The sequence below is a fragment of the Telmatherina bonti genome (genome assembly GCF_933228915.1).
Source record: "Telmatherina bonti genome assembly, chromosome: 4".
Lineage (NCBI taxonomy): Eukaryota > Metazoa > Chordata > Actinopteri > Atheriniformes > Telmatherinidae > Telmatherina > Telmatherina bonti.
This window is the reverse complement of record NC_136622.1, coordinates 22,534,846-22,663,129: the sequence shown is the minus strand read 5'-3', so window position 1 is coordinate 22,663,129 and position 128,284 is coordinate 22,534,846. Positions and strand designations below refer to the sequence as shown.

At 39.5% G+C, this 128,284-nt stretch overlaps 6 protein-coding genes across 10 annotated transcripts in view; 2 read left to right on the top strand and 4 right to left on the bottom strand.

Moving 5' to 3' along the window:
- Positions 1-11,199, top strand: part of kmt2d (lysine (K)-specific methyltransferase 2D) — a 33,732-nt gene extending 22,533 nt beyond the window's left edge. The window contains exons 37-55 of the mRNA XM_079239646.1: positions 521-602; positions 683-749; positions 829-1,061; positions 1,180-4,101; positions 4,198-4,347; positions 4,448-4,612; positions 4,716-4,863; positions 4,947-5,028; positions 5,125-5,297; positions 5,793-5,917; positions 6,016-6,151; positions 6,323-6,444; positions 6,521-7,946; positions 8,038-8,174; positions 8,307-8,437; positions 9,421-9,706; positions 9,907-9,980; positions 10,083-10,191; positions 10,308-11,199. Of these exons, the coding sequence (XP_079095772.1) occupies positions 521-602; positions 683-749; positions 829-1,061; positions 1,180-4,101; positions 4,198-4,347; positions 4,448-4,612; positions 4,716-4,863; positions 4,947-5,028; positions 5,125-5,297; positions 5,793-5,917; positions 6,016-6,151; positions 6,323-6,444; positions 6,521-7,946; positions 8,038-8,174; positions 8,307-8,437; positions 9,421-9,706; positions 9,907-9,980; positions 10,083-10,191; positions 10,308-10,400 (6,661 nt within the window). The 3' untranslated portion in view covers positions 10,401-11,199. The remainder of the gene's footprint in view (positions 1-520; positions 603-682; positions 750-828; positions 1,062-1,179; positions 4,102-4,197; positions 4,348-4,447; positions 4,613-4,715; positions 4,864-4,946; positions 5,029-5,124; positions 5,298-5,792; positions 5,918-6,015; positions 6,152-6,322; positions 6,445-6,520; positions 7,947-8,037; positions 8,175-8,306; positions 8,438-9,420; positions 9,707-9,906; positions 9,981-10,082; positions 10,192-10,307) is intronic.
- Positions 11,200-15,110: 3,911 nt separating this feature from the next.
- acvr1ba (activin A receptor type 1Ba) lies at positions 15,111-29,736 on the bottom strand. The gene is made up of 9 exons (XM_079239187.1): positions 29,578-29,736; positions 21,751-21,987; positions 21,387-21,647; positions 21,027-21,257; positions 19,149-19,316; positions 18,897-19,053; positions 17,922-18,046; positions 17,711-17,841; positions 15,111-17,398 (listed from the first exon to the last, which is right to left on the bottom strand). Exons 1-9 carry the CDS (start codon positions 29,639-29,641, stop codon positions 17,273-17,275), a joined length of 1,500 nt encoding a protein of 499 aa, XP_079095313.1. The 5' UTR covers positions 29,642-29,736; the 3' UTR covers positions 15,111-17,272.
- An 8,359-nt stretch (positions 29,737-38,095) lies between these two features.
- Positions 38,096-48,907, bottom strand: acvrl1 (activin A receptor like type 1). Its single transcript, XM_079239076.1, has 10 exons — positions 48,035-48,907; positions 43,578-43,649; positions 42,307-42,552; positions 41,755-41,960; positions 41,551-41,650; positions 41,323-41,469; positions 40,958-41,233; positions 40,623-40,820; positions 39,770-39,900; positions 38,096-39,619 (listed from the first exon to the last, which is right to left on the bottom strand). Exons 2-10 carry the CDS (start codon positions 43,645-43,647, stop codon positions 39,473-39,475), a joined length of 1,521 nt encoding a protein of 506 aa, XP_079095202.1. The 5' UTR covers positions 43,648-43,649; positions 48,035-48,907; the 3' UTR covers positions 38,096-39,472.
- Positions 48,908-52,984: 4,077 nt separating this feature from the next.
- On the bottom strand, positions 52,985-62,817 carry ankrd33aa (ankyrin repeat domain 33Aa). 2 transcript variants are annotated; one of them, XM_079239685.1, is made up of 8 exons: positions 62,648-62,817; positions 61,666-61,773; positions 58,519-61,481; positions 58,276-58,409; positions 56,685-57,002; positions 56,463-56,592; positions 56,235-56,375; positions 52,985-55,483 (listed from the first exon to the last, which is right to left on the bottom strand). In XM_079239685.1, exons 5-8 carry the CDS (start codon positions 56,940-56,942, stop codon positions 54,660-54,662), a joined length of 1,353 nt encoding a protein of 450 aa, XP_079095811.1. In that variant the 5' UTR covers positions 56,943-57,002; positions 58,276-58,409; positions 58,519-61,481; positions 61,666-61,773; positions 62,648-62,817; the 3' UTR covers positions 52,985-54,659. The 2 variants fall into 2 exon arrangements, with proteins under 2 accessions (XP_079095811.1, XP_079095812.1); XM_079239686.1 differs by lacking the exons at positions 58,276-58,409; positions 58,519-61,481.
- Positions 62,818-63,007: 190 nt separating this feature from the next.
- On the top strand, positions 63,008-109,608 carry arhgef25a (Rho guanine nucleotide exchange factor (GEF) 25a). 4 transcript variants are annotated; one of them, XM_079239061.1, is made up of 17 exons: positions 63,008-63,538; positions 64,654-64,792; positions 92,229-92,530; positions 93,028-93,138; positions 97,916-98,040; positions 99,736-99,802; positions 100,187-100,290; positions 100,554-100,623; positions 102,655-102,744; positions 103,075-103,167; positions 103,606-103,656; positions 103,754-103,831; positions 103,933-104,124; positions 104,366-104,546; positions 106,228-106,457; positions 106,674-106,800; positions 107,638-109,608. In XM_079239061.1, exons 1-17 carry the CDS (start codon positions 63,443-63,445, stop codon positions 107,658-107,660), a joined length of 2,079 nt encoding a protein of 692 aa, XP_079095187.1. In that variant the 5' UTR covers positions 63,008-63,442; the 3' UTR covers positions 107,661-109,608. The 4 variants fall into 4 exon arrangements, with proteins under 4 accessions (XP_079095187.1, XP_079095186.1, XP_079095185.1 ...); XM_079239060.1 differs by having other exon boundaries at positions 106,674-106,808; XM_079239059.1 differs by having other exon boundaries at positions 106,674-106,808; positions 107,635-109,608.
- Positions 109,609-111,373: 1,765 nt separating this feature from the next.
- sp5l (Sp5 transcription factor-like) lies at positions 111,374-112,973 on the bottom strand (the record flags this gene model as incomplete). Its single annotated transcript, XM_079238820.1, has 2 exons — positions 112,878-112,973; positions 111,374-112,420 (listed from the first exon to the last, which is right to left on the bottom strand). The coding sequence occupies exons 1-2, from the start codon at positions 112,929-112,931 to the stop codon at positions 111,374-111,376; spliced, it is 1,101 nt and encodes a 366-aa protein (XP_079094946.1). The 5' UTR covers positions 112,932-112,973.
- Between the last annotated feature and the right edge of the window lie 15,311 nt (positions 112,974-128,284).

The window sequence follows — 128,284 nt, the reverse complement described above, 5'->3', positions numbered from 1 at the left end:
ATGCCTGTTGCAGCGTTTGTGTCTGGAGTTTAATGTGAGCGCTTTCGCCACCACTTGACACTGCTTTTGCAGCGTTTGCTCGTTGACTCTATTCTTTGTTCAGTATTCTTTATCATGATTCTTGCACAGGTGATAAAATTAGTTTGTTGTGTCGGAGTCCATTATTGAGACTGTGAGCTAGTCTGTTGTCGGTTCCACGTTGGTCTTTTTATTGCCAAACCGCATCCATGCGACTGAAATTTCCCCTCTTTTATGAACAAGTTCATCAGTTTTGGTTGGCTGGTCATCTAAATGCATCTTGATGTAAAATACTGCAGTAAAGCACCTTATTGGGGCGTAAACGATAGAGCCTCATATGAAACAATAGACATTTTCTACATTTTAACTATATATATTGTGATATTGCCCAGCCCTATCCACACTACTGAAATTAGTCAGTATGGCTGATATGAATATCACTGGGGAAACTCTAGACCACTGTTTCTACATCAGTTCAATGTTTTTTAATGCTTTTCTTCAGGCAACAAGTTTCTCTGCTTGCTCAACGACTGGCCTCTGCACCAGGCACAGATCCAGCTCAGGCTTCATCTGGTCCACTAAAGGTATCCTGTCTTCATTTGTAATTAATTAGGAGTATTTTTTATTAGTTAGATTAGTTACAATTTTTATCTCTTTTCTTTAGGAAGGGGAAACAAGTGATCCTACCCAATCAAGACCTAATCCTCCTCAGTTTGTGCAAGGAATCATCAGTATGTTTTAACAATTCTTTTGAAAATGTGTTCTGTTGCTGTCCTCATTTTCTTATTAAAGTTTCCTTTTCCATCACAGATGATGCAGAACAGCACCAGTATGAAGAATGGCTGCTTCATACTCAGCAGTTACTCCAAATGCAGTTGAAATTTTTGGAGGAACAGATTGGAGTTCACAGAAAATCACGCAAAGCACTGTGCGCTAAGCAGCGAACTGCTAAGAAAGCTGGCAGGGAGTTTGCTGAGGCAGATGCAGAAAAACTGAAGTTGGTTACGGAGGAACAAAGCAAGATTCAGAAACAACTTGACCAGGTGTGTAGATGTTTTGGTTTTTTTTTCCTAAGTTGAATAAAAAACATTTACAATGCACCGCAATGGCATATGGCAGATAAATATGTCCCTTATTAACCATTTATGACTTTTGCTTTAGGTGCGCAAGCAGCAGAAGGAGCACACTAATCTTATTGCTGAGTACAGAAGCAAGCAGCAACAGCATCAACAAGGCTCAGGTCTTCTTACTCCAGGTCATTCTGCACAAGGTGCACCCTCTCACATGTTTCCAAAGATGCCTGGCCAGATGATGATGGGGCAACAGGGAACACCAGTAATGGGCCAGCACCCTGGCATGATAGCTCAAGGTGGAATGCCTTTAAGGATGCCCCAAGGGCAGCCCTTTATAGGAGGGGCACAACCTCAGATTCCTGTGGGTCTTGGAGGCAGTGGTGCCAGAGTTCCAGGTCCTCCAACAGGTTTCTTCCCACAGGGCCCTGGAATGCAAGGTGCAGACCCCAGAATTATTCAGGAAAGACAGCTTCAACACAGGATGCAGATGGTAAAGCTTCAGCAACAGCAGCAGGTGATGATGAATCAGCAGCCAATGCAACACCAAAGTCAACAGCCTGGTTTAATAACCCAGCCACAATCTGGTATTATGGGAAACCAACTTATGGCCCAGCAGCAAGCAAACCCTCAACAGGGAATGCTACCCAATCAGTCTAATCAGCAGAACATGGCGCAGGTCCAGCAAGGAATGGTTGGAGTCCAGTCTGTAGGCCCACCACAGCAGAACCTTGTAGTGGGCCAACCTATTAGTCACACTCAAGCCATGGCTGCACAACCAGGGGTAATGGGAAGTCAGTCATCACAACAACAGAGGCCTCAGCTGATGATTGGTCAGCAAGGTGTGGTAGGATCTCCTGGTCACCCAGGACTTAGAGGACCCCAGACTCAATTGATACCACAACAGCAACAACAGAACATTCTGGCCCAACACATGCTTGCTTCTCAGCAGCAGCAGCAGCAGCAGCACAGTGTTGCTAAGAATTTAGCACACATTCAGCAGCAGCAGATGACACAGCAAAGGCACTCAACACAAATGATTAGTCAGTCCAACCAAGATCAAGGAGGACTTTCCCAACCATCTACACCACAAATGGGTTCACCACCTTCGGCAGGAAGTAACACACCTCAACCACAGGGATCTACAGACAGTCAAAACTCAGGACCCAAAGAAGGTGGAATCCTCAGCCCTGCCTCAAAAACTCCACCACAACAAAGTGGACCGTCTACTCCCAGTCAAATGTCCCAACAAGGTTCTAGTAATGATCATCAATCTGATCTAGGACGACAGCAGTTGCAGCAGCATCAAAACCAGATGTATGTTACTCAGCATCATCAATCAAATCCTCCATCTGTACATGAACCACAAACAAGTTTGACTGGAAACCAGCAAGCTGGTGTGCCTTTGCAACAGCAGCATCAACTTCCACCTGGTCCCCAGAGGCAAGGTTCCCTCACTGCTGAGAAACCAGGTTTGATAACAATAAAAGAGGAAGGGAAACCAGTTGATTTCCTAGCTCCACAACAGCAAACTGTTCAAAATACCTCACAGCAGTCGCAGGATCCCAACATGCAGCCACAAATTATTGGTCAAAATCATCCTTGTCAGCCACAACCTGTTCCAATGGGCCTTAATCCACAGCAGCAAGTTCTCATGGCCCAGCAGCAGAAACAACAGGCAATGATGGGCATGATGAGAGCTCAACAAGGGATGATGGCACAGAGGCCAGGGCTTCCACCTGGTCAGATCCATGCTCCCATTAACATCCAGGCTATTATTGCTCAGAATCCTCAGCTCCGCAATTTACCCCCAAACCAACAGATACAACACATTCAGGCTATGATTGCACAGAGGCAGTTCCATCAGGGACAGATGCTGCGCATGTCAGCAGCCCAAGGCCAGCCAAGACCACAACCTCCACAGGTTGGGCAGCAGATGATGGGGATGGAAGGCCATCCCATGCAATATGGAAATATGGGGAAACAAGGAGGAGTGACTAGTCAGCAACAGTCAGGTATGTTTGGCCAGCAGCCTGGCGTTGCTCCTCAAATACAGCAAGGCATGATGCTCCCTGGTCAGCAGCAGCAGCCACAACCAGGGGAAATGATGCAACAGATGCAGCAGCATATAATGAGAGGCCAGGTACCAATGCCACGTTCCCCCATGGACCAGAGTCGTATGGTGAGGCCAGCATCTCCACGTCAACCATTAGCCAACTCTCCTGGGGATCAACGGCATACATTTAATCAAGGTATGCGTCCACCCACTCCCAACCAGAACCAGCAACAAGCTCTAATGGCAGCTGCAGCAGGCCGTGTGCAGGGATCTCCTTCTCATGCATATTCTCCCAGAGGTCCTTTTGGCATGAGCCCAGCCCACCCAGCTTCACCTCATTCATCCCATGTCTCCTCACCTTCTGTAGGTGACAATAGAGCTGGAAGGGGGAGTCCATACAGCCAAGTCAAGGCATCACCACTCAGATCACCTGGCGCCAAGAGCCCACTTGATTGTCCAGGACTGAAAGTAGAAATTCAGATGTCAGGTAATGAACCATCTCAGACAGCTTTGGTTGTTCCTAATGGGCCACAAAAATGTGTAAATGTTCAGCAACAGCTGCAGCAGCAAACGGAAAGCCACGTTCTTCATACACAACACGGAGAGTCATGCAAGATGACGATACAGAACATCAAGCAGGAACCAAAGGAGGTGCAGTGTGATGGTACCACAGAAACTACTCCTGGAGTCATAAAAAGAGAATCAACGGGTGAGATGGTTACTTCTGGGAGAAACACTGGCTTTATTAATACTGGAAATTTGTCCAGAGATCCTGAGACCCAAGGATCTAGATCTGAGACTGGACAGCAACTGCTACAGAAACTCCTGAAAACCAAGAATCTTCAACTCGGTGCTCAAAGACCCTCTGAAGGCATCCACAATGAGATCAATGGTCACATCAACAGCAAACTGGCAATGCTTGAGCAAAAACTTCAAGGGACTCCACGAAATATGGAGGTATGGTGTTTTGTTTTTTCAAAGTTGTATTATAGTAGTTTTAATGTTCATGTTCTATGTAGCATATATGTTTCTTTTTCTTCTTAACCTTTACAGGATTTACAGTCGCTAACAAAAAGGGCTCCTGTACAAAAGCCAAAGCGCACAAATAAGACAAGTGGAGACAAGGGGCCAAATTCACGGAAAAAGAATAAAAAGGAGGAGGCTGGGAAAAGTGCTGAAACCCTAATAAAACAACTCAAACAGGTTGATAAATTTAAATACATATAGATATAATCTGTTTTCTGTCACTGATGTTCTGAGAAGGGATTTTTGGGTATTAGTCTAATGGAGATTTATCTTCCAGGGTCTCTCCCTGCTACCCTTGATGGAGCCATCAATGACTGCCAGTCTGGATCTCTTTGCTCCTTTTGGAAGTAGTCCAGCCAATGGCAAAGCTCAGCTGAAAGGGTCCTTTGGAAATGCAATGCTGGACAACATACCAGACTACTATTCTCAGCTACTTACCAAGGTAGAACCAAGCTACATGTGTACTCTTTTTAAATTGTGATATGATGCTGCTTTTGGAATATGGGCTTAAAGAAAACAAATTTTTTGGCATTTTTTTTATACAGAGTAACCTCAGCAACCCCCCAACACCCCCGTCATCTTTGCCACCTACACCACCCCCATCAGTACAGCACAAGCTGCTGAATGGAGTGACTGCAGGGGAGGATCTCTCTGAGGGTCAGAAAGAGGCAGAGACAGCTGAGGAGCCAATGGGTATAATTCTTGTGATTTTTGGGATGTTTACGCAAAGTAATTCTGTGCCCTAATTGTACTTCAATACTCCTGTATATCTACAGATTCTGCCACAGAGGAGGTGAAGAGTGTAGACATCTTAGCAGCACTCCCCACACCACCACATAACCACAATGAGGACATCAGGTACAAAAAGATGATCATCCTGAGTTTGTTCTTGTGCAGAATGGATTAATTAGCATTTAGGCTGTTGTTCATGTTTAACCTCCCTCCCCCAAACAGGATGGAGAGTGATGATGAGGATACGACAGAAAGCATTATCCCTGCCTCATCCCCTGAGAGTAATGTAGGAGTCGAAACGTCACGATTTCCTCACTTGCGGGAGCCTAAGGAGGAGGAGACTGAGAGGGCAATATCCCCAATCATACCACTTATACCTCGTACAACCATTCCAGGTACTGTAAAATACATTATACATACATACGGTACATTTTCAGTGCAATATTCATAAACGTCAGCATTTATATCCCAAAAAGAAAAATGAATAATTTTATTATTGTTAATGGAAACGTTGAAATGATTTGCACCATGGGAGTCTTCATACGGGAAGCTGCTTTTGGTTAATCTGTGTCTGTAAAGAAAAGTGAGTTTTACACATTGCTGGAACTCAGGTTGCGACATCTTCAGTGAAAATTAGCATGTGCACCTGGCTTTTGTTTATATTAATGATATCAAGGTAAAACCAGTATAACCTTGAACAACTGTATTCATTTTGTCTTGGACTAAATGGGGATGAAATACTTTCACATTGAGGTGTAAGGCTAGATGTTAGCAGCTTGTCTTTAGATGTCAGCAGTATGTACCCGCTAGCTCTGTTCATATTACAGATGTAATTGCATTACAGTCTATTTTGAGGTGTCTTTTAAATCCTTTGTAAATCACACTTACAGCCTTTCCAGAAAATGAACCGTGTGAAGGACCTGATGGCAAGATGGTTTCCACATCCAACCACTGGGACAAGACTAAAAGCAATGAAGTGTCTGTTACACTCACAATGTCCTCTGCTGCAGCAAAGGTGCATTTTGAACTGTTGTTGCTTTCTTTTTTGGTTTTATTATTGTGTATATTATTAAAGCCTTAATCTTTTTTCTTTTTTTTTTTTTTTTTTTTTAGAAACTTAATCATGTCATGATGGCCATGGCCCAGCTGCTGAGCATTAGGATGCCAGGTTCTTATGAAGTCACGTTCCCTCCCCAACATGCTGACATGTCTGGAGTTGGTGGGCCTGGAAAAGGATCTGGTCAGTCAGGTGGGCATCGACCATTTAGTTCAAATGCATTGTTAAGATTTCTTTCTTTGTATTATAACAATTTCTTAAGTTGACTAGTTGTAGGACCTTTATTTTTCACTGACTTAGGAAATATTGATGATGTGATTGCCCTTAAAGTTCATGAATCAATACTGTGGTCGTGTTTTCCAGGGACACTGTGCACAAAGGACAGTCCTTCACCAAGTCAGGATGATTGGCTTAGACAGTTTGATGTGTCTCTGCCTGGTTGTACACTGAAGAAACAAGTGGATATTTTGGCGCTAGTGAAGCAGGTTAGTTTTCTTTAGTTCGATGAACATCTTTTTTTTTTTTTACGTTGAAAGCTCATACAAACTCATTTTCTTTCAGGAGTTTGCTGAAGAAGAGGAGAAACCAGTGCAACACTGTTACACGACCAATGTAAACGATTTGGATGTACGCCACCTTCCAGTTATACCAGTGGAGGAGTCTCCACCCCCGTCACCATCACCTCCTCAGCCTTCTCCATCTTTACCAGTCACAGCGAATGAGGCTGAATCTTCCAAAAGATCAGCATCTCCAACTCCCCCTCCTTCGAGTCCCATCAGCATTCAGACTAAGACCGAGCCTGAACAGGACGTTGATGCTCCAACTGATGATGCTATACTTGCTAATGTCTCAGGGTCTGAAGTTTCTGCTCCAGAGAAGGTTAGTGAACCAGAGAAGGTTGGCGAAACAGAGAAGGTTACTGAACCAGAGAAGGTTACTGAACCTTTAACCACCCCTGCACATAGTGATCCTATTACACCATCTGAAGATCATCTGAGTCATACTGTCAAGGTAGAGGACTCTGTCACTGAGCCAGCTCAAACTCCTAAAGATTCTCCCATTGCTATGGAGTCTTCACCTATGGCTGTGAAGCAACGCAGACTTCTCTCACCTGATGAAGAGCTAGTACACCCCAAATTGAAAAAATGGAAAGGGATTCGCTGGAAGCGTCTTCAGATTGTCATCACAATACGCAAGGGTGGGTCAAAGAAAGAGAACAGCCGAGAAGTTTCTGAGCTGATGGAACGCCTGCGGATCACGCTTCGACCAGAGAAGCTGCCACGGGATAAACGCAAATGCTGCTTCTGTCACGAGGAAGGTGATGGGGCTACAGATGGGCCTGCACGCTTGCTAAACATCGATGTGGATTTATGGGTGCACCTAAATTGTGCTTTGTGGTCCACAGAAGTGTATGAGACACAGGGAGGCGCCCTAATCAATGTAGAGGTGGCCCTGCGACGTGGATTGCGGACTCTTTGTGCATACTGCCAGAAAACTGGTGCCACCAACAGCTGTAACAGGTTACGCTGCCCAAATGTCTACCACTTTGCCTGTGCCATCCGGGCACGCTGCATGTTCTTCAAGGATAAAACCATGTTGTGCACACAGCATAAGCTAAAGGGTCCTAGTGATGATGAACTCAGTACATTTGCCGTTTTACGTCGTGTTTATATTGAACGCGATGAGGTGAAGCAGATTGCCAGCATTTTACAGCGAGGGGACCGTATCCACCTATTTCGTGTAGGTGGTCTTATCTTTCATGCTGTTGGCCAATTGTTGCCTTCCCAGATGGCCAACTTCCATTCACCCACTGCCATCTTCCCTGTTGGCTATGAGGCCACTCGCATCTATTGGAGCACCCGTGTCCCCAACAAGCGATGTCGCTACCGCTGCCGCATCAGTGAAGATGAAGGCTACCCTCTGTTTGAGGTGCGTGTTCTGGAGCATGGCATGGAGGATTTGCACTATCGCGACACTACTCCAGATGGTAAGAAGTCTATACTGTGGCATCTTTAAACTTGTGCATCAACAAGCGTGTTGCCAGGGACTAAATGCAATCCACTGCCTTTTCTTTCAAGGAATCTGGAACCAGATTGTTCAGCAGGTGGCTAAAATCCGTGATGAATCATCCATGTTGAAGCTGTTCACTGATCATCTGAAGGGAGAAGAGATGTATGGCCTCACAATTCATGCAGTCATGCGAATTACTGAGTCGGTAAGATTATGTTTTGTTGTTGGTTTGTTGTTTTCATCTGAAGACAATCGACAGAACCAGACTAAACCAAACGCACTAATCATGATTCAGAAAACTAATTTCCCTGACTAAAACCCAATTTTTACCTTTTAGTTGCCTGGAGTGGAAAACTGCCAGAACTACCAGTTCCGATATGGCCGACACCCTCTGATGGAGCTCCCCCTCATGATAAATCCTACCGGTTGTGCTCGGTCTGAACCCAAGGTCCCCACGCAGTGCAAGAGGTAAACATTAAGTCGCACTGATTTATATTGTCAGATACATTGTCAAATGAATAGACCAGGGGTAGGCAACTCCGGTCCTCGAGTGCCACAGTCCTGCATATGTAAGGAGTTTCTCTGCTGCAACACGCTTAGCACACATCAGACCTAATTAACAGACTGGTCCAGAGCTTGACCTCCAACTCTGCCCAAGTCTGCTAATTAGCCAGTGATTTGAATCGGGTGTGTTGCACCAGGGGAAACTTCTAACATTTGCAGGACTGTGGCACTCGAGGACCAGAGTTGCCTACCTCTGGAATAGACAATAGTTTTTCTCATTTTTTAACTGTTTGGTGACATTATTTTAAAAGTATCCAATTCGATTACAGGATTGCCATATTTAAAAAGTAACCAATTAGTATGGAATAATCTATATATTATATCCTGCATAATGCTATAGTATTGACTGTCAACAGATATACATGAACGCAACTGTGGGCTCAATGCAAACACTTTAACAAATTGAAAAAGATGCTAGCTGTGTTTGACCCTCCATCACTTAAATAGCAACATGTTGAGTATTTCCAGGTAAAACAGCAGCTTAGCTAGTTGGAAACTAGCTGTCATTGTGGAGTTTACATCTCTGATGGATCACTGGTGTTGCAGAGCTATGCTAAAAATCTAAAGACTTTTTTTTAAATTTTTTTATTTCAGATTTTAGTATCACCCTGGCACAATTATTACTCTTAATTTTCACTCAAATTGTAAAATATTTGAGAACTTCCTCAATGCTGTAGTCATTAGAAGAGTAAACTCTACATGCACTTTGACTTAGGCTTGCTCAGGAGGCAGCGAGTCAAACACAGGGAGTTAGGGATTTTTTACTCCTTCTCTTTCTCATTTTAGTTTGTTTTGTGACTTCAGTCTTTTGATCCACAGCTGCAGCTTTCCTTAATTATTCTGTCATTGCCTGGTTTGTTACTCATGTCAACTTTGTTTGTCTCAAGGCCTCACACTTTGAATAGCACCAGCGTGTCAAAAGCCTACCAGAGTACTTTCACTGGAGAGCTCAACACACCATACAGCAAGCAGTTTGTCCACTCAAAGTCATCTCAGTATCGACGTCTGAAGACCGAGTGGAAGAACAATGTGTATCTGGCACGGTCTCGTATTCAGGGCTTGGGGCTGTATGCTGCAAAGGATCTGGAGAAGCATACCATGGTCATTGAGTACATCGGTACTGTCATACGCAACGAGGTGGCCAATCGTCGCGAGAAGATCTATGAGGCACAGGTAATGTAAAATACACCCAAACAAAAGAATACAAAAAGATCATTCTGACAGGGGAAGCTTTTTGTGGTTGTTGTTTTTAGGGTTTTCTAAAAAATCTGCATCTGAAAAAAAAATTGAAAACCAAAAAGAAATTTGTGTACAAAACGCATCCAACAGTTTTGAATTAAAAATGTGTAATTGAAGTTGTTTCTTTTTGTTAGAACCGTGGGATCTACATGTTCCGCATCAACAATGAACAGGTGATTGATGCTACTCTAACAGGTGGTCCAGCTCGGTAAGTATTGATCTGTAAATGATTCCTAAATTGTAACGTTTTATTTTTTGGTCATTTTATTTTTTTTTATGCTTTTGTACATGAACTTTCTCTCTTTCACAGTTATGTGAACCATTCCTGTGCCCCCAACTGTGTTGCTGAGGTTGTAACATTTGACAAAGAAGACAAGATTATCATCATTTCCAGCCGCAGGATCCCCAAGGGAGAAGAGGTGCAGTACATGTGAAAACTAAAAACATTTTCGTCCTACCTTGTCCTGGTTTGACTACTTATTGTATGTTTTTTTTTTATGTCAGCCACCTTTAGCTGTTGTTTTTCCTTTTCCAGCTGACATATGACTACCAGTTTGATTTTGAAGATGATCAGCACAAGATCCCTTGCCATTGTGGAGCCTGGAATTGCCGGAAGTGGATGAACTAACAAGAAGAAATGAAAACAGAGAATTGCTGTGGTACCAGAACAACTGTGCGCCAAAGCCTTTGAATCCTACATAGCCAGTGCATAAGCTCAGCTGTTCTGAAAGACGTGGAGGGAGGCTATCCTCTGCTATTTAAAGACAGAAGTGTTGACACCTGTAGCCAAAGGTCTGAAGAGCATTAATCAACAAAAATAACCATCCACCTTAGATTAACAGCCACTTGATGGTGGAACTTATCTTGCTTGGACTTGTGAATCACCCTTTCCTCAGTCAACCCTCCCTCACCCCCCCACCCCCACCTCTCCCATTTATTCAATTCTCAATAAGCTTGCAGTGGTTTGACAAGAATCCTCAACATCTACCAAATGATTCTGACCCTCCGATATCAGTACTAGTAGTGCAGAGCTCTCTCAGAGCTCCAACAAAAAGCCATGTTAAAATACTAAGAATAAACTAAGGATGCATTTTTTATGTTTTGAGTTGGACCTATTTCCTGTCCCACCTGACAACACCTCCCCCTCACCTCCCAGAAAAGGCACTTTCCCCATCAAGTCATCGATAACTCATGACGACAACTTGGATTATTGGCTCGCTAGACAATCTTGATGTGGCTCTGTGTAAGAACTACGCATGATCGATGGATAAAGACAAACAATTGAGACACTTTTCATCTGTGGCTCCAAAGGCATCAGATGTTCTGACTGTGTGGAGTCCCAACGTGGGTTAATCCGACCCAGTCTACCTCATTGATTTAGCGGGAAGTGACTGCTTTGTATAAGAACTGTTAACTGCTACTGTGGAATTACTCTGTGTGTGGGGGGGTAAGGGGGTGCTGGGGGTGGGGTTTTTATGGGCTTAGCCCTCTCGGACAAGCAGGGAATCTAAAGCAGCAGGTTTGCTCTATCTACTCTATGCTGATGATGATTTACAATAATGAGCCAACATAATTATTATACATGAATTATTTATACAGAAGAAATATATGACAGTTTTGATAAGATATTGCATTAAAATCACAATCAAAAGCTTACTGGGCGCCTTTTTATGCTACCAAATCATCCTGGATATTGATGTAATCTTTGCTTTGCTTTTCTTTTTTTTGGTTTTTATTTATGAATCTCAAAAATCATGGTATTAGCTGTGTGAAAGCACAATAACATCCACTTTTTGAGTTGCCTGAGACAGTAATGATCTAAATGTATGGCTTACGGATCATGTTGTCTTTGAAGAGGATTTAAAAGTCCAAACTTAACCAAGTATCCTTTAGATGTCGGCTTGATTCATTGAAGTTCCACTTGCTGAAAGCAGCTGGTGAATGCATGACTACTGTCTCATGGAATGCTTTTTTTCCCCCCCTAAAAACTCAACCATACAACTTTGAATCATGTCTCTTCCTCTCTGTATATTTAATGGACTGTTTAACTTTACTGTAGTAAGTCTTCCTCTGCCTGAGTACAGCCTGCAGTGTTTTTACTTCCCCCCTGTAGTGTGCTTTTTCTAGTGCTGGTACTAATAGAGGCTGAACTGGTGGCAGGGAAAGACTTATCGGTTGAAAGGGCATTTGTTTTCATTTCTGTGTAAGATAATGAAAAAAGTCTTTAAAGGGAGCTTTACTATAACTCCATCTTCCCATACTACTTTGTTTCATCCCCCCCCCTTAACCTGAGACCTCACAATTTAAAAATGCAAAGTTGTACAAACTGTAAATATAGTATATTCATCAGGGGACAGCAACTCTTTATCCAGCCCCTTTGTAATCAATAAAATTAAAAGTGCAGAAAAAAAATCTGTAGAGAAAAAAAAAAAAAAAAGAACCACTGGATATCCTTTTAACTAAGATAAAGCTGTACATAAATATAAATATATGTAAAATGGCAAACTAATATCTTTATGTATATGAACCAGAGTGTTTTGCATTTACCTGTTTTTCTATTAGTGTTTTTTGCTATAAGCTCTGAAACAAGTTTGTTGAATTAGGTATGAGGAAAACGTTAAAGTCTTCTGCTATTACGACGAGAAGCCTGGTTTATTATTGAACCGCTTGGGTTAACGTGGAGAGTCATTTATCGGACATAAAAATCTCTTCTTGCATAAAGCAGTACAATGGTGCATAGCATTTGTATTTATGTAACATTGTGTTTTTATTTTTTGTTTTATTTATGCTTCTGCTTGTTGATTACCAAAACTTGTCCCTTAATCAGTCACAATTGGATTAATTATAGTCTTGAATGGAAAATCTGGGATTCCCTAGGATACTGTTAGTGTTTTGTTTTGTTTTTTTTTCCCTCCCAAAACATCTGCCCTATAGAAGTGAATGTGTTGGTAAACCTTGTGAAATGGTTACTTGGCCTAATGTTTGTTATGATGTATTACTCAAAGTTAATCCCACACTTAACCTGGTAATGAATTGCACTCATAGTATAACAGAGAACCTCTCTGAAGTGGTAGATATTGATCAAGTATCCGAAACAGTGATAAATATATATATATATATATATATATATATATATTTTTTGGTATGTTTCTACTTCAAGGGAAGACCATGATCAGACATTATGATGCTCACTGGATTTTAGCCTGAATAATTTTTAACTTCTCTGAATCTTAATTTAAGATCTCTGCATATCTTATAATTTAATAAAAGTTTGCTCAAATTGAAGGTTTTTTTTAACCTCACCTTTTTAAAAAGATGTTTCATCTGTACAGCAGAGATACTTTTAGGGAATATGAATAAATATGATCATTTTTATTGTATGTGGCATGTTTTGTATGGATATTCTTTTGAATTGTACATATTTTTTTCAGGACGCCAGAGGTTGCATCTCTTTATATACTGGTTTCCCCAGTCCCTTTCCCCTTCATCTTATTTCTTTGTCTGCTTTTGTTTCTTGGAAAGGAAAATAAAATGCGTTTTAAATATGTGTTCATTTTCTCTTTTTGGCACATGACCAGTGGTTTATACTTGGATGATTATCAACAGTAGGTGGTGATAAAGTACAGTACAGCAGCAAATCTTAAACGTTTACACACTTAAATTCCAGTGTGAGTTAAGGTTGAGAAAAATTTTTAATCAGTATGAGAGTTTAGCATATGGATTCAATCACACTAGTGTGTTTTTAGTGCATACGTACATGTTTATTTGGTTCACAGCAGCCTGTATGGGAGAAAATATTGGAAAGGCACTGGGGTTTTTTTGGAACCAAAAATGCACTTAAATGGCAGAGAGAGGCTGCAGTGGAAAGCCCCATGGTCTGGAGTACAATGGGGGTGAAAACCATGTAAAGAAAACTCAAAAGTTTTCAGAGCTAAATACTTTTTTTTTTTTTAGCTGTTTCAGTTGGAAGTTTTTGCAAAATGTTTTTAAAAACTTATTTTTCCACATCCTCAAAATTGAGCTAACCTTAAATTAAGTAAATCTTTTCTCATTTTAAATCTTTAAATAAAATACTTTTAGAAAAAAAAACATCAACCTGATATTTTAAAACAAATGTGTCCTTTTAGCATTTTTTAAAAGGACATTTGAACGTACACGTCATGTATTGGAATAAACACCATGGGTTTATGTGAAAAACTCATTTTCAGCAATTTGGAGTCATAACTTATTGTATGCCCAGTGTTAATGTTTAGGAGCTGCCATCTTGCATGTTTAATAGGTTTCTCTGTTCCAACAAATAGATGTTCTCAACAGCACATTAATGAACCATTAATCTGAGTCAGGTGTGTTGAAGCAAGAAAAATCTAAAACTGACAAGACAGCGGTCCTTAAGGATTAACCCAGGACATCCCAGACTTAGCCAATCCATAACATTTAGTAAGAAATTATTAGAACTGGTGTGACATATATATTTTGACATTTCAATTTTCAGACTTAAGTTTGACTCATCTTCTCTTTTTGCATCTGCTCTATTTTCACTTTTGACGCACGTCAGTGGAGTCGTCATCCAGATGCATCACTATGTTTCACAATGTCTGTGAAACATCTCGCTATCTGAGGTATGTAGCTGGGGGGAGGAATTTATTTCAGCATTTAAAAACAGGAAGCGCACCACCTTAACTAAATATGCAATATGTCTTAGTAAACATTCAGTGTATAAACTGAAAGAAAAAAAAAAAAATATATATATATATATATATATACACACATGCTCGTACAAATAAAGTCTGAAAGTACAAAACTTTTTGCACTCTTGTGAGCTATGGTATGGTGGAGTCAAGTTCCCTGTTACTTTAGGAGAAGTTCTGTATTAAGATAAATATTCCATCTCTGGTATCACTTTTGATACCACATCTACAATTTACAGCCATGGGCACAGAAGTGAAGGTTTAATATTAACCAGTTTGCACTGAACCATTATAGCATGAATTATAAAACCAGCAGTTTCCAGATAAGATGCAGATTTTTATTTTTTTATTTTATTTTTTTTTAAAAATCCACATTACCACTGCTGCTGACACTGCAAAGCATTTTAATAAGCACCACATGAAGCCATGAGTAATAAAAAGAGGAATTTATTGTATATCTATATACACACACACCTTTGAACTAATTTGGAAAAAAGACCTGCACAACATTATCCTTGAAATTTTGATTTTCTTGTATTATCTATGAACATGATGGTTGAATACCCATGGCAACAAACCAAACATAGAAGAGTTTGACAATTTTGGTTCAACTGACAGCAGCCTCCCCCCCTGCCCCCCCTCACTGTCCTTATCCGCTACACTCTGCCTGCTGAACATTTACCCATGTTAACAATAGCAGCAACATTTCTGGGGTACACAATCAATGACCTGAACAAAAACTAACAAGAAAATCAACTTGCAGGAGGTGGGGGAAAAAAAAAAAAAAAAGACATGTCCTAAAGTTCATCTACCTCAGTGCAGAGGACCCAGTGTTTGAGACAGCATGCAAAATGGATATGAAACATGACACATGGAGTCTGGATCAAGTGATGGCTTAACTAACATTAACTAACGCCCTTGTGGACATAACAGTGCAGAGCCCAATGGTGACAAATGTCAGTGTAATACTTTCATAGTCTTGTCTGCAGAAAGACTCAGAGCTGCAGAAGTAGAAGGAAAACATGCAATTTTGCTTTGCAGCACGACAGTCTTTGAAGGTAAAACTTTTCAAATACATTTTACATCCAACTCTTATGTTCTCAGCAGTTGTCTGGATTTCTGGTTGAACAGCCAGTGGCAGTATTAGAATTTATGATGCTCTGTGTATTCCAGTGTCAATGAGAAGGAGATGTCACCCCAGAGGACATACGTAGAATCAAACCTGCATAAGTGAGCTCAAAAAGAGCCCAACAAGCAATTAAAACAATTATACATGATTATATATATGTATAAAAAAAACAAAACAATCAAACATGGGTTGCAGCAAAAATGTCTGGGATCAGTAGTACCACCAAACTGCCATGAGAGGAGCAAGTGAAAAACAAATTCCAGTAGAGTACTGTACATTTCCAAGGACAGTTGGAAACCATGCAGACAGATTAAAACGGACCTCTGAAAGTACCATCCAGTCAAAATCACTGTTCAAACGTCACACACTGGAGCTTGTGGCATTAGAAGGGCGGATAAAAATGCATGTTTTATATACAAGTCGTATGTACCCATCATCAGTAGTGTCTAATGTCCAAGTCAGAAGAAAACCCATCATGACGTTTTTACACAAAACACAAAGAATATATTAAAAGAAAGAGAAAAAAAAAAAAAGTTATTCATTGCCATTTCATACGCCTCTTATTTGCTCAGTATGCACAATGTTGTCAACTGACACCAAAAGGGTTATGGCTACATTCAGATTTCATTTAACTTTTGTTGGTTTTTTTTTTACTTTTTCTTTTTTTTTTTTTTACCTCCATGAATGCAATAACCCTCTAACATCTGACAGATGAAGACTCAGACTCAACTACAACAGTAATTTTTTTATATCAAGACTCTGGTCTGTCACATCTCATCTCACAGTGTTCATCAATATGAAATATAAACTATCAACAAATAAATAAAAAATAAAAACCATCCCAAACATTATCCCTGCCACATTTCAAACTAACACCAGGACTGGACCACATCCATTATGTGTGACCTGTGGGTCTCACACATGAGGAAGCTACAGTTGAGTGCAACTAATTTCTGTTTTGGGGAGGGGGATGTTAAAGTTGGGGAAAGGGAATTGGGGGGGATTAGAAAGCACAATCTTGCGGTTCATGCTTAATAAAAAGATTTTTTTTTCTTTTATAAAATCTAATGAACTACGGCCTACACCTTCATGTCTTAGGAACATGCTTGTAGTTCAGACACTTTAAACACACACACACGCAAACAAAGTGTTTCAGGCTCTTTCCCCCATCACACACCGACAGCGACCGTGAGATGTAGCATGGCCAACAGAATGTGAAGCATTTCTCTTGAACCAAAAAGCCACAACACACTTGACTTTTCCAAACAAGCTTATCTGTCACAGGAAAGGAAAAACAAAAGGTTTCTTTAAAAAAAACAAAATAAAGGTCACTGTACAATAGGTTTTCCTGCCCTGGGAAATGAAAGAATGTAGAGTGAGATGATATTAACAGTGGTAGTGCTGTAGTGTGTTGTGGCCCATGGAGAAAGGGGGCTGAGGGGATCAAGGAGGTGACACAGGAGCCTTTGCAGGGAAGAGAAGTCAGGAACAAGGTAGGAAAGCGGGGGGGGGGGGGGGGGTTGTTTCAGTAGTTTTGGCTAAAAAGGTGAGGTAGGCCTTGTCACAACTTGGAGTGTGGCTTTAAAACTGGCAGGATTTTCATTTGCAGTCTGTCTTTAGTGTTTGTTTCCTATGAGAGTGTGGTCGGGTCGTGCGTCTCAAGCCTTCTTGTCGCCTGGGTGATCACATCTTGACGTCCTCCTCCACACTGAGCTGAGACAGAGTCTTCTTGATGCGCAGAGCCGTCAATCTGGCTGCTCCGTTGGCGTACCAGCACTCCCGCATGATCTTCCCCATCACGCGCAGTGACTGCACAAGGGACACATGGGTTAGACCAACGAAGCATGACTTTAAGTCTCACATCAGAGGTTTTCATTTCCACTATTGTCAGATTCAGTTCAGCTGTTGAAGCTTTTCCAGCCTTCTGAATGATGAAGTAGACAAAACAGTTTTCATATTCTCCCTGAACACAGATGTAGAAACAAGCTTACCATACTGGTATTCAAGACAGGACATCTTGTACTGCCAAACTAATCGGGTCTAACTGCTTCCCTTTATAACCTTTAAACATATTTTTAGAGAAGCATCAGTGCAGCTGTCGATGCACATAGTGTGAAATACCTCGTAGCTCTGCCACCAGTTAGGGACATTGGGCCTCAGTTTCTGGTCACACACCACCTTCCTCATCTCCTCTATAGAGGGGTCAGACGGCACAAGGTCATAGTAGGGCAGCTGGTACTCTTCATGGATACCTGCAATACATAAAGGAGCCTCTTCAGTCTCTGATTTCACGATTCTGTTAATGAAACTGATTTATTTCTGCTGCGTTTACCTCCGGCGTTGCAGCGACGGGCAATCTCCCAGTACACCAGGCCCAGGGCGTAAATATCAGCACACTTGAAGGAGTCAAAATGTTTCATATTGATGGTTTCATCCAGGACTTCTGGAGCCATATACCTTGATGGACACAAAGACCAATGACATTTTTTTTAAAAATATCTGAGTGACACCCAAAAGAGTTTTCAGTGATTTTAATGAAACCTTAAAAAGACTTTAATGTTTTAAGACAACAGCTACAACTCCAAGAAAATTCTTCAAAAGGGCCAAGAAAGCAAAAATTTATCTTCATTACTGGATATAAAGAAGACCTCCAGACTGATGGTGATGCTTCATACAGATCATTAAACAATCATTCTTTTACTTTTTGAAAATTTCTTTCACTTTAATGTATGCAGCACAGCTCAGTTGTAAATCTGCTATGCTCGCTCTCAGACAGCAACTTTCACTGCTTTTTTGACCTTTCCTTGAGATTTGTTGACAGAAAACTGCAGGATATTGTGAAGTTAGCCTTTAACCACCTGCCAGCTCCACATTGTGCTTATGACTAGCTGTGCAACCAGAGGAGCCTGTTCAGTGGTAGACTGCTGCTTCCAAAGTGTAGGACCAACAGACTTAAAAAAGTCCTTTGTCCATCATGCTATCACACTATACAACTCCTCACTACAAGGGAAGAGGACATGGAGGACATAGATGCAGTAAAAACTGGGGGTGGTGAGGGAGCTGAGGACACCCCCAGCCAGTTGTTTTGTGCATTTTCTTTTTTTTTTTTTTTTTTTTTTTTTTTTTTTGTTTATTTAATTTATTATTAATATTGTTTTTTTGTTTTTTTTTACTCTATTATTTATATTTTTTATGTGCATGCTACTTTTCCTTTTTTGCTGCTGGAAATGTTCATTTCTGAGGGAGTCATCCCAAAGGGATCAATAAAGTCTAGACTAAGTCTAAGTCTGACGATGAAAACCTTTACCTCTTAGTGCCCACGCGCTGGTTCGGTGCTATATCGATTGTGTCCGTGATGGACTCATGGCGGACTGCCAGTCCAAGGTCAGCTATAGCACATGTGCCATTCTTCTTAACAAGGATATTTTTAGACTTGAGGTCACGGTGAGCAATACCTGGCTTACCTGCAGTCGGAACAAGAAGACATACATTTAAATATTTAACAAGCACATCAATGCATTTACTGATTCAGTAAGTTTAACAAGACAGTTCATCTCACCCTGAGTACCGAGGATCTCCATGTGTAAATGTGCCAGGCCACTTGCAGCAGAAAGTGCAAGTTTGATCATGCCTTCAATGGTGACAGAGTAGCGGTTCAGGTAGTCAAAAAGAGAGCCGTGCTCGTGATAGTCTGACACAAGCCACAGCTGTGTCCATGTGCCATTGTCTATAAGAAAACAATGAGAATATTGATCATTTACTTAACCCTTCTGCCCTGTTAAAGAGGTTACATTGACTGTTAACTACAAGATATATATTTTTTTTAACCACAGACTTCCATTATAATGACAGTTTGTATTATAATCCTTACTAAACCCAGAAAGATGTCAGTATTTTTCATTTCCTGGCTATTGCGGGATATCATTAAGTACATTCATTTTTAATTTAAGGCATCAAATGTTACGTTTTCACTCAAACCTAGTTGATTTATGTTTTTCTGAATATCGACTTAGGAACATGACAAATTAGGAAAAAAAAGGACTTTTCAGGATATCTGTTGAACTTAAGGATTGGAGGCCACATGCTTACATGGGTGGGGGGTCCTGAGCCACGAAATAACTTAATGGGAAAAAAAATAGAAGAAAAGGAAGGGCACTGAGGTTTGCTCTGCCTGTCTCCTTCAGGCCTTAATAAAGCTAAATTGAGTGATCAGAGGGCTGTCTGTTTACATTGTTCAGTGAAATAATATTGTATAATCTTATGACGTTTTGCCACAATTGCTTCCTGGCTGTTGCCATGGTAACAGTGGTGCTTTTGGCTTGGATGATGGGTTTGAATTCCTCATATTTTTCAAGAATAATCGTCTGCTCCTCCATGGTAAAGCAGGTTGCTCTGCAGGGTTTGTCAATGTTTACAACAGGTCAGCTGCTGCAAACACATCCCTTTTCATGAGCGTGTGCCCTAATAAAGACGGGAAACCCTGGGTTTCATTTCAGAGTTCATAGCTAGTTTTGTAGTACCGCTAATAAGGATTGGAAACATCTGGGTAAGTCACCAAGTATTATATTCCCCACTGATATACCAAGATCTTGTGACTTTCTCCAAGTTTTCAAAATTGCATTAATTCACAGAAGTATTTCTGGTCCTGAGTGTTCTCAGCTTTTTTTTCTCTTTTTTACATTTTCACACCACAGTATTTGCTGCATTAAAACTGTAATGAGTCACTTGGATCATGTCAATATTTTCTGCAAAGACTGGGGGATCGAACATGATCTGTTGACTTCAGAGAAATGAATCAGGAAGACAGTCACTTGTTCCAAAATGTCCTGTGTGTGTGCGCTTGTGTGTGTTTGTGTGGGTGGGTGTGTGCTTGCGTGTAAAAGTTGGAGTGTGAATGTGAAAATATGCGTGCAACTGTGTGTGTGTGTGTGTGTGTGTGACAGGAAAAAAAGAGGGCAATGGTTTTGCAGCCTAATTATCTGATAATGTAAACATGCAAATACACACATACACATTCTTTTTTACATATGGATTTCAATGTCACACGCACACTCCTGAAAGATATTTTTCCCACTTCAACAAATCAGACTACACATCAAAATAGTTTTTTTTTTCTAAACTGGCTTGCAGCTATGGATGAATTAGTTGTGTTGGACTTGATTTTTTTACTCAATTTTAAAGGGTTTCCTGTAGTAAAATAACAAATACAGACATTTTTTTCCCCATTTGAATACAAGTAGGCGGCTAATTTTTCTTTTTATTAGTGTCAAAACAGAGCGTGTATGGATGAAACTAAAAATCTCAAAATAAACTGAAATACATAAACGATCATTTTAGGCAATAAAAATATGGTTAAAGCACATTTTCATGTGACAGGGTAAAAAAATTTTTTTTTTTTTTTTTTTTTTTTTTAAAAAGTAGCAAAAGTCTTCCTCACCTTTATTGTCAGCTGCAATGAAGCCAAGAATATTTTCGTGCCGAAGCATGATTGTCTGATAGATTTCAGCCTCTCTGAACCAGGAGCGTTCCTCTCTGGATGAGAAGATCTTCACTGCCACATCTCCTCCTCTCCACTTCCCTCGCCATACCTCACCAAAGCGACCCTTTCCTATAATCTCCTGCAGTACAATGGTCCTTGCCACCGTTCGCTGCACAAACAGGGGCAATCCTGCAGGGAGAGGAAAAACAAAGCGCTTTGAGTTTTAGGAGCATTTGACTACTAAAACAAGAGTAGTCACACAGTTGAGATCTAATATTTATATGTAAAAGTAACATCTGGAAGACAGAATGTACTGACCGGAGCCGGATCCTGAGGTGGACATGTCATAAATAAGGTCTTGCAAAGTCTTGTCCTTTGCTAAATAGAGATGGTCACAAGACGGGTCTTCTACCTCCAGCCTCTGTCTGTGGCTGTAGGCTCTCTGGTGATACTGGAATAGAAACACTCCGACCATCAGCAACACACACAGTAGGAATACAGGACCCGCAATGACCGCCACCAGCTCAACTGGCCCCAATGTGGGTCCTGGGTCTGGCCCATCTCCGACTTTTGTAGGTACTACAAGGGTAAACAAATAAACAAAAGCAAAAGGTGATTAATTCATATTTAACAGCATAAACACAGTCAATACTGAGACAGATAAGATGTGATGGTGGCTGACCTGGTCCTTTCAGTTCAATACTGTTGCAGTAATCTGTCTCGCAGCAGTGACTGTTGACGTAGCCTTCAGCACTCATGCAGGAGACGGGCTTTCCAGGGGGGACCAAGCGGTCCTTGTTGATGCAGAGGCGCAAATGTTGCTCCTTCTCCTGAATATAGTAAGTTGAGGTCAAGCAGACACCATCTGTTTCACACACGTAGCCCGTCTTCTCACAGCTTGTGCAGTTACAACGCAACCCTAAAGGTAAAGAGAGGTATTCAAATTATTCATCTGATATACAAATACAGTAAAAACAAAAAATGTGTGTATCACTTTGTTATTCTGTCCAGCAGGGGGTGAGCTTACACTGCATGATCAACTTGAATGTTAAGCGTGACCGGTTCAATTGCAGGCATTTTATAATGTGTAGACACAGATCTCAGGAGTTCAGCAGGAGCTGCCAGACAGACCCAGCGGCCCTGAAATCAGATCCCTCACTGCAGATGAACCCAAACACGCATGGTGGAGACAGACCTGCCCAGTGGGACACACGAAGTGAAACCCAACGAGAGGAGAGAACTCCAGCCAAATCCACAATGCGGCATTCTGCCCCATTACTCTCTTCTGTCTTTCTCAGAGACACACAGGGCTGCTACTGTTCAAGCTAATAAGACAGCAGCTTTATTAAATGCTGCACTCTCCTGGACATAGGAGCCATTAAACAGTGACACAGCGGAACTTCTGTCACTGTCTCATAAAACTAAGGTGGTCCATCTAAACCCACAAATGAGGTCAGTGCCAGAAAGTCTGCCAAATTTGCCACATTGAAAACAGATCCAGTACTGGTTGGACAACTTAGAGAGCAAGAAACTGAAAACTGATTAGATTTGGAGTGAAATGTGATTTTGAGTCACAGCACACATGCTTCTCATTTAGGATTAGGTCAGGACAATGGGTTTCTTCTGGGGCTTGCTACCAAAGAACACAGAAGGTCCTGGTTAGGTGGGCTGTGGGAATGTGTGAGTAGATTTTCCCTTTAAATTTCTTTAAAAAAAAAAAAAAAAAGAATGCAACCAACAAAAATATTGCATAGCAAAGAGAAAGGCCTAAGTTTGATCTTTTGTGAAAACATAAGTGGACTAATCTACAACTAGCAGCATGTATTTTAGGCAAGACACTGTCCCCAAAAGGCAGTAAAGAAGGGAACAAAGAAGAAAGGAATAAAGAAGAGAGGAATCTCAATCCTTCCTATCTAACAATAAACAACAACAAATAGGGACTGACATCAACTGGACAGCCAACCATCTCTGGCCCAAAAAAAGAAAAGGATAAAGACTGGCTACATACCACCAGTTTATTCACGTAATTTTTAAAAACGGGCTTCTTTGACCCGATGAGTTCGTTGATTTCATTTCATTTGGACTAACTGGGGTAAAAAGGTGCTTTCTGATTTTAAGACATTCTTTAATAGCCGAGTCAAAATGACCTAAAACATCTGACTCCCTAATTGCACCATCACCATGCAACATCTAAGTATCCAAAACCGCAAACCTCCCGAGTCATAGGAGTGTGTTCCCTTTACCTCTTCAATGCCGTTTTCTGAGTGGGAGTCTTTTTTTTTTTAAGTGTATCATGAATACTGATGTATTTTTGCCGTTCACTGACAGTGACTGGAAATGTGGGAAAAAACAGAAGACAGCTGTCGGAAATATTTCTCAACCATTGGTGTGTGTGTGTGTGTGTGTGTGTGTGTGTGTGTGTGTGTGTGTGTGTGTGTGTGTGTGTGTGCGTGCGCGTGCCTGGGGGGGTCTGTGTGTGCATGCGTCTTGTTCTTCAGGAGGTGAGTGGGAAAGTGGCAGGAACTCGAAGCCAAGTGTGTCCAAATTCACTGAAGTTCGCATGCAAATGGAATTTCCTGCAGATTGCACAGAAGTGAAGCAGGCTCACACGGATAAAGACAGAAAAACAAGTTCGGACTGTGCCACATCACAGTCATAAGCAACATTAATGGAGCAAATAGTTGAGCTACCGCTACATAAACCTGACGCTGCAGATGTAGGTTTCAAGCTGGATGATGCTCTATTCAATCTAATTTAAAGCACTTGCCAGTATTCTTCTGTGTGGTTCGTTGTTTACTTTTTGTCTGTTAAACAGACAAAACAAGTGATGCAGCCATGATATATTGTGATCAATCCATCTGCAAGACAGGAACAGTGCTGAACTACTGGAAGCTTGACTGTGGCTGAGCTCCTCCAGCAAACATAATACCTCCACGTACAGCCATAAATGATCTGCAGAGATCTGAGAACACGATGATCTGAAATCAACAGCCCTGCACATCCATCATGGAGATGCAGTGTGTGGAATGACAGTTGCTTCACAGACATAAAACAGAAGCTCAGGAAGGAAACTAAACATGGCTGACAACATGCACATTTGCTTCCCAGTTCTGCCATGAATAGTTTGTGGTCTACAAAGAGGTTGGTTTGTGGCAAATCTTTCTTTTCATCAACAGTAACCTTGTGACCAGACCATGTGCTTCCACACCAGTGAGCGAAAAAACATAATGGGTGGCCAGCGGGGAGAGAAAAAAAAAAAAAAGGAAAAAAAGGCCCCCAAAAAACATTAAACTGACTAACTCGCAACATCAGAAAACGGAAACAGGATAAGTCAATGGAAAAGTCTGCAGTATGACAAATCACACTACAAAATAATAACTAAAAAAAAAAAAGATTTGGTGAGCACAGAGCTCCACTGACCAGCTCATTTTCACCCATATGGGGATTTCCATCCTATGCAGTAGACCTTCCACTCATGTTATATGTCCACACCATTAGATTCCTAGATTAACTGATTATGAATGGTCATATTGTGGTGTTTGTTGCATGTTCATATCCTACTTAATTCTCTTGCAGTGAAACTTCCAAAAATAATTCCTGTTCTGGATCATACCATCCACAATTTTGCTGGGATCCAGATTTATCACTGATATCTAACAAAACCTTGTGTAAACGTCTCGTGTATTTTTTGGCCAAGCGTCCTGACCATTTTATTGTGGAGTTATATGCTGATATAGTAAAAATGGCCGTATCTCTCAATGTTAATGGATCATTGCATTATTGAACTTTAGTACACAATCGACTATGAGCCTGTGGGCCACCAGCATTTACCCAAATGCCATGTTTGCACAGTGCTTTGCATATCTCACTGGATTCAGAGCAGAAGTGGTACAAACTTACACTTGAAGGAATGATATAAAGCCTAAACACACATAGATCTAAGCCAATGCAGACTGTGTGGTTTGAGCGAACTCTGCTCTTGTATCCACATAACTGGTGGTCTTTACACTGGTCCTTTGTGTAGAGATTAAGGCGACATGAGGAGGGATTGGACTGGACTAACGGGAACAAAGAGCAGAGTAGGAGACTGTACTTCTGCATTGAGCAGGATGGGGGGATGGGTGGAGCACAGGGGATAGACTGGGGTTACCAGTAACCACCCCAATGTTTGGGGGCTGCTCTGAACCAGACAAGATGGGGGTGGGGTCTCGATTTAGGCATGACAATACAAAGGAGGAGGAGGGGGAGAAATACCCAACAAACACGACTATGGTCTGCCTAAAATGACCAGCTGCGACTGTCATTAAACCCAGTCTAGACTTTGACTTACAGGAGGGAGCAGGAAAAGGGAATGGTGGAGGAAAACAAGGGGAACAGAGCCATTCCTTTGAGCTGCCAGTGTGTCAAGTTCCTATCATTCCGTTCAAGTTGAAACAGGAAATGGTAGACGTAGTGAGGAAGGGATTAATAAAACATTGTTGCTATAAACAGCTTCTCCTTAATTTCAACGCAACAGAAACCACAGAACAGTCCTACTCCAAACAACTTTATCCTTCAACCTTGATTACAAAGTCCACTTGTTGTTCACACCTACTCATCCAGAAAAACCCTGTCAAAACAGAGCAACTTTGACTAAGGGACCATAATACACTCTGATGAAAACAGAACCTCTATGATGTACTGCAACATGTTATACAAAGGCAATAGGGGTTCTGTTGGCTGGGCAACGCAGTCAGAGTCACTACACATATGTGTACGGGGAAGAGAGCACATTACCAAAATGCACTGGCTGAAATTAGATCCATACAGATACCAGACTGAGAGCTGATCAAGACAAACAGACGCCACCAGACAGTGTGAGAGCAACACACACAAGAAAACATGCACGCGTGCACACCACAACCGAGTCCTAATCAATGCTAGGGGAAGGAGGAAAGTCATTACCTTTGTCTGCATCTCAGGGTCAGATTACTGATCTGATTCTAAAGTGAAGTCTCTGGGGCTGAGACCGTTTCTACTATCCATACCAACCACCCCCCTGTAGGCTACGTCCCATCCTGTCTGCATGTCTCTCTGTAAGTGTGTTGTCTGGGATGTGATCAAAGGCAAACAAGTGAGAGCGGGGCTTATTTTAGGCTGGCTGCAGGTGCTCACATTGATCAAACTTGCTTTCATAGTGCTCCAGTATACCAACATTGTACAATTCAATGCATTTGCTATTAGGTTAAAGGTAAAAAAAAAAAAAAAAAAAAGAACAAAACAACAAAAGAAAAACAAAAAACAACAAACTAGTTGTTAATTCCTGCTACAGATTCTATTTATTTGATTTCACCTTTAAAAGAAAAAAGAGCATTACCGTACAGAATTGTATAATAAAAACACTGATGTATCTCTACAAGCATTTATTCTTTTGTAGGTGAGAACTGATTTTGAAGAAGAGAGATATCAGTTCAAAATAAAGTACAAAGAGGGCATAGTGCAATTTATACATCATGCTTCTTAAAGACTAAACTAATGCCACACTGAATAAAGCAACACCATTTTACAGAACACCTTCCCTCATATTATGCCAGCATTACACAAAAAAAACATGACACTTATTTTGTAATGAAATGTTTGTTTCTAGTTTGAATTAAATAAGGTTACTTATTTATTTGAAAGGAGTTTGTGCAAAAATGAGAAGCACTCAAGTATATAACTGGCAATTAGTAACAGGTCAAGGAAATAAAACTTTTCTAATGCAAAAATTTAACAACAACCAAGATCTGAAACAAAAGGGTGTATAATACATTTGAGGCTTTATGATGAACCAGAAAGGATGAAAATATGACTACCAAGACCTCCTGGGTGTACTGGAGTGGGGTAAACTTTTTAATCCTTAAAAATAAAAAAAAGGAAGAAAAAAAAAAGCTGAACTGTATATTACAATAACCCTTTGTCATAAATTCACAGTACGCAGGTGGACAGGCTCTAAGTTGGAAGTAATTCCCTTGTGGTCCAGCATCAGTAATGCTGGAGCTGGGTCAGTCGGAGGCTACGCCGTCTGCTGTAGCAATTAGGGCTCTGTGCCTCCAAGCCAACGGAGGTCATCAACAATACTGGTCATTATTAGGGGGGGGGATCTAGACCACCATAGACCTGACCCTGAATGGTTCACTGCCACATCTTAGACAGTGTTGGTAAAACAGATTTCTAAGGCTGCACCAGAAAATAAACTGTTTTCTTTTTTTTTTTGGTTTAAAAATACAGAAGACGTGCAGCAAATTCATTCGATCATAATTTAGCTACATCAGTAACTATTCTCATAAAAAAGGCCCTGACGAGACCTATAAATTTCACGGGGGACATTATTTATCTTTCCATCTTAAACTATGAGGCAATACATTGTTCTCTTCCTGCCAAAATCTTTACAGACATACACCTTTGAACCCAATAAGTTTTTCTCTTCGTACATTCTCTTGGCTCTGACTTAATGGGCAGGTGTGCACATGTTCCAATCTGACTAGTTCATGCTTTCACCACCTAAAACCTTTCCACATCAACTCTAATGGAAAAACAGCACCTGTACGAGGGTCCAGCTCCACACAGCCCAGTCGCTGCGCAGGAAAAGGATAAGGACTTTTCTCAGCTTTCAATCAGCCTGTGATTGATATACACAGAGGCACACTGGGGAATGACAAGACTGTAGCGTGGAGGAGTTATGTGTGAGTGTAGAGTTCAAGTGATAACAGGAGCTCATCTATCTAAACACCTCCTTTCAACCTTAGGATGAAAGAAACCAAATCTAAAGCTTTCTTCAGCACCCTGGAGGCAATTGGTAAATGAAAGCACGAGTGGGGTCACAGATAAAGTACAGATTAAAGTCTGACAAAGCAGTAGGCCTTATGGTGAGAGAGAGGAAGGGACGCACCCTACCTCACGGCAGTGTAGTTCACAGTGCCCATATCGCATTGCTACTGTGTTCAATTCTCACAAGCTGACTGTGTCACGCAGGCATTTAATGTCCATAACACTAGTGACTCCAAGTCTGTATGAAGTCAACAACACGTGACAGACTTATCAATCCTATGAGCAAAGTGTAATCTCACGGATACAAGCTTGTATAGGTCTGGAATCTGCTCTAGTGTGGTAACATTCAGGTTAGTCCGGTTTTGTCGTTTGCATGCTCCGACTCATTAAGTAGTGTGAAACTATTTATTAATACAGACATGTGGGCTCCTTGCTCGACAGACCGCTACCAGCTGGACAAACCCATCATCACTCTGTGTCTGTTTTTACCTCAAACCCACCCCCACATTCTTGCCCTCACATCTCACTGTTAAAATCAGAGTGGCTCCGTGCAACAAACAAGCCACACAGGTGTGATAAACTTCCTAACATAACTTATAAGTTCAGATAAGCCTCATTGTGCTAACCTTTTCTAAATTAAGCAATAGATAGACGAGAAGTAAATAAGTAAGATGAGAAGAAAAAAAAGTGAGTTTTCTATAATCCACGCCTAATTCGGTGACTAATCTATTAAACCTTGGTGTAAAATTTAGAATGAATGTGCAATAGTGAAGGAGTGGAGGATGTGGTGTAAAATTGCTCCTCAGCTGCTCCAGCAGATGGGGGAGCATCAAGACTGAAGCAGAACCATAACTAGGGCCTCAAAAGACCCCACTTACCACATTTCCATCACAATGAACCCAGACTTCAACTCTGACTTGTGTCTGGGATGGCTGAATGTGCGGCTGTTGTTACCCTGTGCCAGCATTCACTTTCTTCTGGAGGCCACTAAGCAGCCTGTTCACTCCCTACGAAGAGGCACCAATGGCAGTGTTGCCAGTGTTTACCCACAACAACAAATTTCATGCACAAAGTAGGTAGGTTAGTCCTTCATTCAGAGGCTCCTTTATGCAACTTTCAACGTGAAAATCAGCACCCATAACACTGTAAGTGACCACATTGCGTACATTTATCCTGCCAGCTATCATTACACTGTGTCCCAGGGAATACAATGATAAGCAGGCACAGGCCAGCAAGAGGTTGTTTTGAAAATATGCTAGTTTATCATCCAACGACAGATTACTTTCGACAACAACTGTGAGCTTTAAAATATTAGCATTTCATATGGCGTTGCGAGATAATAAACCACATTGTTATACCTGTGAAATATAGCATTATTAATGTATTTGCTGAACTTAAGGCAGCTGGCTAGCGAGCGTTAGCTGGCGTCTCGTAACATAGCTCCACCATGTTGTTGTTGTGGTTTAGCTACTCGCCCCGTTTCCATTAGCGACTCGTCCCAACTTGGCAGTCGATGTAAATCAGAATTAACAACAAACAAACAAACGTCATGGTTTTTGGTTAGAGCAAACGCTGGCCGTGATTTCGCGGTCGAAGCTTGCCAGATACGGCTAGCCAAATCCCGGATCCAGAGCGCCATGATGATTAGCGACAACAGGCGATGCCCAGTTCAGGAAAACACACCGAGACAAAGCCGGAGAGGTGCTCACATCAAACTTACCATCACCGACAGCCGCTAACCCGAGGAGGGCTAACAGCGTTAGGGCAATTTGTTTTAGAGCCATGTCTTCCAAATTTCCATCTCCACGCGATGAAATGCGTCCGAAGTGTGTCCTTATCAACACGCCCAGACCTGAAACACAACCACAGTCCGACCGCACACACCACACCGCCAGATACTAGCCAGCCAGCCAGCCGGTGACGTGTGTGAAGGGGAGGGCTGCCTTCTGCACGCCCCCTCCCCCCTCATAATGCCACCGAGGTCACGGGTCGGTGGGGCTAAATTTCATGAATAACTTTGGCCAATTATCATTTTCAAGAGAAAGTGAACTCCATTTAATAAAAACTATAAATTTGATGCCAAATATAATGTCATTATGAATGTATCTTATAGGTGTGGATCATGATGTCAGCAACAAACTAATGGGAAAAAAATGTTTTTACTGTCTTGACAAAAAAAAAAAAAAGTATAGATGTTTTTATTAATTATTATTATTAATTTCACGTTTTATGGATCAACATATAAACAAATAAACCTTATTTGAAGTCAATAGGCAACTTGTTTTTAGTGATCAGCAGCCTATAAAACGACAGTCTCTGTGCACAGTCCTGTAAAGGAATCCAATTGATCCACAAGGCCAGAAAATGGTCACTGTAATTATTTCCCACGTTGGTGGAATCGCATTTATGTTACCTCCCGATATTTTATGACAGTGTGGATCTTTTGTTTTGCTATTCTTTAATTATTTACAAAATCTTGAGGTTCCATTTTGAAACCGTAGGTCTTTGCCATTTTAATTATTTTGTTATTTAATGTCTATGTGATAAGAATTTGCATTTCTTAACTGACATTTTGTCCCTTTTTGGTCCATTTATTAATTCGTTTTTAATTTCTTTCTTTCTTGTTTTGTTTTCAATAAGAGTTATATACATTGGATAAGACCAGCACATACCTCCGTTGTTCCATGGACCTTGGGGTTTACACTTGCCGAGTAATCTGTTCATGTTTGTGGTGTTGACCATTTTTTACTGGCACAGTTACAAACTATTTTAATTGCTTAAAAATTATCAAATAAAAAAGGAAATATGGGGAAATCACATCAAAATATGTTTGAGAGTGAAATAATCTACTGCCAGTCTATATTTGATTAGAGAAACAACAAAGGAGCATTTATATTTAGAATGACTTTAATAGGCTTTACTATGATTTTTATGCTCTTGCAGTATACAAAACAAGTTTGTAAAATGACCTGGCTGCTAACATAGCAGTAGGTGTTCCTGTCCAGCGTCACTCTGAATTGTCTTGACAGTGTGGTGACCCAGCCTCCCTGTTCCCCACTAACACATTCATTTTCCTGAAAGGAGTCAGGCTGCAGTTAGATGCATTTGGGACTTTGTTTTCTTTTATCACCCATCTCTTTGCTGGCACTTCACCTGATCTGTTCCTAAATCCAATTGTGTCTCCACGGTCCCCCTCTGACTTTATCTATCCTTTATCAACAGTGTCCAGTTTATCTACACACTTCTTCAGTGTATGTCATCTGCTAAAGAAATTCTTCCTCCCCTGCTGATCTACCAGGGATGATCCCACTGTGAAAAAGAATACACATGATGAGGAAAGAGAGAGAGAGGAATGAGTTTGGCTTCTGCACTGGCTGAGAGTTTCCCCTCCCCAGTGCTTAACAACCCCCGCATACACTTAAACACAGCATTAAAAATAACCTGCTCTACATCTGACTGACCAGGCAGACTGGGTCTTTATCTTACTGGAGTTTGTTTAACAAGCAGACAGAAAACTATACACACACTCATGCAAGTGTGCACACAACCCAGACAGAGGAAGAGCGACATGACTGACAGAGAAATAAAGTTGGCATAGATATCACACAGATACCATTATTTGTAAAATACTCTGAGAAGAGTCTTGAGGGGTTGCAGAATTTTGATTCTTGTATGACATTTTTTACTTTCAGACATAACAAAATCCTGCCCTTTAGACACACTGAAATCTGAATATGGTTTATTGGCAGAGATTTTTTTTCTAAATAAAAATCATAAAAGAAAAACATGAAAAAACGATAAAGATGAAACCAGATGGTTGTGATCAGTTAGTCTGAGGGAAAATGAGCTGTTGATTTTTAGAGAACAGGATATAATTCTCCCACTTTTAGACAGGTTATATACATGACATACACCTCAAACTCTGATTTAATTCTTCATCATGAATTCATAATGAAGTAATCATATTTCATTGTAAATTTGTGGTGAAATTATATTTTGTTCTTATTCTATACATGAAAAAAGAATCTAACAATTGTCAAGATAAAAAGTGTGTTTGAGTTTTATGGTAATGGTTGCAACAAACCCCAACGGGGGATGTTCTCACAAATAATTGTTTAATATCAGCTCAACTGCAATATCCACTGCAGAAAAAGGCAACAGGTCAATATTAAGGCAGTTGTAATACAAATGTAGAAAAATACTGTAAAAAGGCATTTGAATTATTCCTATTTGTGTATGTCATTTACATACCTACTTGGGAATTTCCAAATAAATGTTTTGTAGATTATACTGATACATACATGGCAATTAAATGGAAAAAAAAAACAAAACAAAAAAACCAGCGACTACTACGAGCCAAATTTCCGAAAACCAATCCTCTAACACTAACATGGAAATGTGTTAGTCTACTATTAGTGTACTGATGACCTCTGTTGGTCAAAGACACATTTATAGCTAAATAATAACAATTATTATAAGAATTAATAATAATAAATAAAAAGGAGGACAAAACAAAAAAGGACAATTTGAAAATACAATCTTTTATTCAAGATTACACATTACAGACATTTATTTTGATTTTTATTTACATTTCTCTCTACATAAAAATTATTAATAAAATAATAAAAAAATAACATAATTCTTAAAAAAAAAGAGTCAATAATTCATATTGTAAACAAGCAATGAACACATACAGATTAAGTGATGTCAGAATTATGTACAGTCTGTGTGCAGCAGATAATAAATTACCTATATCTATCTATATATCTATATCTATCTATATATCTATATCTATCTATCTATATATATCTATATCTATCTATATATATCTATATCTATCTATCTATCTATATATATATAGATATATATATCTATATATATATGCGCAGAGAGAGAGAGAGAGAGAAAGAGAGAAAGAGAGCGCTAACCATCTTTTATGCTTCATACAAATTTCAAGTGGTTTTAATCATTGCTGGAAAATCTATACTGTAAATTAAAACGGTTCCTGATAACTGTAAGAGTAATTGTGTCATCATGGATTTATTTTCCATTAGGTCATGATGATGGGGGATGAAATGAGTAAGAGACACATCCTGTAATACTGACTGGTGACCCCTGCTGGAGATAATGGAACAATGCAACCATCAGCTCCAAAGATGCTAATAATCTGCAACAAAGAATGTCACGCTTCCAGACAGACATTCTAGGTATTAATATTACCAAAGAAATAATCTAAATCATTTTGCATTAATTGTTTTCCCAACAAATGTGTGGAACCACATAAACACTCTTTGTAGGTTTTAAATTTTATTTCTGTCTTTTGATGCCAACATAAAAAAGCGTCTGCTAAATGACTGTGGAATAGAATAGAAAAAATAAAATGACAATGCAAGTAAAGCAAGACGTCTCACTCCAAGTTAATCCTCTGCTGTATAAAGAATAAATACATCCTATATATATTAACTCTGCCTTTCTCTGAGAGAAAACAGGCAAAGGGTACAGGGCTTCTACCTGGGTCTGGGAGACGTCTTCTATTAAACTACATTATTAAAATGGTTTTGAACATCTCTTTCAGTGCAAGTAGAGGACTTAGAAACATAGGAAAAACATCGAGCTAGCTTCGACCTTCAACTGTCTTTTAGCAGAAGAGATGCTGTTTGACACAATAATTATAGTAGGAACAGTGGAAATAAAGAAACAATAGCACATATCTGGAATTAAATATGCTTTCTTACACAGACTATGACAACTGCACACTAAGGGCTGAAAGCCATGGACCTCATGCCTGGTTGGTTATGTTTGAACAGCAAAACTATCAGTTACAAAAGATGCACAGAGTTTTTTGTCTCCTCATCTGTAAAATGTAACATTCAGTAAACGTGCCATGTTGCGCTGTAAGACCAACCTGAGTCACATGGTAACAAAACAGCAAATAACATGACAGCATTTCATTTAAATGTTGGATAAATATTAGCATCATTTTGCCAAACTATTTTGCATTTACTTTCAGTCTACAAACACCGATCTGTTTCAAACACTCCAAATACAGACTGATCTGATGCAGCTCCATATTTTTGCTTCTGGTGGAGAGTGAAACACATTTTTACTGGGTTAAACCTGACCTGACCATAATGGGTTAAACTATCGCCATAAATAAGGTTTTACAAAGTCTGTTTCCTCCAGCCTCTGTGTGTATCAGTAGACTCTGGTATTACTGGAAGATGAACACAAATACAGTAGGAATACAGTAATACAGTAATTACATTGACCACCACCAGCTCCACTGACCCCAAGATGAGACCTGGGTCTGGCACATCTCTGACTTTTTTAGGCACTACAAAAACAAACAAAGAAACAAAAGCAAAAGGTGATAAATTCATAGTTGACAGCATAAAGACAGTCAATACTTAGAAGAGATGTGATGGTAGCTCACCTGGTCCTTTCACTGACTGCTGAAGTAGCCTTCAGCACTCATACAGTAGACGGGCTTTCCAGGGGGGGGTCAGGTTGACCTGGTTGATGCAGAGGCACAAATGATGCTCCCTCTCCTGATTATAGCAGTTGAAATCCAGCTTGTGGCCAATCTTCTCATAGTTTATGCAGTTATAACGTAAGATGAAAGGAATTAAAGTTATTCAAATTATTCATCTGATTCTGATTCACATGAAGTGAAAACAACAAAACAAAAAAATGTGTGTATCACTTAGTTTTTCTGTCCAGCAGGGGGTGAGTTTACACTACATGATCAACTTGAATGTGACCGGTTCAATTGCAGGCATTTTATAATGTGTAGACACAGATCTCAGGAGTTCAGCAGGAGCTGCCAGACAGACCCAGCGGCCCTGAAATCAGATCCCTCACTGCAGATGAACCCAAACATGCATGGTGGAGACAGACCTGCCCAGTGGGACATGAGGTAAATCCAAACAAGAGGAACACTAAATGCAGCACTCTTCTGGACAAGGGAGCCATTAAACGGTGACACAATGGAACTTCTGTGACTGTCTGATAAAACTAAGGTGGTCCATCTAAACCCACAGATGAAGTCAGTGCCAAAAGTCTGCACAAATCTGCCACATCGAAAACAGACCCAGTGCTGGTTGGACAACTTAGAGAGCAAGAAACTGAAAACTGATTAGATTTGGAGTGAAATGTGATTTTGAGTCACAGCACACATGCTTCTCATTTAGGATTAGGTCAGGACAATGGGTTTCTTCTGGGGCTTGCTACCAAAGAACACAGAAGGTCCTGGTTAGGTGGGCTGTGGGACCGTGGTAAAGACAGTAAAGGAGGTGGAATAAAGAGGAGAAGAATAGCAATCTTTTTTTGAATCAAACAGCAAAAAAAAAAAAGAGGGATCAGCATAAGTTGGCAGCCAACCATCTCTGGCCCAGAGAAAAAAATAAGGATTTTAAGTGAGCCACTAACCTTTAATATTTTGTTTTTATTTTTTAAACTAAGAACCTCTTTGATTGGTAATAAGACTCCAGCCAACAGAATCAGAAACACGGCAGTAGAAGAGGATGGACCCTCAGCACCACGCTCCACACCCTGTTCATCCATGACCACCACTACATCATCATCATCATCCTGAATTCTGCAGATGACAAGCAGTGAAAAGACATATAACCAGCAGAAACAAAGTTATTCAAAATGACTTACAAATGACTCCCAGAACACACCATCAGCATGTTAGATTAAAATAACCAAAACCACAAACCACGGTGTCATGAAAGTGGTATCACGTAAGTTTTTAAATGTATTTTGTGTGGCAGCAATTTTTTTTAGTGCATCACTTGTGCTGATGCAGTTTTGATGATGATCACTGGTGGTGATGTAAAATGTGGAAGTCACAAAGATGGCTGTGTGTAATATTTCTCAATTGTTGGTGTGTGCACATAGTGTGTTTTTGTGTGCACGTATGTCTTGTTTTTTAGGAGGTGAGTGGGAAAGTGGCAGGAACTCAAAGCAAAGTGTGTCCAAAAATCACTAAAGTTTGCATGAAAATGAAGTTTCCTGCAGATTGCACAGAAGTGAAGCAGACTCACCCTGATAAAGACAGAAAAAAAAAGTCTAGACTGTGCCACATAACACTAACACAATGTTAAAGGAGAAAATAGCTGAACTAAAAAAAACTTGATACTCCAGATGTAGGTTTCAAGCTGGATGACGCTCCATTCGATCCGATTTAAAGCATTTCTCACCTTTTTCCATGTTGTTCCTTTTTAGTGGGCCTGTTGTTTACTTCTTCAAGTGGATGCTGCCATGATATATTGTGATCAATCCAGATATTGTGATCAATCCATCTGCAAGACAGGAACAGTACTTACTGTAAGCTTGACTGTGGCAGTGTGAGGAAAGACAGATGGTTCCCAGACATAAAAACAGAAGCTCAGGAAGGAAAACAAACATGGCTGACAACATGAACATTTGCTTCTCATGTCTGCCATGAATGGTTTGTGGTCTGCAAAGAGGTTGGTTTGTGACAACCCATGATGGGTGGGCAAAAACATGCAGACATAAATCATATCTACCAGACAATGAATAAACTATAAAATGATTTCCTTTGTTCCTAACTAACTTAATATTAGTGATAATTTATAATCACACAGATGCTGTTAAAGTTGAAAAACAAAACAACACTATTGTCTGACAAATTACTATACAAATTGACATAATCTATAATGTAGTTCAAGTTGGTAGTAGGTCTTCTAGCCCAGCATCAGTGAGCTGGGTCAGTCAAAGGCTATGTTGTCTGCTGTAGTAATTAGGGGTCTGTGGCTGCAGGCCAACAGAGGTCTTTAACAATACTGGTCATTATCAAGAGGAAAACTAGACCACCCCAGACCTGACCTGACCCTGACTGTCTCACTGCCACATTACACACAGTTAGGTTTCTAAGGCAGGGTTATCTGGACCAGGAGAAAACCTGAAAAAAAATTATTTTACAAAATGAAAACCCATCTTTCTTGAAAGATGTAAAACAAATGTCCTACATGTGTCTGGGATAGCTGAATGTGTTGTCACCTTACACCAGTGTCTGACCACTAAGCAGCCTTTTCACTCCATACGAAGAGGAAACATTGGCAGTGTTGCCACTGTTCACACACGACAACACATTTCACTCACAAAGTAGGTTAGTCCTTCATTCAGAGACTCCTTTATGCAACTTTCAACGTGGAAATCAGCGCCCATAACAACTGTAAGTGACTACATTGCGTACATTTATCCAGCCATCATTTCACTAGGACTATTCGACAAAAAAAGCCAAACATAACAACATTACCGCTCAACTTCTGACATGACCAGTGAAAACAAGCTGGTGCCTCCTAACAAACATGATGATTAGTGACAACAAGCAATGCCAAGTTTAAGAAAACAGAAAAACAGAAGCCGGAGAGATGCTCAGATCAGACTTACCATCACAGAGAGCCGCCAACCCGAGTAGGGCTCACAGCGTTAGGGCCATTTGTTTTAGAGCCATGTCGTCAAATTTCCTACTTCTGCGCGATGAAATGCGTCCAATGTGTCCTTATCAACACACCCAAAGTTGAAACAACACCTCGGTCCGACCGCCAACACGCCGCACCGCCAAATAGCCCCGCCAGCAGCCCACCCAGCCAGGCTGCCTGTGGCGTATTTACAAAAAAATAAAATAAAAAAAAGTGTGGGGGGGGGCTGCCTTCAGCACGCCCCCCCTTTTAAACTGTACCAGGTTATACGTTTTCATCAAGGCTACTTAATTTGCATAGTTTGGTTCACTATGATTTTCTTAAAATATCTATTTTTTGGTGCCTTAATTCACAAGTTGAGCAAGGTTGCTATTTACTGCTTGTTAATACAAAACTGATGTGAATATGGTTTAAATGTCCATTTTTCAGTTTTTTTTTTCATTAAAAATATCTGTTATGTAGAACAACGAGCTTTACAATAATATTGACTTAAAAAGGGAGCATTGAAGACATAAAAATCAGCAAACAATAAATCCCTGCGTGTATTGTTGATTTAGTTCTGATGGCTGAATTGTGGAGTTTAGTGGCTCTCAATGTCAAACAAACAGCAGCAACATAAAGTTGTTTGTTACAACCATGTGGAGAATGTGAACAATCCTGATTGAATCACCACTCATGACTGACTTTATAGTCAACACAAACATATCGAGAGAGCAAAGTGCATGTAACTAAGTAACTCTAACATGAATACTCAAATTGTATCCTAATTAATCAAATCAAGTGTCCTTTTAGAGCTGAAAAAGAGAATGACTTTTTATGAGTATGATATAAAAACAACTATAAAAGTCTAAGAATGACTAGATCATTATGATTTAGTCATTAGGCATTATAAAGTCAGTTGTTAACACAATATTTCTACATTAACCTATTTCCTATCTTCAGAGTAGACAGACATGACCAAGTGGTCTAAGACAGAAAACAAAATGAGCATGACGGAGCATTAAACCCTTTCCTTTTGTTGTATGGATCAATATAAGATATTTACAGAGGTCCGTGTGCTCTGAATGCTTTTCTAGTTGATTATTATGTGACAATTCAATGAAAATACAAAAAGAAAGACAATTGCAATCTAACTGATCCACTAGAACCAACATGGATGTTTGTTTGTCTACTATCTTATTACCTCTGCCGGCCAAAAACAAATTTGCAAGCAAATGAGCAAAAAAGAAAAAAACAAACAAACAAACAAAAAAAAAAACCTGCAGCAGAGCAGAACCAACTGAAAAATACAGTCTTTTATTCAAGATATACAGTATTACATGTTTCTGTGTGCTGTGCTGCTTTACTGATCATATTGATTGTGCAGTTATATTCTAGTCATACAGAGATGTAAAAAAATAATTTGAAAATGCTGTAATAAAAAATGTATATAAAAAGTGTTTTTGGATTAATAATAGAAAATAATAACATAACAATCCCTCTTATGAATATTTACAACAATCCATACTGTGAACAAGCACTGAACCGATACAGCTTCTCTGCTGTTAGAATATGTACAGTCTGTCTGTGCAACAGATAATAAATGTTCTACTCAGTTAAATATGCTTACAGAACATGTCATATACTTTGTTGTAAGAATATTAGTTTTGCTTTATGTATCTTAAAGTGATTTGATCATTGTGGGAAAATCCACACTAAATTAAAACTGTTCCTGATAAGAGCATGAGTAATTGTGCTATCACAAATTTTCCATTTGGTTATTATCATAGGGGCCTTGGGTAGTACTGAATAAAATACAGCCTGTATTACGACTGATGCCCCCTGCTGGAGACACTGGAATAATGCTGCCATTAGCTGCAAATGAGCCAACAATATGCAACTTGTTCTGCAGGGATGTGGTGCAAAATGTCTTTTTCTTAATGAAAATGGGCTTACATAAAAAAACAACAACAAAACAAACAAAAATACCCCCAAAACCAAACAACAAAGCCTATAAAAATGAAGAAAGGCCACAAAACACAACAAACAAAACAAGACTATAATGGTTATCAAATGAAGATGCTTTCAGTAGTTTCCAAATATGCTAATGATATGGATCTTGTTATGTGGGATGTGATACAAACTCTCTGATTTTGGTCCCTGTTTTGCCCAGAGTGCTCTGGTCTAGGTGTCCCGCTTCAGCTTCTCAACACTGAAATCACTGTCAATGTCCATTTTGGAGAGAGTTTTCCTCACCCGCAAGGCTGTGAGGCGAGCTGTTGGGTTCTGATACCAACACTCCTTCATGATCTTGACAATAGTTGAAAGGATCTGGGACACAGAAAAATGAAAAATAACACAAATATGTCATTGTGAGTTAATAGTGATGTGTCAATGGTAGAAGAGAGGATGACGGGAACTTTTACATTTCTGACAATAGACTCATGTGCATCTCAAAGTGCATGTGATTGGTTGACTTACTGGGTGGGAATGAAGTCTGTTGTGCAGACTGGGCCTCTGCTGGTCCACACACACCACCTTCTTCATCTCCTCAAAGCTAGGATCGGTGGGAACCAGATCAAAGAAGGGAGGGCGATACTCTTCCACAATCCCTGAAAAAGAAAAAAAAAGGAGACTAAGTGGTACACAATTCAATCAAGTATAAAAAAGATCTGACAAATAATAATCTTGAAAGAAATGTGGATTGTGACGCATGTAAAGAGACAGAAATCTCCCATCCCCTGCAGTTCTGGTAGTGTTCTCATACGCTTTAATGGGAGTTTTATAAAGTATCTTGGACTAAACAAGAGAGCAGGGAAGATAACATTTCCCTAGTGACAAAAAAGTCTGGCTGAAGGAAACACACAGCACGCGCACGCACACACACAGACAAGAAAAAAACTAGACATCTGCTATATGTACTGTATGTATGTGTATCTTCGCTGTGCATGGCTTTGTGCTTGCATCTACGCTTTGAGTGCGCGGGTTTCTGGACTATGTAGAAGTGAGTGCTGACACAAGATAAGACTGTTTATAATTACTGCTGTGCTAATCATGAGAGAGGACCGTCAAGATAGAACCAGGCTAGAAAAACACTAGACTGATGAGAGACATGGGACTAACAGCTTCTTATGTATATTCTTCCACGGCCACACTGGCAGAGGAAACATGTTTTCAGTGTGATTTGTTGACTGAAAATGCTTCAGCTTCTACCAAAGACATATATGTGAACTGTTCGTAAATAGGATTACAGAAAGATTTTCCAATCCCTCTGCAACTGTATGCAAATAAAAGTAAATTCTACGACATTAAATGCTAGGTGGTGTCTCCTAACCATTGACAATAGTCCTGCGGGTAATTTCCCAGAAAACCAAACCGAGAGCCCAGATGTCTGTTTGCTTATATGACTCAAAGACGTCTACGCGAATAGTCTCATCCAGCACTTCGGGGGCCATGTAGCGCTTGGTCCCCACACGAGGGTTGTTGCCCACGTCCAAGTAGTCATGAGACTGAGAGTGGATCACAGCCAAACCTGAGGACAGAGTGTGCAGTAAGAAAAAAAATGCAACATTTGAATTTATTTTCTACCAGAAGTTTGCAAACAGACCTCAACTGCAGGTGTGATTTATCTATTATGACTCACTGTTCTTGCTATGATATAACTCTTACCGAGATCAGCAATGCAGCACTGCCCGTTACGCTTCACCAGGATGTTTCGGCTTTTCAGATCTCGGTGGGCAATTGCTGGCTTTTCCTGGGAGCTGACAATCTCAGTGTGGAGGTGGACCAGGCCACAGGCCACTGACAGACACATCCTCAAGCAGCTCTCTGGCTCCAGGCTGCTGTACTGTAGGAAATCATAGAGCGAACCCAGCTCATGAAAGTGTGTGACAAGCCACAGCTGAGTGCTGGAATTCTTGGATGTCATGTCAGAGGCTATAAAACCTGAAAGTTAAGAAAGAACATGATGTGTAAACATTAATTTTGCACAACTTTTAAAAATGACACCATGTCTAGCTCTTTTGATTTCATACCCAGTATGTTGTCATGGCGCAGCTGCACAGTGTTGTAGATCTCAGTCTCTCTGAACCAGGACTGCTCGTCCCTAGAAGAGAAAATCTTGACAGCTACGCTTTCCCCCATCCATGTTCCCCTCCACACTTCTCCATACCTGCCTTTACCTGTAAAGGAAAAGACAGGGTTACACATCTAATAAGTAATGTTTGTAAAGAGGAGAACCACTAGTAAGAAAGCAGACTGACCAACACACTCAACAAGCGAGATTTGTCTAGCCATTGTCCTCTGGACCAGATATGGAAGCCCTGTCCCACTCCCTGATGTGCAAAACTCATCAAAAATATCCTGAAGGAGACAGACATACACACAGACACAGACACATATATATAAATATACTAACACTCTTTTGGAATTATTTTATTTTATGGCAAATATCAGATGTTTCTTACTCCATAGGCAGGGTCATCTCCATTGGGCACCTTGATCATAGCAGCACTATGGTCTTCAGGGTCTTTAAGCCTGCAGTGTGCATGTCGGAAGCGCATGAATAGCACAAAGGCACACACACACACAGTTGTGAATAAGAGCAGCAAAGACACAGAAATCCATAGCTCTGGACGTGGGAGTTCTGGAGATGTTGTTGTCGGCTCCCCATCTGGACACACAAACACATTCAGGCACACAAAAACACACATATTAACACATTTAGAATAGATTAGAACAATTCAATACATCAAGGAGAGGCTATTTTAGCATTCCACCTCAAGGGGAACAAAAGCTGATAATCAAGTTACTAAAAGAAACCCTTTAAGCATCAGTTTGCCTCAAGTGACCACAAGGGGGAACCAGTTCATATAAATTATAACAACCTGTGAATTAAACTGTAAGGTGCTTCTGAGAAGGCTAAATAATGTTCAACTTTAAATGCTCAGTTTGCTACTAGGTACTTTTCATGTATGTGTGATAAATATATTGCAAAAAAAGGGGCTTTGGGTACTGACTAATATTTGGAGGTGGGGTGATGAAGGCGTTGCACTTGTTGCCTTTACAGCAGTGGACAAAAAGATTCTTCAAGGAGCTTGAACACTGCTCTCTTCTGTGTTTTTCGGAGAAACATCCCCTCTCCTCTCTGCCGCTCAACCAGGAATAGAAACAGTTGTCTCCTCTGCAAGTTCCATTATTGCATGTGCCTTTGTCGTTCTCGCAGATGCACAGCAGCTTCTCGTCACTTCTGTCATCAAGGTCGTCTGAGACACGAGAAAAAGCAAAGTAACAGCATAGACAATCGCTAATAAAATGAAGAGTGAGCAGGGAAAAAAAATGCTTTCTTGACAGTATGAATGGAAAAATTATGTAACAAAAGTTTAGTGTTCTGAAATGATAAGCTAGCGTTTAATGTCACTGGAGAAACACCGCTTCAAATAGAGAGAGGAAAGAGAAAGCTGACCCCACTTCTTCACAGCCACAAGACATCAAATACAAAGCCGGGCTTTGTGGTTCACCAGGGGAGGTGAGAGAGACGTGCAATATAAACTGTCTAACAAAGCATTTTTAAATTCATATTATTTTCATTTTGTTAAAGAAACCACATTGTAGAAACTTTTGAAAGATTTTCATTATTTCCTTGGATCGCAAACTAAATGATCTGAAACCTCTGGCCTGAACTTGAGAGATACAGAAAATACCATTCATTCATTTTCCTAACTGCTTAGTCTGAGTAAGGGTCGTGGAGAAGCTGGAGCCTATCCCAGCAGTCTTTGGGTGAAAGGGTACACCCTGGACAGCTTGCCAGTCCATCGCAGGGCTACAGAAAATACCATGAAACCTAAAATGCTGATAGAGTTTGCGTGTGCAGCAATGGCTACTGCTTTCTGCTGAAACCTGATAGAGTTAAAGCTGCTTGAGGCGGTTTCTGACTAAGAAGCAGAGAGCTTATGGTGTAGCTCCATGAACTTTTCAACTGGTATTAGACCATCTTTACCTGCCACTCATTTACTTTGACTCTACTTTTTTCCAGGTCAGACATGTAGTAAACACACGTCTTGTCTGAGCTTGTTGGTAGGACATTTTTGGTTTTGTTAATAAGAAGGGGGAGACCAAGCCAAACAGACTATGCTTTTGTGTCATAGAGTTAAACAGCAGTAGTTATCTATTAAGATTAAAGCATTTAGTACCTAGTCCCTAAACTGATCTCAAACGAGACTATAACAAAGTACAATAAAAGAATTCTTCATGAAAGGGAAAAATCTTTTCTATGTTACCATAAACTCACCAGCTTGAATAACAGTAATCGAAAGAAAAACTCCAGCTAGCACCGCTGCAAGCAGAGCAGAGCTTCCCATCTCTGTAAAACAGAAGCAAAATAATTAAAAACGGTGACCGTGTTCAAATAATTTTAACTGAATTAGTATTTATTTTTATTGGGAGCACTCTGACATTGTAACTGTGGCCTGAACTCAGTTTGCAGATTGTAACTTAATAGCGACAGCGTGTATGAGGAGACGGAAAGTGGTTAAAGAGGGCTCTGAGGAAGTTATGAGGTCAGAAACAACAGTCAGAGGGTCCAGTCTGTCTGCCCGTGCTGTAATTGCATTGGGTGGGAAAAGGGGGCTTGGGGGAAGTGGGCTCAGGCTCCAGTGTGTTTGTGTATGTGAGCTCAGACTGCATGTGGTGCTATGCTACTGGGCTCCAGGCCTGATGACTCCAACACTACCCTGCTTGCAGAGTAAATATTGATGGCTATGCTTCCTGCCATTGAGTGGCCCCACCCGGCTGGCCAGAGAGATTCAAGTCGGCTCATTGTTTAGGGCTGCATTGCTGAGAGTCACGCAAGTCCTACACAAGTCAGACTTCTTTGGTTTTGCTGCCAAACTATATTCTGACGGTATCGTGACAACAACTGCGCTCAGATGTCTTTTCTTATTAAAAAAAGGAATTTAAAAGTGACAAAATGCTGTTAAATTTTCACCTCAGCTTTTTGTAGCCTAATAATTACATAAACCTGATAATGAAGATTTATTCATGTTCTCTTTGCATAATCCAAACAAAAATAACCCAGTCATTCATGTTCATGTCAATGTAGTTTAAAGTTTGTATACACTATCAATTTTACGATCAGAGACAATGTTGTTTTGTTTTTTCCTTTTTTAAAATATGAAGTCAAGTTACAGCCTATGACAGACCAAAACATTCATCATGAAGAGCAGCAGCAGGTCTGTGTGATGCTTAAGTCTGAGATACAGTAAGCAGGTTAATGGCTGCAGCTTCTTTGGTAGATTTGCACGGGGCAAATTACATAAATCTGTGCAACTGGAAGGACTGAAACCGATGCCTTTAGTCAACCAAGCGTTCTGAGAGTGGAGACAGATGTCACAGAAGCTGATTTAGTACTGTGGAAGTCCCTTTTCAGTCTTCTTTAGTTAAATGGCAAAAGGGCTGAACAAAAAAAAAAAACAAAAACATTTTTCCAAAACAGTTTCTGAAACTATTGTTCTTCTAAACAAGGCAAAGATGTTATTTGAGGCTTTTAATCATGTTTCCTTAAAGAATGATTTAATGCAAACCGTATCCATAAAGAATCACAGAATGTTGAAAAAATATTTTTCATTTCCTTTGTCAGACAATCATGTGATAAGAAAATAAGATGTCTGAACTTTATTTGTTGTTTTCCTGCTACAACACACCTGATTTAAATCAGATGCACTTAACAGCTTCTTGTCAATTTTTTCACAATGATCAAATCATTGAAGTCAATTGTGTTGGAGCTGGGAAGCAACAAAAACCTAGAGGGACGGAGGTTGACACTCATCATCTAGTTCAACTACCCGACTGTCAAAAATGAACTCATTTAGCTGAAAGTTACAAACCCCAACTACCTCCTCATTTCCCACGATACTTAACTCTTAAACTTTATAAATCAGGCTGTGAAACTTGCAAGGATCAGCAAATAATGTCGGATATCCTCCTTTAGTTTTGATGTACCTAGCTACATGTAGAAGCCACAGGAAGCCCTTTAGTTGTAGCCATTTCATCACACAGTGTAAAATTCCCCGGAAGGAAAACATGTAAATTATCTTTAAATAGTGCACATTTCACACTTAAGACATGCAACAAGATGATTTTCTCACACTGTTAAGGGAGTTAAATCAAATGTGACATTTCTACTGTAAAGTCTATCACCCATGGCTAATCTGACTGAAATATGTGACCAAAAACTATTTACAGACACTCCTCCTTTTGGGGTTAAAGTTTACCAGATGAGAATTGTTTGAACTAATGTGCCAAAAAAATACCTATCAGATTTTGTGAACTAGCATAGAGGACTTCCTGTGTCACACAGACTGCATATCAGTGGAGGTTAAGTTGTGGGTTTGGAGGTGGAACAGCATAAACACAACCCCACCCACAGACTGAATTTATTCTCAGTAGAGGAGCTCATTTTGCTAGCTATCATATCATCACCTGAAGGATCCTGGCATGTTAAAGACGAGAAATCGCATACCCCATGGTAGACAGCCAGACTTAATACGTAGCAGTTTTCCTCTTTAAGCCTGCTTCTGTTTGTCTCCGTTCTGTACAAAGCTATACCCGTGTGACCCAAGGGGAAAAGATCCATTGTCATCTCTTCCTCTCATCTACACAGCTTTAAACATAAGGAGGCAGATCTCTCATTCCATCTGGATGACTGTGTGGTTACAGTGGTGGATTGTGGGGGCATGGCACAGCGCCGTCATTTTCATCCACCCCTCCACTGGGCCTCATTGCAGCAAAACTCCCTTCAAGTCTTTAGCTGGAAACTAACCTTAAGCTGTGTTACTGTAAAAGCTTCTATCATGTTATTGAAATGTCAGCGCCGCACGAAGTCCTTTTTAACGACTTCAAATAAAAACCTTAAATCTGTGATCTGGTGATTGTGACCATATGTTAGTTGCAGCGGCAGACTGTGTCATCTTTTCAGAGGATGACAAGCATGACTGGGTTCAAGCTGCTGGCTTCATGCTCTTACATGGATCATGCCTAAAATGAAGGCCTGCCTAGAAAAGAGGATGACATAGCCTATGTACTCTTTATTGTGCATGCTGTGAGTACACATTGCATGTTGATTCCATATAAAAAGAAATACAATGACAAAAGGAAAGAGATAAGAATAACAACAATAGCATGAGGCTTGGGTATAAGTATGATGTGCAACATAGGGACAAGCAGTAGCAGCAGCCTGCTGGATGGGGCAGAGGCATTATGACCTTCAGTCTAAAAGGCCAAACAGTCTGAGCGCGAAAAGAAATATAACTGTGAGCTGAGAATTATATTTCTAAGATGGTGTAGTTTATCAAGTACATACACAAATTCTGCAAATCATTAATCTATTTTTAAATGCAGTGTATTTTTTATTGACAGATCTTATTCAAAGCTAGTGAGGTAGCATTAAAATCCATCAATTGAATAAAATTGGACATCAACATAGAAGTGAAAACTTATTGGGGTGATAGTATACAGTATAAAGTAATTATATAGTTGAATAGCATTTGCCAAAGCACCGACACATTAAAGCAATGTACATAGATGCTTCTCATGACCATTTCATCTATAAGATAGAAATACATAGAATTCAGATTGACACTGAATTTCTTAAGTTAAAACTTTTATAGGCTCAGGATTACAAGCAGGCTAAAAGTCTACTAAGTGACTTACAAAATGAATGAACGTAATGCAGTAAACTTTCCCTACAAAATTTAGCAGACCACGTGTTAGGATAAAACTGAAATAAAAATATTTAAGCTGCAAAAACCTCAACATTTTGCAGCACCTGAACAAAATACTGTAAAAAAAAAAAAAATCATTAGGTGTTTTTGCATTGAACATTTTGCTCAACCTCATTGAATTAATTCCCATTGGAAACTCAGATTAAAGTGTTTACAGGTAAACAGTGATCTCATAAGGTGCTATTTATCTGTTATAAATCATTTTATGAGCATGAAATTCCTCTTGACGTGAGAAAAGTGGACCTTCCTGCAAACCATCAAAATAAATCTGTGTCAGTGATCTCCAAAGTTATAGCACCACACTCAATGTTATTTGAGGACACATGCGGGAGTGCAATAACCAGATTAACTGTGGACATAAAATGGCCCTGTTGATCAGATTATCAAAAAGGTTTAAACCACCCTCCTAGATCTGATTAAATATAATTCTGACTGAGCCAAACCTAATCCGACTGGCGTTTACATGAGGTACTTCCATTCTGACTGTTCTACTAATGTGATCCAATGCAGTCCATGTAAGCACATTTAACACTAAAAAAAGTAAAACATTAATTTATTACTGAACTGAATGAATGAAGATAATGGTTTCCTAACGAATGAGAAGGCTTATTTCTTTAACAAAACTGGAGAAAATATCTTAGTACTGTATTAGATATAAGTAATATTAGAAACAATATTAAAGTCCAAAACTACAAATCACTGGTTTTATATTTGGGAAAATAAATAAATAAATGAATGAATAAATAAATAAACAAAAAAGTTGTGTCATTGAGTCAGGTAAGCTCTACTTTTCTCCACCTGTCCGCATCTGGGAACACGTGGTGATGTGCTGCCAAAGTCAACTTTAAGTTCAATGTAAGGAGCTGCAAAGCAACTATTCTCATTTAAAGAAAACAAATCTATGGTGCCTAGATCTATGTACATAAAAAAGCAACAATGCAAATAGAAAAGGGTCGTTTTACTGTACCTGTTTGCTGCGCACCGTTTAACTTGACAGATTTGGGTGCCACTCGTCTCCCATATCAGAAATAGCTTAAAGTATTTCTCCGTGGCGAGGAAAACAGAAATAATAAAAATAAAAAGTTTATTGTACAGCTAGAGTCATTATAACGGTGGTACAGGTGGGTTTATGCGAAAGGCTCCGCGACAGATGTTTCACCCGGAGAAAACTCGCATCCTCTCCGGCTTCGACACTGAACCGCCGCCGCTTCCGAGAAAACTCCCGCAGCTCCTTTCCTTTCGACGTTTAAAAAAACATTTAAAAAAAAATATAATCCCACACTAACGACAAACAAACAAGCAAGAGCTCAAATAACACGTGAGAAAAATGAAAATGCTGTAACAGTCTGTCAGACAGACAGCGAGCCTCTGTCTATCTCATCTCGGTCCAAATCTGCGTTGATAAAGCGACAACGTGAACGTCCTCGTGAGTTTGGAACAAGGCTCCTTCCGCTTTGACAACTTCACAACAGACGGCTCCTCTTCCATGAAGTGAGAACACTTTTAGTTGAAGTCAACGCCGCTGATTAAAAGGCAAGATTAGAGATTTTTAAATAGTATACACGTTTGTCCCACCCCTCATTGTCCCAAACAGTCTGCTCCGGCTGGAATGCGTTCTCTTTGCGGTTTTCCTGTTGCTTGCTAAACCTCTCATTTTCCTTTTCCCCTGTGGACTTGTGTCTGCGCTGCACTGACAGGAATGTGCGTCAAAGACCTCACTATGATACAAAAATATTTCTCCCAGTTACCCAATGAACATGGAAGTATCAGACTGCATATTCATCTCATCAGAAGCCAGTGAAATCTGGCAAAAGTTTTTCCTTTAAACTGAGATTGTTTAAATGCATTTCCTGTTGCATTTCTTCCTCTCTCTTAGTTTTAAAATCACGCCCATGCAGTTTGTTAGTTGCTCTAATAGTTAAATAGTTGAGTATGGGGCTGTTAAACATGCATGTACAGCATGGGCAGGACATCAGGAGGGTGCCCGGGGGTGCAAAGGACACCCATAAACTCTGACATAAAGGGAACCTGAGCTTGGTTTAGACCTGCATGAGACAGTTTAGTTTAACCCTACTGGTGATGTGCATTAGTATTTCAGCCACCCCACTTAACGTAAACTGACCTTTACTTGACTAAACGTCAGATGCCCAAATGCAAGTGAGGCATGCAGCATAATGTAGTCCACTTAATATGCTGTTCTACATTATGCAATACACTGACACTGCCATGTTTTTTTTTATCATAAAGCAGCATTTACACATCTTCTTCTTATGAGCAACAAACATAGTTTACATTATGTTTAGCTTCTAATAATATTTGATGGGAAGGATGCTAAAGTCATAAAAACTACTACATCTGATGATGGTGTTTATGAAATACAGTACCTATTGTATATTAAAAGATAAAATACAGAGGAAGCACTGATGAAACAATGGATGTGTTGATGGGAAAATGAGAATATTTTATATTATTATCATTTTAATATATTTAATTGGATGCTTGCTTTTACATCTTGTGATGGACTGACACATGTCAAAGGTGAATGGATACTTATGATTACTAAATCTTTTTAACTTTTGACATTAGAGGACATTTGAGGACCATTTTGAATAAGCAGTTAATTATTTGTTAAAATGTTCTAATATTTAGATCCTTTATATGAAGCTTTCATGTGCAAACATGTTCCCAGTGGCCCTGCCTGCCCTCCTATGAAAAGTTTTCAAGTTTTGCACCTGCAACTCTAAAGTTTTGCTAACATGGGGCAGCAAAGCAAAGTATGGACAATTACTAATATCAGCTTTTTTTAATTGAATTTTTTCAAACGGATACTTGCAAATTTTATATGGAGAAACACAAATGAATGTTTTTAATATCCCATGTTTCCCTCAGATTCAATGCCAATCTGATGTTCTAGTATAAACCAAACTTAAGATTAATTTACAGCCGTCTACATGAGTGTGTGATTACCACTTGGGGAACTGTTTCAGAAGTATATCACACACTCTTAGAAAGTATTGGCAAGTCTTGGTTGGCTTGGTGCTGGTGTTGGTACTTTAGATTTGCTTTGACAAGAAAATACAGAAGTCAACTAAGTGAAATAAAGAAGATTATTTTGTGCAGTTATTTTAAAAATAATCTTAATAGTTTCTGACATCTTTTCCGATTAAGGATTAAATCGGTTATAGTCAATCCCTTCCCAAGTCAAGTTGACTTTCAATCCATCAGTATTAATTCTGTTTGCAGTGTCATGTTGGAGTATGTGCTTTGCTGTGAGCTTGATGGAAAACTGCATGGAAGCATGTTGTCATTGGGTGAAAACCTCAAATCCTTCACAATGCACATGTATGTGCTGAGGTTGCAGATCAGCAGCATTGTTCATGAAATTCATAAAAGTGCATGTTTTTTTTTTTTGTTTTTTTTTTAGTGCATCCATGCTTTCATTGAATAGTATCAGTTTGTTTTCAACTAAATAATGTGATCTCTGTTGTCTCTTGTAAGACTGAGTGGAACACGTGCTGCTCTGTGCTCCACCGGTAAGAACAACAAATCAGCTTTTCAGCACAGACACTGCCAGTGACAGTTCAGGTAACACAATTATCCATGATACTGTTGAATCCGGTCCAAGTAAATGTTAGAAGCAGCTTTGTGAATGAATGGATCAATGTGGATTATAAGTTAAATATGCAAGCTAGGTCTGAAATAAGTCTTAACATGAACCACACTGTCAAACAAGTTGACACTGACTGATGAAAAGAACTCAATAGTAGAATCTCACTGAAAGAGACCACTTCAGAAAAGCTCTGCTGAACAAGCAGGAAATGTACTCAAAGCTTTTAAACATAAATTTTTTTATGGTACATTTTAATGCAGCGGTTTTGTGTTGTATTTGTAGCCGACATAAGTTCATCTGTTTGGATATTCTCATATGTGTCTGTGTAAACTGCATGTTGCGCTTCTGTTCACTTCCAAAATGTTTCTAGTTTCAGAACCAAAGTCTTTAGTTTAGTTATGTGTATGCCACTGTATGTTTAGTGCACAGTAGTGATTTATGTCCCCCTACATTGAATATGAAACAATATTGGGAATTTGCTTCCTTCAGCTTGAGGTTTTCAGTTGCAATCAGAAAAAAAGGTATATTATAACTCTTTAGTTTAGTTTTGTTCTATTATTGTTTCTTAACCCAACTTTCTTTCATTTCCAGGGCAAAAAGACTTATCAGGGATTCTTGTTCATGCCAGCCATTGCTTAAGATGAGAAAGCTTTGAGGAACCAAGGCTAACAATGCGCTACTTGACAAACCACTTGGTCGGATGTGAAGGTCAAACCCAGCCGGTCAGGTCTGTCGGCCATCATGCTCTCCATTGGTTGCCAAAAGCATCATTGAATTTACGTTTCATTTTGCATGACTGTTCTTTTCTTGAGCATTAATAATGTGAATGGATCATGTACTGTACTGCTTGCATCTGGGAAGTACTGCTGCACAGTTTTTGGAAAACAGTATGTGATGTCATTGTTAAATACTTGACCGATATATGATTATATTAACAGATGTATACATGAGGTCTACATTTGACTTCTGTGCCTGTGCATGCAGTTTAGTTTTACAACAAGCACAGAAGAAGAACCTTGACTGGAATATAAACTTCATTTATACACATCTATAAATGTCTGGAATATAATGATATAATAATATAATTATACTGTACAGGACTACTGCTTCCTCTCATGTTGAACATGCAGACAGTTGTAAAGCCACATTACCTTAATTTTCAATCTTGAGCTGTAGGCTGATGCTGGCTGATGAGTTCAGTATATCTCTGCATCACACTAATAAAGCAAAATTAATATTATGATTGAACTTTTTTTTTTTTTTTTCGCATTTACTGATGTTTTAAATGAACAGAAATAGTTATGTGTATTCCACTGTATGTTCAGTGCACAGTGGTGATTTATGGTGATAACCCCCCCCTCTCTGGCTTCCTATTGAGTATGAAGCAATATTGTGGATTCACTCAGCTCTGTTATTCTGGCAGCTAGTGAGCAAATACAGTGGTCTGTCTAAGATGTCAGCAGGACTTCACTGGGGGGCGGGGGGGGGGGGGGGGGGGGGGGCAGCAGCACTTCATTTGGCAAAGTCTTAGAGAGATGTCTTCATGCCTGTAAAATAAATTCTCCTCCTTGTTCTCAGGGTCTGCAAACTTTCTGCTTTGGCTTATGGCTACAGACAGCTGGAAACTCTCACATCAGCTGTCATGTAGAAAAAAGAGGCCAAATTGTTCCTTTTTCTGAAAAAACAAAAAAAACTAAACAGTATATTTTTTCTTTACCCACTAATCTCTGTGATTTGAAGATGCATTTAATCTTGACAGTCTCCATTTGTTCCATAACGTGTCAAAGCATTTTTTTAATAAATTGATTTAGGCAGTTTTCCAAAAGCATAAAATCTGATAAAGATTTTTTGGTCTTTCTTTGGTAGAATTCTAATTTTGAATGACAAACACAGCCCTTGAAGCATATTTTACACACATTGCACTTAATTCATGAAGATAAAAATCTATATAGCCCCATCCTTTTTAATAGCTGGAGCCTCTAGAGAGATGCTTGTCTAACAATGAACCCTGGTTAGATATTTATTTTAAGGCTGAACCCAGGTCACAGAGTTTCCTTCTGTAAAGAGGAAGTCAGCCACAGTTCTTAAAACAAAGTGTGGCAATGTTTTACACGTGAGCTAAAACATGTTTTATTTTTGTTTTTTAGCTGCTAAAACTTCCACAAATAGTTTAAATGTTAACATGAGACAGAATCGGCTGAACTGACTTCATACAAATTGTTCTTAGAAACACTCTGAATAAGCTTGATTTTATCCAGTTACTTATGAAAGATAAATGTTGTATAAGGTGTGGATTATAAGATTACTGGTGACTAGGGTTCAAATGCCACTCCATGCCACTGTGTGTTATAAGCTGCCTTTAGAAGCTCTAAGTAACTTCATAGTGAAAGAGTAATGAGGGTTACATGGCAGACAAGCTGTTAATCTGTCACGTGCATGCCAGTAAAGAAATAGTACATTTTTCATATATGTTATGTTTGGCTGTGTTTTCACCAAATAAAAAAAAAATGTTTATGTTGTTACTGTAAGAGGGTATTTTTTTTTATTATCTTGCACTCTTGCCACAGCACACACATAAACAAAGTGCCATATCAGCAGATATTTTCAGTTTAGGAATAAAAACAAACTCATTCACTCTTGCAGAGGTCAGTTAATTTATTCCATGCTTGTGCACTAGAACATTATTCTCATTTCTGTCACTCTTAAAACTGAAGCAGATGACCTGAGACGTGGATCTAAAATTATCTGCAAGTCTTTTTCTTCCTCTTTAAAATGACCCCAAAAATGTCTTCTTGAGAACAGCATTTATTTACATGTAAATAATTTTAGATAACACAATTACATATATTTGGTCATCACTGATGCATGTATTGCTGTAAGATTCATGTATTATTATTGGTCTTCATAGTTAAGTAGATATCCAAAAAAACATACTTGTGCAAGCTTGATTGCAAGAGATTTCCTTCCTGATAGGTACTAGATGAATATTAACTTGATACTAAAATGCCCATCATTCTATTTCCCTGAGTAACTTTAAGTATAAATAGCTTCTCTTAAAAGTAACTCTGCATATGTGATGTCGTGTTTGGTTTCTATAAAAACATGAATCAAGAATTGTGGTTTACAAAAACAAGCCAAAAGCCCAAACAAAGCACAAAAAGCAGTGGTAGCTTAAGGACTTGTGTGTGTGGTGAAAAGCTTTGTTCAGCACAAGACAGAATCTTGCAGACATGGCTCATTTCCTTCTCTAAGTATTTTGCATTAATATTTCATCTTTTGTGTGACACAGCCGAGAGATGTGAGGGGTATCCGGTTGATGCTACATATTGCAATAGAAGGATACAAGATTCAGGAAGAAATAAAAAGGAATTCAAATATTTAAAATGGTGACAACACTGAGTGTTGTTCAGTGTTTTGTGAAAGCTGTGCCATGTAGAAAACAACCAACAATCCCTTTGAAGATGGAGTGTAGACAAAAGCTTGCAGGTTAAACAAGTTTAGCCTCGTCTTTTCAACGCCACGTAGTTTTAGAACAACTCTGACGTGAGTGAATGTTCTGAAGGCATTTGATCAAATACAGCATATATTCAGTATTGACTCCTGGCTATTTGGTCATCTTCCAGTTAAATACCATGATAGCACACTATAGGTTGTTCACAAAACACAGTTAGGTAACATTCTCACAAAAACACAGGGCTTTAAAAACAAAATGTTATTGCAGACATCTGCAACTGGTACTGCAACTCCACAAAACATTTTGATCCACCAGGCTTGAGATATTACAGAATATTCGGTTACCATCATTTCCAGTCTGTGTTTCCAAAAGAGATCAAAACTAACTAATGCATGTTATTCCAGTTATCTCTCATTCTGAAAGGTATTTTGTGATTCCTATGTCTCCTCATGCACACTGCTGTTACAGCCTCAGCAGTATGCATGGCATTATCACAGTGAAATCTTCTGGGATAAAGAGACATCTGACTTAGCTTTTGCTTGATGACTTTTTGGACCCCGTGGATTTTTTGTCTTGCTCCTTTTCCATTTCTAGTCTTTTCTTCTCTTTCTTTTTCTCCTCTTTAGCTTCCTTATACTTCCAGACAGGAGGCTCCAGGTAGCCTTTTTGCCTTTTCTTCTTTTTCTCTTTCTTTGGTGTGGGTTCGCCAGATTTTGTAACTTCAATCTTAGGAATGCAGCCTGATGGGAAGATGCTGTTCCTGTGGGCCATACTGCGGGGTATGAAGCTCCTCATGCCTCCTGCTGGCACGCTTTCCCTGCGCTCTGGCTCTTTGCAGCAAGAGGTCAGAGACACAGAGTTGGCGGACAAGGCTGTGGGCGATGCTGAAGTGAGGGTCCCGTTACTGTGAGACACTGTGCTCTCCTCCAGCTCTTTACTACTGTGCTTTTGAAGCAGTTCAGGTACAGCAAACCGTCGCTTGCCAATCTCCGGGGGGCTGGTGGGGCAGAATGGGCGGGAAGCAGTCGCTATCAGGGGGCTGTGAATACTTGTAGTTATTCGCACCATATGGTCCATAACTCCATTGTCTTGGGGGTCTTGTGGGAATTTGAAAGTAAGGCTTTCTTTTAAGCGCTGCCTCAACTTCTGACTGGTAGACTTTGGAGCCGTGGCTTTTTCTACCAAGTGCTTTAGCTCAGGCCACTCAGCCTTGTAGCTTTCACAGAACTGCTCAGCAACAGGGTGAGCCTGCAGACGACGAATTCTGTTCAGAGTCTCAAACCTTCCTGTCTTAAGGACCCAGTCCTTAAGACCTCTCCCTTGGACTAGATCCATTGCATGCATATCTGCACCTGCATACCAGAAAGGATAGGAAATAGCACAAAGCAGTGGGAACAAGAAGAAAGTCAGCTTTCACCATCTGCTATGGAACATGAAGCCATCAACTGCTACATAATCTCTCAATAGCAAGTCCACCCTGTTGTTGCTTTTGGACAACATTATTGATGTCTGACATGAATTTTCTAAGAACAAATCAGGCCATTTCACATCCTAACAGGGCATGATCTTAGCTGCAGTTTTCGCACTGCCAGAGTTGTGCAAATTTACTTTGTTGTCCTCGTTTTAACCTCTTATTAGATGAAGGTCCTCTTGGTGAAATACAAAAAGAATGTAATCCAAGTCAACAATACACATGATTGTGCTCCACACTTTAGATATATTTAGTTTCCGGATTAATGTTGCAAATCTGTCTTTGACATAATTAACATAATTGACTTTAAATAGAGTGTGGATAGAAATGTATTTTGGTACTATCCTTAATGAGCCACTGTGCAGTTTATACTGGTGTAATCCCTGCAGCCCAGAAAAAGAGTAGATTAGCTCACAGATGTCCTGATTTACCCTGCACTTCACCATGAATACAGCATTTTTCACTCTCCTTATCCTTGATCTTAATGTAACTGTCATCCAATCTATTAAGATGAGAAGATATTTTGGTTTTCTTGCCAACCATTTGAAGTTTTTGGAGTTGGTACATTAAGTCCAGGCAAGGGACATTATAAGAGTCTTAATGTAGTCAAGTGTTTAAATTTCCTGACTTACCATGCATCAGCAGCGCCGACACACAGTCCTCGCGGCCCTGCAGACCCGCCTTAATGAGAGCTGTAAAGCCGCGAGGGTCCCTGACCTCTGGGTCCACACCAGAATAGTAGTTAAGGATGTAGTTAAGGATGTTGATGAAGCCTGAGTTGAAAAAAAGAACATCTTATGTTATTCTCAGGAGGACATAACGTTATGTCTTCAGGTCAGTGTGAATTGTCTTAGTCATACCAGCCTGAGCAGCAATCATGAGGGCCGTGTTGCCATCATTGTCTTGATGGTTGATGTCTATGAATGGACATTTGTACAGCATAGTGACAATGTCTACAAAACCCTTGGCCACAGCCACCATCAGTCCAGTCTAAGAACAAGAAAGATTCAAACAAGTTTATTTACATTACATGATTGTTCATTTCATTTGTGTAGTACTGAGAGAAATTTCCTGGATCTCACCCTGCCATTAATGTCCACTTCCATAGCTTCATCTTTTGTGACTCCTCTCTCCAGGATGCTGCGCAGGGATGCAGCTTCATTCCTCGCGCAGGCTTCATACAGGGTTTTGCATGGTTCTTTATCTGTTGGGGATCTTTCATATTCGGGAAGTACTGAGTCATCAGAGAGAACACTGCCAGAGTCAGAATCATCCAGGAGGATCTCAGAGTCCTCTGATGGGCCAGCGCCCAGGTGTGGGTCATTGTTTGCAGTGGCCATCGGTACCCCTTCAGTATAGGATTACTCGTGAGTGTCAGGACTGTTGCATGGCTCCCATATCTTGATGAAGAAAAACAACAACAATGAAACTTGTGAAGTTTATTTTGTGGCCACATAATACACTTTTTTTGTATTTCTTTTTCTTCATTGCAATGTCACAGCTACATACTATTCCTAAGATTAGATTCAATTAATTGTATTAACATTATTTGAAAGCAAAAACTGTTATATGGATAATGGAAGAGCTTTAATGGAGCGCAATATTACCATGCTAAATGGCCACATGCTTTTTATACAAAAATCACAGATTTCAAGTACTGTTAAAGCTGCAAGCTTAGCCTGATATATAATGCCTTGGTGTAAAAATATTTATAATCTTGTGGTCAAAATAGACATCTCACACTGTAAGACTCCCAGTTAGTGTGTTAAATAGGTGTTGTGACCTGGACCAGGGATGAAGCTGTTTCTTGACCAGAAGACATGATGGCTAAAGAGGATGAGGAGCTTTACATCGCTTCAGCCCTCCTGTCAGAACGGCTGATCCGCAAGTGTCTGAATTACATGGTGTGTAACATCCCTGTGTGATGTACTTTTTTCTGTTTGTTGTTTATTGTTGCAGCTCTTATTAGAACCGTTAGGGAAATTGTCATTTAAATATAAAATTAAGCAAATAATCCCAGTATGTTTAAGACACTGGGAGCTTTCACTGTATCTACAAAGACATAACAGAATTCAAAAGATGCTGGACCTGAGTAAGCTCAGTCTATGAAAGAAATGTGAATGAGGGCGTTGTGGGAGAAATGTGCTGAGTTGAAAAAGGCCAGTCCAGTGACAGCATCTCTCATGATATCTTAGTGCTGCCACACTGAAGGATCCAATCATGAGTAAATCATTCAGTTACGTTTTTTCCTAAACCCCCATATGTACAGCTTGCATGAAAACAACTGAAAAAACAAGGTTAAGGGTCTATGTCACACCACAAAGTTTTGGTTCTTGAAATTTAATTAATATTATTAAAAATGTCCATTTTAAATGAACTCTGAAAAACACAATGAGAGTTTTTAAGTAAGGAACTACGAATTTCGCTCATCAGCCTGGGGTTATTTTGCGTACAATGCAAACTGTCGTCATTTAAGGTACTTACTTCTTAAATAATGGTCAGAACCAAATTTTCAGCTGCTGACAATAACATCACTACTAAATTAGTGAAGTAAAACCCTTTTGGGAGATGCCAGGTAAAACTGCTTCATGCTCTTAATGTCACAAGCTTGTATTCAAGCACTCTGCCATGCAGAAGAAGGGAGATTTAATATCATGCAAATTTTCCTCTCACCTCCTCCCTCTGTACAGACATAGAAGGCATGTACTTTAACTCTGCCACTGTGGCCCACACTTCCTGCTGAGCAACACCTTGCAATCTGGCCAGACATCCTCTGCTGAATCCTGCATATGAGCTGTCTCAGTGGCCTTTTAAATGTTAAAAAAGGTTCAGTTTTCCAAGACAAAGTTTTTAAGAAGAAATCAACAACAATACAAAAGAAAAGACTTAAAAATACAGAAATATTTAGAATCTCACCCTAAAAAGTGCAGCCATGAGTTATTCCTCTTCTGTTTTGCTCTGATTTGAAATTTTGCGCTTGGTAGTTAAACCATCTTGTTATGCTGGACTCCACTCTTCTTCTTTGCATTTGGTCAAACCTGGTTCGGGTTAAGTTCCCCAAACTGATTCCACCTTCAGCCTTACCCCTCCCTCCATTTCTCTTGCTGGCCACTTAGGTTGCTTCATCAGCCAGGTCCCAACATAGACTCTGCAGTCCTAAGTCAGGCAACGTGCTCTCTCCCTGTCATCCTGATTACAGAAGATTTACGGATTAAGAGAAAGAAACAGGCAGCAGCAACCTTGCTCCCCTGCTTTTGGTCTGTTGAGTTATTCTGCGCTCTCTGACTCTGCTCTCTCACTTGTCTCCTCAGCTCTCTCAGGATCTGCCCGTCCGCAGCTCTGCACTGCCCGTCTGTTGTGTGAGAGAAAACCTCAAGCTGTCCAAAAGTGTTGTGACTGAATCATTGAGGCTATGCCTCCCAAATCTGCTATGCTGGTGAGGACCCCCTGCCTGAATAATTCCAGTACGCCTTTGTGATGGGAGACAGAGTCTCGAGCCTGTTTTTCCATGGAAATCCATGTGCTGGGACAACAAACTAACCCTTCTGTTACTTTTAGCCAGAGGGCCGTGGTGGTAATTGCTCCCATAGCAGGGATGACACACAGCTCTGCTTGGAAAGTGATGAAGTCAATGTGCACATACAAATACAGAGTCATAGAGCACAGACAGAACTACTGCAAAAGAACAGCTGATTTGCAGCGTCTGAATTCTTACATTATAGGGCAGCAAAGCTGATTTTTAATTTTCCTACTCCTTTATATTGTACTTGTAGCTAAATGTGCAAATGGAGAGTTTAAAGGGAAGTGTAATGTTTTGTGTTTCAGCACATTTATCGTCAGAGTTTAGCTTTCAGGTAACAAATCTAAAAGATATTCTCAGGCAGCCTCATGGTGCAATAATAATAATACAAAAGCTGGTGAACATGCACAGCTGGTTTGAGTACCCGTTTGAACTACAACCATAGACTTGCTGTTATGGGGGCTGAATCTTGCATGTAGACTGGAATATTGTGTTAACTGGTTTATTCATAGACAAAGTGACTCACTCTCTTAGTAACAAAGGTCACATAAAAAGATTAACTCTCATTTTGAATTGAGATAGGCCCAAGCTGAGGCTGCTTGTGCATTTAATTGTTAGTGTTATGTAACTTTTAGTCTCTGTTAAAGTGATGCGTGCTGCCCTCTTCTGATCAAACTGTGAAATGCTACAATTGAAAATGAAGCGAGTTTATGCTGTCAATGAAAAAAAAAAATACTCTGACATCTCCCATTGTAGGCTGCAGACATTCATATTGCTTCCAAATATATTGAAAAACTTGCCACAAAGCACTTAGCTGCTTTAGATGTGTACATTAGATTTGATCAATTTATTATCATGTAATCTGCTTTTGCGCAGTTAATGTGCAAATATATATATATTAAAAAAAAAGTGTGCAAATATAATTTCAGAACCAAATGTTCAACTTTGTACTGTTTTATTTTGATCTTGAGAGATATAGCTGCTTTTCTGACTTGAGAAGTCAACAAATAGACATGTTGTTAGTAGCAGCCATCTAAAGCAGACACACCTCCAACGTCTAAATCCCACTAAATCCCATTAAATGCCACAGGCAATTCCTTATCAAAAGAACCTTTTTATGCTGAGAACCATCAGATATGACCTATGACACCACATAAGCCTGACTCCCAGACAAGTCTGAGCTGTGTTTTGAGTCTTTGATGATATAAAACAAAAGAAGAGTGAAAGAAAGCAATGCATGGGGAGTAGAATGTGACCTGTGAGACCAAAACAGAAACAAAAACTCCAGGAAATAATACAGAGGAAAAGGAAGTCTGTTTGCCACAGCAGGGTGGTGTACAGATTAAGTGTGTATTTTAGATTTTTTTTTTCTCGGTCCTTTTACATATGCTGGAATGGTCAAAATGCTTAACCAGATGAGGGCAGCAAAGCACATACTGCAAATACTGTGTTTATGTGTTCACTGTACTGTGTTCACTCTCCTTTCTTCAGGAAATTTCAGCATATTTTAACAGATAATTCATGTCTCTGACTTTAAGGACATTTTGTTCTTTTCCCACCTAATGATAGTACACCACTTTCCTTTTAGGGTCTTTTGAGGTATTTCTTTGAAAATTCCTCACAGAGACATTCACTCATCATTGTAAAACCCTGCCCAACTTCTCCCCAGATACCCCAGTACCCAGCACAAGTCAGATGCAGAGCAAAAGAACCTGGAGAGAGGCTTGGGACGCAGTGAACTAAGTTTAGCCAGCTTAGTGACTGATTGTAAAGACAGACATGTGCTCTGCTAATATTAGACTGTTGGCAGTCTCTGCAGCACATTACTCAGACTTTGTGAGCTATATCATTTTCCATCTACGTGCTTGAATGTGGATCCCCTTATGCTATGTGTCTAAAAGCATCTAATGCCTCAAAACATCAGGTGAATGGAAGGAAGCAGGAGGTAAACAGTACTTTACTTGTACATGAAGGTGGAACTGGTTTGGCATTGGAAGGACATTTTAGTGGCAAGTGGAAGTTTGTAAAGTTTTTCATTGTCCAGGGTGGATGAGCAATGTGAAGAAAAGTTGCCTAATCATGGAGTAGATTATTTGTCCAGAACAGAAATTAACCTAAAGAATGAAACCTACGATGTTTTGGATAAGGATGACATTAGGTAAAGTGAAGCAAACAAAGTTAAAACCCAAAAAGTATGTGTGTATATATATATATATATATATGTATATATATATATATATATATACACACACACAGTGGTGTTGTGATTGACGGGTTCCTGGTTCAAAGTTCTGCCATGTGGAGTTTGCATACTCCTCTTTCTGCAAACGTGGGCTATGTCCAGATATGTTTCCATCTCCTACAATCCAAAAACATTAATATTTGATCAATATTTTGGTAAGTCTAAACTCAGAACACATGGTTCGTTAATCAAAAAAATATATAAAAACATAATCCAGTGAATGCATAAACATAACATCCCTTAATCAGGACAAGTTTAAAGAACACAAAGTTTGTCATTGTCGTGGAGGATGGTTGATTACCTTTGGCCTAGACTCTGATATGACCAAAACAGGGCAGAGTGAGGATCTCAGCCTGCGCTTTGGCTCAGTGGTGGTTAAAAACTTGAAGTCATGTTGTCCAGAAAATGCCTGAAATAAGTAAGCAATCACAAATAGTTTTCATCTTCAACTTTATACACTCGTACAGAAATGTACTGAATCAAACAAGTAAAGAGAAGCATGGATCCGAAGAACTAGTGATGAAAAGACAAGCAATGGCAGAAAAAATGATTTCAAACATGCCAGTCTTGGAAAAAAAAAACCATGTTTATTGCAAAATTGAAAACAATCTAATGAATTATCATTCAATAACCATATACCCATAATATGAAGTGTTAACGCAAGACACTTCAATTTACTTTACAATGTAAAAATGTTTGGTGTATGTAAAAGAAGAATATTATAGACAACACTGCAAAAACACCAGGTTATGCTTTATGTTTTGTAAATTGCCGAGATGTGTAAGACACATCTATAAAGTCAAAATAAGTAATGTTCTCGCCAGAGCTTATGTTATACTGACATATGCACACTCGGTTCGGTATTCTTTGTTGAAATAATGCAGGCCAAGTTTTAAAAATCAACACAGCTTGCAGTGCCCAAAGTACAATTTATGTGCTTTTCTCAGAAAACACCTCTTCCAGGCTTCAGTGACTAAATGAAGGATTACATAAATATGGGACCCAATTTTTGCCAAAATGTGTAAATATGCTTAAATGAAAATATATAACATAAAGGCATAATGTCTTGTTCACATGCCCTCTCTTCTGTGTCAAACTCTTAATAAATAAAGCAACAGTCATTCTTACCGTAATGGCAATAATTCTTTTGAGTGTCCACAAAACAACAGATTGCAGATTTGATTACTGAGAATATGAGCTGTAAAAATGCTTTTTTTCATGATGTGTGTTCAGTTGGTGACTTTCTTTTAAATAGTTGAGCTTCATGGGCTGTGTGTTCATACCTTATTTGGGGCTTCCCTTACTGCTCAAGAGTCCAAACACTCCATGTGTCACTGCCTGAGACTTGGGCAAAGATGAAGAGAGTGAGCAGGGTGCCATGATACTGTTCAAAGAAAGGCTAGAGAAGTAAGATAAATAAAGTACTGAGTAAGTCTGAAATCAGGTAGTGAAGGAAAAGGTGAAGAAAAGTATGAAGAGAGAGAGAGAGAGAGAAAGAGAGTGATGGAAGGAGGTGAGGTTTTGGGGAGGGGGTGGTGATACTCTATAGCCAATGAAGAACAAGAGAGGAGGATTTCTGGGAGGGTGAGGTGCTCAGTTACTTACTGCTTCCCCTTTTAGCATTCAGAGAAGACAGAAGAAGACCGGCATTCCAGAAAAATACTCCCTCACTGACAAGTTTTCTTATTTAGATGAATGACAAAAAAAACCCCAAAACAAAGAGTTGACTCTGTCATGACTTTAAAAGGGGGCCTAAGAAAATCTATCTGTGTTTTCAGGAGAAGCTGCTGTTGACAGCACAAAGTGAACATTCACTGGACTCAGCCAGAAGGACGCTCACCTGTCTTCACTGGGAGAGAGGCAAGCTCTTAGGCTCCTGTCCAAGTACACACTTTCAGGTCCAGCCAGACAAAAGCCATCCTCCTCCTGGATCAATTATTCTTATGCATGAAGTTTGCTGTGTGTTGGTGTAGGACGTGGTGGGTTCAGAGCCAGACTGTGGCTCAGTGTGTTGTACTGGACAGATAAAGATCAAAGACCGTAGTCGCAGTTGGGAGTATTTGTTTGGTGGTCGAGAGATGAAATCTCTGCAGAAGAATCAAGGACGCACTGACCAGATGTTGGGAGCCATGGCTGATGTACTTACTTCTGTGGCCATGCCCAATCAACAGTGGGTGAGTTGTAACTTAAAAGTAAATCAGTTTGTGTGTTCAATGTTTGTTTAAATGACAGCATCGTGCCATAAGTTAAAAAAAAAGGATGTAACTCATGTGAATCTATTTTTCAGTCTTGTAGAGAGGACATTTAGTTTATCTCTGCCCCACATCATTTTATACCACTCTTTATTTCTTTTATTGGTGTAATTTGGCCTTACACCTAAAATGGTCATGGCAGAAAGGCAGAGAGTGCGATGGAAGAGGTTCTAGTCTCTGTTCAGTGCTTGTGAGGAATTTTGGATGTTTCTGTGGAACAGGAAGCAGAGTGGTGGTGATTAAAACATCTGACCATAAACAAAGTCGTGGTGCTCAAATCCCTCACACGAACACTGCAAATCCAGTCTCCTCTCTTTACCTTTCATTTTCTTTCTGTTCGCCAGTTTGCTCAGTCTTTTCCTCAGTTTAAACAAAAAGAAAATATCTGATCGTCTAGTTGTTTGTTTTTATTTTTCCTAGAATGTGTAGCCACATTGGTTCAAGCTACTCACCAACCTGTTACTAATCCACTTCAAAATTCTCTCTGCTGCAGTGTCTATTGTAAACTTATATACATATTACTTTAATTCATTTGAGTTGAACACACCACATAAATTTTGACACATCTAGCAACAGAAGTCAAATGTGTAGAGGTCAAAATATACCACACAGTACATGACAGCTCTCTTTGAAGCTCTCTTTGAAAAATGTTTTTCCTCAAGTATTCCACCCCTTAAACCCTGACAGAAAAATGTGAAATATACTCTATCTCTATTCTCCAGAGGGAAAACAAGTCTACTTGCCTCTATTAACCTATACTTTGGTGTTGCTGGGCTTTAAATACAGACTGGAATTGCTTTCTGAGAGGCTGTTCTTATCCACATTCTGTGGCAAAAGAAGGGCCTCATTTCCATTGCATTCTTGTTTCATGTGTAATGGAGAAAAAGATGAAAAAGATGCAGAGAATATGGGAAAAAAATCAGCCACTGGTATAATGTTTTGTGGTTATGTGACCATAAGTGCTCTGCACAATCTTACAATCACTTCCTCCTTGAGATTCAGGGCTCCACTGCTGACAAAGGCATCTCTGTGTGTAGCTCTCAGAAGGGGGTGAGGTGGACCTCCCATCAAGCGAAGAAGAAAAGGGGCCTGTAGAGGGCCAGTGGGAGCAAGAAGGACTAGAGTGGGAGCAACGGGCAACAGCTACAGAAAACCCAGAGCAAAGTGACAGAACAGGTAAGACCTGAAAGAGCTGGACTGATGGTGACCCTGCTTGTGACCCCAGACGTACAAAGCTAGCCAAATATTAGCCCCCAACAAACCAAGTCAGAGGTATGAAAATCTTCAAGATTTAGTTGGCAGTTTTTGTTTAAAATGTCTCAGATTTCTGTGTAGTAACAAATAGCCATCGTGATTTTAACAATCAAACCTTTTGATGTGTCTCTGTGCAAAAGGAGCTCCTTGCCAGACTTTGCTTTAAGTTCAGCTTGTGTTTGCATGTTGGCCATATGCGATTTAAAACAGGCCCATCTACCATATCTGATTGTGGTCATTAGGCAGTTATAACGTCAGGGAGTTTATCAGATTGGAGGCACCTGGGCGTTAGTAGTTTACCCTTATTAAACTCCACCCTTTGCATCCTCTATTAGCACTGATGACAGTAAATTGCTTTGCTATAATTCACCAACCATAAATATGTGAGAAAGAGACGAGTTCTTCTATGCACACACACCCCCACACACACACACACACTTATACACAAACACACACCTACACAAACTCACACACACACAAGGAATACTTTCCAGATGGGGTAAGAAAACATGCTCAGCTGCCCCATCACTGTTGGTTGAACTTATTCTCATTTTGCTGTGGAAGGCTTGCATGTGTTGCCATTTTCCTTGAGTGGAATGGAACAAAAGGAGCTTTGTAGCTGGATCTGGTTTTGGGTTAGGAGTGTATATATATATATGTATATATATATATGTATATATATATATATATATATATATATATATATATATATATATATAATTTCTACTGCCCTGCGTAGAAATTAGTGGGTCAGCCAATTGGAGCACACCATGAAACCTTCCAAATACATACATATATATATATATATATATATATATATATATATATATATATATATATATATATATATATATATATATATATATATATATATATATATATATATATATATATATATATATATATATATATATATGTATGTATTTGGAAGGTTTCATGAAGGTTTTCTTGGTGTATATATATATATATATATATATATATATATATATATATATATATATATATATATGTATATATTCCAAATACATACACACATATATATATATATATATATATATATATATGTATATATTCCAAATACATACACACATATATATATATATATATATATATATATATATATATATATATATATATATATATATATATATATGTATGTATTTGGAAGGTTTCATGGTGTGCTCCATTTGGCTGACTCACTAATTTCTACGCAGGGCAGTATACTGTACAGAAAGGGTGTAAGTGAGGGCAGAGGAAGCTGTCAGCGATACTTATCTGTAATGGACTTACTCAAATTGTGTACGCTATGGAAGTTAATGTAGCCAAATATTATTTTTAGTCACTGCTTAAGTCTAGAAAAGCAAAATAAAACATAGACAGAAAGGCATTATTTGGAGCTGTGTAGAAAGACGAAAACCAAAATGAGATTACTTATTTCAGCCCAGAAAAGCTTCTCTGCTTCACTGTTTTTCCATAGTCCAATTTCCTCTGGACGGGAAATTGGATGGAAAATCAGCAAATCATTGTAGAAAAACATCTGAACCACAACAACATGCTTCGTCCTAGTACTGACTACCAGTTATATAATTAAAATTACTGCTTTGATAGTGCGTAGGTCTCTGAGTTTTGGCCATAAAACATTTTGGTTCTTTGGATTGCAATCATGGTTACTGTATGTATTAGGATTAAGTTGTTTGGAGACTAGAGATCAATGCTGTGGGCTGCTGTGTGTTTAATGAAATGTTTTTGAGCTTTTGCATCGGGGTGAGACTCCTTGTCCACTTTTGAGGAAGTGTTGTTGCACTACAGTCAACAGATGCCACCCAGGAAGTTTTTGTGGTCATAAACTAAAGGGGAAATTTTAAGTATACCTTCAAACATGTGCAACAGGAGACATGGGGATGGGACCTGCTTTCTTTAAAGGCATGGTTTGTAGGGCCATCTGTTGTGAGTTAAACACAAGATGTCTGTCAGTGGCTTCCCAGAAAGCACAGGACAGTGCAGCCTCCATGATTTAGATCCGTTTTTTTTTTTTTTTAGCTCCCAGGTTTTCAAGCTGAGCTTATGTTGCTCATCTTCCTGCTTACTTATCAGGGAATATTACTTACTTCCCTCTTCTTGCATCCTCCTATTTCTTCTCTCTCTATATGTACAGTACGTCTCTTCATTTGGATTTAAGGCAGAGTTTTCAGTGCCTGTATGTATGCTGAGCTTCTGATTATATCTTTCTCAAATTTAACTTTTTTACATATGATTTTCTGTTCCATTGATTTCCAGTCATCAATTTACAATGCATGAAATATCCTCACTACTTTGTAATTTCAACTCATGCTTGGTTGCTCTGAAAATGCAATTAGAGTGTAACTTGAGATCTTCAGTGAAAAATACAGTATTTATTCTAATATGTTATCCAGAACGCCTGATATTCAAAGTTCTTTTTTGTAATAAACACTGCTACTACTGCCACTACTACTACCTATATCACTACTACTACTGCTATTACTACTAATAATAGTAATGATAATAATAACTAGAAAAGCTCTCAGAGATCGCAGACCTTCGCCAAGCATATTGTGATTAACACCCAGCATAACCTCAAAGTGATCCAGAATCGAGGATCTCTTCCAGATCTCCACCAAAATGTAATCATTTGTTCCTTGTGAGACCCCAAACATAATAAGAAGAGACTGCACAGTGGAGGATTGTGAGTTTTCTTTTTTTTCCAGGGAAAGTAGCTGCCTGGTGTAGCAAAAAATTATGTAATGTGTGGAGTGAGGGTGAACCAGTACAGTGAAGGCATATAGCAATCAGTTAAAATTTGATATACAGCTCTGTAAATTTTCATGGGAACTGCAGATTCAGCTGATAACTCTCTGCAGAGCAGGTCCCTAACTAAAGCAATGTCTTTCTCTTTATTTGATACTCTTTCTGTAACAAAGATATATAGCATAGCTGCTTTATGCGACTGGGGTATAATAAGTCTTTCAGAGGAACATGCTTATGTGGTATTTCCTGGTATAGGATGAGCATGTGATGACAGACTACTATCTGTAGGTCCCATAAAAATCCAGTGATTGTTGCCGTCTTCCAGAAATTCTGCGTTCAATCATGATTCATGATGCACATTTTTGTAAAGTTCATCTTGTGTTCAACAGTTGTTCAGACTCCAGTTGATGAAAGGTGCAGGTCACTGGGCTGATTTATAAGTGACCGAAAAGAAGATTAGAAAAGGTATATGATGAAAACATACAGTAAATGCAACTTAAGACGCACACATACACTGTAGTCACACACACATTAATGTATATAGTTCCTTACATGGCATGCACACTGACAGCTAGAATCAGAGCTCACATTTATAGCCTTATTAGTTTCTGTATGAGTATTCCTACCAATCAGCCTTGAGTCATATTCTACTGTTACAGAAACAGAATACCCAAATAATTTTCCCAGGAGGCAATCTCATAGGTAGAACCTGAGTTAGCATTTGTTTAATTAACATTTTGTTCTTTTTGGGGGGCTGACTAAAGCCCTGAACACTGTGAGCAGCAGCAGCAGCTTCATACTGCTTTCAGGGCAAGGTTCACAATCTGCCTCCAGGGAGACAAAGAGATGTGTGTATATGTGTGTGTGTGTTTGGGTGGGAGATCAGGTAGAGGAAGGAAATTCTTATGAGCTTTATTTCAAGCTTGGATTAGGGAAGAAGTATGTGATTGTATGACTTCAGATCTGTATGCTTGTATTTGTGGGTCGTGTGTGAGTATTATGAATGTGATGAGAACCAAGTATCTCCCCTCAGTGAAGTGCAGAGTTTGTGCTGCCTAAGAAGCACATCTTGTTAAGGGATGGTGCGGTAAGGGATGGGATACACACATGGTGACACACCTGTGTGTATATGCTAGCAGGATAACCAGCCAAAAACAGCAGCCCCCCTGCAGAACAGAGCAGGAAGGATCACATGGTTACACCTTTATTTCTTCTTCGTCATGACAACTTAGTCAAAACAAACAAACAAAAAGCAACGCAACAAAAACACAAGTAAAAATAACACAAACAAACAAACAAACAAACAAACAAAAACAAACACAAAAAAGCAACCCCCCCCCCCCCTCACCATCACTTGTCTAGAATGCCAGTTTTCCTTAATTGGCGCTCAGCCTAGAAATAAAGGGTGGAGAAAAAACAGAATGGGAAAGCAAGTAAGAATGGAAAAGCAAAAGAGAAGGAGGTAGGAAAGTGGAATGGAAGTGAGCATATTTTGGCAGGATTTCAGCTGACTGATGGGGTGAGGAGAGGCTAATGTCAATAGGGGGTTGGGGAACACACTGTGAATAAGCAATGGCATTTCTGCTGAACTGAGACTTACTGTACCTATTTTAGTATGTAAGCTCGTGCTATAGCTTAAATGTGTATAGAAAATAAGTTTATCCCGCAATTAACAGATTTTGCTAGAAAAGATAAGCAAATTTTATTTGCACCGGATCATTTATGAACATTAATCACTCTTGAGATTCACTGTGAACACACACGCTTCTGTTCAGATGCTTGGCTAAAATTAAAATAATCACACCCCTCTATTTACCAGAGTGCTTGCCTACGGATAGGACTTTAAGTCAAGTCTTGGAAATGTACATGCATAGATTCTCTTCCGCCCTCCACATGTATAAAAGCCTACGTGTGCAGATTAATCATCTTTAGTGTGCGTGCGTGTGTGTGTGTGCGTTTGTCTGTGTGGGAGATGCAGAGAGAGGGAAGGAGCGGGGGAGCAAAGAAGAGAGATAAAAGAAGAGAGATGAATGTGTGTTAATGCAATCCTTACCTCACATCCCCCACTTCTCTCTGCAAGCCAGAGGAGGAACATTTTTTCCATATTTCTCTTAACATTCACAGCTTTGCACATGTCTGCAGGGCTAATATTGGTGTTCCATTATTGAAAGGCGTCATTACAAACTGAGAAAAAATAGGTGTTGAATAACATGGTTGATGCACAGAAACAGGAATCTCAGTCAGTGAGAAAAAATCTGTCCTTCTATATGAGGACTATGTGTCAGGTTTGACAGTTTATTCAAACGACGAATTGCATTTCTTGTAACAGAAATCCTTCTTCAAATCAGGCATTGAGGCAAAAGTAAAGCAATGAAACAGAAAACAATGAAACCAAAGATGTTTTCCAAAGTGCTTTGTCCTTTTATTTTCTTGAATTTTTACTCTTTCTGAAATGAAATTAGGCTTTTGATTTTGTTGTTGTGTTTTGCCCCCCAGGGCAACAGTATTTAGTTCCCCTGACTGACATACATGACAGCAGTAGATTGATCATTCTAAAGCATGTTGAGGAGGAGGAGCATGTTGTTTCTGGAGATGGAGCTGCTTTAAGATACTTTATAGGTTTATTTATACAAACACCAGATGTGTGTGAGCAGTCACAGGATGATGAATGGGAGAGGAAAGAAGCAAATTAAAGTTCTGAAGCAGAAATTTGCCTTAACTTTTCATTTTGTCACTAATTCTTTTTTAAATGAAATAGTACAAATATTGCTGTTAGCTTTATATCATGCAATCCCGAGCACACATTTTCATCAGTGTGTGGTTGGAGTCACATCTGAAACAAAGACGTTGAAAACAACAAAGCACTTTAAGTAATAAAGTACCAAGAATCCAAGTCAGCATGTATTATAAAGGTGTTACAAAACCTACTAGTATTACTTCCGACTTGAGAAACCTGTGAAAAGATGCATCACGTTCACTCCATGAATTTTGAATTAATCTCCAGAGTGTATGGTTTACATTTGTTGGCAGTGAGTTGCAACTGAAGGTAGCATTTGCAATATTTTCAAGGCTTTTAGCTCAGATTTTTTTTGTCTTGTTTTTGTTTTGTCTTAAAGCTTAATGCTGTGGACCACATCCATTGTGACTTAACCATCTTTGCATTTTGCTTCTGTGCTTAGACAGCACTTGGCAGCGGCATCAACATCAGACAAATGGAGACATTCAGCAGTGCTGTTCAATATTCCTGCCCCTTCAATCACAGCCTCTTAGAGCATCCATTATAAGTAAAAACAAAGAGGCAGGGATGAAGAGAGTACAAAGGAGGAGAGCTGTTATCTATCTGTATTTGTACAGAGGCAAAATAGTGACAATGGCAAGCTAGCGAAATGAGAACTGATGAGATATCTGTCAGTTCTTGTGTACTTTATATCTGCCACAAGTTCCTCTCTGTGTTTGTGAGAGAAGAAAAAGCACAGACACTGTTTTATGGCATCCAGGTCTCTATGTTTGCACTGTCCCCTGTAGATGACAGAGACATCCTGACAGCAGGCTGCCACCACCATGTCACTGTGGAGAGACGCATGCTGCAGAGACAGCCCTGCCAACAACTGAAACTCTTAACAGTGCACGTGTGTGTGCACTGCCAATTCTCAGCTAGCTCTTGTCTCCATTCATGCCCCCAAGAGGAACCTGAGAGAGTGCAGTAATGTGTTTGTCTTTGTTGCGGTAATCAGGTAGTGGTGCACACACAGCCCGACTGTAGTGTTGTGAGGAGCATGGCTTGATTCATGCTACAAAACTGAGATGAGCTCACACACTGAGTCATAAACTCAGCACTGTATTCAAAACAGAATTTTATTGGCTGGAGAGCAAAGCATTTCATAAAACCCTTTTTAATTCCTGCTGGTGTGGAATTGATCTCAATTTGTTTATTTAAATGGGCTTGTTTTACTTTCTGACACTTCAGTAGACATTGGTTTCATCTGTAAGAAAGGCTGAAAAGTTAAAATGTTAATTGCTTTTGATATTCTTTGGAAAATGGTCCAATCCAAAGTTGCCAAAGTTGGCTTGCTTACTGTGTTCCATGATGTTGGCAATCAAGCCACCCTTGTAGGATTTCCAGATCAACTCATCCATATGATGTGCACATGAATATCTAGTACCAGACAAAAAGCTCCACTGTGCTGTTATGTCTACAAAAACACATAAAGGCTTGTGTTATATCTCACACAAAAGTGATTTTCTACATAATACTACAAATTCTACAAAGTAAAAAACAGAATTATCTGTTGCAAACATCTGGTTAAGATCATAGACCACATAAGAAAGATGGACGGAGCCTTCGGCGGTAAAAAGTGAAGCCTATGCGGAAGTGCGTAACTGCAGTTCCCCCTCATCTGCTAGGGGCTGGCTGCAAAACAGAGCAAATCCCCACAGACTCCCAACTTCATGGCAGAAATAAACATGTTTACAGCCTGGCTAAAAAATCCATTTTCGGTTTAGAAGGTCAGGTTTACCTTTATGACAACTGTGTGGGGAGTGAAGTCATTTAATCTCGAAGTTCGGCATATTTAGGGGCGTGTCCTTTTGATTGACAGATACCCGATTTCCCGCTTTAAGTAAGAAGAATGTAGAACAACCGCAGTTTTTAGCTGGTTAACAATGTGACTTAGCTTTAGCCTGCTTACCTCCGTTAGCTGGTTAGCTCCTGTTCTCTCCGGGATAGCTCTGTCAGCTCTTAGCTACAGAAAGCTTGGAGTTCGCTAGATGTCAATCATCCACCATGATGCTCACAGTCCCCCTCTCAGCTCCACCTCTTTGCCCATATTTGTATTTTCCGGGTGAAATGACGTGCATGCCTCTGCCAAGATGGTGATGGTAGGAACCGCCCACCGAGCTTCAATTTAGCTCTTCAGAAACCTATGGGTGACGTCATGGAGGCTCCATCCATCTTTTTATTTACAGTCAATGGTTAAGATGCTGATAAACAAAAATGCAGATTTTGTATATACATCTCCATGCACCTGCCATTTTTATGCTAATGTGCAGTTTTTACCAGACTTCATTAAAAAAATTGGCAGATGCAGAGTTTAATCAAACATTCCTATTCAGGCTCTAACCAAGTACTCTGATTAAAGCAATTTCTCTGTGCAGATTCCCCTTGCATATGTCCACTTGAATCTTAAAATTTGTGTCTGCATAGGCTACATTCCCTGCAAGCATGCCAGCTGAGCAGGAGCCAGGAAAACAAAGCTTAAGAGTAATTGACAAGCTGCAACCCCAGATCTATGAGGCTGTTTGATAAGAGGCTGTGTGACAAGAGTATCAGTTAATCCATACACTTATTCACTGTCAAATGGGCTGGCCAGAACAAAATGCTTCTTAACCAAATAAACCTGGTTGTGGAAAGCTGTCTAAGTGAAAACAGAAACGTTCCTTACCCAAACAAAGTAGTTTCACTGCCAGGTTGTTTTTAGAGCCTAATGGTATCTTAAATGTAACTTAAATTCAGGGTTAAGTACTGGATTGTGTCAAATAGTGGAATACCTTTTCCAATATATTCAACAACCAAACTCCAAACTTTTATTGATGATTTTGTTGCTGGTTTCAGTTTTGACCTCATATTTGTAGCCTGAATGTTTGGTGCCTGGATTATGATACTGATGCCAGCATAAGAGTACAGCTATTACAGCATGCAGGACTCTCAGAAATCCATGAATTATGGAACTGTCATCAAAGCAGTGTGGACATGACATGCTCGTATCATAGTAAGGGACAAGTGTTTCTCTTTCTGATTGCAAGCTATTCAAGAGCTCATTTTCTTTCACATCATTTTGTCAAACCAGTCTGCTTGGTTACTAAGGTAGCAAGTCCTGCTGCAGGCAGTGGTGATGAGGCCACTGCTTCAGTGAAAAGGTCAGACATCCATTCAGCCAGACAAGAAAAACAGTGTGTGTTTGATATGGTTTTCCATGTCACATCAGGCTGTATAAGATTTTTTGTTTTCATATTCACAGCAAAGGTTTCCTTTTTCTTTTTTTTTTTGGTCATGACTTTTGACCAGTCACTGATTGTACTCCTAGACATTTTGCAAACACAACAATACACTAGAAAGAAAATAAGTTGTCAATAGAGTCATTAGGCCCTGCAATGCACTGTGACCTGCTTTGGATGTAAATTACCTTTGACCTGGTAGATGCTGGGATAGGGTCCACCCCCATGACCCCGCATCAGAATAATTTGGTTTGGAAAAAAGAATAGATGGAGCAACTTCACTGATAAATTAAACAAGCTCTCTTGGTTAAAAGTCTAGCTTTCATTCCCATCCACCCATCCATCCATCCATCCATCCACCCATCCATCCATCCACCCATCCACCCACCCATCCATCCATCCATCCATCCATCCATTCATCGATCCATCCATCCGTCCATCAATTTGCCTGTCCAAACTGTTAATCTTTTATGAAGAGGATCTGAAAGTCATAGAACAACCAGATGTGATGACTGGTTAAACTTAAAAGGCCAGTGATGTAGAAAAACATGCTGATGAAACATGTTTTTCTCATTAATGAGTTGTGTTGATGCAGCAGTGATCAAAAGCACACAATGCCGGATCATCCTTAATGAATAATTGTTAAAAAAAAAAGAAAAAAAAAAAAAAAGGCTAACATGACAGTTTATTGTTTCCTTACACTTTAAATCCCACTTTTCAATTTTTCCCAGTCTGTGCCAATGCCTGGCCCGTGTTACATCCCTCAATTACATCATGCAAATTTGATTGTGTGATCCCATCTAGACCATTGACTGGCTGCTTTAACTCCTTCCCGCGACTGGCTGCACCGCTCCGTTTCTGTGGTTGGCTGACTGTACCATCCCCTGTCCAGGATTGGCTGACTTTTCATCTTCTTCAGCTGGGCCCAGCTTGTCAGCCCTATTTAAGGAGCAGGCTGGCAGACAATCAGGGCAGCTGAGTGTTGATAGCTCAGTTTGCCTCACTTTGCCCTGGTTGCCAGCCTGGAATGTGGTTTTGTGGTATAGTACAGATTTGTGCTTTGAGTCTTTGTGTTGTGAGCCCAGTAGGTGTGTCTTGTGACCTGTCTTAGTTAGCTGTGGTTTTGCTTTGAATAGTTTGTTACTCTTTTGTTGTTCTGGGTGATATAGTAGTTGTGACTTGTAGCAGGTGAAGCCTGTTACAATGTTCTGGACCTCCACTCCTGCCTGTTTGTAATGGGAATATCACCTTCAAAATGAACACTTTTAACAACTAAGTAATATTTGTGGGTTTAATGTTTACAAACTTCTCCCGCTTTTCACTGGCGAACTGGGGGTTTGTAACGCCCTGTGATCAAAAGTTTTCTAGACCCACCCCTGCACAGATCCAGAGTGAACTCTGTGTGCGACCACAGTCTTGACTTGACTTGGAAAACCATGAAGTGTATTAAATGATTCATAAGATTTTCTCAGATGGCAAAGTTTCTGTTTAACACAAAGAGATTTAGGGACCTATTTACTGTAGCTGGAAGGTTAATGTTATGCACACACATCCATGGCCTAGTAGGAGCATCAACATTGTACACTCAATGGAAACACAAGGAAGGAAAGAAAAGGCCCAAAACAAAGCTTTGATGAGTCACTGATAATATACGTACACAGCAGTCAATGCTGGAAAGTCCATCATATGATCCATGAGTCCATCAGGTTCCTTCCTCCAAAATCTTAACACATAACACACTTACTAAGTGACTACCAGGCTAGCATTGCCTATAATCTGTAAATAGCACTATGCATTGATACAGAGTATTTCCAAGGTCAGCACCAACTTGACACAAGAGAGCATGGTATGCCATTTCATTTGGTTCCAAGAGTTGGATGTCTAAGGTAAGCATTACCTTTGCCACAACTGAGACTCAACCATGTAGAAAAGAGGATAACTGACTCAATGGGGGGCAGCTGACTGAAGAGGAAATGGGGGGGCTGAGAAGAAAACAGCTGAGAGGAGGGACGAGAGAAACACAGGACAGGAAGGGAAAAAACTAAGGGAGTGGGAACCTTATCCTGGAATAGCCAGCAACTAGAGCTGCAGACTCCACCCTTCTCACCCCTCCCCTTACTCTCTCTTTCTATCTCTCCCTCGCTATCTCTCTCTCTCGCTCTGAAGCAGTCTCCCAGTCTGTCATTTGACCAGGCAGTTCATAGAGGCAAGAGCTCAGCAGCAAAAAAAGAAAGCAAAGGCAAAAGGAAGGACAGAGCAAAGGGAGTACATTCAGTCCAACAATAAGCTATCTGGAATATTTCTTTTGCTGTTGAAATACCCTGTTGGTGTGGATTTCTTCTTGGCTGCAGCTTTTGTGGACTCTCAGTCTCTTGGATGTGAGCTTTAGGACTGTTTGCAGTCAACTTAAAGAGGAAGATCAGCTGACACCTTTTTGGCGATTTACACTTTGAAGAGTAGATCTTAAGAAGAGAGGTGGGGGGCAGAGAGAGAAAGTGCCGGGCCATGCCCACCTCTGCTCATGGTTCAGCAGCATGAAAGGGGGCCACCATCACCATCGCCACCATCGAGGCTGTGGCTGCCAACACTTGTTCCGAAAAGTCCTGGTCAAGTGTGGTTGCTGCTATGCCAGAGTCAGAGGTTAGTGTTACACACACACAAACACTGGCTAAAAAGAAGAAGTTTCATTGAGTAGTCAGTCTAAATCTCTCGCTCACCTTTTATGATTTTGTTACTTTTGTTTGTCTGAACAAGTAACTCAAAAAAGTCCTCTTCTCTGACTTTCCTAAATTTCATTAGCTAGCTATCCATGCCTCCATTTTCTTTCTTTTTCTGAAAATATATACTTATTAATAAAAATGTAGAGCTCAGCCTGCACCTCTAAATGTGTGTGACACACACATTATAGCAGGCAAACCATGTCCTTCCTACAGATGAGTACACAGTGAGGAACAGGAAAGAGGACGTGCATCACACATTCCTCCCTTATAGATAGAGAGGGAAAGCACATGTGTGTGTGTGTGTGTGTGTGTGTGTGTGTGTGTGTGTGTGTGTGTGTGTGCCTTTGGGATATGGAAAGTGACCCCCTTCATCTCAGTAAGTGCATGTCATTAGGTTATGTGTAGCACGTGGCTGGATGAGACGTACAGAGGGACTGAGCAGCCCTGAAACATTCCTCTACCCCAAACAGTGGGAAATGAACATAACAGCAGTAGACCCCCCCCCCCCCCCCCCCCCCCCCAACGAACACAGACACACATACGCCTACACTACCTCACCCACACTGTTTTCCCCTGAACTCTGCTGTGTATTGTAATGAAGCATAAATAGCAGTGCTTCATTACAACAGTGTGGTTGAGTAAAACAAGCGAGTGGCATGCGTGTAGTTACAACTGAGCTGGCAGGCACACAAAGTTTGTTTAGAGTTTATACAAAACTCAGGACTCACTGTTACACTCAGCAGAGAGCGAAAAGCTTTATGTTATAGTCTCTCCCATCTGTTTCTCAGTCTCTGTCCTGTTGCTGTCTTGTACACACACATGACCTCTGTCTCTGTAGTGCAGAGGCAAAGTTAAAACAACAATGGTGTCTAATAGCTCTATATGAGTTTATTCTGTGGTGCCACGCTGTGTGTTTGTTCCCTTTTTACAAGGCTACATCAAAGGCATGTACAGTGGAGCTACCCATTGAGGCTCTGTACTTAGGGGACCTCATGAAATTGACTTTCATATTATTGGCCGGCGTTGTTGAATGCATACCTCACATTCCTTCAGTTTAATCTCTTATGTAATGGATATTCTCCATTTCCATCGTCTGCAGCTCCCCACTGCACCTTCTCCAGGTTATCATAGCAAATCTGCACACACTTAGATTATAATACATATTTGCCTTTGCAAAAGAAAAAAAGGGAGAAAGAGATGAGAAGAACACTAGAATCTCTGTCAAAGCCAGTACTCCACTTTTTTTTTTTTTTTTGAAAAATAAAGGGGTTGTGTTCTTGTGGCTTATATTCAACAGAGAGATTGGGGAATGATAGCAGCAAAGGGTCACAGTCCAGGACTCAAACCTAGGCTGGCTGTGTGTATGGGGTGGCTGCTCAACCAGTTAAGCAACATACTGCCCCAATAGTTCATTCTGAAGTTATGTTTAAGCCTTACTAGTCCCTCTGACCAAATTGTTTGTGCTTTGCGACTTGATATTTCAAATTTTCCAAAGAGGAATTTAATTGGCTGTCAGATATGGATTTGATTTGATGGTCTTAATATCACTCATCACCAATGTGTGTTATGGAGAAGAAAGAAACTACAACCTGCCAACATTTTAAAAAAGAAGCTTTTATCAAATTCAAATTGCTGTAAACTTTCATTTGACAAACATTAGCATGTTAGAGTGATTATTACTTATGCAACAGATGGACACAAGTGCCAGATTTCAAATGTGATGACACTATGGAAATGCCTTAAAATGAGACAACACGTCATTGTTAGGGGTTTGCTCCCAAACTTTTCACCTTTTCAAACTCTAATTAAAAAGAAAGGCACTGCTCTCAATGGTCTATTTGTTTTCACCAGTGATTCTGATGGCTTTCTAATATCTGTACCAGAGAGCTCTGAAAATATTGGGAGGCATCAAAGTATTTTTAATCTTTCAGAATTAGCAGCCTCGGTCGGATCCTTCTATCCAAACATGGTCACTGGTGACTCAAAAAAAACTGCTGCTATAACTTGGGGTTTCAAATAGGTATTCTGCCGTTGACATCCAATTCTTAGTCTATGACTTGATTCATCAAAAAACATGGTTTATTGATTGAAAAGTTCTGTTTCAAACCTGTTTGTCCTGTGGCAGCGGTGCCGCTTCAGCCAGTCTGCACAACAATGATCTTTAACTCCTGTCAGACAGGCTAAAAAATATCACTGAATATCCAGCCAACTAGGCAACTTTATTTATCTCTCTGGACTCTTTTTTTATGAACCGCTGTCAAGAATCTGTGACAATGCAGGGCTCCCTGCCAAGTTCCCTCACATCAGCTTTAAGATCCCTCTTCTGTGCCTTACAAACCTGCAATGCACAACAAAGGTGCATCAGTCCCACCTTCAATGTGCTCTGTGAAAAGGGTTCTAGTGTAACTTAATAATTTATGTGAATCTCTGTGCACCGTAAAACCTCAAAGTACATTTCACTGTTGTTACCACTGTTTGAGTCACACTAGTACAATGTGAGACCAGACTCTGGTGTAGAGCAATTTCTATAATTAAAACAATGCCAGTAGGGAAGGGATCAGCTTTGGTTGACTTTTACAAACTATTTTCCTTTTTTCTTACACTTTCTCTTTTTTCTTTGAAGTTTTTGCTGCTCTGCCACTTTACTATCATATTATCTAATACATTTAAATGATAAATTTGTTTACTGTGTATCTCTGCTGTGGGAGCGTGTCCAATGGTTGTAGAATTTCAGTCAGAGCTGTTTATTTGGCAGAGTGATCGCTGTGTATTCATTTGTCTGCTTATTGTCAGCAAGGTTACATAAAAAGTGCCAAGATGAATTTCACAAAACTTAATGTAGACGTGAAGCATAGCTTTTTAAAAAAAATCTAATGAATTTTGGTGCAGATGTTGTGTGACTTTATTTAAAAAACAAAACAAAACAGGGTTGTGGCCTTGCAGATGGACTTATGAGAGACCTTCTCGTTTCTTTTACTTTTTATTGTAGAGTTTAGGAGAAATGCCAAACAATATTGGCGCTGCTTCGAGCTCTTCAGCACTTCCTGCTGCGTTTTTAGATGAAGCATTTCATTGCACCATATAATGCCATTTTCCTCAGCGATCATCTCATTACTTGGATTCCTTAGTTGAGAAAATCAGGATTTAAAAAGGGATAGTAGCTTTGTGTCAGCTGGAAACTTTCTGATGGGACTGTGTCAGCAAATAGCAAGCAATGAATGTTCTCTTTGGTATTTGTTTCTGTCATAAATCTTTCTTTTATCCACTGCACTAAACTGTCCATGATGCATTTATATCATTCATTCTAAAAAAGCCACTCAATCAACTGAAAAGGACATTATCAAGAGCTGCATGATTCATTCTCCACTTAGGCATCACAGCTGTCAGCTTGTGTGCAGGATAATTACACACACTACACCATTATGTCACACCATATGTGGATCTTCTGTATGTCTTAACCATACACACTCAAATCAACATACTCACAGCCTACGCACAGTCTTAAGCAATTGCTGAACTTGAACTAGCTGTTGACATTCAGGTGAAAAGACTTTTAGAGGATCGACATAAGTCCTGCACGTGATCTGTTTGCTCTTCCACAGATTGCAGGCAAAGACGGACAATTCTGCCACAGTTTACTCGCATCTTGATCAATATGTAGTAACCAGCAAACTCCTCCAGTTAAGAGTGATCATTTCTGACGGTGTGAGTGGGTGCTGTTTGTTGATGAATGGTGCTTGTTACATAGTTTCAGAGTAAAGAATGAACCTGGAAGAAACGTGGCATATATAATGCAGGTAAAGGAGTGAGATTATTGACTGAGCATTGCTCCATCATAACATAAGAGGAGAGGGTGATGGGTGGTGAGATGGGGAAGTAAAAGAGAAAGGCATGTATCATTTCAGATCTGCTCTGCACAACACATTAGCAGATCATCTGCTAGTGGGCCATTAGTGAAGTTTGCTTCCCAGCAAAGACTGTTGACAAGCCATTTTAAACCAGATGGTATGCCACTGTCTTATTATGCCCTCAGTCTACAAAATGCTGGCAGGTGGTAAATGCAACCTGCATTTCACCAAGTCAGATCTGAGACAATGGTTATGGGCAATGTTTTTGTTTATGTAAAGCAGGAAAGCAGGATTAAAGAACATGTTGCTTTTGAATTCTGAGCAGGTCGCAAGGCACTGAACAAATGCCTGTTCACCCTTTTTTTGAAAATCATCTCAGACTTTCAAACAATGGAAGGAATTCTCATAAAACACTGCACAGAGCTGTGATGATGACACTGATAATCCTTTATTTATGCATACACTGTAATATTAAGGATGGATCCTAATCCAACACATTCATTTCCACATCACATATTTTTTCTGGCACAGCCTCCTACTCTTCACCCTGAATTTAAATTTGACATAATATCTGTGTAGGATGCCATATTAAAGAAAGAAAAAGATGAAGATGGAATAGGTATAGTTGATGGTTCTGTACAATCTATAAGTTGTGATAAAACACACATAAATCAATTTTTTTAAACACCATTTGAAGACAAGACATGGATACAGGTTTTTATTTGTCAATAAATATTCTTTTGTAGTAAAATATATATAATAAAGCAAACATACATGCATAAACTAAACTATAAATATACTGCAAAAGTACTTTTCCTCAACAGAAAATAAAAAAAAAAAAAAAAGGATGATTTAGGCTTTACTTAAAGAATACAACTTTGTTTGAGATTTCTTTCAAGCTCCATCTTTTTACTGGTACACACACATGTTCAGAAGGCTTCACTTACACATCTGACGTTTCCCTCAGCATTTCCTCAACTTGTTCTGTTCCCCAACTGAGAAAGCAGCTTTATCCATGCACAGGGAGGTGGGGGGTAAGGATGACTGCAGCAACCAGCGGTGGCATGGCAATAAAAACAATGTTTTTATCTATGGATCTTTCTCTCTTTCTATGAATTGCTCTGTCCTTGTATTTCTTTCATTTTCTCCCTCTCTTCTCCTCTCTTCACCGTAAAACACAAAGGATCTGCGCTGTAATATGCACGTATATAGTATACTGTATGTTCCATTTTAATCTGAGTATGTGTTTATTTGTGAGTAATGGGGGCTGATGTTGACTCAAGCATGCAGTGGGTTAGGACAAGGATCCCCCACAGCAATAACACACACACACACACACACACACACACACACACACACACACACGCACACAGACGCAAACATGCATATTCATATGTATTTACATGGTTGAACAGGGAAGACAAAGACAATAAGGGGCTTGAAAAAGAAATGTTAAAAAAAGAGCCAGGATGTATTTGATTTAAAAAGCATTAAATGGGATTATAGCTGCCTCACATTCATAGCTTGTGCATGTATATGCCTTCACTGTGTAGGTGCATACAAACAAAAGCATGTCCCGTTCAAATTCAGTTTAAAAAATTTAAACAGCTGAGGTGAATTTCCAACGTGTGCAACATTCACAACTGACTGCATTTAACTGTGGTGCCCGGATAGTTTATATATAAACCATGGACAAAATGCAAAGATAGAAAACGAACAGATGGCTCATTAGCTTAGAATGAAGTAGCTGAACACTGTTGGAATTTTTTGGTCTACTTACCTCTCAAAGATTAGTCAGAGTGTATGATGTGTTACAGACCCGGAAAGTGGAAGGGTTCAGTGTCGCATTAGCATGGTTGTTTTCAGACATAGAAACTTAGTCCCTCAGGTTTGCCTTCGCTAACCTGCGACCCCATGATGTATGAATGCATATTGATAACAAGTGTAGCTCACTTTTGACAGAAAGCAGCACTGCTGGCAAATGCTGGGGAAAATTGCTGTGACAGAACCAGCATGTCTTTTTATGTCTCAGCTGAAGAACATTCTCTTGTCATCGGCTTATAAGGCAGACTTCAGACATTATGGAAAAAGCAACAAAAATAGCTGAAATTGAAGGTATGCTGGACTGCTGTGGCCCAGCCTTGTGTTCAGCAGTCTGAGATATTTTTAAACTTTGCACCCCCAACCCACCCTCTGCCTCGTCATCTCCTATTGCCTTCCCACTCAACCCCCTGCCTCCTCTCTTCTGTGCAACCAATCTCGTCCATATTGTCTCTCTCACACATGCAAAAGAGAAAAGGAGGGACAGAGAGAGAGATGTACAGAGGGTAAAGATAGAGCAGATTTGCAACAACCCACTGTTCCCAGTCTCCCAGCTGGATGGAGAAGTCTGAATATTGGAATGTGAACACCAAGCGGAGCATTAAGATCAGCTCTGGGGCATTCTTGTTTTCTCTTTTTCTTTCTCCTTTCCCCCCTTCTCCCCCTGCTCTTTCTTACTCAGTCTGGTTAGCACACATCCAGTCGGCAGATTATTAATCACATCTTTTCCCTTTTTGCTTTTTTCTTCATTTCTCCCATTCCGCTGTTCATTCTTGCTTCCTTTTTGCTCTACTAAATGGTATTGCCCTGACATATTTCCAGGGCTTCATTACACGTTGGCCATTCTGAGCTCCCCACGCTTTTGCTCTCTTTTTCCTTTTCCTCAGAACTTTGTTTGTAAATGTGCAGAGGAGAAGAATGAGGGAACAAATTATGAAACACAGGAGTGCATTCCATACCTTGTTTAGAAAGAATTCTCCAACAGCGCAGAGGGGGAGAGCAGCCACTTCCCCTGTGATTCTACCCCCACTTTCAGCCCATATGGCTCTTTTTATGTTTGCAATCTTGAGGCATGTCCATGACATTTGTTCTTCATGTACTACAACTCATTTATTAAGGTGTTGTACAGACTCCATATGTTATGTCAAAATCCAGATTCGGATGTTTCTGTAACAGCTTGTGATCAAAGATCTGGGAAATAAAAGATTGTTCACTCTCCACTCGTACATGTCCTTAACAAGTAACAGTGTAACATCATTACTGTAAGTCTCCCAGCAGCAACTTGACTACAACTATTACTTTAAGTGATGGTCTGGCTGGTGAAAAAGAGGGAATTTTGGATTTTGGCTGCTCTCTTTTACAGTTCTCCTCAGGGAATACTTGATGGAGGCCTCACTAAAATGCTTTCCAAAACAGTGCACGAAGCATAGCAAACAATAGGGAGCACCAGCATTAAGAGCCATTTATTAATGCTTCGGCTTTGATTACAGTGAACAGAAGCTGGGCAGGCCTCTTTCACGTTATATGATCATGTGAAAACAGCCTGTGAAAGATAATTGTGTTCCTAAGTCAGTTGCTTTTGAATTAATCTCTTAAAGGGCCCGACCTGTTTCCTTTGAACATTTGTAAAAGATGGCCATAAAGCCTTAGATTGCTTTGATAAAGAATCAGTATTTAGTATTGAGCATGTGATGATTTATGTCCTGAATTCCTCTTTATGTTTCTCTCTTTGTGACGAGACAATAGAGAAACAAGTTCATGGCCTATCAGTTGCACAAGAGTGTCCAGAGCGACTTACTTATTTGTAAATCACATTTTGCTCTGTAATGCATTCTGTCGTGGCTGTTTAGCTGTTTTCTCTAGTGAAAACCGCCTGTGTTGCTAAATCACGGAAAAGGGACGTAATATGATTTTTGATGGTAAATTCAGTAACGATAACAAAAACAAAAGATTGAAAACATTTCCAAGGGGCTCTTGCAGTCCTGCAGAAGCCTTTCCATGCGTCTCTGCCCCCTCACGCTTTTGTCAGCAAACTATAAATTGACATGTTTTCCTCCTCTATGTCAGCAGATGACACAGTGATTCTCACTTATCCGCAGGTACCATTGATTGTTGCCATAGACACAAGCTTTCACTTTGGAGATAGCCTGCAGCTGGTCTGTTGCAGTTAATAGTTAAGGCTTAAAAGCTGCCTTGGTGGATCAGTTGATGAGGGATCATACACAACTGTCCCTGGTTTGAATCAGTGTGGTTTATTGACTTGTCTGTCTGCCTTTGTTGTCAACTATCTAACAGATGTTAAATGTCTTGCCAAATTGTTACCAGCTTTTGTTATATTGTATCTGCAGACAACAGTCAAATACTACCTGCTGATAAACAGATAAAACATGCTGTCAGCTAACGTTTTGCTAATAAAGCAGTTTAGTGTGGCATGAGGATTTAAAGAGTCAGTCATTCATACTTTCCTTGTTGATTTGGTTAACTCTAATCATTAAATCTGATAAACCAATAGAGAACTGAACTGAAACTCCATAAAATGGATAAAGCTGTTTACCTCATGGTTTTGGATTAGGAAGCAGAAGTGGAGCCAAGCCCTGGGTTACTCTGTAACACTTGAACAGATTTCATGCATTCAGAAGACATAATCTGAAAGGCCATATGAAAATGATCTGATCACAACAAACAAAACAAAGCAGGTGCAGGTGATTGTCTTGAATATGGAATTAGCTTTTCAGCAGCATCTTTTATGTGCATTATTTTACAAATATGAATAAGACTGGATGACATCTTTTGGAGTGTCACTTCATGGTTATTCAATTGTTTCGCAGATTGGCAGGTATGCTATGTATAATATAAATTAGTGTATGTGGCAACATGTGTAGGTTGATTTCTCTGTGATAGCTAATCTTTACGGTGGCTGTCCCTCAATCTCTCTTCTTCTGGGTTCAGTTGCTATGGTAATAAGAGGGTTGAGAAATGTAAAGCCGTGGAAAGGGAGGAGAATATGTGTCTGGAGAGACCATTAAGTGAGAATCATTATACCAGAACATATTTATGTCTGCAGGCCAAAACTGTTCACCAGTTAAGAGAGAAATATAAGATTTCTTTTTTCACTTTATGGTTTTTGTAAGTCTTGCAGTTCAAAGCTATGATTGTCTACACAGCCACACTGACGCACATTAGAACCCAGAGTTGAGAGAACCAGAGCTGTCAGGCAGACTGGAGCCAGGAGGAGAGGATTCACATCCACGTAGATCAGCAAGCACTGCAACTCTCTCTCCAGCTCTGGTTGCAGGCCTCCTGACCGGCTCTGCCATCTCTGCCATGTGAAATCACTTGCTCTTCATGTGCTGTGTGTTTTCAGCCACCTTAGGCATAATGGCAGCCTTGTTTATCCCTAAACACAAGTGTGAACTGGTCTTTCTTTTACTTTATCATTTTTACCATGTGTGTCTTGCAAGTTAATCACATCTGTTTCCAAAAAAAAGGGAATAACTTTAGTCATCTCCGATATTATCAGGACACACATATATGCACTAAAAGATGCTCACACAGAAAAGTGAGTACTTTGCATGTTCTACAAGGTCAGGCAAATGCCTTGTAATCCTCCATCTTTTTCTAAATATTGTTAGATTTTTTTTTTTTTTTTTTAAATAAAATAAATTTTTAAAATAAAATTCTGCAAAGGCAGAAGAAATGACACATCATGTGGAGTTTAACATTTGCCTTATTAGCTGTTGTTTTTTTGAGAATATATATATATATATATATATATATATATATATATATATATATATATATATATATATATATATATAGTCTACAAAGGACTGGAAGCATAATATGTTGTGAGGATGGTTCTTAAAATGGTTCTCGAGGAATATCTGGAGCTGTCCGGCTCAGTAACCACAGACATAGTTTCTCACTGTAAGTCTGACGAAAACCAGCTCATGTCGGTTTGTTTCACACAATAAAATAAAATAAAATAAAATAAAATAAAATAGTTGACTATACTTGGTATGAAGTAACTGTGGTACATTCAGTACTTTTGTTGCTTTGCAGTGATGAAAAATATGCCACAGATTCTGACTGTGAGTGCTGACAGCAGGAAACCGATCCTAATGGCTTGTTTGTGTCGCTTGATATGTCTACCACGTATTTCCTCCTGTGCTCCTAGAATCACAGCAGTGAGTGCATGTGTGTGTCTGCACAAAGTAGGTCAGCAGGAGGACAGGAAACCACTGCTCAGTTGTCTGACTGCTGTATGTGACTTTGTGGATGCGAGCACACTTACAAATGGCACACACAAGAGCGACAATACTTGTGCATTTTGTGCCCTTGTTTGTTTCTTCTAAGACATTTAGAAATAGCCTGTTTCCCTTTCCAGTCCTCTTTTCTTTAGTCACACTAACATGTATCCCACCTTTGTAAACTTTTTCTTTTTACACCTTTTAAAGACTATGGAGGACCAAACCTACCGAGTTAAAAACTAACTACAGAAATATAAAAACGTCTCAGAAAAGTGATAGGCAAAATAGTTACACAAAAATATTTTAAAAATAGTTTTTGCATTAAGAAACCTATAAAATGTGACATAAATTTATATTTCTCTTGTTATTTTTTTTTAAAATTAAACTTTTTATTAATACTTTTTCATGAAATTTGCAGTTTAATTAATTTCTTTGTTGCTTTTAACTTTTTTTTCCTTTCTTTTCTTATCCCAAAAAGATTTATTACTGTAATTTATTTTAATTATACTTTTTATTAATCAATTCATTTTTTGACACCTAAATTTACAGTCATGTGGATGTCCTTGACATTTCCAGTCTTGGACTTTCTTCCTCTTTACATGTATTTCTCAGAGAATTTCTATATATCTTCCATTGTACCTTTTTACGTTTCTGCATTAATTTCTCTTTTATCACGTAAACGAGAGAGGCGGTTTCTGATGGTGAGTATTCGAGAAAGATTCTTTCCTACTGGTCAAATAATACTGGGTATAGAGCTGCTCTAGTGCTTGTCGCTTAGGGAGGGACATGGAGGTTTTGAACTGGTACAATGCTCAAATGCTGGCTTTTATCTGGAGATTGCACAGGATCTTCGGCATGTCACTGTATTATCTGAAAATCACATAATCACTGAAAGCCATTTACTTTTTGGAGCATATGCAGTAACTGAGAGGGTGTTTATGCTGCGGACATACACAACTAACAAAGGAACCGGTTGAAGTAATAAAGTTGGCTGTGATGCTTGGAGAACGTTGCCTGAATCATGGAGATTAAAAACTTATAAACATTTCTCAAAAATTCACTAAAGGTTACAACTAACCTTTTTCATCTTCATTTCCAAGGGAAAACTATTTTAAAAAAATCTTTTGTGTATTTTTTGCATTTCAATGTGTTTATTTAGCCATTTTACATATCTGTATTCATTTTTGACTCTGGCAATTTAAGTCCTTGTAAATTTAAGCTTTAGGTAAGCTGTTTAAAAAAGAGTTACAAAGGGTGAAACATGGTTGTGTGACTGAAGAAAAAGGAGTAAAAAAGGAAATTAAGCAATTTTAGATTGTATTAGCAGAAACACATTCAAAAGTACAAAAAAACACAAGAATTGCTGCAGTTTCGGTCCTCCATGAAAGAATCCCTGTGCAGGTCTTGCAGGTTCACCTTCCTTCTACCATTCACACAAATTCACATTCGCAATCCTGAAAGATGTTTTAATTTCAAACGTTTAGATGTTTTTTTGGGGGAGGGAAATGTGCATAGTTATTCAAAAAGTTCCTTCCAAATTGGAAAATGTATTTAAAGGAGGAGATTGTCAAAATGCTTTCCCCTCTTCCTCCCATGTCACTGTTCTCTGGTTTTCCATGTCTAACTTGTGCTGTTCTCAGCAGATTTATGGGAGAGCTGAGGAGAGCATGGCATCAGGGGGAGCTATGTGACTTGATAGGGCAGGACCCAGCTGCAATCTGAAAAATGGTGCAGTGCACAAAGATGCAGAGGGTAAGATGGTGAGAGCACAAATAACAGTGGCAGATGGAGGTGATATAAAGGAAGGGAAGACCGCAGGAAAAAGTGCCAAAGTTCATAAATTGGTAGCAACAGAAATAAAATATAAACCAGCCTGGGGGCCAACAGGATGGGTTATTATGAAAAAAGAAATGTTTAAAGGAACACAGATATGAGGCAACATTCTGGGATTGAGGATCAGAACAGAGTGAGACTTTAAATGTTATATATTATAAAAGACTTTGAGATATATGAAAGCTAGAAAGTTTCCGGTCACATGCGTATGACTTTAAGTGCCTCATGGCATCTGAGATCTTTTAGTTTGCACATCTGAGTACCAGAGTGCAGCCCATGTCCTGCTGGTTCATGAGAAGTGTGTCCATTTCCTCTGAGTGGGTGAAATATAATATTACAGTGCTATCTGGAGGGCCTCAGGTTGACGGGGCAAAGAATGAGAAAAACAGTGTAGATTGGAGAAGGTAAGCACGGCGGTGAGCTGAGTTTTTGGCAGCAGACCTGTGTGTTGATCTCCCCTGGAGTTGTGATCTGGGAGGTGCTGACATTGATTGGCAGCTCTCTTGTAGACTCAGCTGGACATTTGACGGGTAACCAGCAGGATGCTCAGCTCTACTCTGCCGTGTGTTGAACCTGACAGACAGAATAACTGACAGACCTGCATCTCAGGTGAAGAGTGCACAGACATGTGCCCATCTGGGCTGTGGAAAAAACAAGTTTATGGGAACCTGCATATTTGTGTCTTTGTGTTTATTGGTGGAGTCCGGTAATCCCTAAATTGCCTGTGGTCTTGAGAGGCCGAGGATGGACAAAGAGCTCCTCAGTGGAAGGGCTGTGAACATGTTGGCTCCATTACAGCCCGTCCTTTTAGCCTGATTTGTTGGCTCAGCAGCACTCACTCATCAGCTGATCAATAAAAAAGAGTTAGATGAGAGTTTTTCTGTCAGTTAAAACCATATTTGTCTGCATCATTTACCCAAACAACATCAACAGTGTAACTTGACCTTATTTCTTTTGAGTTTCGTGTTTTAATGAACTATGGAGAAAAACCTCACACCGCCATCACCAGAACTTTTACACTTATGAGTGTGAAATATTTACCCTTAATATGAATACGATGTAAAGACCAACGCTGAAAAATACAATTTAAATAAACTTTGCTGGCTCATCTTCAGAAAATTAGTCAGAATCATTGTGAAAGAGTTTAAAAGGTTTGTTGCTGCAGTCAATGTTCATGCAACAATCACATTTAATGTTTCCCGCATCTTAAATAGTGAAGCTGTTTTTCTTTGTCTTACGATGCAGTACATCAAAGTCATTTTGTTTAAAGCTGTAGGTAGACAAAATCAAGACTTTTTGTGAACACAAGCTTTTGGGCTCTAAGAAATTGTGATGGACAGTTTTTATGTGATTTTGTCGATGTAACGGAACCATTGATTAAAAAATGATCATTTGGAGCCCTAAATGAATTGCTAATGGAACTAGACTAGATCTACTGCAAGAAAAAGTTAGCAGTTATCATAACAAACAGTGTAATACCGTACAAATGCAACTGCTTCAAGCTGGATCAGACTCTAAGTTGCCCTAATGATACGATCAGATTTCAGTTGAGTGAAAAACATCAGGAGAAGATCTGGAACTACTTTAGAGCAGATACTCACTTTGGCAATAAAGTTACACAGTGCAGCACTTTTGGACCAGCCTCCCAGCCCAGCAGGCACAGAGGTTTTCAGACAGTGAGTGGGAGACTGGTGAAAGCCCAGCATTAACAAATCACCACAGATGGGGCGAGCTTAATGCAGTTCCATCGCTGTGTGCCTTCAACTGTTAATTACTGTAAGCATCAACAACAGTCAAGTTGCATTAACAAAATCAGTTGGTGTAATCTTAGTAGTGCCATAATGGAGATGAATATCATCGAGCACTATCGGCATGCGGCAAGGGAAAGAGCGGGAGGGGAATTTGTTCTTTCTCAATTTCCTCTTTGTGGGTGTTTTAACACTATCGTCCCCACTTATCTGGCAACCTATGGGTAGAGCAGAGGCATGTTTCTCTGAAGGAAGATGCATCATCCACCTTTTGTGTAAGTGTTCTCCCTGCTACTGTGATAAAGATGATTTAGGCATCTCTGTGATGGCTTGTATTGCGATTCAGAGATGAAGCACTCTGGGGTCAGCAGGGAAACATACCCCTACTGCTGTATGGGTATTGAGATGTGGTGTTGCCATGGTAAAAGATGTAATTATGAAATCAGTAAATCATGTATGCTCTGTGAATTATAAATCTGTGGAGTTGTCACAGCCACTGCATCACTGCATCTGAGGCAGCTTCTTATTATACAACTATGTTGTGTAGTCACTTGAATTGTTTCCAACACTACCAGCTTTTCAGCCTTTGTGTCTGCAGAGTTAGAAATGCTGGAACTGGCTGTATTTGAGGACTTTAACTCTTTAGCATTCACCTAAGCAGGGAACTCTGGGAAACACAAGCCTCTGAGTCTGGCCCAGGTCAGAGGTCAGAGAACCTGTGGTTGCTTGGGATCGCTTTCACCATCACTTTTACATCCTGTCGTCTCTCTTTGTTACAACCTTCACAGATGGTGCATGTTTTTCTTTTTTCCTTACATGCACAAACTTTCAGACTCGTTTTTATTTCTTCTCCTCATTCTCACTCCTGTTCTTTGTCTTTTCTCTCCATTCAGCTTGTGAATTCTACCTGGCATAGATTCCCAAGCAGTGTCCAATGGGCCAGTTTGGGATTTGCAGAGGGAAATGTGGCGTACCACCCTCAGAGGGCACATGTGATACCAAAATGCTTATGACACATGTCAGAGTAAAATTAAAGGAAGTAACTATTCTGCTTGCATCTTGAATGCAAAAATGTTAAATTTCACCTAAATGTTTGTATATTAGCAGGTATAAGATGTTAAGAAAATACTGTTAACTTCACACATTGCAGAGAACAGAGCTCATATCACTGATCAGCACTGAGACTATGAATTTATTTCTGATATAATAAATTAGATATATGTGGGGAATAGTGTGGAAGTGCTCTTCTTCTTTTGGTCCGTAACGTGTATTTAACATTGACTTTTGCTCAGAAAAATAAGCAAAATATGTCTGCACTCTTTGTCTTACTGCTAAAAGGTGCGATAAAATTTCCCCATTTGGCCCATATAATAAACTCTGTGTCACCTTTTTGTAAAATATGTGTAAAAAATTTACAAACCATACTGAAACCTTATATTAAGTATTTCTTTTTGAAAACCGAAGGAGAGTTATTAAGTTTTTCCATCAACTCTGTGACATACCACTGGAAATTGTGGTAAAATTGCTGCTGTATTTATAATAAGTCATGGTCACAGATCTTAGCATCAGCAGATTCTCAAGCTGCATGTGTGTGCTGATGAAGCGTATGAGGTGTAGGGTGCAAGGATTGAGGGCAAACATAACTGTACTGCGACTGAAAACTGTCCAGATGTGCAGAAGAAAATCCCAGAACTGAGGAAAGCTGAAGGAAAAGGCAGCAGGTTAGGGGGACAAAGCAGGACTGGAATGGAGGACAATACAGAAAAAATAAACAGTCTGAGGCAAGGATCTCCCCCTCTAAAAGGATTAAAATGGATGTCCGGTCCCGGCAAAACCTCCTGCTCACTTCCCATGTCCTTTTGACATCACTGTGTAGCAGACAAACTACAAATGCTCTGGAGCATTTTTCATACCAAATGTCTGCTATTCTTCTTCCACCATTGTGGTCATGTGATGAAGCCACACACAGATGCACAGCTTAATAAAATAAAATGAAAAATTCTGTCTGCTTGACAAAAACAGAACAGTACGACTTTTATGGTGCGGCTGCACAGCTGCACAGCTGTGTTTGAAGAGGAAGCCTGCTCATATATGCTCTCTTTGTTTTGATTTCTCTCTTGGCTTTTTCTCTGTGTTGTTTTCTGTTTCTAGTTTCAGATCATCCCTCACAGACCTGTTTTCTCCTCTCTTTTAGTTTTAGTTGTCAAGTTTTATCTTGACTGAAGCAGAATTTTCCTTTTGCACTTTTGCTTTAGTACTAATTCATTGATTAACTAAAGTCTGAACACATGGTGTGCACTCTGCTCCGTTACGCAGCTAATCATTATGGAGAGGCTGTCTACCTTTTTTTAATTGACTTCTCTGTGTTATCTCCTCAGACTCATACTCGGCAGCAGGCAGCGAAGGCAGTATCTCCACCTCTGTGGCGTCACTTCCCCCGCAGCCATCGAGCAGCTCAGCCCCCAGCTCTCCTGGCTCTAAGCGCTCCGTGAGCACCCTGAAGAAATGGCTCACAAACCCTGTCCGCAAACTCAGTGCCGGGTCAGCTTCCAAAGGAGAGCGGCAGGTCCGAAAACTTGAGGGAAAACCTCCACCTCTTCCGTCTCACAGCCAAAGTCTTGGCAGCCCCCCGAGATCTGATGAGACTTTCACCATTTTACCTGTCACCCACAGAGAACTGGTACGAAGCAGCGATCAAACTTGAAACAAGGATGTTGTTTTTTTTTTCTTGACTGCATGAACTAAACCAGCAAGATTAAAAAAGCTGGCAAGTTCCGTTTTGCACATATATGAAAGGAACAACCTCAAACGTAAACTTCAAGACCAAAATTGAACTCACATCATTTTCTGACAAGGCTTTTACAGGATTCTGCCACACATATCAAAGCTAACATCCTAAACAGCTGTGACTTGTTTACTTTGGGTAACCCAAGAATGTCTGCAAAGGTGCAGGTTTGATTTTTGAAATATCATGTCAGGCTGCACAGCAGCCAACAGCAACTATACTCCTCACTCAGCTCACAAAAATCATACATCACACAGTTTTGTGACTCATATGCTTTCCTTTTTTATTTTCTATCCATGTTTCTTACGCATGATCATGCTACAGAAATTGTGACATGCAGATGTTGTGTCATTTTGACACTAAGGACATGTCTTTGTATGTGTGTACTCTAGGAGTGGAAAGATGGACTTGCAAGCCCCGAGGACCTGTCACCAGCCTCACTACAGCCACCTAGCTTCATAACTGCCTCGCTGATTGGCTGCACGTCACTACCAGACACCCAGGTCTGTCAGAATAAAATATTATCAAACTGACATTAAAATTGATAATAATATTCTCTGGTATCAAGTATTATTTGTATCATAGAGAAATTACATGCGGACAAGCCTGTTAATGGCTTAAATACAGAATAACATTTTGAATTTACTTTCTAGCTGTAATGTGAGTAACAAAATGACAGCTAAATCCACCATACATTTATTTTAGTTAACAGTTTACTGCAGCAAGTCTCGGAGAGGGGTTGCAGTAATACTCTCAATGAGGATCCAGCCTTGTAGGGAGGTCACATCAGTGCTCTTTGCCTCTATGGCCTTCGTGCCACATGTAGAAATGACAAACTTACTGCCTGAGGAGCTCAGTGATCAGGCTGATTGAATGAACCATAACATGCAGGGAAGGCAGTATTGTTTAATCCTATATTCTCCATATAAAAACCAGAAGCACAATCCATTCGTAAAGAAAGTCTAAATAAATACAATATTCTCTTAAATCAGAGTGATTTCCAGAGGACCAGAAGGCAGAGTCTAACAGTGACCTGTGTGATGCATGACTCACACTGAACATCTTCCAAAAGGACATGCCGGGAGATACATAGAAAACAGCACGAAATAGCAGATGTGATGAAAGAGGGCTGTGTGAACAAATACGTTTCCATTTCTCCATCAAACTCTTGCAGTTAGCTGCTTGAGGGAAAGAAATGTTTCCAGTTGGGTATTTGACGAGTGTTTCTTTGCTCTGAATTGGAAACTTGCCTGAAACTGGATGTTGCTTGAAAAGCAGAAATATTGCATTAATCAGCAGTGCATAAACCTTATCAATATAAAACAATGATGTCGGAGCGCTGTGGAGTCTATCGTGCTTGTGAATAAACACCTGAGCACTTAAATCCCTGGTTTCAGTCTAAACAGCACATCCGAAGGCATTAATGTGATTACATCAAAGGGATGAGGTCAGTGCTTTGGAGTTTTTACTGCTAGTCTTTGGAGGTAGAGCTAAAATTACACAAGCGAAGCGAGATAGAACGATTCATTGGTGTAGGTCGGTTCGTTCATTCAGTGGTTTTCTTCATCTATCCCACCCTGGCTTGCAGGTGTTGTGTCACATGCATTGTTGTTTGTTCACTCACACCACATTGCATCATGGTGTTTTAATAATGGAAATATGGCAGAAGCTGAGTAGTTGGGAAAATTGTGGTGTCAAAAGCGAGCAGATCCCTGTTATTTAATGCTGTTATGTTTTTTCTTCTGAGGAACAGTTTGTACTTTCTGCATCCTGATTCACCTCTTAAAAATTTTTCAGCCAAATGGAAAAATAAAGGACAAAAAGTATTGAGTAGTGCTTTTACTATGAGGCCTCTTCAAAGTAATTCAGTTTAAAAAAAAAAATAGATAGAGATAGAGTTACTCACTGACTGATTTATTTCTTCCTCAAAGATAATAACTTCTGGCTATGATGGCCGTTTGAACTGATACTCAAAACACAATATTTAGAAACACACAGAGCAATCTATCTGAACATGTGAATGTCTTCGATTTAACTCGAGTTCTATTGAGTTGCAGAAATGCAGAGAAAACTTGATCTTTAGTTAATGGAGGCAAAAAAAACATAATTAGAGGTTTAATATTGAGTAAAAGGATATGAGATTAAATGTTTAAATAAATGTTTATGGTTTCAGACAAACAGACACTTATTTAAAATTTGATATCCAAATTATATTTTATGAATTTTTGAATCTTTACCACAAAGCTGCAGTGCAATAGTTTTTCTATTCCTGCTTGATAGTTGCTTTTTAAAAAAAAAAAAAATCCTATTTAAAAAAAAAAAAAAAAAAGGATTTCAGGGTCTTTAAACATATTAGTGTATAATTTGATGCCAACAGCCCATCCTAAAAATAAAGAATAGAGTTGTGAGGAAGATATGGAAATGCAGAAGAACTTAATATACAATTGGCAGATTAATTGGACACAGGTAAGGGTGTCAGGATTTGGTATAGAAGGAGAACCAATTGCCACCAAATTATTCTTTCCCACTAACAATGAGTTGTATCTCCCAACTTTATGTCGAATCTGAAAAAATTACTTGTTGAAAATATTTAAACTAATTAAAATTATTTAAACTTCTCAACATCCATAATACATAACATACTGGAAAGATTAAAGATTTCTGGCAAATTATATCTGTAAAGACGGAGATTTGGAAACCACTTGTATGTGTACAAACTTTGATCTTTTAGGCAACATTGCATGAGAAACCAGCCTGCCACCACGTGGCTTTCAAAGTCTGTTAGAAAAATGTGTTTCCTAAAAACAGTCATTCCACCCAGAAATGTTTCTTGAAACTCACATAAAAATAAGACAAACATATTATTTATTTACAAATTATTATGGAGACAATGGACACATGCTCTGCATTCAAATTTAAGCAGCTGTTGAGAAAAAAAATGTACGTCTAGCTCTCTAGTTCAGAAATAATAATAAAAAAAACCCCATCTATCTATGCTGTTATAAGTAGAAGACACAAACATCAGCATCTGTGATGGTATGGAGCTACATCAGTGACAATAGCATGGATGACAATTGTGTGCAAAGGTACCACAGAGACATAAGTGTGCATATGATTTAGGGAAACTTATGTTTGAAACACATTGAAAAACCAAAACAAACAAAAACAAAAAAGGCCGGGGCTCATTCAAAATTGATGTAAAGTCACCATTTCATTTCATGGAAAGTCAACTCTCATGGAAAGATTCCGGTTCTTCCAAATTAGATATTTGATTAATCCAAAAGTGACTTCAAATTCACATTTTAGTGTTTTTTTTTTTTTTTAGAATTACAATAAACAGTAACAAAAGCACACTTCAAATCGCAACTTTATTCTACATCTAAAACTCTTTGGATATTATAGTATTAGTGGTTGGTGTACTTCCCTGTACCATCCTTCACATTAATGGTACCAACGTTCACATTCAAACATTGTAACAGCATTGTCTAAATATAAACATAGCAAAAGCAGTAAAGCACATAACTGAAACCCTTATGGTCTTTACACGTGTATGTATGCATGTATGTATGTATGTATGTATGTATGTATGTAAAGATGTGTATGTAGTGTAGTGATTTTCACAACTGATGAGCAGCAGGAATTCATGATACAGTCTTCATAATTTAATGCAGTTCATCATGAGTTACGCATTACTTAAGTGTATGATTTGTACCATTACTGTAAAGTGTTACCAAATAAAAACTATATATCTGCTAAAAAAATATCGCAGTTTTAGCTTTTGATAAGCCTCTGTAATGTTCTAAAGTAGAGCTGAAAGTTTTTTTCAAATACTTCATGGCATAAAAAACCAAACATACAACAAAGGGTGATGAGAATTTCTTGCAGTGGGCTTTGCCACAGCACATCTGGAAGTGATCAGGGAGATCTGTCAGCTAGGCTGGAGCACTCATACAGGGCAAGACGAGCTGGGGGAGCAGGGGTTGTCATAGAACCTGTTCATCTCTCCAGACTCAGCAATCTCTCTTCCTTGCTTTGTCTTTTGCTTTGGCTGTGACAGAGTAGAAACCTGGATTCTTGTTGATGCTTAACAAGTTCTCTTTCAAAGAGATGGCAGGTGAACAAGTTGAACTAGACCAGAGAAGAAAAGGAGAAACTCCTCTCGCCCTTTCTGTTTGCTCTATCCACCCATCTATTTATTTCTCCACAAGACAACCGTCTGCTTTTGGAGTTAGACGGATTAGGCGTATGTCTGTGGTGTGTGCAGGTTTGCACATCTGTTTAAAGTAAGGAGTTTCTGCCTGACTAGGGGACACAGAGATCTTTTTGAAGCCTGCCGTCTGCCTTTATAAGTTAACTTTGTCCAGAGAAAGTTAAGACACAAATGGTATAATGACAATAAACTCTACAAATAAACACAAATAGACACAATTTTGTGGACTTTGGGTTATGAGTTGTTCTATATATGAGTTTACTTAAAGAATTCTTGAAACATGTGGTTGGATATGAAATTCAAATCCATCGGTTTCGTCTTATTTGTTGTCTTTGAAGGCTTTGCTGCAATGTGCACAATGACTCTATATTTGCCCAGGAGCCCCACACAGGAAATGATATCAATTCCAGGAAAAAGCAAGAAAAGGAGGTCATGTATACAACACAAGATCACAATTGATTAGGTTGCTGTAACTTTGGGTTTATCCTGTGTACATTGAGGCCAATAAGGGTTTACAGGACTATGCTGATCTTGTTGGAGTAGTAGTACAAATATTAACTCCAAAAGATATGTGTGATGCCTTTGAATATGCATTTGATTCCCTTGTTGGCCAAACAATGTATTGACTCAGACATCAGAGTATTATGCTATTTGTGCTTGATTGGCTTTATGTTCCTCTTTGACTGGATCCTTATCTTCGTTGACATTTTCCCACTTTTACCATCTCATACAACTTTATTTTACAATTTTGTTTGTTAGTTTTCCCTGTTCATTCAAAATGTTAACTTTTTCTTTTAATCTATCTATCTATTATGTACTATATTGTGTTCCGCAGGCTTGATCATTAACGGCAGCAATCTTAAATCTGATCACTTTATCTCACAATCTCTGTTAATCTTAATCTCCTTAAGTCTGCCTGCTCCTCCTGGTAACCTTGACAACCTACATCATTACCATTGCTCCCCTGCCCTTTATCTCCCTTTGTTGACTTTATTTCTGGCATCATTCACATTACTGGCACTGGACCTTTGATAAACAATTTCTCTGCTTGTCTGTCTCTGCTTCCTCAGGACACTCAGTCCACCAGTGTCCTGCCAGATGACAGTGGTTCCGTCTTGATGGACGACACCTCCAGCCAATGGTCAGCTGCAGCTGACACTGAGGAGGAGAGGAAAAGTGCCTTAGAGAAAAGCATGTATGTTTTCTTTTTTTTCCCCCTTTTTAATTAATCACTGAAAACTTCCAAACATCCTTCATGTTATTTATCTCTCACAATTGTCATTGCAATATTACTTTAATGCTTTTTTTTTAATACAAATTGTGCACCAGCAGAATTTTTTTTTATTGCAACTGCAATGTCATCAGAAAACAGGGAATTTTCTTGACCGCATATTTGAATGTATAAAGTCATTTGGCATGATGTTGGCAAAAAAGAGAAGAGAAGTAATGGACTTAACAGAGTTTCCATGATAGCAATATAACTGCATGTGTTCCAGTCAAATATCAGTCTAGAAATCCATCAGCATTTAGTCTGGACCAAATTAAACAAAATGATTTTACAATAAATGATCCATGGAAAAGACTGGAAAAATCTCCAGTATGTTTTATTTTCATAGAAACGCATCACAAGTCACACCACCAGTACATGTTTCCACATACTCACAGTTACAAAAGGATGATGTCGACAGTTGCTATTCAAAGCTTCGAGTAAAGTTTGAAGTAGTAAGACTCAAATTGTCAAATAAGAATTTTTCCTCAAATTCTCTCACAAGTTCTCAAGTTTTCTTCATTTTTTTCCTTTTTGACAAATGTTTTTGCCTCCATTTTTTACCGACCCTGCTCAGTCACTCCAGCTCAGAGGTTTGCATCCCATAGTTGAAGTGGTGTAGGATTGTATATGTGTGACTGCTGCTATAGGCGTATTTTATAAACTGGAGGAATAATCTATGAGGTCACCAATTAAGCACACAAGTCTGAGCAGTGCATTTGATATGGTAAGTGTTGCTTAGCAACAAGGTTGAGACCACCTGTGTGCCTGGGTACTATACTCTCTCAGTTCACCTTGGTTGGTTTAGATCAGAGGAACAGCGGCAGGAAAGTCTCTTTCCTAGAGATAGTCCCCCTGCAGCTTCAGTAAATACTGTGTGCACAAGATCAGGATTTATGAAGTAAACCTGTAAACAGCAACATAATAAATATTGAGAAAATGATGGATTTTGTTGTTGGAATTTTTCATTGGACCTTTAAACATAATCCAACCATTTCTTTGTGTTTGATAATCATTTGCCTTACCATTCTGTGGTTTGTGCAGAGGTCTCAGAAGCGTGTATCAGATGTGACACATTTGAAAAAAACAACTATGAATAACATATAAAGACAAAAGGAAAACAGTATCCTTCATGGCATGACCGTTGCATAAAGTGAGATACATCATCATTTGAAATCAAATCTCCAAAACTCCCTGCAGCTTCCAACCTCATAATCCCACAGTCCTCTGCAGCTGCTTTTACATTGTCAAGGTATTCTGCTCCGGTCATGTGCCGACATTTGAGCCTTGTTTTTGTTCTTAAAGAGGCTGCTCAAGGAGCAGGTACATCTTTTGCATGTTCTGCTCTTTATTGGCAAAAATTCTGCAGGTTGTATTAGCTAATTGGTTTTCTTTACTTGAAAAGTTTGAGAGCTGAAAACTGTCTGCTTTTCATCTGTAAATTCCACCAAATCATTTGGTTTTAATCTAAAACTGTATTCTCTCACAATTACAATATTGCACTGTCTGGGAAAATAAGCATTACATTGAGATCCATATAATATATTGTTACATGTATTTGCAAATAAGACATTCAGTAAAATGTGTCTTAACACTGTTCTTCATTCATTTATATCTTTGCAGGTATGTACTAAAGGAGCTTATCGAGACAGAGAAGCACTATGTGACAGACCTGGGGCTCATAGTGGAGGTAAATCTCACAGTCTGTCAGCTAAGAATCATGATCCGCACCAACACAGTCATCCACGCAGTCTGTCAAAGAGAGCTCCAAATCCTAATCATCCCAATTCCTCCACTTTACTCAACACTTTTGCCTGCCTTCGCCTCGCCATCTCCAGCCTTGAGCATATTTTATGAATTATAAGCTTGAGGAGTATAATGTTGCAGCGCTTTCCATCTCTTGTTTCTTTAGAGAGCAGCAGATATTTTAGTTAAAAGACAAATGCTAGATTCCCAAATGTTTATAAAAACTAAGTAACTTGTGGCATGTGATAGCCACTCTCGCTGTAACAACTTAACCATATGGTGTTGGTGTGAACAGGCATGCATCAGTAGCTTTGTCTTTCTCTTACAGGGCTACATGGCAACAATGAGCACCAAAGGTGTCCCGGAAGACATGAAGGGAAAAGACAAGATTGTTTTTGGGAACATTCATCAAATCTTTGACTGGCATAAAGAGTAGGTCCCTTAATGTTTTTAAAATATTTTCTGTAAAAAAAAAAAAAAGAAGTATTTCAAATGCAGGTATGGTAAAAGGAAAACAGAAGATTTGCAGAGAAGTGTGTTTGTGTTTGTAGTGGAGGATGAAGGAACAAAAGTTCAGGAGGCGAGTCTACACTTCCGTTTTGGGGGATGATTGTATTTGTGTGTGTGTGTGTGTGTGTGTGTGTGTGTGTGTGTGTGTGTGTGTGTATACATCTGTGCATGTTTCCTCTCTGTAGCTACTTCCTGGGAGAGCTGGAGAAGTGTTTGGCAGAGCCCGAGAGGCTGGCTCAGCTCTTTATTAAACATGTGAGTATGTCTTCTGTCTAAGCACACACATGCACAACAATGGGTGAGTTTGGGTCTGCTTCCTTCTGCCGTTAAGGGTGAAAATTAAAAAAAAAAGAGAGAGAGAGAGAGAGAAAGCAAAGAAAACATTGCAAGCTCCTGTTTATATACTGCTGCACTTCACTTACCTCCTCTCAGCTGCCAGCTTAGCTCCTTCCACTTCCCTGTTACTGATACATCTCAGTAAGTGTTTTTACAACAGTGCATACTGATAACACACACACACACACGATACACACTGTCTGATCTTACAGTGGGCTGGGTGACTCAAAAGGAAAAAACAGAAGCCAGAAAAGACGGCAAGAACATAGTGATGAAAAACAAATCTTCTGCTCAAGCTCTTTGATGTACAAGCTTTTCTCCACCCAGAAGTCTAACCTATGGACACATCCTGATCTGATAGCGAAGCGAAGAGATGTGTGGTAGAAAAATCTTTTAAGGCTAAGTGTATTGTTCTTGGAGTAGAAGTGATCTAGAGTCAGTATAGGGTCACACAGGACTTATACAGTGCATAAAATTAGATTTATATGTATTGGCTAATTGGTGGCACATGCAAAATATGCTGACACGATGGCTAATTTTACCGGCATAACCTTGCTTCTTGTTTGGAGATATTTAAGTCTAATGCAATCTTTCTGTTTTTTTTTGTTTTTGTTTTTTTTGCTATATTCACTCTCCATTACCACAGCTCTTTCAACTATCCAAAGAAGCTCAGCCCATCGGATAATGAACTCAAAAAGCCTTCAGGGGAATAAAGAAACTTGTAACTAAATCTAAGCATGGTGTCAAACTGTGAAAACAAGCAAGCTAGGAAGATGGCCGTAATGAAAAGCAGACAGCTTGATCCACTTTTAACAAGAGCTGTGCCACAAATGTGCAACATGTGCGCTCACTTCCCCACATGCAACATGTAAATACATGTGAACACAGTGCTACACAGAATCCTGGTAGACATACAGAGATGGTGCAGTGGTTGCCCTCATTGTTCCATGTCGTCCATGCTCTAGGCTACAGAGCCATGCACTCCGTTGCTAGGTGCAGTCTTATATCGACAGGCTGTAAATGGCTCTGGTTACACTGAGCGTAACTTGGGTGAATTATACATAACCTGATGCTCATTCAAATGTAACTCCATTAGTTCTCTCAAGACTGCCACATCTACACTCCCATGCCAATTAGTCACAGAAGAGTAGGTGCTACCAGACAGTCGGCTTCAAAGTCGCCGCGCTGAGACAAATCATTATTGCACCGTTTCCTTTTATCCCAGCCTGCAACCAGGGACACGAAACAATGAAAACAGTTTCTTTTGCTCACTTTCAGAGCCATTTCCATGTACTTTGAATTATATCAAAGATGCATTTTTATCACTTTGAGCTCATGTTTAAGCCTTTTTTACCTTTGTGATGGTTGCTGTGATGCGTAAAAGCCCTCGACAGCAGTAAACGTAGCAACAAAAGACATGTATGACACAACACAAATCAAACAATATGATGTTTTACCAAAGATCTTCCAAAACATATTAAAAAAGGACTTCATTACAGCATAAAACACAAAGTTTTAGCAAAGACAAGGACACTAAAAGCATGGCAACAAAAGATGAGCACTTTTGAAATATGGAAACATCAAAATAGAGAAGAAATTTCACAAACAAAACATTTGTAAAGCCATGACATTGTGGAAAATTAAGAAACAACACAAAGTCACCACTGTTGGAAACATAAAACACACAACATAGAGACTTTACAAGGCATTATTCAAATCATACCAGGTTCATACCATTTTAAACAGTAAATACACAAAACAGAGAGCAACAACTTCACAATAAAACAATGTTGATGATCTAAAAAACGCTGTGTTTTCTGTCATTTTGTCATTTGGAACTTATATATGTTATGTTTGTCCTCTTTGGGTTGCTGTATGTTTTGCTAAATAGTGACCAAAGCTCAGTTATGATGTTTTGGTGAAGTGATGTTTGTTTGGCTTTTGTTGCAGGAAAGGCGTCTCCATATGTATGTTGTGTACTGTCAGAATAAGCCCAAATCAGAGCACATCGTCTCAGAGTACATTGAAACGTATTTTGAGGTGAGAAATGTTTAAAATCTAGCGTTCAGTTTTTTTTTTAAATAAATAATTTACATATAATCTGTTTGCTGTTATATTTTTGTCAGACCAGGTTAACAAGATCATTTATATGAATGGATGTCTTGTGTGCCTATATTATATTGGAATATGTAAGATAGAAAACTGTGTTGATCTCTTTGAGGTTGATTTTCACTGCCAGGACAAATAGACATCTTCAATAAGATTCTGGCTGCTTATCATCTTAGAGAGTTATATTATCCATCAGACGTTGTGTTTTGTGCTGTGGCTGTCACATTAACCGGTGGTGTGTGTGTCTGTCTCTTTTGTCAGGAGCTTCGGCAGCAGCTGGGCCACAGGCTGCAGCTCAATGACCTGCTCATCAAACCTGTCCAGAGGATCATGAAGTACCAGCTTCTGCTCAAGGTGAAAAGCAGGACACAACTGTGCTGCTGATGACCACACACCAGCACCTGTGCACACACACAAACACACTGAGCAGCCGTCCGACTCAAAGCAACGCCTGCCATAGAGTTGTAAACATACAAGCAGATGTAAACACCTTCTGTAGATAAACACAGCATATTTTCTGTTCGTGCTTCGTTCCTTCGGGGGAGGCAGAGGCAAATGACAGAATAGGACTTCCTCACCTGTGAGAGGATTTAAGCAATAATATGTCCACGTCTTTATGATTATAAAATTACATTCCTGGTATAAAACTTTGCTTAAATCTAAAACTTTGCCCTTTAGCATTGTAATGAATTGTAAGTTAGGCACCCATAAATACTCCTCCAGATGTCCTCACTTCACTCTGGGCTATAAAGCTGGAATGCTCTGGTGACCATGCTGTGTTTATTTCAACAGGACTTCCTAAAGTATTACACCAAAGCTGGGATGGACACAGAGGAGTTGGAGGTGATTCTCCTGAATATACATTTTTAATGTCTATGTTGGATGTGCATAGCAAAATGTTGTATATTGAGAGGAAAAGTCTCTTTTGTTTTGTAAACAGAAAGCAGTGGAAGTGATGTGCTTTGTGCCAAAGCGCTGCAATGACATGATGAATGTGGGCAGATTACAAGGCTTTGAGGTCAGTCTCAGGACAGTTCTGAAAACAACCCTCCTGCTGAATATTTAGCCTCAGTTAAAACCCCCTCTGTAACTATTTCCTCTGTTTTGTTTCTGGACCAGGGGAAGATTACAGCCCAGGGCAAACTGCTCCAGCAAGACACGTTCACTGTTACCGAGCAAGACAGCAGCTTCCTGTCTCGAGCCAAAGAGAGGCGAATCTTCTTGTTTGAGCAGCTGGTCATCTTTAGCGAGCCTATCGACAGGAAGAAAGGCTTCTCCCTCCCTGGGTATACCTTTAAGAACAGCATCAAGGTGGGTGCTGAAGCGAAGCCACCCCAGTTGTGTTGAAAAAACCACCAAAAACACAAGAGAGTACAGAGTACTCCAAGGATCTAAGTTGCACAACTGACTCACACCACAATAATTCTTGCCTAACTGAAAGTGTTATGTAATTCCTCAGCGTGGTCTTTTAAAAGTCTCACACATGTTATTTAACAAGCAACTTAGCAGGATGAGCTGCTCCCAGCTGTTAGTCAGATGTGTTATGTTCCAGGTGAGCTGCCTGGGGGTGGAGCCAAGCGTGGATGGTGACGATTCACGTTTCGTTTTGACCTCACGCAACCCTGATGGGAGCATTGTGCGCTTCCAACTGCAGGCCGCCTCCCCTGAGATCTGCCGCGCTTGGGTCAATGATGTTGTTCAGATCTTGGAAAGCCAGCGCAACTTCCTCAATGGTACGTTCCAGGTGACCTCTGGAGACCTCTCCACAGCTCCCAAATCCACAAATCATCTTGCTTTCCATTTGTTGACTATGTTGTGAGCTTATGTTCACTAGGAGTTGTTCATTTAGTGTGAATGTAGACTTTGTATTTTTGGTTTATGTGGTCTTATGCTACAGCTGGACAAACCAGATCAAACTTCATGATAGTTTAGTTAAGTTATGCTGCAGTCAAATTCCGGCATATAATGAGTTTACAGTTGGGATATTATTTTTTCTGCATAAAAAATCTGAACTGCATATCAGCACATTCAGCATTAATACCTTCTTCACGTGAGTGCGAGTTATCCATGGCAGATGCACAAATGCACGCCCAAACTTGTGTAATTGCTACCCAGATGATCCTTTTCTTCTTTTATCCAGAATCCTTTCAGCGCATATTAGAATCTAACTTTACATTTTTGTCAAACAACATTGAAAAGTTTTGGTTTTACTCAGTTCAAATGCAATGGAAATCCGGTCCAGAGACGACATTTCCTAAGGTTATTATCTCTTTTTCTTCACATGATTATGTTTTGAATTTGTGAATGCAGGATTGGACTGTAATCACTTGAAATAATTTTCAGAAATGTTCCTAGGCCCATGCAGTGATATCCACTCCACTCTCTTGACTGCTTTTAATTCCATATTGCTCAAGGGCCCGGAGATTTTTCATTTTAGTTGTGTCTTGTGAGACTTTTCCAAGTTGTCTTTTAGGACAAATATTCTCACAGACAGGGATAAAATCGGCCTATACTGTTAATGAGGTTAAAGGATTATAAAAAGCAAAATTTACTATTATGTAAACTTATGGCGTAGAGACAAATAAGTTGTCATGTACAATTATGTATATTAATTGAGTGTTGAAACCTCATGTCCATCTATCCATTTTCTGCCGCTTATCCGGGTCGGGTTGCCGGGGGCAGCAGGCTAAGCAGCCTAACCTTGTATATTTGTTTTGATGTTTTATGACTATTCTACATTATAAAAATGATTAGAAAGGTTAGCTGAATGAACGGATGCATCCATCATGCCTACAGTCTACAGCACAACCCTGTGGGAGCAGTGCTGGGACCTGGGGTTGCTACAGTAGGTCAACAACATTAGGTGCCCAAAGAATGAGGTCAGCTGACTACCTGAATATACTGAATGAGCAGGTTATTCCATCAACGGATGTATTTCTTCCCTGATGTCATCATCTAGCTCAAACTGTGGAGAAAGGGTTCAGGTAGCATGAGACATCTTTTTCACACACGGATTGGCCACCACAAAGTCCAGCCCTTAACTCTGTGGAAAATCTTTAGAATATGCTGGTCAAGGTTTTGTGCAGTGGTTAGACTTTCCCATTAGATCTTAGATGGAAATAAATCCCGTGACACTGCAGAAGCTTATTGAATCAATGCCACAGTGAACGCTGCCATAATCAAAGCTAAAAAGCGATGCAACAAAGTATTAGATTGTATGACCTTTTTCTTTTGGTGTCAGCTTTTTTTCATGGCCAGGCAGTGTATTTTTTCAGAACTTATTTTATCAGGTAGAACACATGAATTGAAATAGATTTCCTTATCTACTAATTCTACTAACACAATGCTGCAGAAAACATTCAAACTCTGCATTATAAGATTATATGCCTACTCTAATTCTGTTCTATTTTACAGCCTTACAGTCACCTATTGAGTATCAGCGACGAGAGAGCAAATCCAATAGCCTTGGCCGCAGCATGAGGCCCCCTATATCTGCTACGAGTGCCCTGCGTCCCCATTCATCCGCCTCTATTGACCGTCATAAGCTCCCCTCTCTTCACTCGCACAACACTTCTCTGCCGGCGATCTACCTACCGAGTCAAGGCCAGACCCAAGGACCCAGCGAGACCTTGTCTTTGAAGGATGTAGGTGTCTTCAGCTGTAACTCACTATGCACAGTGATGCTGTTCTGTAATAAGTGCCCCTTCAAGCACAAAGTTCTTCTTTGCCTGAGCCACTGCCATGTCTGCTTGTTGCTTTAGCTTTCATGGCTGTTGTGACAAAAATCATAAATGACTAACTGCATTGTGTACACGCAATACTTCACTGATTGACTTACCTGTATTTAACTGCGTCTGCAGGCAATTGTGATCCAGCCGTACCCTGCTGACTCCCACTCTGTCTCCCCATCGCACATCCAGCTGGGCTTCACTGATCAGCCAAACTGTCAAACTGTGTCAAATGGGCTGTACACCCCAACTACTCAAGGTGCACAGGTAGTGTATATACATGCGTCTCAAGACAAATAGGAGCTTGAATCTAATGGTGAAAATACAGTTACTTTTATACAGCTGAACATTGTGTGCCTGAGTTGTCAAGCAATCATTATTCAGCAGCAGTACTGGAAAAAAATTAATGAGAAAACAAGCCACAAAAAACAAACCACAGGGGAAATAATTTGAGGCCATTGAGCAACATGCAATAATAATTCCAATTTGTTCCCTACTGTTAATTAAAAGATGAAAGGCTTGAGTAAATTGTGGCCATTTATTTAAACAAACATGCAATAACAGGATTTGCAAAGTAATAAAAAGAGGTATCCTCTCCCCCTGTTGGATTAAAAGGGAATTAATATTTGGATATAAATGACTATAATGTAAGTTAAATTCTACATTATTCAACTTACAGGATATATATATATATCCTGTAAGTTAAATAATGCAGAATTTAACTTACATTATATATATATATATATATATATATATATATATATATATATATATATATATATATATATATATATATATATATATATATATATATATATATATATATATATATATATATACATATATATATATGTACATATATATATATGTACATATACATATATATGTACATATATATATATATATATATATATATATATATATATATATATATATACATATATATATATATATATATATATATATATATACATATACATATATGGGCAAGGCAGGAAACAAATGCTGCGTTGTGTTCCTGTTAGAATTAAAACCCAGTGGTTCATCTTGAAGCTTGTATTTGTGGTTTGATGAATGTTCCGTGTCTCCCCAGCAGAGAGCAGGAGAGGGCTGCCGTAGGGGTCAGGGAGTTGACGCTGGGAACCAGGCTTCTCTGTCGGGCCCCTCAGCTGGACGACGTCCCAGCAACCTTGCCCAGCTAGCTGAAGATGACCTCTGAACTCTATGTGTCTCCTGGACAGGAGGACAACAGCTAATGCTACATCTGTGAAGAGAACACTTGTCCACTGGTTGTTTATGCCAGACTGGATCCTGATCGGCTTCAGTTATGAATCCTAGAGGAATATGAAGGAACCTGATGGTTGAACGAATTATAAGCAGCAGATATAAAAAAAAAACTGCTTGGCTCCTTTTTAAAGAGCCACTCAATGGGAGGTGATCTGGCTCAATCACCAACAAAGGATCTGAACAGCATCCAGCGAGATGCTTCTGCGCTCGGAGTGATAGAATGCTCCTTGATACAACCGTTTCTGCTTTTTACTTTTTTTTTTTGAGAGTTTGTATCCTTAACTATTCTCTCTTTGAAAGCGTAAGAAGAATTTATTAGATGATTCCATTCCTAATTGGGGCAGTCACTGGAGTTACGTGTTTGCCTGAATGAATGTTCCTGAAACTGCGTGAATGTGTTGAGAGTACGAGAGTGTGCAAGTCAGTAGCACGAACTCTTCTTGTAGCCTGTCAAATTTCTTTCTTGTTTTTTTTTCTGATGCCCCATTATGGAGACAAATACAGCAACATTTGTATTTTTTTTTTATCTCCCTGCTGAAAAATGGAGATTGCGGTTTACGTCGACAAGACCGACAAAGGCAGAACACTTGATGTGAGCGTGCCACCGGAACTTTCCTCACTGTAGTTTCATTCGAAAGAGAAGAACTTTCTTTGTTGCCGCGGTGTTGAGAGCCCCAGTGTGCTCTGATATTCTGTTTGACTGGGCTCCCTTTGATCTGGACAAGAAGGCATGAGGGAGCCCCCTGGAGGTTTTCTGTGGGTGTGACGTCATGTCAGATTTCTTTCTACTCTTTGGGGCAACTCCTGAGGAGTTGCAAATGCATTCAAAGGGCCTGCTGTGCTGACCCAAAATGCTGTATGAAACATCTCCTTGGTGACTGACTTGTACGATGCTACTTTACCCAGATCTTTCTTTACAAGCTGAAATGGGTTGTTTGAGATCTTGGGGACAGGAGTCCTTCAAAAATACATTGATTTAAACTAATATGAATAGTTTTATTAATCCACTGTTGTCACGTCAAGGCTTTGCACCATTTCTATAATCTCTTTTAGCTTTTGCCCTCATGGACTAAATACTGTACAGTGCATACCATACAGCAATCATACTTGTAAGATGAAGAATGAACCTGGTATGATTTGAAATGTTACCATTACAGCTGGTTGTTTCATTGATCTGCATGACTTCTACTTCTCGAAAGTGCCAAAAACAACCGCAGCTCAACATTAAATTGTTTCTGGCACTTGTGCTCTACTCCGTACCTCGCCACTAATCTTACAAAATAATTCAAGATATCTGCATTTCTCTCTGAATTTTAAAACCAAAGTGACAAACACAGAAGAGGAGATTAAAAAAGGGAGGCAATCCTGTCAGGGCTGCTTTTTTTGTGGCCAGTAGAGGTCCCTGAAAGGCTTTCAGCACCACGCCATCCTGCTCAGCTGGATCTTACAGCTTCACCAAAGATCAATAGGCTTCACAGAACACACACTGAAGCTGCGTTGCAGCCTGTCCAAAATGTAATCATGTTAATCACTGACAAAGAAACATAAAAGAATAATATAATTTAAAGGAAATTGAAATGTGTCATCTGATTACTTTAACCATGTCACAGACTTCAGTGGCAAACAATGTGAAATGAGGAGTTTTCATAGGAATTACTGACCAAGCAGTTTTTGCATGTAACACAAAGGAATGTCACACAGAGACCCGAAGTCATGGATGCAAAACCAAAAGAGGGCAGGTTAATGCCACGTTTGACTGAGTAGAAACAGGTGTATCATAATAATTAAAGTGTCTTTTTGAAACTGACCACAGTGTTTGTTTCTCTTTTTAATTGTTTTCTCCCATTTTAACAGCAAGTAATATTTGTTGATGTATTTGTTTATTGGTGCACTGAATTATTTTTATCTTTTAACAGTGAATTTTAAAATGGCCTCAGTGGGCTTTACAGTTTGCACGCCATCCTGTGAGTATACTGTACGTATTCCGATCCAGAGAGTGGAACTAATAGTGGAGGTAAAGTGTTCATTTTGCCGTTGAGTTCAGCAGACTTCACTGTGGGACCTCCAACAAAGACAAAGCATTTTGCTTGCTTTTGCATCCCACTGGAGGAAGTTCAAACAGGATTAAAAACAAAGGGAAGAAACCCCTGGATGAGCAGACATCTGGTTGGCTGCCCTCCGAATAAAGCCCCATTCTAAGCAGTAAAGCAGGGCCCATCGTAACACAACTGTGATATATGGAGGTTTGGGGCGGGAGGGGTATTAACTTTCACAAGGGTGCAAAATCAAAGGGAGTTCCTGTCACCACCGAGGGGGTCTCGGCAACAGGGGTCCCATTCACAGGGAATTCCTCTCCACTGCCCTCTGTTGCATCTGTTGATTCAATCTTCTTTATTGAGAGAAAGAAAACACTCATTAAAAACCACATGACTGTGAACTTGATTGCAGCAGGCGAGACAAACAGCCCCATCAATGGGATGAGTATTTACTCTGAGGTGTGAAAATCTTTGAACAGCCCACCATGTTAGGGCTTCTTTAGGAGTTTCTTCCTTCACACCAGCATCACAATGAACAGCATTTGTATTCTAAAGGCAATCAAATTATCATTTAAATAAAATGTTAGATCTTTTAGGTGCAGTGGGGTGCTGTTAGAAATTCCCACATTTATTAGATGTGCTGGTCGGAAGGTAAAACTCCTGACTGGATATGTTTTGTGTCACAGTTGGCAGGATGTAAGAAAAAAACTAGAGACAGACAAACTGTTTCCATGACATTGTTTATTAAAATTTACATGCTGCCAAAACTCCAAATAAAATTGTTCATAATATTTGTACATAATTTACAAAGAACTAACGGACTGAAAATGTATGCTAATCTGTGGAAATGTTTTTTCACATCGATGTGGAAGAGCAGATACATTTAGAAATCATGTTAACACCTAAAAAGAAAGCCTTCCTCGATATTGACTCAAATTCAAATCTTAATTATCAACAGGAACAAATCTATCATAAACAAAAAGTTTTCTGCTGCAACCTCGAATGTTACCAAAGGCAAACATTTTTAGCAAACATCATTACAAAGACAACTTAGGAAGGTAAACCTTTTTAAAAATTTTCTCAGCTCGGATGCAACGGATAAAATATTTACATTAAGAAGGTTGAGAAAAATAGATTTACTTTCCACTCAGTTTAAATTGAACATTTGACTCATTAAAAGGCAGAAAATCAGTTTTTTTTCCAGGTGAAATTGTTGAAAAGTAAATTGAGTAACACTTCAAAATTATTCAAGTTTTTGTCTTTTTTTTCTCTCTCTCTTCTTAGGTGCGTTGTCTCAAACGACACATAATTATTTTACTCCAAATTTTCCTCCCTAAATATATTTATATGGCTCTACTTGAGTTTAAAAGCAGGGCTTTGATAAAAAAATTTTTTTTAAAAATCAGGGAGCTTGGTGCTTACCCTCCAGTGCAAACCTGTGGCAGTAGGTGTGTGTCACACAGTCTAGTGGTCATTGTTGCTTTTTAACTAAAAGGAAGAATAAAAAGATCACTCTCGCTTAATATTAGTTAACAGAGGGTCCGTACTCTGTGAGGGTTGCCCAGACCGACCCTTCCTGGTCTGGTGGGTCTTGACATGCTTGGAGAGGTGGTCACTCCTCATGAATCTCTTGCCGCACTGCTGGCATCCGAAGCGCTTCTCTCCGGTGTGTGTGCGGAGGTGCCGCTGTAGCTCATCTGAACGGGTGAAGCTCTTACCACAGAAGAGCCAGTTACAGATGAAGGGCCTCTCTCCAGCATGCCAGCGCAGATGTGCTTTCAGGTGAGATGTCTTCTTGTATACTTTGCCACATTCGGGAATATGACAAATGTGCAGTCTCTTTTTCCCAAACTCTAACCCCCCACCACTTGCTTGGCAGTTGGGGCATTTGCAGCGACGGCAGCGGCGCGTGGAGCTCAGCAGACCCTTGGAGGTGCCCTGGAGAAGAGCGGCTATCTGTGGCTGGTGACCCAAAACCAGCTGTCTACCCAGGGAGAAGGGATGGTTGGCAGGGGTGGCGTTGGTTTGGGGTAAGCTCCACCATTGCTGTCCTTCCTCTACATGGCTTCCAGACAGGTGATGCCTGGCTGAGGAATTCTGAAGGAAACTGGGGAAGTTTTGTCCCACACTGTTATGCTGAGGATAGTAGGGGCTGCTGGTCTGTGGTTGTGAGGACAACACTTTAACAGGGGAAAGTTCAAACGAATAGGATGATGCAGGTTCAGCTGGAGGGGTGAGAGGCAGCTCATGGTGATGGTGATGGGGGTGATGATGATGATGAGGATGATGATGACCCAGGCCAGACTGCATGTGTCCAGGGAACTGCACCTTGGGCACCGTGAAGGTCATCTGGTGCGTGCTGAGGGCCGTGCTGGGTGCCATGTCATTGCTCCAGAGCTGAAACATTCCAGATGCGGAGCTTACTGTGCCTTCATAGGGAAACTGGGAGCCTTCTGAGCCCATAGTGCTTCCCACCTGCCAGGCCTGGCTGCAGGTGGTGGCCAGGAAGGAGAGGGCGTTAGGTGGTCCCTCTGGGGAGGAGCTGGGAGTCCGGTCCTGTTTAGTAATACACAAACAAACATCAGGCAAAATAGGCCAACCCAAAGAAAGACAAGTTTTAAACAAGTGTAAAACTTCTGTGATGTAAATATATATATATATATATATATATATATATATATATATATATATATATATATATATATATATATATATATATATATATATATATATACACACATATATATACATATATATATATATATATAAATAAAATGTTTGGATTTGTACAAAAATCATGTTTCCAATATTTTAAAGAAGTATCTGCCTTCATTTTCTGTCTTAGAGGATTTAAACTGATGTTTTAATCAGTCCAAACTGGATTTCTAACACTAACTAGTTGATAGATTTCCAAATAGACAATACACAAACTCGTTCACACATGTTGGAGAAGCTGTGCACATGCAGGACAAGAAATCCGCTTTGCATTAAAGAAGCTGACCACAGAACAAACCTGTAAAAAGGTGTGCAAAAAGTTGTCAGTCCTTTGTATCGTCAGCGCAGCCATCTGTACTCGCGCTCCTTCTCCACGCACCTGCAACACAAACTGCGCCGAGAAGCGACGACGCGCACAAATCTAAAGTACAGCTGGCGGCGCGGGAGGAAAAGATGCTCACATTCGGGACACTGAGATATCCTGCTTCCTTTAAAAGTCCCTCCCTGTCCAGCAGGTAAATATTGTCAGTCCAAGTTACTTGGTGTCGGAGCAGCAGAAGGAAGTTAAGTTGCAGAAAGACGCGTAAATCCGTGCGATCATCTCAAAGGCGCCTGAGCTGCATCTTCTCTTTATAGAGAGTAAAGATCCTCTCGACGGGGTCTCCAGTATGATGCAGGCGAGCCCGTCAATAGAAAGGAGATGAGTGGGAGGAGGGGGGGGGGGGGGGGGGGGGGGGGGGGGCTTGTTAGGTGAAGGGGTGGGCTCCTCATAATTTCACTCAATTTCAACCAAATGCTGACCCCGAGATCTGACGCCTCCTCCAATTGTCCTGAAAAAAGGACTTGTGGCCTGATAAGAATTCTAAGTGAATTATTACTTTTCAGAACATCCCACAGTATACATTCACTGGACTTCTTGTGACTTTTATTTAAAAATAAACCCACACTGCCATATGAATTAAAAAAAAACAAAACAACAACAACAACAAAAAAAAAACCCACTTTCAGCAATTTTCCTCCACATTCTGTTTAAGAACAAAATGCTTAGTCTGTTAAAAGATCTAAGATCTGCAGAACCACCTTGGTGAAAAAAATATTTCTCACTCTGGGAGTGTGTGCATACTGTTTTAACTCCTTTGTGGGAATTCAAGTAAAGATAGAAAATAACTGAACTTTTATTTTCTGCAACAATCAGTGATGTGGTGTTATGTGAAAAGAGATCTCCCGTCAACACCCAGTCATCACAGACTCAGTTCCAACATTATTTTTTCCTTTTTTAGAATCCCTCTCATGACAAAGGGGGAGATGAACGCAGATATTTTATCTTGCTTGCAAAGAAAATAAAGGAGAACATGAGTGATTTGATGTGATTAGTTTTTATTTCCAGGAAAATGTTTGTGCCTGCAGCGTGCACATAGTGGCCCAGTTTGGCGAGCTTAAGGATCACACACTCTCTGAGGAAAGTCACAATATTTTCCCATCACGAAGCTAATTGATAAAACTCAATCAAAGACTCCTGAGTTCTCACCAGTAGGTGACATGTGTAATAGGCTGCCCTGTGTGACATTCTCACATTTCAGAGTTCAAGTAGAGGCCGCTTTAGATCTGCTCCAGTAAATGCAGATTGAGGCTTAATCTCATTCTGTGAGTCTGTTCAACATTACAATGTTAAGAGTTTAAATCCAGGCTGGGAACCTGTTTCTCATGTAAATTCCTCGTTCCTCACTTATCTGCTTCTCACTGTTTTCCAGGCTGTGATCCTTAAATAAACATACCCCGAGGAGAAGCCACCTTAAATTAAAAATAACTTCAATTATACATATATACAGATGTGTATATATATATATATATATATATATATATATATATATATATATATATATATATATATATATATATATATATATGTATATATTCATGTATATGTATAGTAATAAGATATACATAGCAATGTGATGTTTCTTGTAAAACACAAGGCTGTGATTGCATTAAGAGCTGGTTTTTTTTTTAAAGATAATCTTGTAACACCATAATTTTGTTAAGATCTTTTTTGAAGTTAAGATGAACCAACTTCACTTTGGAATACAGATTTTTTTCAGAACCACAATAACTTAACTGTAGCCTGTTAAAAACGATTGTGTTGATTTCAGGTGAAGGCAAAGTCTGCATATATATTTATCAATCTATTTACTCATTCAAAATGTTAAATTGAATTGTGTCTGAAGCTTCATACTGCATGTTTAAGCAAATGAAAAAAGGGAAATCCTTTTAATAAATCCTAAAAGGTATCTTTTATATCATGTTTGAAAGGCTTCTGGATCTACAGATTCAAACTACGCCAGTTTCTTTTTTTTTTATGATAAATTCTTTCCATGGAAGTTGTAATGAATCTAATAGCCACAATTGCGTCCAGGAATATGAGTCTAATCCCAAAATGAAATGAAGGTTTTGGATTACAGAAAACAGCGGTAAAGCAAAGGATTGAGGAGGACATGAAAAAACCAGAGCGCATCTTAGAGGCTGAGGTGTACTGTGTCTGCGGTTTATTACGGAGCAGAAGTTGTTAATTACCCTGATTCTTATTTCCTGTCCCCTCTCCCCCACGCCACCCCACCCCCACTGTACTGCCTCCCAGATGAGTGTCTTTGAAGTGCAAAGTACTCTCTCCTCACTTTGAACTGTGAAAACAATGCTCATGTGGTGGTGCTTACCTTCCCCATGTTACCTCATTTAAATAGACCTGGATAAGGCTTCCACGGTATTCAAGGGAAAACTAATTTCCAGAGAAAGACGTCCCTGTGTTCATTAAACAGCTGGTGAGACTGCCGGTAATCAGGCCCACTCTGTCATGCGCTGCACGCTGCTCTGGGTGGCTACCAGCAGCTTCAAAACTGACACAGACTGAAATCCCAACAAGATGATGCAGATGTTCTCATGCACCTATTTCTCGACAGCGAATGCATCCAAGAAAGTAAAACAACAGTTTGAAAAGTCTGCAAGGAATTTCGCGTTCTGAAATCTCCTTATTGTGGAGAATGTAATTGTCAGATCTTCCGCCTGCTTTTATATGGCACACAAATGGTGTTGTTTGTGTTCCAGAGACAGCCTTACTCTTAAACTCCAAGCATAGAATATGCAAGTGAGGACTCAAGCTGTTTTTTTCTTTCTTTTTTTTTTATCATGCCTGGGGGGCAGTTTAAAAGCCTCAGATCACTAAATTGTCCCAGCTGTCTTGACCATCTGCACTCAAAAAGGGCCGCCACAGAGGAGAAAAGTCTTTGTGCTGGTGGCCATGTCAAAAAGCCAGTTTTACAGCTCTGTGCTGATTCAATGGCCCTCATATGACAAATGTGCTCTAATGGATGGGACAGACAGACAGTGTGTAAAAGCCTGCTGCTAACTGTTGTGCTTCACTCTCTAACCATTCAGCAGGCAGAGGAAGGACAAGATGGGGTATAATTACCTTTACAATCAGTTTCTTTGGAATGAAGAGCAACACCAACAGCTGGACTTCACTGTCCAACAACTTGTGTTGTTTGGTTTAAGTATGTGAATGCTTTCCTGTTTTTCATTTTTCACTTTGCTCAACAGCAGTGGCTTTATAACTTAACAACTTGCCTCACCGATCAAGACACCTTGTTAAGGCTTTCTGATTTATTAAGAAAATAAATTGAACAAGGAAACGGAAACTTAAAATGTGAGATTTTTAACTTTTTTTGGACTAGTTGTCGTTAGAGCTGGTTCTTTAACAAAAAGCCTCTCTTATCTTATCACTTCATGTTTTCTCTATGTTTCATTCACTGTTTTAGTTTTCAGATCAAGGGACAACTGGGTTCCCTTTCTCTTTTATTCCCGATCATAGTTTTAGAGGTACAGCTCACCATGTTGCATTTAATAGAATGGTGATAAAAAGTTAAATAAATATCCAAAAACCTAAATTTAGATAAGTAATATATTGATAGATTTGTAGCTTTACATATCACTCTGCTTCTTCTCTGCTTTTGAGACAGAATGTGTGTATGTTTCAATTTAACTGACTAGGTTTCCCTGCGACCCTTACTCAGATCAAGCGATTTGGATAATGAATGAATGAATGAATGAATGTTTAGTTTTCCAGTGAAATGATTTTCTCAGTCCCGTGGTGATCCCTTCCTCTCTAGCACAGTTTACATCGCTGAGGGTGTGAGAAGCAGAAAACTATAACAATTCCCCCATCTCATGTCCATTAGCATGTACAAACCCCCCAAAATCTCCAGTCTTGGGCAGACACAGGCAGACAGTACTCATCTCCACTTGTCAAAGAAAACTTTTATCAATACCAAGAGCACTTGAAGTTTGTTTGCATTTTGTTTTCCAGCACTCTTAACAACTTCAGAAGTCAGATCACAGGAGTATCTGATCAAAGCGCTTCGTGGTTAGTTCTGGAAACACAGGAGTGCTACGCCACGCTTTGATACTCCACATCAATATTTCAATTCAACAATCACTTGACATGCACCCATACTCCCAGAGACGAAAGACGAAAGGAGAGAGTGGAGAGAGAGATCCTGAGGAGACGGAGGGGGTTTGTGAAGTACAGTAAAAGAAGTGGGTTGAAGAAATCACTGCCTTCCTCACCTTTGGAGAAATAATAATAAATAATAATAATTCTTACTTAATTCATCCCAGTTGGTAAATTTAGCTCTGCATTTGACCCTAGATTGAGGAGATAGTAGTGGGCTACCATGTTCCTTGCTCAAAGGCCCATAGTGAATTACCTCTGTTGGCCCACGAGCGACTCTGATTGCTCCAGATTCAAGCCCATATATGTATCTTTAGGCGACTACTCCACAAAAATTTGATATAAACTGCACTAAGATAATCTTTCACTACACATTGAATGTGTTGAAGTCTACTGAAGGAAAGAAGGATTTCTTATGCAACATGACATCATGACACTTTTTGCATGAAAAATAAAACTTAGACAAAAACAAACCCACTCAGAAAATTCACAAAAAAATCACATATACATATATTAGTACTGAAACTCTTGTCACAGGCTAAAAGCCCAAGCAGAGAAGGTGTTTCATGTTTTATCAAAGGAGAGCAGTGCAGGAACTCTGCTGTGATAAAGATGAATACAGTCCATCTGCCATATGTCACTTTCATCGTTCTTTATAATGATTTCATCATCTCAACAGGATATGACATCCTTTGAAGGTTTTGGCCAATGACATGTGGTGTTTGATCTGAAAAAGAAACTTATCGTAACGATGCATGACAAGAAAATTAAGTCAATCGAGAAATAATAACTGTCACACAGCTTTCAAGGACTGAAATCTTTAACTATATCCCATCACGTGAAAATAAATTAAGTTGTGTACTGCTAAATGGAAAAGAATTGGAGTGTTCAAACTTTATTTTCAATTGGGTACAAGAAAAAATGAGTAACTGAATAAATACGTTTAAGTAAAAAAATATTCTTCTGGTTAAAAATTTGATTAGAAAAAAAAAATTTGATTAGAAGAGTATGTTTCATAAGCAAAGACAAGGGTTCAACATCTCTGAGAGACTGGAGGGAAAACAGGTTAACTATTAAAGAAGAGGGATTTTAGGATTTAAAAACGTAAAAAGAAAGAAAAAGTTCTAAAAAAAAGATACTGGTATTGAATGGCTTCAACCTTTGAAATGTCAAAACTGAATGATTTGTAGACAGCATTGTCTAAAAATCATTTGGTAGTGGGAATTTCTGCAAGGACTCACTTCACTCTTAATAATATTGTCAGGGATTACAGTCAGTTACAGCATCCACAAAGTGATATTAAAACTACTATACAATGTAATAATAATAATAATAACGAATAAATTAAATGAATAAAATATTATATAATATAACAAAATTCACATTTCTGTGTAGAATTTAGGACTTATATGTAGAGGGAACTTCCAGCTGAGCTGTTTGCATCAGTAACTTAGCTGGGTTATATATATATATATATATATATATATATATATATATATATATATATATATATATATATATATATATATATATATATATATATATATATATATATATTTATATGCTACTTTTTTAAGGAAGGGCTTTATAACAAATTTCATTAGATTTTAATAGCTTGGACGTGTGTGCTCGTGGGGACTGAACAATACATGCAGAGTGGATTGTTGTGCATTGTCATTTTGCTCATTTTAGCAAGATATTGCCAGACCACATTCACACATTACAACGATATTTGCAAGTACATAAAAGAAAAATCTCAGTTTCAACCTCTGCCATGTACCACGTTTAAAATATCCTTTAAAGTATCTTGGGCCAAGTGTTTTATGACATCTTGTTAATTATCATTTAGTCGCATCATCTTTATTTAGTTGTCTGTCTTCATTTGTCTCTTGCACATCAAAAACTGCACGTCCCACGTGTCAAACTTCTCTTACAAACATGTCCAGTAAGACTGAATGTGATCTGATTAAGCTGTCTTAGCATCTGTCAGTTGTCTGTCATCCTATGTGAATTTCCCCTTGGTACATAAAGTATCCACTCTGGCACTTTTTTTGAGCATGATAAGTTTATGGTAATTTATTTCCCCAACACAGCATTTAAAATTAATGATAACTAATTTACCAGGAAAAAAGGAATTGTTTATTCATGGGGTTCGTTGCGTAAATTCCCTAAAAAGATGAATTCCCCACAATTGCCTGTCTGTGCAATGCCACACGGAATGAATAATAAAAAAGCACAGACAAAAGAAAAAAGAAACAATGGGATCATCACCCACGAAGCCTATATGAACACGTTCAAACAAAGACAAACACAGGTAAATAATTAGATGTAACACTTGACAATATTATTTACAACCATCAAGTTAATGTGGGTATTGTAGCATGCAGGGACTTCTGCCACTTGATCTTATTGCGTTGTCGAACAACTTAGGGAGATGTGAGCTCCTGTCACAGTGATATTGATGTCTGATCTAAACCACTGTTGTGTTTAATAATAATAATAATAATAATAATAACAATAATAATAATAATAATAATAATAATAATAATAATAATAATAATAATAATAATAATAATAATAATAATAATAATAATAATAATGATAATATTCTGCATCAGATGCTATTCAAGTAAAGATATATGCAGAGAACATTACTATTGTTATTATAAAAGGCCTGAACCAAACCAAACATGAAACCCAAGAAGCCCCAACTTGCCATCTGGGAAGAAGGACTCTTGTCGGTATGGTAACCAGATCTTATGGCAGGGCTCCAGCTGAAATCAGAAATGCAAAGCAGGAGCAGAGATACAAGGGCTACATGTGCAGAGGAGTGCCGCACAGCCAGAGCAGTAGATTTATTTGTAAACGTACGCATGCTATGCCACTATCTGTTAAGCCCCTCCGTCAGCTCAGCCTGTGTAATGTGAGGGGAAGTGTCTCCCTGTCACCACCATGCCAGGGATCAGCCTGCTGTTTGTGTGTACTGCAAATCAAGCCAAGCTCTGAGGAGGAGGGGAGGAAATGACACAGAGACTCTTTCATCTAATCCTTGTGGTGTAATTTGCACCTCAGTAAGTTTAATTGATGACTACTGATCAAATGCTTGCCTTTGAAAATAAAATCTTTGGGATTGTTATTTTCCCCTTCAACCTGCAAAAAGAATTCTTAATGTACCTGATGAGAGGGCTCTAACAGATGGATCAGTTTTGGAGAGTTTTAACTTTGGCACAGTATGCTGAACAAGTACAACTCCTGCCAATATTCGGTGTATTTTCTTTTATTCTCTGTTTTAACTTTAGATTTGAAGTGTTCAAACTTCATTGAGCAAACTTGGAGGGAGCAGACTTTGCTGGCTACATCACAGCCTAAGCAGGAGCGCATGCACCTGGTTTCTGTGTACGTCCTACTTCCTCCAGAGATCCAACCTGAGCATCAGCGTCATTCAGACAAATGGATAGTGACAGGCCAAGCTTATCAATGTCAACGTCAGGCTGCTCTCCGGGACTTTGATTCCGCACTTTTCCCACAGCTGAACAGAAGGTTGTGCTTTGCAAAACAAACCAACAAACAGGGATCCTGAAGAGTGTGATGAAAGAGTAAACAACACGGCCCGGTTACATGCCCCACAACCATGACACTTCCTAAGTAGGTTACCACAGAGGGTAACCCAATTTAACACGTTGGTTTGATTGTGCTCATAACACACTGAGAACTTCAGGAAGCTCAAAGCATCTCAGCATCGCGAGGCTGATGAAGATTGATCTGTCTCAGGACCTTGGCCTTGGAAAAAAAAAAAAAAAAAAAAAAAAATCAAATGGGCCCACCACCAGCGCCCTTGCATGTATACAAAGCAGTTCATTATCAAGAAAAATTATAGGGAGTCATTCTATTGATGTTGCTTAACTAATTGTAAAGCAGGGGATTCAAAAGCAGATGTTGCATTTCAAAGCAGTTGTGAGCAAGGAGACAGGTTATGATTTATGCTAAAATGTGTGGCTTCAAAGCGTCGAACGCGGCTTCTAAACAAATTGAACAAGTCAAGCGCTATTCACCCAGGACCAGGCAGGAGCCCAGTGCATGTAGATCAGAGGCGTACGGCTGCCGCTTGTAATATTGCTCAGTGGAGGAGGGGTCCCACTGGGGGGAAGCAGCACATAGAGGCTAACATTGAGCAGCCTTTGCACCGAAAGAAATTAGGAACGGATGCAGCTGCAGCACCTGTGCAGAAACTACCCCCCTGAACCCCCCCACCATACACACACACACACACACACACACACACACACACACACACACACACACACACACACACATGCAAGTGTATGCACACACTCCTTTCCACCCCACCACCCTCCTTCTGCTACTCTCCTGGAGCATCATCCACTCAGGGGGGAGTGGAGAGGGGTGGGCAGCATCTTGAGACTTGACATCCTTTCTGTGGATGGCACTATTATCTGGGAGGAGATGGAAGAGTCGAGAGAAGATGCAGGTTCTATGTCAACATACTGATGCAATTTTAGCAAACACCGATAAAGCTGGGTTAGTTGATGGGAGGACTAGTAGAAGGGGAAGGCCTATCACTGCTGTCTTCTAAATGAGGCAGGCGGTGTAATGTAAGGACTGATATCACGTCTTTAAGTAGAATTAGGTTTAAAGTAGAAGAAACTGAAAGAATTCCGACATATGGGCGACATATTCAGGTTTAACTGTGGACATTTAAGTTTAAAACAGAAATAAAGGTACTAAATACAGGATGTAACATGTCCTAATGATACATGAAGAATTGTAAGAAGTGTAAAAGTGGTGTACCATCCTGAGTTTTACATTACAGAAGTATTCCTCCTTGTTGATGTTGCCACACATGTAAAAAAAAACACAAACTGCGCGGACTCCTCTCATAAGTCATTTTTCCGTCTGTTTTCTTTCATTTGATGCAACCTAAATTGGGACGGGAGAAACGAATTGCTAAATTTTTAATTAACTTCATAACATCTGCACTTGTGCTTTGAGAGAGCAGCGAGATTTCCTTTTAACCTATTCCAGCACATTTGCACACCAAGGTAAATCTTGATGCTGGCACTCTTACAGAAAGGAAGGAGAAAAAAAAATCAAAAATGGAAATGAACTCTCACTTGTTTGTGCAGATCAAAGAGGCAGAATTATTCAACTTTTTTTTTTGCCACTGATCTTCAGAAAAGAAGAGAGGAAAAAGTGGGAGAAACCGAGATGGATGAATGAGTTTTAGTTGGAATGTTTCTTTAGTTGTTTCAGGAGCGTTGCTTTCTCATCTGGGTTGTTTTCTTGTACATGATGACTTTAATGTCTCAGGGCCGCTTCATTCTGCCGGTGAAATGTCCATATTACTAATGTTACCAAGGCTACATTAACTACATTCCCCTCATCTATTTCAATTAATTTTAAGTATTCAAACCCCCCTGAATTGATACTTTGATAGCTACAAAAAATTCCAATAATGAGTTATATCAGGTTAAAAACACACAACTAATCCAACAAAGTACTGTTAAGCTGCATTTTTGTCTGTGCTTCTTTAAACTGGGTAGAAGATGATCAATTAAATCAAAGTGACACTTAAGAGTCATCTCTATAAATTTGTCATCATTTAATAGATATGATTTTTAGTCTCTGTAATCAGTTACTGTTACGCAAGCAGTCATACTGACTAAATATGAGTCAGTGAGAACAACTTGACCATGCATGGTCAGAGAGCAAACTGTTCGTTGCCACCCCACTAGAGAGAGCTCTTGAGAAGTAACAGAAAGAGCCAGAAAGCTGAAAGGTGACCACACGTGTAGAGAGAAAATATTTGTCATTTATATAAAAAAAGACTTTTTCAAGCTAGTTTTAACCCGAGTCCTCTTTAGGTTTTATTCATTCCCTTACTCGGTTACAAGTTTTCCTGTTTGGTCAGAGAAACTGGAGCAGGCGGCAAGTCCAGTCAGCCCCACCTCCCCTGGTTGCAAGCACCTGCACAGGTAATCCTGTCTGATGTGGGTGATATCACAGCACACTGAAGCTCCTTTAACAAATCTCCCTTTGATACAGAGCGCACAATGGTGTCTCTATAGGTAAACCCCTCGCTTCTCAATGTGGGGGGCAAAAACTCTCAGACAGGCAAACAAAACTGGCAAAGAGAAAACAAAACAAACAAACAAAAAAAAAAACAAACAAACAAACAATACAAAAGAAGAAGAAGAAGAAGAAAACTTATGTGGTTGGATAAAGAGAGAAAATACAAGTTTGATGTAGCTTTTCTGAGTCTCTCCACAAGAGGACACTGCTTCCATGGTTCATCTGTTTCTTACTGCCACAGAACTGTCATTCACAACTTCTCCAGTCTCTTGTTTTCTTCTCCAACCGGAGGTTTTCACGTAGATGAGGAAGGTAAATGTACAAAAACAAATTGAAATAATTTATCATTCTCTCATAAATGGAGAGTTAATTATAATGAAATGTCCAGTCAGTGGATTTGTCCATTTTCAACACCTACTACATAAACAGACAAACATTAAGTGTTGTAAATTTCTACAAACATTACAAATGATGTCAACCACAACAAAATGTCACACTTTCTGAAGCCCCCCAAAAATATCAGATCAAAATGTAAAATAATGTTTGAATATAAATAACCGCTGATCAATCATTTTAGTGTTAACATCTGACTTCCTGCTGATTGTTTACACGCTTGGGACGACAATTAACCTGGTTTCACTAAATCAGACTACTCTGATAATATGTCGAGGTTCCTTTTACGGTTACAGCAAATCATTAGACGCCTTATGTTACCACCAATATGTGGGACTAAGTCGCTAGCCAGACTCTTTTCCTCTGTTGTGCCACGATGGTGGAATGACCTCCCAAAGCTCTGTCTGCTCTGCAGAGTCCTTGTCTAGTTTTCAGACTCGGCTCTTTAAGGAGCACTTCCGCACTTAGTTTAGCTAAATTTGTCAGAGGACTTGGAGAACTTAGCCCAGTTCTTTGCAACAAACATTATGGTAGTAATTCTTTGTATTTTAACATGGGTAATATTATGTGGTGGGAAGGAGGAAAAACAAAAAAAGAAAACAAAAAAGACAAAAAAACAAACAAACAAAAAAATGTCCCCCTATGATGTCTTCTACTGTTTGAGTTCATGCTTGTGTTGTTCTCATTCATATATAAGTCGCTTAGAATAGAACAGAATAGAGTTAGTTAAAATGAAACCACAGACTGTAACTGTAATGTTTACTCCATTAAGACAACTTTGGGTAAAATATAAATAAAGCTTTGTTTAGACCTGACTCACTCTTCACTTTTCCACCCCAATTTCTCACATTTATAACTCTCACAAAGCTTCCATGAAATAAAATGTTACCAGAAAAGTTGTTTATGGTCCCAGCATTACATGGTGACTGGTTGAATGCGTTTAAAGCCACAGAAATAAGTCAGCATCTAAACTCAGAGTGATGGGACTCAAGTTTCATTTTCTATCTAGATGCATTGCTTGACATGTAAAAAAAACAAACAAACAAACAAAAAAACACCCACCTAAAAAAATTAAATACAAAAATGGTTACAAAGAATTTATAAACAAAAAAAGTCATAAAAAAAAGGAATAAAGAAAAGTATATTGAGCCTCTCCCAGCAATCATCAGGTGAGAGGCTTGTAACAGAGAGGACATCTGAAAAGTTATTTTTCTTCCCCTGTTTCAGTCCAGGAACTTGAAGGTGGTCAGCAGTAGGGAGCTTCATAACCTCATGTCATGTTTTATTGTTCTGCCAACGTCTGCACTTCAACTCTTTTTGTCTGATGAATCTGCACAAAGTCCTCTTGGTTTCCACCTCTTGGCATCTATGGTTGGTTGGATAATTAATCTGACATCTGGGGTTGTCACATTTACTGCTCAGCAATTTAGTCCAAACTTAAATTTGTTGGAATGAGAGGTTTTCTCAAACCCGCCTAAACATTTTTATTATGTTGCCACATCAATCAGCCATTTCGTCTGCTGCTTCATTCACCTGCAAGTCTTACTAGTAGCAACATTTTATAGAAAGGCTAGTTTCCTGTGAAGAATAGTTTCTCTTGTCCTGTTGTCTGTGTGGTTTGCTGGATTTGAACTTAAAAAATGTTTGGTATTTTTGTGCATTAATTAGTCATTTCAGAACTTATTAATTTGGCTGTGTGTTAAAAACAAAACAAAACAAACAAAAAAAAAAAAAAAAAAAAAAAAAAAAAAAAAAAAAAACCAAACAACCCAAAACAAACAAACACAAAAAACAAAAAACTAATAAAAAATTCAGCAGAGCTTCAACGGAATGGGTGAGGTGGAGGGGGGCAGGCACTGGCTTTGTCTGTCTGTAGAGTGGAGCCATCTGATAACAGCTAGGACAATGGTGCTCCATTCTGGGGCTCAGTTAAATGAGCAGGAAGCGGCGGTGAGCGCCTAGCAGAGGCTTCTGGTAGACTCCCTGGGGTCCGTTCAGCCCTGATGGAGCATGCCACTGCTGAATGGCTGGAGCGCATGAGAGGAAATGAGAAGCTATAGCCCAGCTGGAGCCACGAGCGCCCTTTGATGCTGGGTAAGTAAGGATGGGAGCCCGGTAAAAGTGGCGGAGAGGGAAGAAGAGGAAGAAACAAAGGTGAAAGTGCTAACAAGAATGTGGAAAACATAAAAACATCCATAAAAACATTCAAGATTTCAGCAGAGTTCTTAAAAGTTATGTTTTATACTAATGAAAAAATCCCCTTCAACCAAAAAAACAAAAGAAAACAAAACAAAACACAGACAACCCACAACTGCCTAATATTAATATGACAGAAAATAATATTTATGTTTTTAATATCTGGCTTTAGATTTGATTGCATAAATGATGGCAAGTCAAATTGTTCTGGTAAAACCAACTATATCGGATCAGGTTCCACATTTCCCTGCACCCCACCCTGCCGGTCTCAGCCTGGTACGTGCTGTAGAGGGTGTCGGGTGCCGGAGGCTCTGTAAACCACTTTACTGAGCCTCCAGGCTGACTGTAGGAAATTTACAATATTATTGAATGGTATTATTGACATCAAGAGTTATGAGTGTGTTCTGCACTTCTCTCTTTATTTTACCGATTTCTTCTTGAGTTCTTGTTATAGATTTATTTATTTTTGTGATTTAGGATTTATTCATTTGTCTCTGTCAAGTGGATAAATAAAACCAACTTGGATTCATGGCTACGGGCTCATATGTAATCAGATATTTATTTAAATGTTTTGAGAAAACCCCTTGAAATAAACACTTCAGCCTTCTTTTTGCTAAATGTACCATCCAGAAATATTATTACTCAAGAATCTGATCTGATGTGATGTGATGGCAATTTTAGAGGACCTGCTATTTGTTTTTCATAGTATTGACCTTATTCAACTATTTATCAGAGATGACGTAATCACATCTCCTTTGTAAATCAGAAGTAAATCAAGAACTGGAATGCCACTTGTGTGAGAAAAAGCATTACATACTGTTTACAGAGTGCACATATGACAAGAAATCAGTTTTTTTTTTGTAAGTTGGTAAATGAGAAATACTGATGTGCTTGGTTTGTCAAACCTCAATAAGGTTACAAAGATGCTGTTCAAGTGGAACATTGATCTCTGGATATAATATCAGGTTTTTTCCCATGCTGCTTGATTCATTTCACTCTTTAGACTTCTGAGAAATGACAGCTACTGAACTTTATCTTACATTAACTCATTAAATGACCAGGAACAACAGTTTGAAGTCACGCATGAAGTACTGCCTCATCCTCATGAACATGACCTCACCCTGTGGAAAAATCCCCAGTTTAGTGGTAGAGCATTGGTCGGCTTTAACAGGCCCCCATTTTGGTTAGAAATGAGTGTGCTGACTAAATATTTAAAATCCTTGGCACCCTATGCACCCTTCATTTACAAACTTGTTACGCTAAGTAGAAACCAGCAAAGATGATTAAAAAATGTGTTTCTTCAACATGTAGATGTCAACTTTAAGGATCTCTGTACTGGTGCACACAAACTGGTAAAAGCTGTTAAGTCAACATTTTCAGCAATCAGCTGAACTCTGTGTGAGGAAACCTTACCTGCACTGGTGATTCTCAAGGACCCACTTCATCAGAGTCTCACGCACAAGACAAACTAGTGGAATCACCACAGCGGATCCTTCTTCATTTAAGTCTGTCACTGTGGCCAGGTGTCTCTGCAATTTGTTCAGAAATGAACACATGTCTCACCTCACCATGCAAAGAAGCAGATTTCTTGTTCTCTAGCCTGCTATTTTTGTGCATTGCAGCATGTGGGCGTAATGATTAGTCTCTAGTGAACATATGCCAGAAATGACAACGGAGGGAAATATTGTTTCTGTTTTGTGGAGTGCTTTGAGTGCCATGCAGCTGAAAGTGAATCCAGTGTTGACAGAGGTGTTGAGGTGAAGCAGACAATGCAGTGGCAGCTCTTACAATATAGTTCAAGGCTGTGTCGCCACTGTGTACTGTGTAGCTGCACAATGCTCTCGCATGGGCTAGGAAGCGACACATCCCAAAACTAGACTCTCAGGTCAACTCAAGCACTCTGCATGTGAAAACAGATTGTCCACATTGTTTAGTGAAAGTGGATCTGGCATGGATCTGGGATCTATCTCTACAGATAGAGCTCTACACACATCACAGAATAACACATGCATGCCTTAACTTACTGTTATAGCTTTTCAATTACCCATTGCACATTATGCTAACCACTCATTTCTAACCCTGAGGGATCTCAAGAAAACAAACTTGTTGCCTTGTGTGAACCATTAGGTGGTTTTATTGAACAAAAACAAACAAACTAATAAACACTAATTTCTTGATATGGCTGAAAAAATTAATTGCAGAAAAATAAGTTTCATAATCTTGTGTTAGTGAAAAGATTTAAATAGTGATACTGAAATAATAAATACTGGAAAGAGTCTTCTCAGTTTCCGTACTAAATAGTGGTCGGGCTTTTCAAAAATTTTTCAAACTTACTTTAAAACTACTGAAAAAATTAAGTTGCTTCTGTATAAAAATATTAAAACATGCATACATTTCTGTTTTTAAGCTTGGTGTGACTTATGGTAATTCTGCCTACTGCAAAACAAAATAAAAATGGTTGACAGGGATGAAGGATGCAGAGATGGGTGAGCAGTGACACAGTCAGTTCAGCAGACATTTGACAC

Excerpts from the sequence above, each read along its gene's own strand:
- ankrd33aa (XM_079239685.1), bottom strand. The coding sequence starts at position 56,942 with ATGGCCACTGCAAACAATGACCCACACCTGGGCGCTGGCCCATCAGAG. Across the intron at positions 56,593-56,684 it reads AAGTGGACATTAATGGCAGG|ACTGGACTGATGGTGGCTGT; the intron begins GTGAGATCCAGG and ends TCTTGTTCTTAG. Across the intron at positions 55,484-56,234 it reads GTCGGCGCTGCTGATGCATG|GTGCAGATATGCATGCAATG; the intron begins GTAAGTCAGGAA and ends TCTGGTATGCAG.
- acvrl1 (XM_079239076.1), bottom strand. The coding sequence starts at position 43,647 with ATGGGAAGCTCTGCTCTGCTTGCAGCGGTGCTAGCTGGAGTTTTTCTT. Across the intron at positions 41,961-42,306 it reads CACCCCACCTCCAAATATTA|ATGGGGAGCCGACAACAACA; the intron begins GTCAGTACCCAA and ends TTGTGTGTCCAG. Across the intron at positions 39,620-39,769 it reads ACAGACTTCATTCCCACCCA|ATCCTTTCAACTATTGTCAA; the intron begins GTAAGTCAACCA and ends TCTGTGTCCCAG.
- acvr1ba (XM_079239187.1), bottom strand. The coding sequence starts at position 29,641 with ATGGCTCTAAAACAAATTGCCCTAACGCTGTTAGCCCTCCTCGGGTTA. Across the intron at positions 21,988-29,577 it reads GTTAGCGGCTGTCGGTGATG|GGTTGCGTTGTAACTGCACA; the intron begins GTAAGTTTGATG and ends CTTTACCTTTAG. Across the intron at positions 17,842-17,921 it reads CCGTCGCTGCAACGCCGGAG|GTATCCATGAAGAGTACCAG; the intron begins GTAAACGCAGCA and ends TATGTATTGCAG.
- arhgef25a (XM_079239059.1), top strand. The coding sequence starts at position 63,443 with ATGAAATCTCTGCAGAAGAATCAAGGACGCACTGACCAGATGTTGGGA. Across the intron at positions 99,803-100,186 it reads ACCTGGGGCTCATAGTGGAG|GGCTACATGGCAACAATGAG; the intron begins GTAAATCTCACA and ends TTTCTCTTACAG. Across the intron at positions 103,832-103,932 it reads GCAGATTACAAGGCTTTGAG|GGGAAGATTACAGCCCAGGG; the intron begins GTCAGTCTCAGG and ends TTTCTGGACCAG.